Raw genomic sequence first — 121,896 nt, forward strand, 5'->3', positions numbered from 1 at the left:
CCTATTTTAAATTATATTCTAATTAGAAGTAAAAATACTTTAGGAATAGAAATACATTATTTTGATGATTCACTCATAAATGTAACATGAATCAGAAGTTACAGTTAGAAGACAGATCTACATGTTCTTATTAATATTATTTTTTGATCTACATGTTCTTATTAATATTCTTTTTTAACTCATCGGTGTTTGACTTTTGAATGATTATTTTCCAGTTTTATTGCTAAGTGATAAATCCCCTGATAAGCACTATGTAGAGCCAAGACAAATAAACATTTGATTGACACAAGTTTTATTTTATTGCATGAGCTGATGCTCACAGGTGAAGATAATTAAATTTTATGGTTTATGCCTGAGGCATCTCTGGTTTAAAACTGTTGTAAAGTAGACTGATCATATACATTACTTAGAAGAGTACGCTGCCACCATAGGATAGTAAGGTCATTAGACTAGCAAATGTTATCAATATTCATATTTGTCCTGGAAAAGCATTTTTATTTGTTTCTTTTAAGCTGAGGTCTTCATAAAAGCAGGTGCACTGGAAAATACTCTTGAGGAAGCAGATTTTACATAGGACTGTGGTTAATTTGGGCAGTCAGACCTGTTATGGTTACCATGTTTTGAAGACTACAGTTCTGACAGCATCCTTATCTTGGCCATGGACCAACTCCAGAAAGTCAGTATCATGTTAATTGAATTGGGTGATTAATTGTTGTCCTGGCCAAAACCGTCACATCTTTGTTGTGGCTTTCAAGAGGGCAAGCTCCACGATCTCCTCTCTGTCCATATTTCAGCTTCGCTCTGCCTCAGCTGCAAAGCATCCATATGGTACTGAGGAAAGGCTGATCTTGGAATTACAGCTGATGAACAAGGTTCTGACTTGCTTGGCTTGGATGGTGCCCAAAATACATCCAAAGGGATGTCAAAGACTGGGACTTCACCTTTGGAAAGATTCAATGAAGTTTGAGAGACTGGTGTTTGGAATTCAGACAAAAGCCAAGATTTTACCTTGTGCTTGGAGACAGCACTGACAGACCTTTCTCCTGCCTGGTGACCTGTATTTTAGACACTTCTAAGAGGCTTTTGTTTCCAGCTCCAAAGTAGGGGGCAGGTTTAAAGGGAAATGTTAATCATTTGGCTATGACATCTGTAGGCTATGAGATCTGTGGCATCTCATTTTAGTCACAGAACCTCAGAGATTATTTCTTCCAGATATCTTGCAAAACTGTTTTCCCTCAGAAATTGCAGAATACTTTTTTGTTTTGAGATTATTTAAATAAAAGAAGTCACAAAATAGTTTATTTTCCATCTGTTTGAATAAAGCCTCCCGATGGAAAAAAATGTTGCTCTGAAAAATTAATCATTACTTTGAATTTTAATATATCAACGCTATCAGCTTTTTTTCTGGTAAAAATGAAAATAGCAGCACATCTCAAAGGATGCACTAACCACTGGCATTTTCTTCATTTTTGTGGATATGTTCATAGTGTCCTTTAAACCCAAAGAGTATAAACAATGTCTGATGCTGTTTCGTGCCTCCCATTGAACGGATATAATTAACTGAAACCCTCTAAGGATGATTCAAAGAGAGTTTCTGCTTAACATCCCAGGAGGAACCATCCGGGTTGTCAAGCTGTATAAACTTACTAAACTCCACTTTAAGAGTATTTAGATGTTTTAATTCCACTGCTCTCACTGGAAGGCTGTTACCGGTTCCGATTGTTTGGTTAGGATTGTTTGGTTCCTTGTTTCTACTCTAAATACATGAACAGCAATTTATACCCATTTATTTTTGTATCAACTTCAGCTTAACTAATTGCATTCTGTCCTGTTGTTACTTAATGCAAAGCAATTCTCGTCTACTGTCCTCTCATAAAATCAGCTATTCCCCTGAAGAATACAACTCTCTCTACTTCTGTTTCAGTTCCTTGTTTTTGAACTTAAGTCACCAGAACTGTGCAGCGTGTTCTGGATGAGGTTTCATCTGTGCCATATACAATGGCAATAATATTTCCCTATTTCTTCTTATTGCCCAGAGGATCCCGTTTATCCCTCACACCGCCTATCATTTTGGCAGCTCATATTTGTGCTTTGGTAGTCTGGTACCTTCAGCTCCACCTAGGTCAGTTCCAGATGCTGCTTCTTTCCACTAGCAGTTTTCTTGAGACCGCACGGTTATGATTTCGTGTTTCCTGTTACTGAATTTGATCTTGTTTCTCTTTCTCAAACTCTTGAAGGCATCCAGATTTTTTTCCGCATGATGAAGCAATCTATTCATCTTGAAGATGCCTCCTATCTTTGCAACACTGCAGATAACCCTATCTCCATACCAATACCTGTGCCAGTATGCAATTATGAGCATAATGAACAAGAACAGCCTTGCAATTTACCTTTAAGAACTACATTAGTAAGCACCCATCAGCCTTCCCCTTTTAATCTTTGTCATCTTTGCCAGAGCCAGTTCCTGACTTACCTGTGGTTCCTCTAAGACCTTTCTTCTCCATCTCCCCTAGCAGTGCCATGCAGCATCATGCCATTTTTTTAACTGATGAGACAGCGGAAACCTACTACATTTCCTTTTTTTAGAAAAACAACTCTATTTGACACCTTTCATAAACTTACATTGACTTTTAGCGGATTTACAATTTCATTTTTTATTTTTTAATTGTTTGTTACATTAAGAAATCTCATTCGTTACGTTTATTTCCAATATCTTTTCTCTAGTACGTATTCAATCAGATTTATATGAGTCTGGTGGCATCAGTAGCAACCTCCCTGTCTTCTCCTCCAGCAGCCTATACTACATAACATTGAGCTTTTTTTTTCCTCCTGGCCATTTTAAGAGACAGGGGAAGGAATTACAGACATCCTGCTACAGCATATATAACTTTCATTTTCTTATTTCACCTTTACTTGATTTCCTCTGTACAGATGACCTCACTAACTTAATTTATTGAAGGATATACCTGCAAAATATAAAAAGCTTAGATAAACATCTTTTGTTTATTCTTCAATTTATTTTAAACCGCATCAACTTGCAATTGCTCAGTCCAGTGTTATTTTCAATAGATGGTTATCATACAATATTTGTATTATTTCCAAAACCAAGACTGATGTAGCAGCTCAGCTTGTTGATGCAGTATTGATGAGGAAGTTTGTGAGGTGTTAACACTTCAGAATAGCTGCACTCTATGGTTACAAATAGCCCGTATTCTTTCATCTGTATCTTAGAAATCAACATTTTTCATAACGATGGAATTCCTGAGAACATTTATTCTGTTATTAACCTTCACTGTTACTCATCGCTTTAATTTCTATGAATCCTTAAGAGTCCTTTTCCGTCAGCACCCCTTAACAATCATGCCTGCTATTCCATCATGTATTTGTTATCCTGACAATGGTGGATGTCACGCCCATCACTGGTTGCTCCAGTTTCTTCAGTTTTGCTGCTTAAGACCTTGACTTTTCACAGGTTCATACAAATATTGATTGGAAGGGATTCCAGGGACCAGGTGGTACAAACTCCCCCTTGAATTAGGGCAGTAGCTGAGTCTTGGAAATCTCCAAGGATACAGATTCCGCTACCTCTGAGCAATACAGCGCTGCATGTAAATTATTCTCTCATTTCTTATTGTTCATCTCTCATTTCTCACACACATTCCTGTCACTAAGCCACCACCTGCTACAGCTTTCTTCTTACTTTAACCTTCTCCTGACTGATGTTCCTTTATCTATTTTAATACCTCTATTTCTCTGGCTTTTTCCACTTATGCTAAAATTACTGTGTAAATTACACCTTTCCCTTTTCACCATCTTTTCACATTTTCCTTTCTATCCACCCTGCCAGTCTTAATCTTACAATGCTGCTTAAAACCCTTAGCATGAATGACTCTTTGTGGCTCAAGGTCTTTCCTACCTCAGCCATCATGGTTTTACCTGTTGAGGACATCTCAGAGCTTCTGCCTCCCCAACGGGCTACCATGGCAATTGTACTCAGCACTGGCCAGGTTCCTTTTCCTTTAAGCATCTTTCCCTGGATATTAATTACCCATGCAGTCATTGCAGTGTGAATTCTGTCATGTCAGGCAAAGTTCCATAATTTTTTTCCTGTTCCTGTCAGAATTATTTTAAACTTTACATCTGCACATTGTTTCTTGCTGCAGACAATCAACTCTAAAGGAATCACATGACAAGCTTGCCAGAATTTTTAATATATTAAGGTTTTCAATCGAGACCCTCTACCTAATGTTATCCATGAAGGTTAAAACAAAGATGCCAGACATCTCATCTTACCTTATAAAAGAACTATTTGTTGGACAATACTGTAATACAAGACAACCTTACGTATGTCAAAGAATAATTTTTTTAAAATCTGTTTTATCTTTTGATTAGCAAAATGAGATCAAGGACATTTGCTTACTTTGCAGAAGCGTGCAACTCATCAATATTCATATCAACAAGAATACATGGTATAACTCAACAAAAGCCTCATTAAACCTCAGTGAAGAAGCTAACAGTGAGTACAGACACTTTCCTACAGACATTCCCTGAATTCCCTGTGCTCCTCCTCCTGTGCCACTGACTGATACACCATTACACTATATTTCAGAAGTTGTCATCCATGTCAATAATCTTGCTCTGTGTTTAACTCTTCGTTTCACTCATGACCCTCTCTAGACTGCTTACAATTTCCTTTTTATAATGCCAGATACTTCCCCTGAACCCTAACCCCCTTGTACTTTACCTTCTTAATAAAGTAATTAGTAGTGGCTATATATAAGCAACTAAAGATTGCCAAAGAAGAAATGTAAGATAGCTCTTTTCTGCAAAAGTCATAACACGGAAGGCTGAATTCAATAAGAAGTTATGAGCCTCAAAGAATACGCTTCCATTACCAGCCACCATGGTCAATATATAAATCGGAAGCATTATGACTGAGTGAGAAACTTATCCTTGACTTATCAGTAGACTATCTGACTAATTGGTATCCTTGAGGATTTTTATATCTCAGTAAGAACATTTTCTGGGATATGGACAGCTTGATTTCATTCAATTTCACGCCACTTCAGCACATGATTAGATCAGATTTAAATGGATGGACTTTACCTATGACTGCTTGGAAGGACAAATCTAATTAACCTGATTGTCTTTCCATGTATTCTTTATCTTTTCTAAGTTCTAAGTTCTTATTGATTATCAGCGGCCACAAAAAACAGTTGGATAAAATATGCATATACTTTTTTTGGCAATGATTATAAACCTAGATAGCTCTAATTAAATTATATAGAATAAAATAAAAAATAGAGGGATTAATTATATAAACTAGAACCCTCGGAGAATTTGCCTCCTATGTTTGGAACTGGATATGCTGTGAATGAATAAAAATACCCCCCTCCAAAAAGAAGCAACAAAATGTCTACAGAAGACATGTCAGTCCACTGTGTTTAAACAATTTAATATCAAATGTTAAAAACATTTCCACATATCCCTATCATGTCATCATCCATACAGTTTTCTGTGACCGAATTTCTGAATGGGATCCCACAAAGAGTGCAGAAAGTTACCGATTTCAGAGTTTCGCTGTAGCGAAAAGTGCTTTTGAGAATTCAGCACCTGGTATGTGGTATATTATTATAATATAATAAATGAGATGACTGGAACTTACCCTGGTTAGGAAAACATACCAGATTATGTAAAAACTGTCCAAAATCAAAAGCTTCTCTCTGAAGCCTCCTCTAATTTTAATAAGGATTTCTATATATACCTGTAAAACGTTTACTGCCTAAGTACTTTCATAATGGTCTTAAGAGTGCAGACGATACTGACAGACAGGAACAAACATCTGAAGATGCTTACGGATGAAAGCAGAGGCAGCTTTGGGGATGCAGAGAACAAAACCTGTGCAGCGCCCCCCCCCCAGTTTGCTCCAGTTGGGAGAAAAGTTTTGTATGTGAATGGGGTGGGATTGCCCACATTCTGACTGGTACGCTTATGTCGAGGGAAGTCTTTGGCTTGTGTGACCTTCAGATAAAAGCTGAACATTTCTGGATGGTTCATTTTCATTCAGTTTATACAGCTTGCAACCCTAATTTTCTATCTGCAAACATCTGCTTCTGCTGAATAAGTGGCAGAAATGTAACCCTGTTCATGAATATCTCTGCTGTAAAAGACTGGACCACAGATTATAGCGTCATTAGTCTTTAGTTATTAGTGCAGTACCGTGTCAAGTGCTATGTCGCCAAACTTTGTGGGGTTTTTGCTCAGTTCATATAACAGACAGCATTTCAGAAAGGGGATATTCCTCTGCACATTTCTATACAGCTCACATTCCTTGCATCATGAACTCAACTTCTCCTTGGGAAAGCTCACAGCTTTGGGGTTTTGTCTCTTGTCCTCTTTTTATTCCCTCGTTGTAACCTCAGAAAAGGAGCTTTTTACCAACAACTCAGTACTGAGTTCGGCATTGATCAATACACTTCCAGACACTTCTTCAAGCTTGCAAGAGGATGCTTATCAATCTTTCCTGCTGCGGTATTTCTAATCAGGCAGTACAGGTAGTCGAAAGTTCACATCTATAATTCACCGTGTTCCTCCATTTGTTGATACTGTCTCTTGCTGCAGAATTCTAAAATCTTCCTAACCTTCCTTGCATTTATTAAAAGAACACTTGCCCATCTTTCTTTCCATTCTTGAGTTTCCAATATTTTTCATGTCCTTACTGGGTTGGACGTCGCAAATAAAATACCCATGCCAAGCCTTGTGCCATACCTCCAATCTCTAAAAAGATATACATAAATTTATCATAGTTCTTTGTATCATCATAAGCTTACACTTGCAGCTTCTTTGTCACATATCTTAACAACACAGGGATATACCAAAATGCTGAAAGTTATGAAGATGCTTACACAGAAAGCAGCTGGAAGGAATACGTTCCAATTTTGCACATCTTCAAAAAGGTTGTGGTTTCTCTTTTTCACTGCTTTGGCAGGCACTCAGTGATTAAAGGGTAATCCTTCCAGGAAGGGTGAGTAAATGGAAACTCCAGCTGTGAGGGAAAAGAAAGAAGACCATGTTTGATATCGCTACAGACCATCGAGCAAAAATCACAAAGCAATCTGGTAAAGAGAGACAGAAGACTTCTGTTTCTTTTTCTGAAAAATGTAACAAGTGTTGACCCGATGTCCTTTATTGTTTCTTGAGACTCGGACAGCCAGCTTGAGATAACCACAAACAAGAACCAAATTGTTCATTACAAATTTGCATAAAAACTTATTTTAGCTTTGCGTTATACACTACTGATACAAATAATGGAGCTAGTTTGGCTATGAGGAACTGCAATCCTGTCGACCTTGGAGGAATGTTCTCGCTTTCATTCGAAACAAATGAAAACTGTATACAGATGTTAGCAACAGTACCTTCTTTCAAATCAAGAAGGACAAAATAGATAAATCATTTTCTGAACCTCAAGTGCTCCATGCTGCAAGGTGGTGAACTGCGGACTCTGTTTCCAGCCCAGCTATGCTACTGCTTGTGTGCCTACAAGTAAATCATCAACCTTTTTGACCCAAAATCTTCATTGAACGTCTAACTCGTAGTGATGTTGTGACAGGACAAGGGGCAATGGGCACGAATTGGAACACAGGAAATTCCATCTCAACATGAGGAAAAACTTCTTTACTTTGAGGGTGGCAGAGCACTGGAACAGGCTGCCCAGAGAGGTGGTGGAGTCTCCGTCTCTGGAGACATTCCAAACCCACCTGGATGCGTTCTTGTCCAGCTTGCTCTGGGTGACCCTGCTCTGTCAGGGGGGTTGGACTAGATGATCTCCAGAGGTCCCTTCCAACTCTGAAGTTTCTGTGATTCTGTGAGAGGTGGTGGAGTCTCCGTATCTGGAGACATTCAAAACCCACCTGGATGCGTTCCTGTCCAGCCTGCTCTAGGTGACCCTGCTCTGGCAGGGGGGTTGGACTAGATGATCTCCAGAGGTTCCTTCCAAGCCCTACCATTCTGTGATTCTGCAAATTATTTTACAGACAAACTAAGGTGTGGGGTTACTTTTTTCCTCCAAAGCAGGTGAGTGGAAGTAAGCGTATATGCTTAAGCATCCATATTTTTTTTAAGTTGAGAGCGCGCTGATCCCAGGTATCATCGCTGCCAATAATTCTCTGATAGGCTTATAAATTTACTGGGGGGGAAAGAGAGCTGTGTTAGTTACAGTTTCATATCTGTCTGTGCTGATTGTGTTGGACTGCCATGGAGGAGAAACGGGACTGTGCTGCTAACGAGGCAGGTAAGTCCTCAGCAACTGCAACGATGCTCTTCTAAATATCTCAACTATCAGTCATCAATGAAAGCAAACTGGTGCCTTGATGGTCCGTGAGAATCCCCTCAACAGCTGTCGGAAACCAAATCATTAATACCTGCCCCTCCTCTCTGCTCAATCAGCAATATGAGAGCCATATTGGGAGAAGTGGGACAGGGAGAAGTCAATAGCTGAAACTTGATTCCTTAAGGTATAATTTAATGTCTTCTCTCAAGTTAGTGAACAGTGGCATGGTCTGAATTGCTCAACAGGAGAGACTATATCGAACAGGAAGCGACAACGGGCGCAGAACAAAAGTGAAGGGGAAAGTTGTGAAAGGAAAAATGGATAGAAACCAAAGGGGACATCTTGGCTGTAAAGGGCCAAGTGTGATACTCCTTATCAGGTTTTCCGAAGTATGGCATTTTAAAGCCATCAACTTTTGGGAATAAACAATGATTTAACATTCTATTTGAATGAAATTAAGGTCAATCTGTGAAAGACAACTTTTGTAAAAAGAAAATAAATTTTTTTTTGTGTTATGACTGACAGACAGCAAACCAGCCTCTAGAAATGAATGTTCTGTGTGCAGTGTGTATTCAGTCCCTCCTAAATTACAAATACTAACAAATAAACAAGCACTCCTGGTAAAGACATGGATTTGTCATCCTAGGTCCGCTTAAGAAATACACAATCTTAAAGACTGATCAGAAGGTTTTTTCCCTGGTGACATTTCAGTTTGGCAGCATTAAACGTCTGGTGGGCTTCGATGTGTATTTCCACATTTCAGCTGCATCTAAAGAAATCTCATGGATATATTAATATTTTCTTTTGTAATAAAGAAAATAATCTGGCAATGGTTAAACTTAATTTACTGGGGCAATATTCAAAGCCTTTATTTTGGTTTAGGATAAGCGTTTGTCAGTCTTTTTATTACACATTTGAGACCACGCAGCGAACACTCTGAGAGTCCTAATTCCCTGGTGCTGTTTACCCGTAGAGTCTCCTCCACCTGCAGAAAAATGGTCCCAAACCAGCAGGTAGCTCCTGTGCCTACTTTGCAGCCACTTTAGTAAGAGACGAGTGGCTGGGAAACGAAGTGGAAAATCAGGTTCTGCATCTTCACTTTAAAAAGTGTTAATTAGCCTCAAGCTTTAGTTTACTTGTTATGGTACTAGAATCCCTATCCTCTGACTCTTCTATTGCTCCTCAACGTACTTCATTAGACATTCTCCTCATGTCTTCCCGAGTCTCTTCCAATCAATCTTCAAGTTTAATCATCGTGAGCCAGAAATGACGCTGATTGCGGATGTTGATTCCAACATCCTAGGTCACAAAAAGATGTCTTTTTTTTTTTTTTTTTCCACTGCTAAAGAGTAATCGAAAGCATCTGGGAATGACTGCAAACTGGAGCAGATGGCTTGCTGTCCTGGAACCCTGGCTGCCAGAAGGGGGAACCTGCTGCTCATCCTTGAGAGAGACCCAGGAGGACAAACCCCACCAGGCTACAGCAGCTCAAGGTTGAAGAAAGGTGTTGGCCTTGAGGCCCGTGCTTTGTTTCCTTCTACTTTGGTACCATTTCTGCCGATTTACAGACTTCCAGGTGAGAACAGAAACATGTTTTCAGAGCTATCTGTCACAGAACATTAAAAAAAAAAAAAAATCAATATTACGACAAGGGTCAGATTGATGAGGGGAGGATAAACCCTTTCCAAGACCTTGCGACTGGTGTGTGCTACGTATTGCAGAGTGAGCTGGCGGCTTCTGCTTTGTCCCCCCATCAGCGTTGCTGACCTTTGATCCCAATCCGTGTGTGCCAGGTCCTGCACTTGGGCCACAACAACCCCATGCATCGCTACAGGCTTGGGGCAGTGTGGCTGGAGAGCTGCCTGGCAGAAAAGGACCTGGGGGTTCTAATTGACAAGCGGCTGAACATGAGCCAGCAGTGTGCCCAGGTGGCCAAGAGGGCCAATGGCATCCTGGCTTGTATTAGAAACAGTGTGACCAGCAGAAGGAGGGAGGTGATGGTCCCCCTGTACTCAGCACCGGTGAGGCCACCCCTTGAGTATTGCGTCCAGTTCTGGGCACCTCAATATGAGAGAGATGTCGAGGTGCTGGAGCGAGTGCAGAGGAGGGCAACGAAGCTGGTGAAGGGCCTGGAGAATAAATCTTATGAGGAGCGATTGAAGGAGCTGGGACTGTTTAGTTTGAGGAAGAGGAGGCTGAGGGGAGACCTCATCACTCTCTACAACTACTTGAAAGGACACTGTAGAGAGGTTGGTGCTGGTCTCTTCTCACAGGTAATTAGCGATAGAACAAGAGGGAATGGGTTCAAGCTGCAGCAGGGTAGGTTTAGGCTGGACATTAGGAAAAAATTCTTCACAGAAAGTGTGGTCAGACACTGGAATAGGCTGCCCAGGGAGGTGGTGGAGTCACCATCCCTGGATGTGTTTAAGAGTCGTTTAGATGTGGTGTTAAGGGATATGGTGTAAGGGAGAACTTTGTAGAGTGGAGCTGATGGTTGGACTCGATGATCCCTAGGGTCTTTTCCAACCTAAATGATTCTACGATTCTATGATTCCTGAATCTAGTTCCCGTGCGTTGCTGAGTCTAGTCTGGGACTTTTCCAGTGCCCACAGTGACATGATCATCATCCTGGGAGCTTCGAATCCCGGAATCATAGAATTTTCCAACCTAGACCAATTGTCTAGGTTTGAAAAGACGTTTAAGATCGTCAAGTCCAACCATTAACCCCACATAGACAAGTTACCACTAAACCAACGTCCCTCAGCACCACGTCGGCCCGTCTTTTAAAAACCTCCAGGGAAGGCGACTCCACCGCTTCCCTGGGCAGCCTGGTCCAATGCCTGATAACCCTTTCCATGATGAATTTTTTCCTGATATCCAGTCTAAACCTCCCCTGGTGCAACTTGAGGCCGTTTCCTCTTGTCCTATCGCCTGTTACTTGGGAGAAGAGACCGACCCCCGCCTCCCTACACCCTCCTTTCAGGGAGCTGTAGAGAGCGAGAAGGTCTCCCCTCAGCCTCCTTTTCTCCAGGCTGAACACCCCCAGCTCCCTCAGCCGCTCCTCATAAGGCTTGTGCTCCAGACCCCTCACCAGCTTCGTTGCCCTTCTCTGGACACGCTCCAGCACCTCAGTATCCCTGCCGTAGCGAGCTTGATGGGGTTTTGTACATATTGCATATATTTATTTATTTTTTTTTAATTATTGTTAATATTTCATTCGAAGTAGCTTAGTTTCTTCTAAACCTCTTTCCCTCTCTACCCCCTCTGCGGGAGCGAGGCCAGAGACCACCCTTTCAGTGGCCTCTGGGTGCCCAGCCCAGCCCAACCCACCCCACCACAGGAACCAGCAACACACGGTCACAGCGCCATCATTTGCACATCACGTCATTCTTGTGTGACGTCACCATTCTACCGCAGCACCGGGGAAGCGGCGGAGGCACCGTGACCGTTATCACCCCCGGTGACATCACTGACGAGCCTCATGATGTCACTCCTCCTGCCGCGCGCGTAGCCCCCCTCCAGAGAGTGCCACCGCCCAACGAGGTCTCGTGACGTCACCGTGACGTCGCCGGGCCTACATTGCCCGGCAGGCCGCAACGGAAGTGACGTCGGGTTGTATCCGGGCAGCGCGAGGCTGTGGCGGCGGTGCTTTGCCGTTTGCGGCGCTTGTGGTGGGTCGCGGCCGGGCCCTCGGGAGGCGGCGGCGGCGGCCCGAGCTGAGGCGCTTCTCTCCCCGCAGGTGCGGCCATGGCGGACTCCACGCAGAACGGGCCCATGCAAGGCGGGGCCGGCGGCGGAGCCGTGGTAAGGAAGCCCGCGGCGGCGGCGGCGGCGGCGGCGGCGGTGGTGGAGGTGGGGAGCAGGCCGCGGCGGCGGCCCGGGTGAGGGCGGGGTGTGAGTGTGCCGGGCCGGCCGCCCCGCTCCTCCGGGGTCCCGCTGGAACGGCGGGGCGCGGCGGGACGGGACGGGACGGCCGCTTGCCCGGGCGCCGGCAGGGGGAAGCGGCGCCTCCACTTTCGGGTTGAAAACGTGCCTTTCCTGCGCCGCCGCTCCTGGAAGTGTCGCGGTCGGAACTAATTCCGCGCGGCGGCAGCTATGTGTCTGTATCGTGCAAGTCAGTCAGTAGGTCGCGATATGAAGACCCTCGCAGGTTACTTAGGTTAATTTCCGGTCACTTTCATAAAAAGGACCTAGAAACACAGAGGAAAAGAGCAGTCTTCAAAAGCTGGTTCAAATTCGTAAAAAACTTAAAAGTTTGAGCTCTTCCTGGTGAAAAGAAGCTGATGTTTGGATTCTTAGGTACCTAATAGCCAAAAAAAAAAAAAAAAGCTGTGTTTCATTAGGGCCTTTCTGATACGGGGAGTGTATCAGGTATGAAGAGGGCTGTGGCAAAGGAGAGCTCATCAACAGGAGAGGTGCCAGATTACCGTTAAATGCTTTTTTTTCTTTTTTGAGGCCAAGAATATGTAGTCCAAAATGGTGCTACTTTCCTTATGGTGTAGTTATGCTAACTTTACCTGACTCCTCCTTTCCCCACCCTTCCATAAGAAGCATGGAGATGTAGCCCCAGGTGGGTGAAGTGTATTCTAAAAGGAAGCTTGAAGCAATGGATGCAAAGGTCAGGTCTAAAGACCTCGCATAATACATTTTGAAGCTGGCTGTTTTGTGAGGTTGGTTTGTTTAGAAAAGCTACCTCCATGCAAGATCTTACCTCTATATTTCTTGTAAAGTACAAAGGAACCTTTTGATTCTGAGGCACTCTAGCTATTTTTGATCTGGTTAGTAAGTTTGTGTGGGTCAAACTTCATACAGAACAAAAGCATGCTCTTTGCTTCAAGCTATAATTTGCTTCTATTCAAAGTTGGAGACAGAGTTGCAATTTAATATAGAAGGGAAGAATGTTCATTGTTTGCAAATATTAAGATACCAACTTCTGTGGGGGTTGGGTTTTTCCTTTTCTTCTAATGTAGCAATTTCTGATGGCTAACAAGTTGGATACAGCAATGTGGATTTCCCGCTTATTCACGGTTTACTGCTCAGCTTTATTTGTCCTGCCTCTTCTAGGGTATGTATTATAATATTGCACAATTGCATGAAAATTTATGAAGTAACTACGCTCCCTTTTCATAGAGATGTTTTTCATGTAAGGGTAAATTTCCACTTGTCAGAACAGTCTCTAGATTTTTAGATTGGTTTAAAACACTTCTAGGTGTGTTTGGAAAACGTGTTTAGCAACTCAAGTGGCAAATGTACGTTTTAACGTGTAGTTATGAAGTAATATATTGAGGAGCTTTACCTTTGGCAGTAAGTCAGTATTTCCAGTTTTTGAGTTGTATTTTGGTAATAGTGCTTATGTACAATAATAGAAATACTTCAGGTATTGTGCGATGCACAGGTTGTGATGCAATTCTCAAGGGTGGAAAACGTCTGAGCAGGGGCTTGGTTCGTATGGTAACGTCTCCTCTGATGATTTGCAGGTTGCATGAAGCAGCAAGCTTTTATCAGCGTGCCTTGCTGGCAAATGCTCTTACTAGTGCCCTCCGACTACACCAAAGGCTACCGCACTTCCAGCTGAGCAGGGCCTTTCTGGCCCAGGCTTTGCTGGAGGACAGCTGCCACTACCTGCTGTACTCTCTCATCTTTGTGAATTCCTACCCTGTTACAAGTATCCTTTACTTGTGTCATCCTGGTAATGTTTTTACGTATCTTCAAAACTTACTTCTTCTCATCACTTGTGATGTGAAAAACTAGTTTAAACTAGAATATGTTTGCTATTCACAGAACATACTCTATGTAAAATAGGAGAGGCTTATGTTGATTGATCCATATTCAGGTTAATCACTTCTATAACTAGTGCGCTGCAGTCTCTGGCTACTTAGATTTTCTTTTCCTGAGACTTATGTTTGGTGGATTTTATGACCAGCCTCAAGTGATACTTTGAAAAGTTGGTAACTTTCATTTATTACTAGTACATGGTTTATATTATTCCTCACCGTAAGTAGGACATATATCATGTAGAGAGACAATTATTCAGTAGTAGCTTTTTCGGATAAGTTTTTAAACAGATAAAATCTGCAAAAAAGACTTACTCCTGTGGCTTGTCACAGGTGACATGTAAGAACTGATTTTTTCTTTGTGCCACTTTCTATGTATGCTTAATAGCTTACTCTTAAAATCTTTCTGTCAGAGGAATGTCTACATTCTTGCGCTCTGAATGGCTGGCAACTGCATGTTCTTTGGTAAAGAAATGCATTTCGTATCATCTCTTAATAAAAATATTATGACTACATATTTTAAGTAGTAACCTCATGTGTGCCTTTCGTGCAGAAAGAATGCGTTTCAGCAGAAATGCACTGGTGTGTAATGCTGTATGCAGTACTTCTGCATACGCCCACATTTTGAAGTTAATAAAAATGCATAGTGAAGAGGTGTAAGAAGCAAAGGAAGAGCTATAAATATGGATGTTATACATATACACACCTTAATCCAGTCTAGGTCGTTCCAGCCAACGTCTTGCAAAGAGACATCATGCTATGACTTGTGTGTTAGCATAACATCATGGAGAAATGAAGCACTTGTGCAGGCTATAGTTTTCCTTAGTGCTTGTTTCAGTGAGTATTTTTCCAGTTCTGCTGTTCTCTTTGCTTCATGCTGCCACATATACAATGAAGGTTCTTGATGTAAGTATGATATGATGTATGATATGATTATTACTGTTGGTATTCTTGGGGTTTATAAACAGATTGGAGTTGCAGCTGTGGTTTCCTTTAGCTACATTGGAGGAGTTAGAGTGAAATTGTAGTATGGAATCTCGGCACAGAGAATCTGAGAAGTCTTTTTTGGGGTTGGATTCCCCCCATCCCCTTCTGTTACGATTCAATGATACGTTGGAGTTGACACTAATTCTTTTTCTTCAAATGCTGTTCTTTGAAGGAAGAAAAAGCTATGTAACAGTTAAGTTGAAACTTAAGACGTGTCTTTTCAAGCTAGACCCTAGCCTGTGAAATTTAATGTTCTATTTCAGTAGTAAAATAACAAACTGCAGCATGAGGTTCCAGTTGGACCTGCTGCTCAATGAACTGCCTTGTGCAGCTCAATGTAACTCCAGCCTTTGGTGTTTCTAACTGTGCTATCTTGCTACCGTAGGTGCTTCCTCCTAGTGGACAGACTAAGGCTTGTTGAACCTAAAATGGGTGGGTGAGGGAATTGCAACACCTCATGTTTTTAATTGAACTCTATGTAATTATGGAGTTCCAAGCTTCCGGTAGTTTTCTTTGAGATACTAATTTCAATACCTTTAAAGAATCTCGTGTTAAAATGCTGAAATGAATTGTAAATGATAATTGTTAGTATTTTGATTTCTTTGTGCTTTTCTTCTCTAAAGGCACGGAGTTCAAATAGCCTGCCCTTTCTGAGAAATCTTTTAGAGAAACTGAATGCTAATCAACAGAATATTCTAAAATTCATTGCTTGCAATGAAATTTTCCTGATGCCAGCTACGGTCTTTATGCTCTTCAGGTAAGAATTGCCATAAATATTTTCAGAATTAGAAACTTTCTACACAAGATTACTTTTTGCAGTTGAGTTTTCTGTGGGTCACATATCTCCATTTGTATGGTTCTGGCTGACCAAGGCTTTGACTTAGAGTTAAAATTTATGTGATTCCTAGACTTCTCAAGTTGGTGCATCATGACATCAAAAAGCATTCACTCTGATATAACTTTAAGCACCAAAAAACCCTTCCCTTTTGTAGCACGGGTGACATTGTTGGGTCATATAAGAGTGTTTCAGGTCAGTAACTTGCGTTCTCCTACAGCATTCAGTAAGTTTAATTTTGGTCAGTGTAATAGAATATTAAGTGCTTCAGCTTCACTGAAAGTGAACTCTTACTTTTGACTATTAGATTCCAGAAATGTAAGTGGCATGAAATTTCATTGTGCTAAAAGTGTGCAAGCAGGGGTAGGTTATGTCCTCTCCTGTGTTACTTCTGACCAGTGACCCTTGTCTCTTTATTGATTCCATTTGGTTTTGCCTGCTGTGCAGCCCGTTGAATTCATTTTCGGGATCTTGAGCATACACATGTTGGAGTCCTACTGAAGTCATATAGGCATAATGACCTGCCAGTCAACTGAAGTTTGGGTCATCACCTTTTAATATTTGGAGGGGGAATAACACCCTTTGTTCTATACAAGTCATAGCACAGTGAGAGGATTTGTCTTGAGTGGCCTCACAGACAGCAGAAGAGAGGCTTTATCTTCTTGGAAGTTGATAGAATGCATGATTTGTCTTTATCTTTTGATGTGTCAGCTGAACACTTGAATGCTTCAGCCCTGAAGGATTCAGTTTCATTTACGGCTGTTTACTAACTGACAGATACACTCTGTATCCAGTATCCAAAACTTTAAAGTGCTTTAAACTTCTCTTTAGGAGAAATCTTTTTTCCTGTCTCTCTATGGAGAATTTATGTGAAGTGTTCTTATTTGATATGCCAACTAGTAGATACTGAAGCTTATAGAAGATGATATAACTTAAAAAACTGTATAATGGTTAAACACACCTATTGTGAGAATTTATTCTTTAACTGTTTTAGAATATTAAATTGCTTGTAAATACTGTACAGGTGCAAGATTTCTTCTTTTCCCCCTCCTGTAGCTCACTCTTCTTCCCACTTTGTATTTTTCCTTCTGGGTAAGGATATTGCTTGTACTTGAAGGAGCTCTAGTTACTGGAACTGTCACATTCAACTTCAGACAGAGCTTTTTAATATTGTGCTATATAAAGAAGCTTCAGTCATTAAAATTAAACTCATGGTATTTCTGTGTTTTGCTATGTATGGTTTGTATGCTGCCTTCTTACTATTTTACAGCACCGTCATGTGGAACAGCAGCTTTGTAAAGTATCAAAGCCTAATTTCAGTTACACTGAAATAGTCGGGTATCAGCTTGGCATTAATATCTCAACACATCTGTAATAGTTTTCAGTGTGTTCTGAGAAGATACTAGAAAGATGGTCCAGATAATCAAAGTGCTACAGTTAGAGCTGAAAAAGCGTGCTGCAACCGGACCATTTATGTCAGCCAGTGACTGTGTTTTACCAGCAGTTCTTAATACTGAACAGGCGTCCACCATTGCTTCTGTGATTCTTTGTCCACCACCAAAACTGAAGCATATAAAAAAACTTGATAAATATAACAAGAACAACATTTCTTTAACTGCTTCATTGAGCAGTTTTATTCTATAAGTTTCTGCTTTCGTAATTGTATGGTTATGTACTTTTTTTGTCAGATCTAGATTATCTGAAACAATGCGACCCTAGTCTAGCTTTTTTTGACCCTAAGTAGTTTGGTTGCTTTTATTAGGAAAAGTCCTGGGTTTTGAGGTGTTTTTTGGTCAGTATTAAGATCTACTTCTCTATTCTCTTTCAGTGGACAAGGGAGTCTGCTCCAGCCATTCATTTACTATAGATTTCTTACATTACGCTACTCTTCTCGGCGAAATCCATACTGTCGGTAAGTACTAAATTGATTTCGGAAGTTAATGTTTAACTGCATAGTGTCTAGGCTTCAGAAATTTTTCATTGTAAAATGAATGTGCAACTCATAATACTAAATCTGCAAATGGTAATTATAGAATGTGGAATACACCTGGATGCTAAAAAAAAAAGCTGGTTCAAGGTTACATCTATTTCACGTGACTGAACTTTTCTGCAATGTACCACCATCCTTGAATGGGAGCTTTCAGAACATGCTTGCATAATTAAAACTATGCTTTGGGAGAAGAAAGTCTTTTTAATTGTTCTGCAACCATTTTCCAGAAAGATATCCTTATTTTTAGATTCTAGGTCTATTTGAGGCTAAGTCTATACATGAACAGGCGCTTATGAACTTGTGTAATGTTGACAGAAAAAAATCTTTGGATGATTTTAAAACATGTTCATTACCTCCTTTAGTTAAATTCATAAGTCAGGTTAATTATAATTGAAACAGCCTTATTGATTTTGTTTGAAAGTTGGTCACGCCAATATTATTGCTTTAAACTTTGAAACTATAAATATTTCTGTGAGGATTTGCTCAGGTCACTGTTTTTTATGACAAACATTGCATAGCATAAGACTTTGTGAACGTAATTGCCAGTCTGATGACTACTCTAATAGAAAAGGGTATGCTAAAGTACCAAGGAAGCGGCTTTGGCTGCTATGGTATGCAAAGACAGGTCTGAGAATCGTAAACTTAATTTCCTCCCGTTCCCTGCTATTTTGTAAGAAATAAATTGTTTCATCTTACTATTTTTTGGTAATGAAAAAAATATCTCTGAAGGCACTCTACTAGTTTGGTAAAAATAATTTAAGTTGTACAATACTCAAACTAGTTCTATTGAAAGTTATATTATCCAAGATGTTCTGCTCGCATTTATGTAGTTTGAAGGGAAACTGGTGGTGTGGCGTTTATTTCTCATGTCTGTCTTCTAATAGTTGCTTCTAGAGTGCAGGGTTCTTGCAATCTGGCAAGAAGCAGCACAAACACACAATTACCTCCCAACTCCTTACGCTATTTCTGATAAAGCGTTATTTTCTTTTTTTTGAATAGTGGGGTTTTTCTTTTGCTTGAAGGTGTAATTTTTCAGCTGTCTTTATATGTGTCCTTGGCTGGAAGCTGCTGAATTAAAGTTAATTCAAATGTTAATGCTTAAAGGACAAGAATTCTGAAGCTCTTGGAAGATACTGAGTTGATCTAAAGATCGTGTGTGGGGTGTTGAGAAAAGAAGTGAAGGAAGAAGATAGATTTAGATGATACTTACTTCTGATAAATGCTGTAGGATTTTAAAACACTCTTTAAATCTGATTTTTCAGGACTCTCTTCACCGAGCTGAGGATTGTTGTTGAACACTTAATAATGAAGCCCTCGTGCCCTGTTTTTGTAAGAAGACTATGCCTCAGCAGCATTTCCTTTATAAGCAGATTAGCACCAACTGTTGCATAGCCAAATTTCAGGCACTTGTGTTTTGTGAACATTATGAGCAGCTGGCACTGCTGCTGATGATTTTGCTTTTCTTGGAGATAATATGAAATTTAGCATATCAAAAGCAAGTCATGGAAACTTAAAATTACTATGCTGTATTGCTAATTGGTGGAAAAAAAAAAGTCACTGCATCCTATCCAAAACATGCCCAGTCATACAGAATTGGTTGGGTTTTGTTTGGTTGGTTTTTGTTTTGTGTTGTTTTGGTTTTTTTTTAAGCAATCAAGGATTGTTTGAGGTTCATTAAAACTTTTAAGAAGTCTGTGCTCCGTAGGTTTAGGAATTTGAACTATAGCTACTGTAGGATGTCTCCAGTGGATAGGAGTTGATACACATACCTATGCAGTACGTTCTGGACAGTATTCTTCTGCTTACTAAAAGTATCTGTAGAAGCATTTTGTGTAAATTACTATGCTCAATGTAAAAATATGTCCCACTTCAAATTTAACAAGAGGGACTAAAATCTATCAAGCTGGCATAGTTAACACATTTTCTGAAGGAGAGGCTTTTTTTATTAATACTGCTTAAAAAGAACTCTTCCAACTTTCTACCTTGTGACATAGTCTTACATTATGCTGTTGGGAGAAATCTCAAGGCTCCAATCACGGAAAACTCTGTGCAGTTATCTTGTCATAACAAGATGTTTTACCAAGCCAAATTGCTGACCTGTAGGCTTTTCAGACAAAGATGCAGTGCTTAAACTTTTAACCATCTCTTAAGTGAACTAATCAATGTAAACGAAGTAACTTTTGCAGAATCATTGCAGATTTTTTTTCTTGTGTCTACACAAATGTGGGACTGCAGTAATTCAAGCATGTCAGCTTTTTAGAAAATTAATCTGTAGCTAGCTCTGGTATAAATTGTTCTTCCAGTTTCTGAGACTCTCATTGTGATGGGGAATTCGCTTAAAGGATTGCACCTGTTTAGGCAGCTTCTGAAACAAATGGGTGTAGGATATTTCTGGCATAAATCCATCTGATGGCTGATCTGAAGCCAGTGCCATGACTACAGAAGTGAATATTCAATTGAGTGCTGATTATGCATTCACCCAGCAGCTAAAAGGTAGGTCGTGGAAAAAGAATATCATGTCTGAACACAACTTCTTTCCATAAATTCAAGGCAAAGTATTTGCCTGATCTTGTGTAATTAAATGTACTGCATAAATTCTAACTGCATAAAATTAAATGGGTTTCATTGGCCTTTTGTAAACTTCTGTAGCACTGTACTTAACTATTCTTCCTTGGTCAGAGAAGTCTTATGTGAAACATTTTCAAAAACAGTCTTGAAGCAAAATTATTTTCCTGTAACTATTGAGTTACCTTATTTGTGATGTGGATATCATTCAGACTTTCCAGTTGTATTAGTCTGTTAGATCAGAGCCATGTATTTATATACTTACTTAATTTTTTGCTCAACCTCTTGGTACTGATGAACCAGTTGATAATTGAATATGGTATTCTTTGACTACTTGTCTTGCTCTCCGAACATGATTAGCTATTTATAGAACACTTGCACACTGCAGAAGCAACTGCATGCAGTAATGCTCTACAGCTGCTAAAGACTTGAACGAGATTCACTATATGTATATCCTGTAATTTGAGGATTTTATAAAAACTAAAATTTCTACTGCAATAAAGGAGTGTTAAATGTAATTCACTAGGCTCTTTAAGCTTATTTTCTCTCTAACAGAACATACTGATGCTTGAACCTGGAAGTTGAGCAGAACGCTGTCCTGTGCGTATGTGTGCATGTTCTTATATTCCCACTGCTGCTTCTGAATTGGGACGTAATGTCTCGTGCATTTCTAAGTTGTTTTATGGGGAAGTTTTACCTTGCATAGTGCAAAAATTTATAACTCTTTTCTTCAAAATTTAACGTAAGAGTAAGCAGCACTGCAACAGTGGTATCTAATCAGAGCAGAAATCTCAACCTAATTCTTGCCATTTCAGCACTGTTCTAGACCCTCTTGCAAGTTATATGGTATATTTGTCGAGTGGTGATATCAGACTGTGTTCAGCTCTTTGCACCACTGTGATCTAAAAATTAATTTGGTCATCTAAGGTGGTCCCCCATACTGGGACTGGAAGGCAATAAATACTTCAGTAATTCATGTAAGCAAAACAGTGTGTTACTTCTGAGTAAATTCTTGTGGTCTAAGACTGCTGTTATGGGTGCAGTCTGCTGTTCCTTTAATTGTATGCTGTTATTACATTAGAGAAGGGTCTAAATTGGATCTGATGTATTGCAACTGTAACTGAAGTATGGTGAGTCTCAAGATCTAACTCTATGAATGGATGAGGAAGACTAGACAGAATAAGTAAATGAGATTTCAGTAAGTAGAGAGTTGAAGGACAGTGCCATGAAGTAGAGCTTATATGTGGATATGGAATTTCTTGTTAACTTTTTTATTAAGTCTTAAAAATGCATCAAGAGGAGGAAGATCTTTCATAAATGGGATTTGATTTGGCTAGTGGCATATTCTTGGCTTTGCAAGGAGTTGCTTGACAAATGAGGCCTGGATTTTGCTTGTGGCCTGGTAAAACTTACCTTTCTGACGTGCCAAAAAACATGAAACAATGGGAAAGAATGACTTTCAAGCAAAATAAGTGGGGCGTCTCACCTGTGCTCTGCATTAACTTTGATTTTTACTGTAGCTGCCTAAGTGATAGCACCGAGTTTCCTCAGTGCTGGCAGAAACATTCTGTCCTTGTGCCCGCTTCCTTACCGCAGTTTGTGACTGTTTCTATACTAATGATTAAATTAAAAACATGAAATGCTGGCTGTGTCCTGATAGCTTGAGATTTTTCTGGTTAAAAGAACTATATGTTCATGCTGCTATGCTTTCAACAGCTAGTTGTGATGCAGAGGCTGTAAAAGAATTCCGTGGTAATAAAGCGACTTCTGCAACTGACCATAAAATCCCTGCCAACCCCAAACGTGAAGCAGAGGAGTTCTTGTCCTGCTGAAAGGTTGCCTACTTATTGTGGTAATTGTTTCCACTGGTATAAATCACACCGGTAACTGTTTTTATCGTCTTAGCTTTTGTAAATTAAAGTGCTGTTTTGTAAATTCTGTGGGTAGACCTACCCCTTGCTGTGCACAAGCTTGCTGTAGGAGTGATGCTCCAGCGTAAGACTTGTCTGTTCTCTCTTGTAGATAAATAAAACATCAGGGCCCACTGGGTCTGTTGGAGCAGCTGATGCCAGCTGGGATTTCTTGCACACAAAGTAATTCACTAGTGCATCCATCCTTTCCTTTATTGTCTCTTATTTAATTTTATACTTTTACTGTCATTTTTTTGGCTGTCAGTTTTGTTTTGCTCCCTTCTTTGATGGATGTTCAAGGGGAACAATATCTGTTAATATTTTAAGTTACACATTTTAAGGATTTTTTTTTTTAGTATATTATAATTATGAGCCACTATTTGTTCCAACATTTTTTGAGCTGCTAACTATATATGTGATAGTACTGTCCAAAGAAATAATGTAGATGGTTCTTTTGTACAGTCTGTGTTGGACCTTTTTATCGTTAGGCCTGGTATTGCAACATCTGCTGTATAGATCCCTCGTTAATTAAGGAAGTACAGTTCTTGCCCATTTTCCAGACAGGAACTGAGGCACGGAAGAAAAGACCACTCGCCTGAGGCAATGTAAGAGCTCTGGCAGAGCAGGAAAAAGAAAAGAAAGTTGGAGAAGTGTCTGGGGGGAACTGTGATTTATTTCTATGCCACGCATGACTACTTGGTCCCGTTTCCAAAATGTTACTAACTGCTGCTTAAACGGTTTCAAAAAGCACTGTACCTTACGGTGCTCACATTAAGAGTAGCAAAGACCATTGAGCCAGAACAGCATGTTCTTTTAAAGTGGCGTAAAAAATTTATTCCCATGTGCAAGAGCTAGGTATGGCCCCTGGTATCATTGTCTTTCTGGTGAGGAAAAATAATGCAACAGAATAAGACTGCAAACACTTACATGCTAGATGTTAGTAGGATATGCTGATCTGTTGTAATTATCTATAATTTTTAATTGCTGCAGTGCAAGTATTTGTGGTTAAACTATACACATGGAATTGGTATCTTTGTACTATAACTCTTATTGTGCTATAATGTTCTTAAAATCACAGGAAGAGTCAGGCCTTGCTGTTTTAAATCGCCTTTTAAGGATGGAACCTTAAGCAATCCTTTATTTGAAAGATGCATTATCAGTATGGATAATGTAATTGAATTTAATCTTAAATGTGGATTCAAAAATATCTTTTTCATAGAATGTCAGCATTACTTATTAACTTTTCTTCAGAAGCTAGCTGTGTGATAACAGCAGATACTGTGCAGGTAAGGGGGTTTCATTGCTTAGTTCTGTGCCATCCAGATGGTACAAACTTCTAAAATGAATTGAAAAATTCATCTTTTACTTGTATTCAAGGACTGAGGCACAAAATGCTAATGTAAGGGCTCAGAGGGGAAATATAGTTCCCCTGCATATTTGAGAAAATGTGAAGCCCTTTCAAGAAAATCTAATAAACATAATAATCACAGGCTGCTGACACTAAGGAAAAAGCACCTCATTCGCTCTTTCTTTTATGCAGCGATTTACTGGTCCCTGCTGATTTTCAAATTGGATCACTGCAGTAAATTATCCATGCCAGTACCTGTGAAAGAAAGCACTGGGATCCATATTTGTTTAGTGCTGTGCTTAAATCAGCAAGAATGATAAATTTGATGGTATGAAATTGGAAATATCAAGGGCTTTTCTCAGTGAGCGAGCAAGTATCTCCATTTGTAATTTATTGTGACCCTTTTTCACTGTATGTGCTTTGTATGTCAAATATTTATTTTGAAACAAATTAAATTGTTTTCTGTATTGATACAGCTATGGTTTTGTGGATGTTCTTGAAATCAAATTCTAGGGTTTTTTTTTTTCTGGATTTAAAGTATTACCAATGTTGTGTTGCAAAACGGTGCTTGTTGTTCAAGTTCAAACCTCCAAGTTTGAGTTACTGACCAACAGCTTTCCATGTTAAATGTTCTAGGTACGTGTTGCGTGTTGTGGTTTTTTTTTGTTTTGTTTTTTGTGTGTTTAGCCCAGAATGCAGTGACGTGCTGCAGATTCTCATTTGAGTTTTCTAGAGGAAAAAGGAAGATCAAGCTGTATATCAAAACCAAAAAAAGCTGATGCCTATCTTTAAGTCATTGGAGCCATTCTGCTTTACACCTGGCATAGGTAACACCAAGTCCTGTGGAAAAAAAATTACTACGTGCTTAGTTTACTGACACATTTTCAGTGCAAGTGTTAACAGAGAAAGTTAATTACACCTGTGTTTTGGCAGGAGTCTTGTCCCTTTAATCTTAAAATAGGTTGCTTTGTGACTATGATCACATCCCACTAACTAAATAAGTGCCACTGCCAAACTAAAAGTGAGTCGTAGCTAGCATGTGATTACTTAGAATTTTTATCGGTGTAATAATTTGTTTAGCAACTAATGAGCAAAATCATAAACTAGTGTTGTTAATAATGTGACCCTATGTTATCGTCCTCTTGTGGGCCAGGCTTAGCTCATTTGGGAGGGCATGTTAAATAGCTGACTTCTGTTCAACCCCAGCACCAGTCAGAAGGGCTTTATTCTACCACAGCTGGCTACCACCGTATAGCTGTGGTTTTGTAGAAGCAGTGGTGTGGATTGTATTCTCAGGAGCCGTGAAAGACCTTGCTCCTAAGAGAAAGCAATGGTTAATTTGAGTTCATCTCCCTTTATCCCAGTTTCCATGCGCCTGACCATGATACTTTGCTTGTGAGGCCAGTGAGGTGTTACAGCAGTCCAGGGCCCTGCCTGGGTGAGGAAACTGGTTTCCTTGAGAACAAGTGCAGATCATGGTATTTTCATTTGCCGTGCGTGTTCCTATGAATGTTCACTCAGGCACTTCTGCCAACATGAAGAGCAAGAGTATGTTGGGTAAAGATGGTGCATCACTTGGGTGAGGTATTTCACAGGAAAATTAAGCTGAAAATCAGAAGTTATAAAGGTGCAGGGCTAGATTATCTGCAAGGATTAAACCAATGTCACCTATAGTTTTCGCTAAGGTAGAAATGTAATACAAGAAGGAAGAATGGGGAGAAAAACGATGAGAACGCAGAAGAATTCAGCTCATAAAAAGAGGTATGGAAATCCTACTGGGTGCTCTTTTGCTTTCACAAATCCCAATTCACCATTTGTGGGTTTATGCCATCGGTATCCTCTGGATAGTACTTAATTTTTCTATCCTAAATTATTTCTAATTTAGTCTCTATTACTATTGGAATAACATTCAGATGCTGCCACATTGTACAAGAGCTCACAGGCTGATCTGGGTTTACTTAAAATGGAAAACAGCGGCAGTGGAATTATCTGTTCTTGTCCATTATGTTTGAAACTCCTGTAGTGGATAAGTAGAGAAATAAGCACTATGGTCTATATTGCTACTAGACTTCTTGGCTTTTTTATTTTTTAAGCTTTTCTCTTTCCGTGTTGCTTTGCTACATTTTTATATTGGCTATCTAGGGGAAGATACCATATGTGTGACTGTATGGGGTTTTGTCCTGATGTATGTTTGCTTCTGTGTGCACACAGACACATACAGAACATGATATTTGTAATGTAGCATTTCAGCATTTTTTGATTTTTTTTTTTTATCTAGAAAATCTGACCAAACAGTGTTTTAAGGTGACAGATGTTTGCCTATTACAATCCCTGTCAACATTCTGCTATAGTACCTTCAGTTAGGTTCTGACTAAAGCACAACAAAAAACATTGTGAATCCTCTCAGTGATAAAGTTTAAATCAAAGCCATTATTAGCAAGGGTTTTTTTTTTTTGGTAATGGCAGATGGACATATGAAGTTGACTTTCTGAATTCTTATGTGTCCACTGGCATTTTGTCAGTTGTATAACTATAATACAGAGAAATACTGAAACCTTAGAAACTACATTAGCATCAAACATTAGTTCAGTGTGTGTTTGGGCATCCCGTGGTTCTATTCACATTTCTAATTCTCTCGGGTCTTTTTAATGTCACTCTGAGTCAGAGGTAAGCAAGACATTTGCTTGCATCAATGTATATGTGCTGTGGATTGATATATGTATATTTACAGTAGCAGAGAGATGACTAAATAAACCACGTAATATCTTGAGGGTTTTCTGCCATTTGGATACGTTAATACACTTTGCTCTTGCTGATTAAAAAGCATCTTTCTGCCCTCTGCCAGCCTTCTCTGTTTGTTGTGCCTTACACAGTTGTAAGGGAAATAGTTTTTTAAAAAAATTCTTGCACTGCATAGGTACTTCTAATATCCTGCCTTTACACACTTCAAAAGTACTAGTGAAGCTCATTTCACATTCTTGTAAATTTTTTTTTTCTTACAAGCAAAAGAATCATGCTGCTTTTAAACTGGTCCTTGATTAGTTCAAGTAAGAGACTGTAGGACTGGAGGAGTAGCAGGAGACTAGACCTGTTCCTTACTCAAAGGCTGGAAACTTTATTTGATGATACGATTTGGTCATTTGAAATGAAATGGAATTCTTTTTCCATGTGCTACTTTTATTCAAACCACTGACCTCTAGTGGCTCATTTGCAACCACGAAGCAAAACATTTTAGAAATTTAATGCGCTTCTCCTGCATCTGTTGGCTACAGGAAAGTCTTTTCCCCTTTATATTTCCCAGGAGAATAACATCTCTTCACGAGTTATTGTATTTTGGCTTTGCAAGTATCTCTCTGCCATATGCATTAGAGAGGAGATCAAAAGACAGCCAGATTTAAGGTTAAGGCTTCTTTAAAGAAGTACTCAGAAGACCAAATGTTTGTTGTGATTGTTGGGAAGCTAGCAGACCCTACGATCTGTGAGAGCATCCCATAATAAACATCTTAAAACATTTATTGTCAAATCCTTGCGGTCATATATTAGCAGAATCATGATTCCTTTTTGCTTAGGATGTCGCTGCTTTACACTTGAAGTCTTTCCTACATGTGTGGGATTATTGAGCCAGTAACAGTAATATTTTCATGTTTTTCCTGCATAACCATAAAGCACACGTTTCTGGATATACGTTGTGTGAATCTTTCCCTTATCCCTAATTTGATCGTAGCTGCATATGTCCCAGGATAACAGCCACTGATTTTTGATGAGATAGACAAGCGACTCTTCCTTCCCCAGGGGGAGAGCAAATACCTTAAAAATGTAATGCCTGCCTCTAGGAAAATAGAGTATTACGTAGCTAAAAAGAGTGCTGATTTGGCATGTTAAATCAGAGCCGTGCTGTTTTTTTTAAGCAAATCCTCTGATTGTTCTCATTTACCATGAAACTAAACTGGAATGTCTGCTCTAGGCCCACTCCTAATGAGCTCTAGTCCCTGTCAGGGATGCAGGGCCTGACCCGTGGAGGGCTGCATTACTGCCAAGTTCTCCTGTGTATACCAAGTGCACATGGCAATGGAGGGCTTCCAAACCATGGAGACAACTCGTGGTGCCCTGGAGTCTTCTGAGCACTAAATAAAGGGCCAAACACTATCTCTGCTTCCATGTCTGCTGTCAATCTCCAGCTCTCAAAGTTATCCCATCTCTCTCCTATCCTGATATTCCTTCCCTTCTTTGCCTGCCCCTGTTGTTTGCTCTTGCAAAACCCTTTTTCTCTTTTGGAGCCCTATTCCCCAGCTTTATCATACTCCCCTTTCAACTGATTCTGCGGTACTGATGTCAGCTCAGTCTCCCAGAGGATCTGGCATGTGTCACCTGGGTTCCCAAGGAAAGGATGTGGCTGCCAGCCTGTGCTGTAGGAGGACTGCAAGCTGCTCCAGCAGCAGCAGAAGGTCACTGGCCGCCTGGTCAACAGGGCTCGCTGAGCACTGTTGTATGCAGTTCAAGAAACTGAAGATGACTCTGCTGGTGTTCAGGTGAATGAACTGCACGTGAATAACCGAAAATACACATCCACATGCTGGAAATGAAAGATAATTTACTTCTAGTTGATGCTGATTTTTGACCCAGTGACAATGAAATAACATTTCACACACAGACCTATGTGACTCAGAGTGGTGTTATGCAGACTTCTGTAGATTCACCATTTTGTGCTTCAGAAAAGTCATTTCCCCTCATGCACCTTTCTGCCACAAAATATTTTCTCTTTTTCTGTTAATTGAAATATTTTACTTGAAAAACTTAAAAGGCTGTTTGGCATCACCAGACACTTTATGTATTAATACTTTTTTTTTAAACTATCAGTATGTATTTGCTTGGTGTTAACAACGTATATGTAGGATCATAAAAGGTACAAAATCAAAAGTCCCCTTTAAAAACCCTGCTATGCTGCATGAAAGACACGAAAGGCAGGATATTATGGGTGTCCTAAAGAGTAATTTAAACTATATTAAGTCATTGCCTCAGCGATTGCTGCTGATCTGGGAACATCGCAAGTTTCTTCCACTGTATGAATTTGAAATCTTTAATGAATTTCAGATTCAAAAATGTTCAAATTAGCTTTACACTATATCATTTTTCATATAAGGAACACTAAAATCCTTCATCATATATTAGACTTTACCTATCACAGATTTCTTGCTAGATAGTAACATTGCAGAATTTCATAATGATGTACTGCTGTAACTCGAATAATCCAGTCAGTTACTTATTTCTTTTAAATAAACAGGAATGAGGAAAAAAGTTTCCAAAGGTCTATATTTCAAACCAGTCATCTGTCTTTACTTAAAACTGCTTACAGACCAAGGAACTTTCCAAGCGTCTCTATAAAGCAGGTTCTACCCACACAGTCCCTGTTTTTCCTGAAGACCTTTATAACACAGTAAAGCAACTTAACCTTAAGTTTTTACTGACAAGGTCATATGCTTTATACAACATTCTGTCATTTTTGCAAAAGGATGCCTGAGGAAATGATTCTGATACAGTAGCCAGCCTCCCTCTTCTTAGGAGCAATATATCAAGGTCTTCATGCGATAGGTGTATGAGCAGCCTCTGTCCCCTGGCCAGAGGTTCAGATGACACAGACGCCCCTCTACAAGCATGGCATATATAAATAATCATTTTTTTATCAGGTCAGAGTTCAGCAACGTGAATGTGAATTCTAAATTTTTTTAAAGTGACTTGATTTCATGAAATACAGGCTTAAAATAGCTATTGAATAACCATTATTCACAATTAAACCTTAGGATGCAATTCCAGCTGTACTGAACAAAAATGTTACAACTCAACAAGAAACAAGATCTCACCTATTCGCTATGCCTATATGTAGTAGTCCGTGTCACAGGCAAAGGGTTGTTTAATATAGTTTGAATGTGCTGAAATACGTAAACAGTTCCCTATTGTTTAGGGTGTTTCTCCATTCATTGCTAGTGACTGATAACTAACGTTTGTGATGCTCATAAATAAGGATTTGAGATTTTTGTCTTAGGATGCCGCAGCTACATGCCATGAGGCATGGCAATTCATTATCAATTGCTTTATGTACTTGGCTGTCCCACACTGAACAGATTGTTGTTGATGCTCTTTTGCTTGTTGTCTCCTTTCTCAGGTTTCAATATTTATCAATAGAAAGGCTCATGCAGAGCCCTTAATTATGTAAATCCTGGTTCACCGCCACACTGGTGGTATCTATTCATCTGTCTATGCTATTCCAGCTTTATTATTTTCCTTCCTGTTTCATATTTATAACAACAAAACCAGACAAGGCAAATTCAGTTATTCAGCTGGATAAAAGACCATGAAATAATTTAGTAATTCCATTTGGTTTTGAATAGGAAATTATAAAACTAAAGAAAAATATCTTTAAAGTAATGCAAGAGTTAGCATCTCTTCTAGAGTATATCAGAGACTCTTCAGGAATGACAAATGTTTCAACAATTTCTATATTCTTTCAACTATCTTTATGTTGGGAAAACAAAGGGAACTCTTAACCTAATATTTCTTCTTCTTTTTTTACTGTTAAGTTCTTGACAAAATAACAAGCAGCTGACAAAATGTACACCAGCTGCATGTTAGACCCCAACTAAAACTGGTGAATTGACTCCACCTTTGCTACTTTACAACTTGCAGTGAATTTAGTATTTAACTCCATTGCTTGCGCACCTGGTACTTAATGATACAGCATCTGTTGCAATGCTCCTGATTCACCTGGTATGGCTGCGATTAGGCTATTGGGAAGACGGGTGTTAATTATTTTATGCAAGTATTTTACTTCAATCTGCCTCCATTGGGCTTCTACGAAAACTTGTATTGGCAATGCTAATCACTAGCTGGCTGGTAAAGAAGTTATGTGCCAGCAAACCTTGTTCAAAATCTAATTGGGTGTATTAAAGACAGGCACTGTAATAATTCTCCTCAGTGATCAAAGGCTTTGTGGATTATCAGGTACATTAATTATCCAAAATCCCTGCCAAGCTGACTTCTGGTGAGCTTCCATGTTCCTCACAGCGTGCAAATGAAGGCAAAGAAGCCAGAGACCGTCTGTCAGTCATGTAAACGAATACCAAAGCTATCCCGGAAAAAAATTATAAATAAAAATTATAATAATAAAAAAAAGGGGCCTAATTACATGCTTGGTCCTGATCCAGGCTGTAGGTGGGAAACGCTGAAGGAGGTGTCGCAGCAGGGCCGGGATGGGCACCAACACACAGCGCAACCCTCCGAACACAGGTCACCCTGGAGAAATAGTTGTGGGGGTTTTTTTTAATTAGATTTTGTTTCATCCGCGCTGACCCGCGAAGCACGTTTCAGGGGAGGCCTAAGGGTAGGGAAGAACATTTCCACATAAAAAAATCCTCCCAGCAGCTTTCGAGTGAAGCGTTTTAATGCCCTTACCGCGGTGAGGTGAGGCCGGCTGAGGAGAGGCGCGCGGCTGTGCGCAGGCGCGGATGAGTCAGCGGCAGTCGCGCGGATTCGCGTCGCACCCGAGGTCCCTCCGCACATCCGGGTTCCGCGGCGCCGCCCTCCCGCCTACCGCCGCCGACCGGGGCCAGCCCGGCTTGTGCTGCTGTTGCCGCCGCCGCAGCAGCTCCGGGCTTTTCCCATGCCAATCGCCGCCCTCTCGCCGGCGGCTGGCGTGCGGCGGGGAGCGGCCGGCCTCCGCCTGCGGTCGCCGCCATGATGCCGGCCCTGGCCGCCCAGCGGCGGGGCTGCCGCGGCCTCTACCGCCTGTACCTGCGGTGCCAGGCGGCGCCGCTGTCCCGGGCCTGCCACGGTGAGTCCCTCAGGGCCCGGCCCCGCCGGGAACCCACCCTCCCCTCTCCCCGGCCGAGCCTGTAGCGAAGCTGCGTTGCTGGCGTGGGGAGAAGCAGAATTTACCTTCCCAGGGGTATTTCCACGCGCCCTTCGGAGGCCTCCGGCCCTGTCAGCCCCGGTCTTACGTAAGAACGATACGTCATGCCCGTGTCGGGGGTGAAGTTAGCAATAATTCTGTGAAACGAAGCGTAGTCTTAGGGGGATTTGCGTTGGTCCGAGCGGTGAGCCCTGGCTTTCCCTTTGGGCTGCTGATCCCGTGACATTCAAATTCTGACCGGTTTTTGCCCCTCTACATGTAATCACTTACGGTTGAATTGCAGCAAAAACCGTTTTCCTTAATGGTTTCTCGTGTGTGTGGATGAGTAGGAAAAACGTCTTCTAAACATGCCGATGGAGTTTCCCTTCCTCACCTGCCCCACTGTCACCAAAGCTCAGGAACCAGCGACACAGCTCATCTTATGCCATGTGTTTGTTGTAATCGCTTGTGACTCCTAATTAGTGCGTTCACTGAGCTCTGTTGAGTTTTCAGGGCTTTTGTCGCATTAGCAATAGCTAACAGTAAATAAGAGCTTATCTGACTTTTTTTTGGTGAAATTGTTCTGTGAGGTTCAAAGCAGTGCACGTACATGGAGATGCTTCTGTACTGGAGAGGACTAAAATAGAAGAAAAGCTGTTGAGGCTTTCACAGAATAAACAGTTTTATAAAATATAATATAGTTGGGAGGTGCATTATTCATGTATGATTAGTCATACTTTGTATGACTTGATTTACCAGCACTGCTTAATTTTTATTTTTAAAATTAATTTATTCTTTTAATCGGTGCTTTCCAAAGCAGCCAGTTTGCCTGTTGCATTTCTGGTTGGAGGAGTTATATATGCTTTCTACAGAAGTGTTTGTGCTGCCTAAAAGAAACTGGTTGCTCATACAGGTTGGACTGCATGCAACTCTACTTCTGGCTAGTCTTTTGAAATTGAAGATTTGCTTACCCGCGGTGATTTCTCAGTAGGCTTTTTACGTATTTATCTTGTAGTTTGTCTGTTGCCGATGTTGTAAAATTTAAGATTCTTCTGTATAAAGTGTTTTATACAATGTTATGTGCTTTTGAATGTAATTTTTGTAGCAAGTGGCTCCTAATGTGTAATGCACCCGGTTCAGTTTTTCATAATTGGTAAGCTGTGGTTTGTACAGAGTGTACATGGAGTGAAATGAAGTGGCAACACTAGCAAATAGTTTTGTAGTGGTCTGTATTTGCTCTTTTATCAATACTTGTTTTTTAAGGATTTTGAGGGAGTATGACTAGAATGGGACTTAATGTATCAGTAAACGAGGCTTATCAGATAGCTTTTTGTTTTTCTTTGTTTTTTTTTTTTATCCCCTTAAGATCAACTAGAGGTCTTTGGAAAAAGTGCATTCTGATTGTATGGGGAAAAACCCTAATGCTAGAATGAAGTTTAAAAGTGGATGTTTAAAGGGAGGCAATGAAAGCATGTTGTGTACTCCCATATTGTGATTCCTAAATGTGGGTAAAATAAATACAGATCAATACTTAAAGCTAACTTTCCATAACAGCTGCTGATATAGCTGGACTGCTTTCCCTTTTTTTCCTTCCAAAATGGCTCCTTGAAACATCTTTTTTTCCTCCCCCTGTTAGGATGGCAAGCTTCAATGAAAAGTGGGAGTCTGTCTTACGTTATACCATGCAATCGTCTGCCGGTGCAGTTGATGAGTCAAGTGAGAGTTTATACCTCCAATGGTCAGAAAAAAGATCTTGGATCAGAAGGTACAAATGGATCAACCCCTCAAGAAACCCCGCATAAAGTTGGAACAGGTAGTACTAAGCTACAATAAAGAGTATTTATATAAACGTAAAAACTTTGTCTTTAACAATTGATAGCATTTTTCCCAATTGTGTGATATTACGGTTGCAGAATTCTTAGTCTTTGTTGCTCGTGGGCATCTATATATAAATTTCAAATGCATAAGCAGGAAGGAATGCTGAAATGGATTTCTTTGTCATTCCAGTATTTAAAAGATTTAAGTTTAATCAAATTTGAAGTGGTGATGATAAAATGTGGATGTCAGAAGGGATTAGGTAACTTAAGGGGTAAGAAATTGAATGTATTACTTGTCTTTTACCACTTTGTTTGCTTGCTTAAATTCTTCTTGTAGTATTTCAGGTTTGTTGTGTGAAATGAACTAGTGATAAAGATTGAATGAATGTGAATACTGAGCACTGTGACTTCTCCAGGTCAGGCTGTAGATGACTGGTAAAAAAGGTTGAGCTGTTTCACCTGCTAGAGCTTTCTAATTTGAGAGTTGTCAAAACTGCAGCATTCACATGAAACACTTGATATAACAGACATAACCCGACGCTCCTTGCTGTTCAATTTGATTGTCAGTCTTGTGTTAGTTAGGTGCTTGTGAAATTCAGAACTGTCTTGTCCTTGCTCCATCGCATCCTCTATTTTTTTCTGCTAAGGGTAGAACTGCACAGATGACTACTGGGCTTAAAAGATAACAAATGCTTTTTAAAATGAAAGCTCTCTTTCTGCGTGCTTTTATCTAAAACTAAGTGGTCTACTAAAGAAAATTTTCTCCTCTTCATTGTCAGGCTAGCAGGTACTCATTCTTTCTTCAGTAACTTGTAAATTCCTGAGGCTTGCAGCCGTCTTTAGGAGCTAGTAACTGCAGCCAGCTAAGAGTGTTATTTTTCTGATGTTTGGAAATACAAAAGTGGATCTTAAATATTGTTCTAAGTGTAACAGCTAGATATTGTTTCTTAAGTTTGTGATTGGATTTTAGAAGAGGATAATACTTAAGACTGTTTATGTTTCTTGGAAAATCTTGAGCTGAAGATGGTTGCTAGAGTGTGAGATTTTTGCAGAGGAATGTCTGCCTGAATACAGTGAAAGACTGTAAAGCCAGTTGTATTTGTATTTTCAGGGTTCTTAATGTGCAGTTACTGGTGTTAAAAATCAGATGTGAAGATAGTCTAGCACTATTGCTTTCGCGATTGCCTTAAGTTTATATAATTGTTGATTGTCATGAGAAGGGTCTTCCCATCTTCTCCCACCCCTATCTGATTACTCCCTCTCTTGTGCTGGCATTAATGACATTTAGGCCTGTTTTGTGAAAAATAAATTGCCGCCTTCTTTTGCAGAGCTAAGGTTCAGGTGGATCAGTAAGCTGATCTGCTCACTGTCTCTAAAATGGCTGGGAGAGACGTTGCCCTTTGTGGCAGCGTGGCCTTGAGTCCCAGTAAGCCTTGAGTGGAACGGTGCCACATGGGCACCGTCAGAGACACAACCTTTTGTTGGGAGTGGGGGGCTGTTGTATGTGAGTGTGTGCAAGATACTGTGCATAGATGAACAATCACTTTAAAGTTTGTTTTGGAATGCGCACATTATTTGCACGCTTCATATAGAGGGTGTTTTCTGAAGCCTAACAGATAGAATATTCTTATGTGCTTTGGGCATATTACTACTGTTTATTTTAAAATCATGTTTTGATAGAATTCTGAAAAGGAAATATACTACTTGTAAAGATTCCTATACTTTTCCAGTAACTTAAATATTTAGCAAATAATGGATCTCTTTTGGAGTCCATTTCTTTATCAGTAAACTTGGGAAATGCTTTTCCTGTTAATGTGATATTGAAAATATTAATGTATTTGTCTTGAAAGTTCTATCATAGCAACCTCAGCTTGTCTGAAAAACAGTAGTTGTGAATTGAAGTAGTCAATGTTCTTTTTTTCTCACTGATGCACTGTGATTTTGTCCAGTCTCTAGGCTGAGGTAGTAAACTTTAAAAGGGCAGCTGATGTGGTCTCTGTGCACAGATATAAATCGCGATATTTTTGTGCCTTTTTTTACCCTCTGAAATCTTATGATCCAATCTGATGTTAAACAGTTTTGGTGATACTTCTTTTAACAACATAAATGGTCGCTCACAGGGTTTCTGAAAAGAAACTGCTACTCAGTTTTTGCTAAGCAATTTTAGCAGAAGTTTTTTATCATGTGTATTGATAAATTGGTTGTCTGCTGTCTTAAACCAGGTAAGAAAAGAAAGGGAAGGAACAGCAAAGGATGTTTTACTTTTTTTTTTTTTTTTCCCCCCCAAGTCAAAAAATAACTGATAGGGATGACTGGTTTAGGAATGCTAGTTATTTATGGTCCAGCCTTATTTGCTCTATAGTAAGATCAGTTGCATAAACTTGTAAATGTTATTTTCCAAGAAAGTGTACTCAGATTGTTATTAGCCTTAGGCCTCAGTTGCTGTTGGGACAATAACTAATTACCTGATGGAAAGATAGTTATGTAGTCCAAGCTTCAAGAATATCTGACCTTTGAGTAATTTGAGTAGCATGTTAAGCTAGGAGTATCTCATTAATTAACACAAACCCAATTGAAAAATGTTAAATTTTAAAAAAAATCTATCACTCTCAATAAAGTTGGTTTTAATTCTGTTAATGACTGTGTTGCAAACCTCCAATGTTAGAGAGTGTTAGGGCACAAAAATGTGGGTATGTTGGTTTGTGTTAAAATCACAAGATTTTTGTTCTGATAGCTATGTCAAGATGTATGAAATAAGGATGCAATATTTCTTTGTAATTTCGAGTACTACTTCTGATTTCTAAGTAGAAATCTTACTGAAATTACTGGAATTTATTATTTTCCAAGTAGTGAGATTCACTGAACAGTACTATAAATTGTATTTTGTTGGCTTTTTATTGAGTCATATCCTCAAATTTGAAAACCCACTAAAATACTTTGTTTTCCTTCTAGCTCCAGCTTGTGCCACAAGAGTTGTGGATTTTAGTTTATCCTGTATTTTAAGGAGCTAGTTTTTTGTAAGTGAAAAATCTTCTGTCCCTTAAAACTGAATTACAGCTTGAAAGCTCTGTGAGACTTGGGTGATCAGTGGCCATAAACTGTATAGTATTCATTATATTTACTAATCTAAACTTTTGCATAAAACTGGCCCCAAACTATAAGTACACTGTTAAAATATTTTTTAAAAATTTAGGATACTTTCTGAAGTATGTTTTGAGTTGGTACTCTTCTGCAAGCTTCTAGGAGTTTATTGATCAATGCTATATTAAATGTCTTGTTTTTTTAATTTTTCTTACTATTTCTGTCTTTTATTTTGGGAGTTTGAAATCTTGGCAATCTAGCAAAAATGTTTTTTGTCAGGATGGAAAGCAATATTAAGACATATTCTTGTTTTGTTACATCAACCAAACTCTACTAAAAAGAGAAGTAGATAGTTCCATATTTATTTACAGTGAGCTTTATATTTATTTTACAGGACAAGATACGAGCAATGCAGGTCAAAAGCAGTCTTTCCTTAAAGAGCCCATCCAAGTAAAGGGTAAAGAAATACTTCCTGTATTGAAATTTTACTGCTGTCTGATGATAGTTAAAAAAATATGTGTAAGGAAACCGTGGTTCCTCTTCAATTGCGTAAGAAGTTGTGTGAATAACATTTTAAAACACACTTGTACGTCAGCTCTGGTACCAAGTTGTTTGGAAATGACTCCTGAAAAATCAAATACAGCAGAGGTATTCCTTCTGACTACTCACTCTTCTGTGTCTGTTTTTATTTCATTTAAGCTGATGAGTTTGTCAGGAAAAGACTAATTTGTTTACTCATCTGTTACTACAGTCTGTCGTCCCTGCATGTTTTTAGGCATGTCCATTCACCATCTCAGGCTTAATGTGGCTAAGCTGAATACTTGATCTTCCCCGTTCCTTGTTCTAAGTCTTCCTCTGTTCCTTCTTACTGCCGAGTTAATCTAATCAGTGTTGCTTCTAAATACATTTTGACCACATGAACTGCCTAATCTGAGTCCTGTAGGGTTCCTATTTGTGCCTGTAGTAAATACATGCTTTCGTCTTCCGTTACGTTGTTTAAAAACATAAGTGGATAAAATAAAAGCAAAACTTTCTTTCATGTTTTTAGTTTATCATGACTTAATTTCACTCCATCTTCACTCCGATAGTTTCTGTTATGTTATTGTGAGAATTATGCCATTAAAAATTCCTGTGCTTTTGATCACTCCTAACCTTCTATATATGGGAAGAACTTTATCAAAACAGAAATTGCCATTCTCTTTAAACTCCATCAAAATACATAATAATCATCTCTGGAATAAAATGGCTCAGGCTATAAACTGTACCAAAATGCCTTTGTGTCTTTCCACAAATTTAAAGAAAAAATCATATGCTTGTCAGTAACGAGGTGAGATCAGTGTCTCCCTGTATATTTTCCATACACTTTTGTGTACATCCTTTATGTTGATTTCTTTGGGTCTGTTGTCACTTATTGTATGCATGCAAGGGGAGCATACAAAGTAGATAGGAGAAATTAGACTGTGAAATAATTGTAAAACAAATACATCTTTCAGTGAGGAGAGATTTTTGCCTCTGTAGATTATAGACGTGCAAGCAAGAATGTTTAGGTTAAAGATTTTGATAGTTTCTAGAAAGTGGAATTCTAGTCTTCAGATGCTGCTGTGACTTAGTAATACTTGCATCAATAAGTTTCTAAGGCAATAACATTTTTAAAGGATCATGAATCTTAAAAATTTGTGCTATTTGAAGTGTTTCATTTACATCGTCTTTTACTGAGCTTTGTCCTTCTCTTGGAAATACCAAATTAATTTGTTTTTTTCTGCACTAGGAGTAGGATTGTTGATGTATGCTACAACTTACAATTGGTTGTAGTATTTTCTTTTAGTGAAATTTACCCGTGTTTCTGGAAGATGGATTAGTAGGTGTTTGATAAATCCACAAGTTATTTTTTACTGAGGTTAATACACTTTGGATATAGATCTGTTTTAAATAAGAAAAGATGGGAAGCATTCTTCTTGTTTAAAAATGCTCATCGTGTTCTAGCCTTAGTAAATGATGGACTGTTTTTAGGAAATCTCTGGGGTTTTTTTGTCATCTTCGCTCAGGAGCATTGTAGGATGAATGTGATTACTCAAGTAGTTAAAACAATTGTTTAAGTTCAATCTGGATGAGAGAAATCAGATTATGATGGTAAATATTGATACCTGTAGTGTTAGTGGCTTGTTGAGTGTCAAGCAATGTTTTGCCTTTAAGTTTTCAAAACTCAGAAATAATCATAGAATCATATCATAGAATGCCAGGTTGGAAGGGGCCTCAAGGATGATCTGGTCCAACCTTTCTTGCCAAAAGCATAGTCTAGACAAGATGGCCCAGCACCCTGTCCAGCTGAATCTTAAAAGTATCCAATGTTGGGGGAATCCACCACTTCTCTGGAGAGATTGTTCCAATGGCTGATTGTTCTTATTGTTAATAGTTTTCCTCTTGTGCGCAATCGGAATCTCCCCTGGAGTAACCTGTACCCATTAACCCTAGTCTTTTCCACGTGACTCCTTGTAAAAAGAGAGTCTCTGTTGTCTTTGTAGCCAACCTTTAAATACTGGAACGTGGTGATAAGGTCTCGCCTTCTTTTCTCAAGGCTGAACAAACCCAGTTCTCTCAGCCTTTCCTCATATGTCAGGCTTCACAGTCCTTTGATCATCTTGGTGGCCTTTCTCTGGACCCCCTCCAGCCTGTCCACATCTTTTTTTGTATAGTGGGGACCAAAACCGAATACAGTGTTCCAGGTGTGGTCTGACAAGCACTGAGTAGAGTCGGGTGATGACTTCTTGTCTTTTCTGGTGATGCCTTTGTTGATGTAACCCAGCATCCTGTTGGCTTTCTTTGCCCCAGCAGCACACTCCTCACTCATATTGAGCTTGTTGTCCACCAGCACTCCCAGATCCCTTTCCACAGAGCTGCTCCTCAGCCAGGTAGATCCCAACCTGGATTACGTTTTCCCAGGTGCAAGACTTTACACCTGTCTTTGTTGAGCTTCGTAGGGTTCTTGTTAGCCCACTCTTCCAGCCTATCCAGGTCTTCCTGCAGGGTGGCTCTCCCTTCTGAAATGTCCTCTTCCCCACTCAGTTTGGTGTCATCGGCAGACTTCAGCAGAGTACGCTTGAGTGTATACTGACTTAACTTCGTCTTATTTTCAAATGTAAGTACATATATGTATAGACAAGCAGGAAAAAATTGTATAAATTTAAAATTCCACTTGTCCTTTTTCTGAATTGGTGTGGTATTCTTTTCCTTGTGCATGAAAATCTGATGTTATGAGAGTACATTTAGAGGTAAAAAGATACATATTCTTTATACAAAGATATACATTCTTTATTTATAACAATTTTTAATTGTTATAAATTGCCAATACTACATGTGCTAATTTTGAAAGTAATAATTGAGAAAAATGACGTATACGTATATGTCTCAGTTCTCTGTATGATCTACAAAGGTCAAAAATCTTATCTGAAGGAGGTGGAATTGGTTAAGTGTTGGGAAAAAAAAAGAAACGGAGCTCTATGTTGCCATTTCATTTGCTAGAACAAGGGTTTGCCATATTTGAATGCTATTTTAGTAGCCAGACACCATCAAAGCTGGAGAGGTAGCTGACTGGCAGTAAAGTGTAGAACATCTGAGAGCCCTGAACTACAACTTAGCAAGTAGCATTTTTGGATGTAAATCATTCTATTCTTACTCATTTCCACAATGGAAAACATTCCTATGAGGAATCATCCAATGAGGAGTGGCTGAGGGAGCTGGGGTTGTTCAGCCTGGAGAAAAGGAGGCTGAGGGGAGACCTTCTCGCTCTCTACAGCTCCCTGAAAGGAAGGCGTAGCCAGGTGGGGGTCGGTCTCTTCTGCCAAGTAACAGGCGATAGGACAAGAGGAAATGGCCTCAAGTTGTGCCATGGGAGGTTTAGATTGGATATTAGGAAAAATTTCGTCACAAACGTTGTGATGTTATCAAACATTGGACCAGGCTGCCCAGGGAAGTGGTGGAGTCACCATCCCTGGAGGTATTTAAATGACAGGTAGACGTGGTGCTGAGAGACGTGGTTTAGTGGTGGTTTTTGCAGTGTTGGGTTGATGGTTGGACTCGATGATCTGAAAGGTCCCTTCTAACCTAGACGATTCTGTGATTCCTGTCTCTTCACTGTAAGTTTTCTATCTCACTGACAAACATTGCTTTTCAGATCTTCGCTTAGAGGTATTACGATATGACACTAGATTGAATTTCCTTTTGAAGCCCAGTGACTTAACTTGCTTATCTATTTCTGTTTTTAAGTGAAAGCAGTCCTTAAAAAAAGAGAGTATGGACCAAAATACACACAGAATAACTTCATCACTGGAGTCAGAGCAATAAATGAGTTTTGTCTTAAATCCAGGTAGGTTGGGTTTGAGTTGAAATGTAGATTGTGAATATTTGTTTGTTTGTGTTTCAAAAGTAATTGTGATAGTTGAGTGATTTTGCACAGCAACTTTTTCTAAATGCTTTTGTGGTATACATAATCGTAAGTGGCTGAAGGTAGTTCTTGTTTACTTAGTGTTACAGTGGACTAGGAACTTGCCCTTAGTTTGCATGTTTCTGTAGTGGCTTCTTAAAGTAATTTATTTGTACTTATACGACCATAAATCTGGTTGGTGTGAGTCCTCCTCTAGAGCAACTAATCATAGAGGGGAATGGCAAATAAGTCTTGTTTCAGCATTTTGGGGTCATGATGGTTTCATGTGAATGAACATCTCTAAAAGATCAGTGGAAACTTGATTTTACGTGAGGTCTGTAATTTGGAATAAAATATAATCTGTTTCATTGTAACCTAACTATTGTTTTTACACATAGTGTATGTCACCGGACTTGGTCTTTGGTAAAAATCCAGTGACAAACTGTGCTTGGTCCTCTGCCATATTTTTAACTGTCTTGTTGTGCAGAGAAATAACTCAACTAAGTCACTAAAGTTTTGCTGGATTGACCAAGGGGGGGTGGTGGAAGAAAAAAGGACTAGATAACTGGTTGGGCTAAAAATGAAATATTCTGTTGCATTTATGAAAAAAAAAAAATCCCTGATGCCTCTCAATGTAGATGCCCTAATGTGTAGCTCAGCACAGGAAATTTATGTGTTCCCCCAAGTAGTTTTGTTAGCTCCAACCTTTTGCAGCTTGTGCTGGGTATGTAGGTTTTGAGGAGAAATTTTTTTAACTTCTCATGTCACGTGACTTCTGTTTTTCGTTTAGAGGTATTAAGGCGTGAACCCTCTTGTTTAGCACTTGTGCACATTATCAGTTACATGCAGATCATTTATTGGATATTTTATTATTCAATGTTTTATTACTTTGTCTTCCATCTATAGTATTTCATAGTGTGAGGACATGATTTGCACTTCTGAGTGTGGAAAATGCAGTGATTTTCAATAGCATCCTAGAGATAACTTGCTTCATGTTGCATATCTGTTTGGCTCAAATAAATAACTTCAGGTTTTTTGTACTCCAAATTAATAATATCAAAATTGTGGAAAATTACCCAGACATAAAAGAAAAATTAGAATAATATGAACCTTTTCTTGCAGTAAACTGTTTGTTCACTTTCCTTAGTGACTTAGACCAGCTGAGGAAAATTAAACGACGAAGCCCCCATGATGACACTGAGACTTTCACTGTGTACCTGAGATCGGATGTAGAGGCAAAGTAAGAACATCTTTATGAAGGAAAATGTTTGGATCATTTAAAATGGATTATATGAGAGAGAGAGAGAAAAAACTTTTTAAGAGTCAGGTTTACAGTGTGAAAGGGCAATAATGTTTTCCGTTGTCTATCTGAACACATTTTATATACTCATTGTAATAATTACATGTTGTATATAAAACTGGAGGGTATGTTTCATGTGCCCAAAGATTAAGTGCTTTTCCTCAGCCCCCCTTGCCCAGCTTTTGATTCTTTAAAGTAGTCTGTGTGGCTTCTTATCAGAAAGAATGATGCGATGTTCTGCCTTTTAGGAAAGGCATTTGTAATGTAGTCACAGTACAAAAAAATGGCATAAATAGAACGATTGCTAACTTAGTTTTACTCTGTGCAGGTCTCTTGAAGTTTGGGGTAGTCCAGAGGCTCTTGCTAGAGAAAGAAAACGACGTAAAGAGGCAGAGATCAAGTACAGAGAAAGTGAGTATAGAGTTTTCAAATAAATTGAAATGTAAACAACCAAGTTATGATTGGTAGAAATTCACTTTGATGGTGCATTACTTCATTGAGAACATCCAAATTTGGAATTAGCAATTACTGATAAGTTTTTGGTTTTTTGTGTGTTTTTTTTTTTAATAGCATAGTGTTAAAGTAACACATTACTATCTATGCAGATATAGTGTGTCACTATCTTACAATTTATCATCTATGTGATGCAGCAAAAACATGCATTCAGTTGAGATCTATAGTCATTCTTCATTTTTTGGAGGGCTTTCCATTTTTAGATTATAATTAACATCTTCAGTGGTTTGGGATTTTTTTTTATTGAGAGTTTTGAAAAGACTTAAAATCAGTCCAAATCTTGATACCATACTGATTTACTTTTCCTCTGAAATGAATTCGGGTTACCTTTTGCTTCAGAAGTGGGGAAACACTGCCAAGTCATCTTTTTGCTTAAAATTATTGTTGTCATCCTTGCTGGTTTTATCAATAAGAGACACATTCAAATCAGTAGTTTGTAGTGGATTTTGATCTGTCTAGTCAGTTAAAATCACAGGAGAGGCAATATTTCTTCCAGGTACTTATTCCATTTATGCACCTTAAAATTAGAGGTCCCTTTACTTTTTCTTTAAAATAGTTGTGCCACTGGAACACCTCCTAGTAAAAAGGCTGGAGCTGCAGGCACTTCTACCAGTTTGTACTGAGAGTGCAGTCAGTAGCTTCAAAATTTTTAAGTGACCAGCAGAATAATTCTTTGACTAATCCAAAAAAATGAGATTAAAAAAATACTAAATCATAAATTTACTGAAACATTGTATACTTGAAGTGGTAGCTCCCCCTTTTTAGGGACTCTTCTGTTTCTCCACTGGCTGTTTTAATCTGTTTAAATTATTGTGTACAATGTAGTTTGTATAACTTCATAGGGGAGAATCTAGCACTACAGCTTCTACACCAATGTTCATTTTGAAGATACTGAACATTATTAATGGATGGAAAACTACTGACATTAAGAGACTTGTTTTGAAACATGCTTCCCCCTCTCCTTTGAGGTTAAGGGGCGGGAGGTGGGCAGTAGAATGCCTGGATTTGCTGCAGTGTATTTTGAGTTTTTCCCTCTGTGTATCATCCTTTGTTGGTAGAAATGGCAACATCGTATAGGATCCTAACAGATTGTATTTGGCATTTTGCAGGAGTATATAATAATATGTGTTTAATAATACCAGGAAAGGAGTTTTGCACAAAGAAAGATAGACTATGTAGCTCATACTAGAAGTTGGCTGCTGCATAAAAAGAATAGACTTCAGTTCCTGAAAACTACTGGTTAGTAGTAGGTATTCACGATAACAATTTTGTATTGCAGATCTATTTAGAAACCAAAGGCTGTTGAGAGAATACAAGGAGTTCTTTGGAAATACTAAGGTAAGAGATGTTTTAAAGTTTTTGGCTAGAAAAGTGCCAACAGGTGTACTGTGACACCTCTTTGAAGGAAAAAGTTGTGAAACAGTTGCATAAGCTTAACTAACTGAGTACTAATGGAAGATTTATTTGCACTGTAGTGTACCAGATCTATCTCCGATTGTAATGCAGTGGTAAATGTTAGGATGCCAGTTTAAATGGGTTCCTACTGTGGCACTGTAATCCACTAGTAAGGTGTGGGTTTTTTCTTTTGTTGTCAATTACCTTCTTATTAACAAAATTGCAGCTGTACTTGTGATTTCATCTATAGCCTATAAACATGTATAGTAAATATACTGTTAATTGAAAGAAATGAAATAGGTTTCTTAAGGGGGGGAAAAAAAAGGCAACCCAAAACATTAACACTTTGCTCTATGCCCTACTGGCCCTCCCTCTTTGCTTAAGCAGACCTGTTACCTAGATCCAGGTGCTCTGCTATGGTAGAATGATTTCTTAATCTTTCTGCTGCACAGCTGGCTCCTGTCCTTATGGTTGCAGTGGCCCCTGGTGGAGGCTTTGTTGGTTGGTTAACCTTTTCATAGCCATTCATTTGTAGAAATGTGTAAGACCCAACTGCAGTTTGGGTGAGCATTCAGTAATAAATAAGTAGGCTTCAAGAACTGTAGCTTCGCTTTTGCAATACAGGGCAATACAAATTTTTTTATTTAATAATTTGTGTGGTAGGTCCTTCATGAGGTTAACACTTCATTATTTGATTTTAATAATCTCTTATTTCTTTATATAGCCACGCTCCAGTGCAGCAGCTATGTTTTTCAAGGGACCAGGGAAGGTGGTAATGGTAGCTATTTGCATGTAAGTTTAAAAAAATAAATGTTTTGTTTATGCAAGTATAAAACAATTTATATTTATTATCCTGGAAATGAAAACAGTCTGTGTATTCAAGCTAAAGATACCTGTGTCTCTATAACTGAAATTAATAGATGGTTGATGGGAGAGAGTTTAGGTAAATATATTCATCAGTATACAGAGATCAGAGATAGAATATCACTCTGATCAAAGAAGAGCAAATTTTTTGAAGTTGATCAGATTAAACAGTTTATTATAGTAAAAACTAAAATTTTGAAGGGCATGGAGAGGCAGGCATTTAAGGTTGTCCTTTTTCTTGCTCCTTCTTGAGAGGAGGCTTTTTATGTTTTAAACAATCTTCCACATAACAGCAGTTTCTGCTGCTATTCAGCTCTCTTCCTCCCTAACTGATAAGGGGATATTTTAGGAGGTTTCTGCCTTTCACATGTCCTACAAGTTTGAATGAAACAGAACAAAACTAATGATCCTGATTTAAAGCAAATGAGCACAGACTATCTGGCGTGAAATACACAGAAGTGTGTTAAGTTTCTCTTGGGAAACGATGGCTAAAATGTGCTTGCCATAAAACCTGTGAATTTTTAAAATAAATTTGATTTTATAAAAGGTATTTATTTGCTTAGACACTACCAATATAAGGGACCAAAACAGAAACATAGGAAAAATGCTTTTGTGGCACAAGAATCAACATTTTGAGCAGGAGATAACTCTTTGAGTTTTCCTACAAAGCTCTATGCTTTGGGGGGGGAACAAACCCACAAAGCTCATTTGACTGAAAACTTCCCTCTCTACTGAGTATTCTACTATTAACTGTTCAGAGCTTTCCAAGTTAAAAACATACAAGAACTGCTCGTATGGATATTTCTAATGAAGAAAAAAAAAGAGAAAAAGGTGGTGGTGGTGTGGTGTGATCACTTCCACCTTCATCACTCTCTTACAATGATCTAGAGAAAATGGACCTTTCCTCCTGCTTTGTAAATAGGGCATTGCTCTAAACATTGCACTCTCTTCACTTCATAAATACCTTTTGGACTATTAGGCACTTTTATAGATAAATGTGTGGTAGCCAGGCCAGCAGAAGTTTGTAGAGCTGCTTGTCATTTTTTTTGGTGGAGATTATTTAGAAGTTAAAGGATCTCTTGTCACCCTCAAATACCTGATGACTTTTCAGAGACTTAAGTCAAGGCCACCATCGGTGCGTCTTTGTTCGTGACCCTGATCTTGCCATCAGCGTGATTTTTAATGGCTTCTGGTTTTGCGTCAGTAAAGGTCAATCTGTCTTAACTTCTCTGGTTGGAATGATTTGGTAGCCTTTTCACAAACTTCAGGCTTCCCCAGTGAAGGTGGAACATGATTCAATGAAAAGCGAAGTTCTTCTCTACAGATCGGTGTGTGAGGGTATAGATCAGCTGTGCTGGTGCACTTCATGTTGTTTAATAGAATTCTCTGTGTGAGGAAAAACTTTGAAGCTCTGTTAGAGAAATACAGGAAGGCAATGTTTTTTATGAAAAAGGGAATGGTCTGTTATTAGCAAAACGTTCTTCAGAGTCTGGCATTGTTGAAGTGATTTCATTGTCATGCTAACATTTTACCTCTTACGCAATACGAAGTTTTCACGGTGTATATAATTTTTCTTTTTTAAATACTAGTGGTCAAGGATGTTGGTAGTGTTACTGCTTCTTTGGATATAAATGTGATGAAATGTGTTTAGTTCTCAGATTTAGAGCATAAATAGAATTTTTTTTCTCATAGATTCATAATGGATCTGAATATTTTCAGTTTGATTTTTTTAAATTTTGACACTTACTTTTTTACTCTTCTGTCTCAAAAAGCCTAAATATTTTACGTAAGTAAACATGCATGGCTGTGTAAATCAGACCTGGTCCTTCTAAACCGTTATCTTATGCTGTAATGTAGAGTATAAAAAGGGGGTGTTCACATGGTGGTACAATTTGCCATACGTATTTCTCAATTCCCTGTAATTCCTGTTCCCCATATGCATCTTGGGGTTTTGAGGTGGTTATCTTTGAAACAAATTTGGAATGATAAATATGTAAAAGTGAGTATTAATGCCCTTAAATTTTTTCAAGTTTACAGTTCAGTCAGGATAGATTTTCTTTTTTTTCATTTCTTTTAATTCTAATTTAAATTGTTAAGTTAGGAACCTGGATTTGAATAATTGATTTTTATCTACTTTTGCATTTGTATATCGTTTGGGTCTTTTTTTTCCAGAGATGCTGATTCTTGTCATGTGTCAGTACATCTTAAAGTTACCAATTTAGTCTTTATACTAAAATTGACTAGACTTTTGACAGCAAGAAAGATGTGTATCTGTTTCAGCACTTCCCCCCCACGTTGTTGGTGAATGTATGCCTCCTATGTGGACTTTGGAATATAGTTACAAACAGTTGTACTGAATGAAATTGCTTATTTTCTAGGTGCAGAAGAGAGGCTTATTAGAAAATGCTGTATAATAGTAGGCTTAATAAGCATGAGAATTTTACCTAATGAATCATATGATGGGGTTTTTTTTTTTGTTAGTTATTTCTTGGCATGATGTCCAAATCAATACAATAAATCTTTTTCATACTTCACCTGTCTTTCCTGCTTTTTCAGCTCCATGCAGATAGAAATGAGGGAGCTGAATGAGTCAGCATTTCAGTACAATAGAGAAAATACTTTGTGAATTGGTGGTCACTTATGTAAAAGATAACTTTCTTTAAAACTGATTCAGAGTATTTTAACTGCCTTCTCAGAATCCGCTGGTTTTGGATTATTTTTCCTCTGCTGATTAAAATCTTTTTTAGTATTTCTTCCAACAGAATTTAGGCTTCCGTAGGGATTATTATTTTCAAATGCAGTGGTGAATTTGTTTTTTAAAGCAATACATAATTTACTTGCAGTGAAAACCCAAGCTTTTTCAGGAAACACAAATTAGCCTTGATGGTTCTGTAGAGTTGCTAGGTTTTTTGTAATTATTTCCCATGTAGCGCTCTTCATCTTTCTATCCTATGTCTCCAACTTACTGGACATCATTAACAGATTGATTTTGCTGAGCCTGACACTTGAAAATCCTAGTGTGGTTTCTTCTTAGATTTCTAGGATGTCAAGTCCCCCCACAAATTCGGAATTTGTGGGGGTGAATAAAATATCAGCTGAGTGCCTGTTGTGTCATCTGAACAGGTGGGGGCCCCACAACTGAATTGTACCTTCAGATAAGCTGTCAACTCCATTAATACAACATTGAGAAGAACAATACAAAAGTCAAGAGACTGTGCTCATGAATCCCACTGTAACTTCTTTCATTTTCTTTCTGTGCTAAAGATGCTGTGAGTTGGAAGAATTTGTAATTAACACAGGGAGTTTAAATTACGGTTTAGTGTTAAAACAACCTTCCTTTCTTCTTGGGTTACCCACTAACTTATGCACTTCTTTACTTCCCACCTATAAATTATGATGATGCTTTACCATCTCATGAGGTAATGTGACTAAATTAAAAGTTGTAAAGCACGTTCAGGTCCTTCGATGGAAGGAGGTATAGAAAACAGTGCTACCTCTTGCTTGAAGAAGTGGATGTACTGTCACAGAAATTCTTTGAGGATAACCTTGGAAATCAATGTTATTTAATCAACTGTATAACTTGGTGTATGGCAAGGGCCTGGACTTGCGCTTCCTCTAACTTAAATATAATTTCTTGGCATGTGGTTGATCAAAAATGCAACTACAAGATATTGTTAATGCTTATTTATAGCACTTGATTTCATTTTAATACTTTTAAAAATTACCAATAAGCTGAACTCAAATATGTTAAAAAAGATGGAGGAGAATTTTGAAATCCTCTAGTCTGATTTTCTTTGTAATATGATTCTAACAATTAACATACTGATTCTGGTAGTGAATGTTTGAAGTGAGAATGTAGGCTCGGATATCAGTGCTATTAGTTATCGTGCTCTGTACAATGTAACACACTGCTTACTCCAGTGAGCTCGTAACCCAAAAAAGACTTGACAAGTCACACTGGACATCTTTATGGAAAAGTTCCATAGATAATTTTTACAGTGTGATCTAATGACAGCTTTGTCTTCTGTCTGTTGTCTTACATTTGTATCCTACTGGAAGTAGGGAACCTTGCACTCCAGCATTAAGAGGGGATGTATAGGAGGCAAAGGATTGAAGAATGAGAAAGGAAATTGTTAAGGCTTATATTCTCCCACAGGTAGGCCATTAGTTGTTCTGAGTAGTGAATGTGACGGTAGTTTTCAGGAAGCGTAGCTTACTCAGGACTGCTTAGAAGTTAACTGTTCTGGAAAAATAAATTGTGTATCCTTATATATCAAGTTTAGATGAAAGGGCTTTTTATCAGTGACCGTGCAGAAAATGGGTATGCCTTATCTGCCTGTACAGGTCTCTAATGAACTGGTATTTGGTTTCCCCACTTGCTGGCAGGTAATGCATGATTATATAGCATTTGTAGTTTTGCTGAAAATATTAAAGACCAGCTATTCTGTTGTTCTTTAGCTTCTTTCTTCTCTTTGTTTTCAGAAATGGGTTGAATTTTTTCTTTAAGCTACTTGCTTGGGTTTACACGGGTTCTGCAAGTATGTTTTCAGAAGCCATACATTCTTTAGCAGACACATGCAACCAGGTGAGTATTTTTTTCATTCTGCTTAAGTAAGCACTTGTAATAATTTTTCAGGAATGAAGTCAGATACTTAGAGTAGTTGTATTACACTTGAAAGCAATAATTCAATTCACTAGTGTTCTTTAGTTTGCCTATACTGTCTAAATAGTAAGCACCAGAGACGTGGAAACAGTATTTTATTTAGGAGGACTAGAGTGCGTGACGAAATAGTTTTTCTTTACAAAGTTTGCTCATAGATAATGTCAGCATTGTAGAGAAGCCTAGAAATTCCAAGTTTATTAGTCACAACTCTTATTAAAAATGACTTTCAGATGCTACTGTGGTTTCTATTTACAGTGCTCTTCCTGTTCAATACCTGTGATCATTTTTGTACTGTTTTGTATGGTTTGCATGCTTCCTAGAATTAATAGTAATATATCCTAGGAGAAAAAAAGCTAGTACTTAATCTAATGAGCATTTAAATAATTTTGATGCAAAACAGTCTTAAAGATGTTTTTTAAATAAACAGTTTCATCTGGGAGAGGGTGTTCTTGTGTTTTATTTTATTAAATAATTTCTGATTTCAGTCATTCAGATTACCAAGCCTGCCCAGAGTGTGACCAGCTTTGTGTGCGTACAGTGGGAGGAAGATGTACTCTTCTCTGTGTGCGCATAGTATACATGTATATTTTTTAGCTTCCCGGAAACAAAAGCAAAGTAGTCTCCCTTACGAAGTCATGTTATGTACAGTTTTTATCGAACTATAGTCAGATGAAGGCACAATTTGTCAGAAATTCACGTAATCCACAGAAATATTGCTAAGCCCAGAGCTCTTTCTGCTGTTCTCCAATCTGAGTGCAAAGCTGTTTTTACTTTGTTGCAAATTTACTTGCCAAAAGCAGTGGTTTCAATTAGTGGTTTCTACAGGTTTATCTAGCTGCTCTTTTATTTTTTGATACTGATGCCAGTAATTTGGTGGAGGGTTTATAAACTAACGGTAAAATAACTGACCTAGTCTAGCAGCCTTAAATGCAGAAGGAATCTAGAAAGTCACCTGTAACTATAAATAAAATCTATTTGAATGGTGTTAGTGCTTGTATTTCTGCTAATATGATACTATTTTGAATACATCTACATTATTTCAAACCACCTGCCCCAATTGCTTCCGTTCTTCTTTTCTAAACTGTTGTTTTTTCATATAATCAGTTGTTCTGTACTTCAGTTGCAGTTTATTTTCCCTATAACTATCAAGATGAAAGTGCACTGAAAAAGGTTAAACGAGTTATAATATTAGTCAAATATACAAACACTAGGCAATATGTCCCAGCAGAGGCTTAATTTTGTTTATCAAAATGCATATGCATAATGTCACCAGCCTTATCTTTAAGGAAGTGGTGTCAGAAGAAAGTCTTAGTAATTTGGGTAACACGCTCACTCCTCTCTGCCTTACTCCCTGCCCCTCCTGGGCAAGAATGATGTGTTGGTCATCTTAAAGTATCATTAAGTGCTGTCCAGATAAGAAAAAAAAAAAAAAAAGAAAATTGCATTCACTACTGAAAAAGGCTGCAGTGTAAAAATATTGCTGTAAATGTAGTATGCCATCACCATAGTCTGCATAATTTCCCTTCAAGAGGGATTTATTTAAATAACTTTGGTCCCTGAACAACTTCATTCCTTCACATTGAAGCAGAGCAACAAGACTTGTGATTCCGTGTAATGTTCACTTTCGGTTGCAATTCTAAAATTATAATTAACAGTAATTATATATGTACACACATTATAATTACCTATATATTATATATATAGGTATAATTAACAGTTTTTTTGGGGTGGTAGATTTAGGTGACAGGTTTTTGGGGATTATATTCTCTCTCTAATAAAATATCAGTAACAAAGCATATGTGCAGATCAGCAAGTTGCATCTGCCTTTATCTTTCAAGTTCTGTTCATATCGAACGTTTCTAAATTTTTTTTTTCTTAACAAAGACTTTTTTCCATTTGTCCTAAATAGGCATTGCTAGCTTTGGGCATCAGTCAGTCTGCAAGGACGCCTGACCCTAGTCATCCGTAAGCTTTTTGAGTAAATAATGATTTTGGTAATTACATATTGGAGTAAGATCAGTTCTTGTTTGTGTGTCACCTTGTTCTTTTTAATTTGCTGTTTTGTATCATTTCTGAAGTGCATTGTTTCTGACTTTACAATAGATATAATAAGAAAAAGGATTTCTTCCAAACTTCAGTGGCTTGATACATGTTGATATTTCATGTTTTTTTTTTCTGGTATACTTCTTGATGTGTATTATTTTAATGTGCATTATTTCTTTAAGTTATTCTGGGCTCTTCTGCATCTTCCAATGGATAGATTTACTTTGGTTTTAAACACTTTTCATGTGAATGACAAGATTTATTTAAAAATAAAAAACAATGTCCTTTTGCTATTTTCAACAAAGTGCTTTTCTGCAATGCAGCACTTGTATCATAAGGAGATGTGTTTGACTTACTCAAATAAAAACAAAAATTAGTTTAATAGGGATATATTGATAATTTTTCACAACTTCATGAAAGTTAGAAGCTGTGCTAGCTGTGATATTTTCTTGGTGTTGACCTGCTTTACACTTTATGTGTTCGTGCAGGTCAGTCAAACTGTAAGCACTAGTTTAAAATACACCTAACTTACAGAATTAGTTAAACTTTTCTTCATTAAGAGCACCAGGTAACTTGAAAAATGTCTTAATCTTACATTTGTTTAAATACTCGTCATATCTCCTTCCCCCCTCTCAATTTTTTCCCTTCTTCCTCAATATGTTTTTTTTTTACTATTGTTTTTTAAATGTTGCTAAAGAAATGCACTGTTTGTAGTAGCTATTAATACAAAAAAAAGGAGTAGAGCTACACACTTTTAATATTGCTTTAGCTCTTCCCACTCTCTTAGAAAGTGTAAGCATTGAATGTTTGCAGTTAGCTGGACTACTTAAAGATGTCACAAATTTTATTCCCTTTAAATTAGCGTTATAAAACACGTAGGCTGGCTGCCTATAAGGCTAGAGTTTACGCTTAGAAGTAGCATTTCAATAAAATGTAAAAGTGACATGCATGTTTGTTTTTGTTTGGTTTTTTTTTTTTTTACAGTGGTAAAATCCTCATCTGCACAAAAGCTAATATAGCTATGTAAATAACTTGTTTAAAAACAAATTAGAAAAATATCTATGCTTGATATGCTTGTGTGTACTAGATAGCCTTTTCCAGGTGGCTTTTTTTTTCCTTGAATTAAGTTGGATTTAGTAGCTTTGTCTTACGTAGATGCCCAGTCATATGATGATAATTTAAGATGTGTAAAAATTAATTTAAAAAAACTTGTAGATATGTTCGCAGAGATACAGAACCTTATTTCTCTAAATCACTTTATTTGTTTTCATCTAGGTATGGTTTCACAAACATGCGCTATATTGCCTCCCTGATTAGTGGGGTGGGCATTTTCATGATGGGTGCAGGACTTTCTTGGTATCATGGGATCATAGGTTTACTCCACCCTCATCCTATAGAATCTCTTCTTTGGGTAAGCTAATCTTGTTTGATACCGTATTTAACGTTTGTGACTTAATGGAAAGTAACGACACAGTCTGAAATACACTTCCTGAGTTGGTTTGAATCCCAACACAATTAACTCGAACCATCCTTAATGAGAATGTGTTTTAAGAAAAAAAATAATGTTAAATTATAACTGATCTTGTAGAAAAATGAGCTGTTCGTTAAACCCTGCATCTTCCCTTCACACCTCCCAAGAGGTCCTCCTTTTCAGTTTTGCAACATATTGCTTATTTCAAATAGTGTTGGTTGCCTTCTGTTTAGGGACAGCTACACGGCACGGTGGGTAATGGGGTTCTGGAATGCTGCATTTGGATAGCCTATGGTGAAGAGATCTGTATAAATACAGTATAATAATTGAGACTTTTTTTTTCATACAGGCATACTGCATTTTAGCAGGGTCGTTGGTATCGGAAGGAGGTACGCAGTTTCAAGAAACATTTCTATTTAAGTGTTTGTAATCTCTTAAGAGTACAATGTGAGTAATTACAGTAATAGTTGGTTCATGCTTATGCAGTAAACTTTTGAGGTCTATTGCAAATACTTGTGTTGTAAACAAAAAAAAAGTGGAAAAACTTTCTTATCTAATATATAATGTCTGTATATTCTATATGTCTGTATAATAAATTGTTGAAGAACACATCATTTGGAAAGTATATGTAGAATGCCTTTGGGTATGAAATACCAGTGAATATAACTGTTCTTATTTGTATGGGAGACATGCCTGTAGAAAAGAAGGTAACATTATGCTTTGTCATTATTCAAAGCATCAATAAGCAGAGCTTTCTTGATGATCTGTTGCTATGATATAAAGAAAAGTTTCCTCTCTTCAATATGGAAACAAGTGGTTTTGCCTCTTAACCATTTTCAGCAAGTACTTTGGTGTTGTTTCAGCTACCCTTCTTGTTGCTATAAATGAAATTCGCAGGAGTGCTCGAGCCAAGGGTCTTTCATTTTATCAATATGGTATGTGTCGTTATAGCAATAAGGTATGTGGTTATTTAAAACAGAATCTATTTACCAGTATTTGCATAATGATAGAAACAATTTTGTCTGTTTTACCTTTCCCTTTCCCCTTGCTTTATTGATCTGTTTTCTAGTTACAAATACATTTTACAAATCAGGTGACAGTTAGTAACACTGCTTAGATACTTTTACTAAACTACTTGCATTTTTCAGGATAAATGCCTTTTTACGTTTTTTTTAAACATGTTGGAGAAGCTTCGATAATTGGCACAAGGCTTGTTCTGTGTATGTATGAATGCTTTCAGAAGTGTGCACATATGCAAAAATTCAGTTTACACCTATATACTTACAGAAATTTTTCTCTTAAGTTGCTGGTGTTAGTATAGTTTAAGTACTGTGCATAATGTGGTAAAGCTAAGCTTTCCAAAGTAATATAATTTTTTTGTTGTATATGCAGTTGTGCAGAGTCGTGATCCTAGTACAAACGTGGTGTTACTGGAGGATGCTGCAGCAGTTCTGAGTGTGGCCGTAGCTGCTACCTGTATGGGTCTGACTTCTTTAACAGGTAAAATTCTGCCTCAAACTGAGACAAGCAGGATGTGAATTTCTTCCTGTGCGTGATGTGAACACAGAGCATTTAGTTTATATTGGTTGACTTCAATACATCTCTGCTCTTTTTCTAATGCTTGCACTGTGTAAGCTTCTGGAGGTTTATACTATTTTTTGATTGGATTTTTAGTAGTTTGAGTTGAAAATATTTAAAATAAAAAAAGTTTGGGTTTTTTCATATGTCTATTATTGGTGGGGTTGGGCTTGAAAGAGTACATGCAGATGGGTCTAACTCCTTTTTGAGCTATTTTATCATACGAACTAGGCTATTTTTTTTAAAAAATATGTTTATTGTAGTCAGTTACGCAAATCACTTTGGTCCATGGTAGGATTAGATAGTTTGAACTCCCTCAGTCAGTGGTATGCAGCTCCCTGTGGATGCGGGGAGGATTTAAGGAAGCAGTCCTTTCCTTTTGATACCGAGTGGTATTAGTGTTATCTTCAGATTACAGTAGCTGCTCCTGAACAGTGAGCAAACCTGTCTCATGTGGGTAGGATGATCTATATGGCAACTGATTCAAAGTCTGTCTTTGCTGCGCAGTTACAGTTTCTAAAGAGGAAACATTATTCATTTGTCCCTTTTTAAGTATTGTCCCTATTTTAAGTCTTTTTCAATTGTTTAAAAAAATAAATATGGTAATTTTGTTTCTTTGTGGCTTCTAGTGAGTTAATTGCAAGTTTCATTTTTTTTTAATAGAAGTCAGGTTTTTATTCCATCTCTATTTTCCTTCAGAAAGTTAAAAATAAATTACTGTTTCTACAAATCGGAATGTGGATGAATACATGTTTAAAACTTACTATGCAAGTACTGTGTTCCAGAAATGGTTAATACTTGCACAAGTTTTTGAGTTACTGATAAAAGAACACAGACTTTTGTGCTGCTGCCTGTGTTTAGGCTTATATAATTTTATGTTAATAAAGGTAAATCTATATACAGAAACCCAAATAGCTCACAAGAGTTTTTGCCCTGTGGGAGACAGGAGTGTCCGAGGGACTAGAGGCTTTATCTTAAGATAACTTGTTTTCCTACAGCTTTATCTCGTTCTGCAGTAGGAAAGAATGGCCAGTATGTTAAAAATATCCAAACCAACCAAAACCAACAAAAAAATCCCACCAGAAAGCAAAAAGCATGCACACGCGCACACACACCCCCAACTATATACTCCTTTCAGTGTGAAATCTGAATTATCTGCTATGGTTTAGAAATGCTCTGTGAAACTAATTTGACATGTCTTGTTTAGGAAACCCTTATTACGACAGTGTGGGGTCTCTGGGTGTTGGAACTTTGTTAGGAACTGTGTCAGCATTTCTGATCTACACCAACACCGAAGCCCTGCTGGGACGATCCATTCAACCTGAACAACTGCAGCGACTCACCGAGTTACTGGAAAGTGATCCTGTAGTAAGGTAAGAATCTTTACAGCTCAGTCTCTACTGAGAACAAGAAGAAGCAGGAGAATAACACTGCGAAAAAATAGTTCAGGCACTTCAAATGAGAGAAATATGGTGAGATTGATTATTTTCAGGGTGGATTCTTCTGTATTGATATTTTAGTATCTTAATTACTACTAATTTCTGTTTGTATGCTAAAAATTTCAATAAGTGAATACTCGTACCTCTCAGATGTTCCACAGCTGAAATAAAATTGCAAATATGTTCTAACAGTTACATTAATTACAGGAATTGACAATGGCTTAATGAGAAAGCCATCACAAACTTAAAACTGTTTTCAAATGCATGCAATGCAAGCATTTAAATGAGACTGTAATGTTGCTTTTATAGTTTATTAGCACGTAGATATTTAAATTCTGTTACTGTTAATATTCTGTGTCTGGAATTCTGTAGCAGTTGGCAGTGAAATGCTGCGGTAGTATTATGATGTAATAGATTCTGCATGCGAGATGCTTACAGAATGAACTCAATGCTAATTTCTCTTTCTTTGGAAATCTGCAATTTGCAGTGAAATAAACTTACAGCTCATTGTAATTCTGAAATCTTATTTAAATGCTTTTTAAGGAGCTGTTTTAGCTTACTTTAACCCTATTAACCTTGATTTAGAAGCAAAACCCTTTTTGTTTTCTTCTTAATCTTTATTCAGGAATATATTTCTGTGCAAATCAGATGGAATATTTTAGTGCTTTTTTTATTCATAGTCATTACTGAGCTCTGGAGGGAAAAACCCAAGCCCATTAGTTAACACCAGAATACTTGAAAGAAACTAAGCGCTGCATCATCTCCATTGCAAGCAACACATCTGAACGACATGCCCATCATTCCAGAAGCTAAACGAGATGCCTATTTTGGAATAGGATTGTGTTAGAATTTTCGCATGTCAGTAACTAAACTCTGTTAAAGTCTTTGTTGTGGCCCTGGATTAGTCTGAATGGTGGAGCATGTGTAAAAATGCTGTGTTAGATTAGGTGAGTTCATGTGGTTATTTGTACATGAGTTTGAGTTCTTCTTTCCAAAGTGCACAGGTGGCTTCTGCTTGTCTCAGGCTGGAATCATAAAATTTCTCCTATCCCAAGCACCGTTTTATGTTATATTCTGTTTTGTAGATGATTATAACTTCTCAACAGAGCAGCTGATCTCCTTCTTGTTTTAGGCATTTTTTTTAAAGCAAGAAGTAACTGAATTTTAAAAAAGAATAATAATAAAAATGAAGACTTGGTAAGAAAGTGTGTGTTTCTCTTAAGGTTAGAAGCTGAAGCACGTTTAGGTATTTCTCATAATGCTATTTGCAGGACCTCCTGTATGCGCTTTCTCTTGAGTGATCTCTTTCTTGAATCCATTACGTTATCTGCTTTGATTCCTTTTTTAGCGCACAGTTTGTCTTTGACCAACTTGTTCTTGTAACAAAGCCTAATATCCTGAGCTTGGTTGACTTATATCTTCTAATAAGACACCCGGACTTGATCTCAGAATTCTCTGACATGTAAATGCATAATTTATGGAAAAAAGATACTCCAGTTTTTTTCTTATTCCAGTCTTTGGTTAGTTAGTTTTTTTGGTTTGTTCATTTTCAACTTTTTCCTGTGAAATGAGGAGGTCTTTTAGCATCAAGGATTTCCTGAAAAGGCTACTTGTACATTTTCATCAACATATCATCGGGCTTGTAAGACTTTCACCATTTTCTTGAATGTTCAAACTCTAATTGTCTTACATGGGGTTGTCTAGTAGTATGTCCTACTCTTACATTTTTCCTACTGACACCAAATATAAAAGAAAAAGCTCCTGAGTACTTGTTTGCTTCTATAGCTGTGACTAATATTGGCTTTTTTTATTTAAACCTTTTCAGGGTCTTCAGTTATCAAACTGTACCTGAATTCTCAATACAATCCTTTGTGCAGTTGCTGCTCCCAGAACAGTCCTCCCTTGACCTTTCAAGGAGGGTTCGCAATATTTCTTTTCAGATGTGTTCTGCCAAATATGAAGGGAATATATTAGGGAATCATTTATCAGAAGGTATTTTAAATCCAAATTCACCAAAGGATTCAGATGTTCTGATTTTCATCTCCCATCGCCTCCACCACTACTTACAACTTACTATTCCAGCAGTAGTTTGCCTGAACATTATGTTCTGCTGCTAATTATCAAGTATTTGATTTGTCAAACAATACTAACTGCTGTACTACTACAATAAATAACGTCTCTGTTGTTGATCTCTTTTTTTCAGCTAAATCTTGAATTTTTTTACAGGATTGTTTGACAAGATCTACATTTCGTAAAACCTTAATGACTGGAATTTAATGCTCTTAATGTGTTGGTTTTCTTTTTTTCCGCCTTTTTCACTACCGTTCCGTGGATTGTCAGGTGACATTGTCTTTAGTTAAATGGATTGCCTCATTTACCATACTTAAATTTTGGCACAGCGTTGTTAATCTTCTCTTTTTTTAAATTCTCATCAGTATTGCAGGATGAAAAATAAAGTGGCCTTCACTGTTATTCATAGTTCATTTTTTCTTTTGAGTGCAGGTTATGGAGCCTGCTGAACTAGAAGCATTTTTTTTTTTCTTTTAAATATCCAGTATGCCTCTTTGCTACTAATAGAGAAATGCTTTGTTGTAATAATACATTTTTGCTTTTTTAGATCAAGAAAATGCTTATTGCATGTTTTTGCCTATTCTGTATCATTAGTAACATCTTTACCATTTCCATGTAGTAGCAGGCAAGCGATGCCTTTTTTATGCTTCTTCTATCAGTTTGCTGGGTTTCATAATTTCTTTTTTAGGTTATTTATTTCCCCTTTCTTTTAATTTTGCTTGGTAATTTCTAGTTGTAGCCCTTATTTCATTTGTGATCCAGAATGAGCTTTCAGAGTTGTTCTCAGCTGGAAAATGATTTGATTTTATTTTTTGCTACACAAACATTCCATTCTTACCTCTAATTCACACCTTTTGGTGCCTAAATCTTTCTTGTGTTCAGCTCCTTAAGTGTAGGAGATCAGACTTTCAGAACTGTGAAATAAAATATATGCCGTGGTACAGACTGTCCTGGTTCTGTTCTTACAAAATGTAATCATGGATCCCTAAGCATGAACTAGTCTTGGTGACAGTTTCATCTTAAATTTTTACTTCATTGTAATAGCTGTTGGGTAATTGCGCTACTATTGTGCTGGAAAATCTGTGATTTGGAGGTGGGGGGGGGAAAAAGGACTTGACACCCTCTGCCATATTTTTCTGTAATGTGATATTTGCTCTTTTTCCTAGTTTGAATTGATGATGTCTACTAGCCATCCAGAAGCTTCCATTAGCAAGCTTTGTAGCTTAGGTTTTAGCATGCACATTTGTATTTTTGAATTATTAGTGATTTCCCCCCATGATTTGCTGCCTTATCTTTCCTGGACAGATTATAAGCAGTAAGGTAGACTTTTCATTTGCATTCCACTGAATTTTGTTATCAAGTTACTGCTTAATGAGAATCTCAAATATCTCTTGTTATCTTCTTGCTTAGCTCTGATAGGCACTTGATATATCTTCAGTGTTTTTGAATCACATGGATTCAAATTCTCTTCAACAGCCCTCAATGAACCACATCCGTTATCTTAAATACCCTCTTGTGTGAGGAGGTAGTTTGATGCCAGTTAGGTTACTGCAGTTAATACTGTTTGGATTTGGTAGCTTCCCACAGAAGAGCTGTGTAAATTTGATTGGAGCTGGAAATTCTTTATTGCTACCAGTAAGCTCATAGTTCTTCTAATCTGCTTAAATGTTTACTGAGATGTATTTTTTGGTGTCTCTATATTTAGTTCATGATCTATTTATTTTTTTAATGTCCTTATTCCTCCTGCACTCCAAGTATTACAAAAAATATTCCATAAACGTTCCCTTTGACTATTCATCTTAAACTTCTGCTTCCTGTTCTTTGTAGACTGTTCACTCTAGCAGGCTCCTTCCAAAATACGCCTTCTGCTTTCTTCCTGCACCCCCAGTGAAGTTAGTTCTAATTTATAAACATTCAGATGAGGAAAAACACTTTTAGTTGGGAAGAGTAAATTTGCTTAAGATAAAGGACATGCTAAACTTAAAGATGCTGTGAAATTGCACAACCTAGTAAAATGGAAAGAAAGTTTAGTACTTGTCATCAAGTGAGCTCTATTATTGCTGAATCTAAGTTTTGTGTTAGAATTTAGAAAAAAATTGTCAAGATTGCATTTTTCTGTTAATAAAACCAAAGTCTTTGGAATATTTTATACTTTACCTCAGATACTTGTTTTGCTTTGGAAATGTCAGAAGCAGCATTTAAAAAATTTGAAACTTCTTTGTGATTTATGCCTCATGTTTTAATCTCCACTCTTTTTCTGGCCTTGATGGAAAAATGTGGAAACGTATTCTGACATGGTAATTCTAAATTTGCTTAGCTTTAAAGATTAGCTAAGTTTGTGTTAATCTAATTAGAAAAAAACTAGATGATCTTATTTGATATTTATTCCACTGCTGAAACGCACCACAATACGTCTAGGTCCTAAGTTTGCTTCATATCTTATTATCTCTGGAAAATAGAGGGCTTTTTGTTTATTACCTACATTCACACATCACAGAGTTTATCTAACAAACTGGAACACAACTATGCTATAGAAAACCGGAAGTTTTCAAAGGGCCAAAATACAAACATATTGCACCATTCATGTTCTAGTGTCTATTAGGAACCTTTAAATAAATACAGATTTCCAGCATTTGCAAACAGTGGTATTGTGATTAGTTGTGGTCAATATTCAGTATGATGGAAAATGAGTTGCGAGTGCAGTATCCGTATATCCATAACTTTTTCTTATATCAAATGTAACTTTGAAAGGACGTTTATGTAATTGCAGTGTGTGCTTTCGGTAATTGGTAGTAGATTATTATTCTTCACCTTGGAATTGAGAGTACTTAAATATTTTTAAGTAGGTGCATGTATATGCAAAAAAACTGGGCAGTAGCAAGTAAGTTGAACTTTAAAGTTCAACTCGGAATAGGGAAGTTCTCACTTTCTGTTGGGGGATTGGTTGTTTTTTTTTATTTAAGATACTATTAGTCTGTTTCTAAATCTGCGATGCTTCTTTTAGTCTGTCTTTTATTGCAGCAAGCCCTTTATGGATGTGGGATACTTTTGTTGGTGTAGCAGGTACCTGTGGAAGTAGTATAATTGGTTAAATATCAATCAGTATTTAATGGAAGTGTATGGTGACAAAATGAGGATACGTTCGTCAACCGCAATGGCCTTTTAAAATTACACAATCATTTTGGTGTGATGATATTGTTAACATCAGAAGTCAAACTAGCTAGTTGTTTGTTGTATGTGGTTCTACATTTTCTTTAAAAATTATGTGTTTCAGAGCGATTCATGATGTTAAAGCCACAGACATGGGAATGAGCAAAGTGAGATTCAAGGCAGAAGTAGACTTTGATGGACGGGTTGTTACTCGTTCTTACCTGGAAAAACAAGACATTGAACTGCTGCTACAAGTATGTTTAAAACAATGATTTTGTAATTTCCAGCATATGGTATTTACTTTCCAATTTCAAGTATGTCTAAACCCAAGATTTTCCAGTAGATGAGACATATTCCACATCTTCGTTTTGAAGGATTGCAGATGTTTTTACTTTGTGTTAGTGTGTTAAATATCTGTACACAGAATCATACTATGTGCTGCTAAAACAGACCCGCTTCTGGGTCGTGTAGGGCCTGGGTAGGAGGAGGTCAGATTTTTAATTCCTTTTTTTGTTAGAAAATGCAGATTTGTTCAAAATAATTTTGATAAGAACATAATTATTCCAATAAATTATTGTTGAATTACAGTGTTTGAGCTCCAGTTAAAACGGGGAGCCTGTCACCTGGGAATAAGCATCTGTTTTGGCTGAGCCATTCTCCTTGGCTGGTGAAGATGCAGTGTTACAGTTTACAGATCCTGCCATTCAGATGAGGCTTGAATATGGATTGCTTGCATCATGTGACTTAGCATTTTGACAGCATTTAACAATTAACCACCCTTAAGTAATCGTTTGTCTCTGATTTTAGTGTAGTTCAGTGTATCTTTTTTTTAATCCCTCTCTTCAATATAGAAAGGCAAAACTGCTTTCAGCTGAATTTTACATGGGAAACCTATGAAGTAAAGAATAATTTATGTAAATTACCAGGAGAGCTTTAAGTGGGCAAAATGTTTTGCTTGCTTACTGATTTTCACCTGTAGCTATGCTTATATACATACTGCTTATATACATTTGCTTCTGTAGCTACAAGATTTCTTTTTGCTACCCTTTCAAAATCAAAAGCAGATGTCAGATGTCTGCATTTTATGATTGTCCGTTAAACATCACTTTTGAAGTTATCTGAGCTTACATTTAAATTACTGCAATTTTTTAAAGCATTAGTCAGTGTCACAATTTTTAAAATGTACTGCCCTTTAATGTCAAAATAAAGAGCGTATATATATTGTGTATTTTATATATATGAGTGTGTGTATGTATATAGTGCGTTAAGTGATCTGTTCTTGTATTGGATTATTGAATACATTTTTGAAAGGAAGAGTGCTATCAACTTTGTACAGCTGAGGCACTGCAGGTTTGCTTGGTTTTATATTGCCAGGTTTCAGTTGCTTTGCTCTTGCAAAGATGGTTAGTACCCTACTTTTCTTTCCAAAGGTTTTGTTAGCTTTTGGTCTTTATCCACTATTCCCTTTGGCATTTGCATACAACCTTCACTGGTTCTTCCAGCTGGTGTTGTTGGGAAGGTTGTTCCTGATTGTTTTTAGGTTGGCAACTGTTTCTTACACAGTTCATTGTAGTTTCATGTGGTAACCCCGTGTCAGCTATAAAACCATTGTTGAATGATAGCCGCTTTCAGCAGGACTCGGCCACCCGAAGTCAAGGGCAGACTTAATGCTTGCCTTGTCATCTATAATTTTTCAAATAACTAGTTCATTCAAATAGCATTGTTAGCAACATTACTCTTTCTAAAGTTGTGAAATACTTGTTGAAATGCTGTCGTTCAGGTTAATCTCATTTCTTGTTAGACTTGCCATGATTGTAGTCAGAGGTTATTGTGGTTGGAATATCTTTTAAGATCACTCAATTATATTATTCCTCTTCAGTTTTAGAGTAATGGGGGGCATGGAGGAAAGAAAATGATGTTGTGTTGTAGTTGTATACACAAGAAGAGTTAGCTATTTAATAATTCCTCTGTCTATTAGCAAGAACCTATTTGTCCTAAACATACTGCAGCTGTATTGTCTGAACTATGGCTGAGATACTACAGGGCAAATGGCTTCTGGCCAACTTGCTGTGAGACCTCTAAGGAAAACTCATGACAATGCTGTAATACCTGCCTTGGTGCTTCTGATGTCTGGGGGTTTTTGGAGGGAAGAGCAGAGCCTCCTGTCTTCCTTGACCTCATTCCTTCAGTCTCGTATGCTATGGGTCTTCTAGGCTGAGTTCCTATCAACTATCTTGAAGTCTTTTGGTATTATGGAGGAGCTGTATTTACATCAGCTTTCATAGTAACCCTCGTGGATTTTCAGATGAGTTGGTAATGTGATGCTCAGAGTAAGCAGTGTAATGGAATAGCAAGAATGTATGAAAATGAGGAAAGAATACACAGGGGTACCCTGCTCTGCCTTGCTGTGAGCAAGGAGTATCCCAGAAACTTCTAGAAAATGAATGAAATTCTCTAAACTTATTTGGAAAATAGAAGAGGAAATCCATTAAAGCTGGAAGAAGGCTTTATATTGAGTGCGGGTGGCCAGCCGTTTTCATTGAATAGATACTATTCTTATGTGTCTTTGAGTCCTAAGAACAGATAACATTTTGAAAGGAGATGGCAAAAGCTGGAAAGTGTTTAGTGTTGCCTTTTTTTTCCCCACTTGAAATTTGTCAGGACCCTCTGTTAGTGCTATTCCTTTCTTTTCTTCCCTGCATCTCAACCTCTTAAATTTGATTTCTTCCTAGGAAATACAACAAGTGAAAACCCTTGAAGAATTAGAAGCCTTCATGCTTAAGCATGGTGAGAATATCGTTGACACACTGGGAGCTGAAGTAGACAGACTTGAGAAGGACCTAAAGGTAAAATTTAGCTGCTTATTAGAGTGCTTATTCTGTGATACATTTTAAACAATATCACTGCTTCTACTTTTGGGGATTTTGTTTGTAAATATGGCAGAGGGGAAGAGGATGATAATGCAAATTTTCTTGCTATAGTATCATTAACTAAGTTCTGACTAGCCGCAAACCCGTACTTTGGCACTGATCAGTTTGTTATGTTTCAGTTTTATACCACTGTAGAACAGTATTTTCATGAAATGAGACGTGATTGTGTCTTTGTTACTGTATTCTCAGAATGTCAGGTTATTTACAGGCTGTTGAAATCTGTTTTGGTTGTAAAGCAGCAAATTTCAATTTTTTATTTTTAATTTTTTTTAATCTGGCACTCAGCATTGTATCAAATATATCAGTGTGTGATGAGGGCTTTACTCAACATTTTTTGCTCTTGTTGAAGCAGTACAGTGTTTACTTCTTTCATAAGCCTGTCATAACTTTTTTATCATTACTTTTTTTTTTCATTCTGTGATTTAAATATCCTTTGGTGGATGCAACAGATTATTGTTTCCATTTTTAATTTTATAATTGTATTATGCCTGTTAATCTTACTTTTTCTGGCATGAATACAGAACTATAAGTATACTGACTGCCAGAGATACAGTCCAGTCATGACTGCCTTTTCCAGTTATCAGGAGACACTGCTCAAGAGCGTGTCTGTCCTTGCTTATTATATTTGATAAATATTCTAGTTTTATTTTCTGTCCCTGGAGTGGTTCCGTTTAAAAATACTATTTTTGAGTTTAATTGCACCAGCAGATCCAGTTCTTCATGGTTTTTGAGGAGTAGGATCATGACTAATTAGTTTATAAACATGAATACTGTTTTTTTGGTATAGGCAGGGATTTCGGTGATTGTGTTGCTGTTGAATATGCTTTACTAAATATGCTAGTCAGATTCACTTGCTGGATGACTTTGAAGCAGTGACTTTCAGTAAACCTCTTATGAGGTCCATACGATCCATGTAATGACGATAACATATTTCTACAATATCAGAAAATGCATATTTCTTAATACAAACAGTATTTTGAATCTTTATAAACAGCTTCAATGGCAGAGAACAAATTATTTCAGCTATCTTATCCATTATTCAGGAAAGTAACTGTTAAACATATATATACCTCACTTTAAGACAATTTTATTTGGACGGTTTTATATGAAAACAAACTGCCCTCTTAAAATCAAGAGAGCTGCGTCATACTTTGTAAAGCATAAGAACTAATTTATCTGTGATGTTGAAAAGTAGATGTCAAATAAAAAGATGACTTAGCCTTCAAAATACTGCTTTTAGCATGGGCAATGTTTGTTGAAGCTATTCCTCATTTTAAAATAGTCCCTATGTTAAAATTGTCCCTGTGTTACCAGAAAAAGGAATTTGTTGCTCAGTTGCCAACATCATACCAGAAATACATTATTTGTATCCATATGCAAAAATGTGTTTGAATATTTTAAATAAAAATGTATTTCTTTAAATTTTATTTCAGCAACGAAATCCTGATGTTCGCCACGTGGATTTGGAGATACTATAGGCTTGGCAGAAGAAATCTTCAGGTTGATACTATTTTGGAAAGAAGTCACGTAAAGGGCTGAAAAGCGTCTGAAATTGCAGTGACCTCAGCACCATACCTCCCTTACTCTTGCTGTAGGCTTCCTGGACTGTGAGCACTGCTTCTGTTTCTGGAAGAGCGCTAGACTTGGAGAGAAAAATTTCCACGGCAAAATCAGTTTTAAAAAGCTACTTGACTTAAATTCCACAGGAGAGTCTCTCAGAGTATGTTTACTGCAATTCAGAAGTTAAGACCTGAGGTTTAGTTAGGCAAATATAGCTGCCTGAAAATATACAACACTTAGTTTTTCCATTTGTGTCCCTTTGCAGTCAGTTTGCACTTCTTTAGTTTCTTTCAAGATATCATTAAAGGTTCTTGGGAGATATTAAGATTAGCTAAGAAGAGTTTGTTCCAGTGGAACCTGCCAACCTTAAACTAATTGTAATATTTCAACTGTGTGATTGTTTCACAGTTTTTCTTTTGTATGAGATGAATTCTTTCAAACAGGCGCTGGCCTTCTCTCAAGTACCATGACCTGGAAACCTTCTTTTTGCCACCGTTCTGATTACCAGCTGCACTTCAGAAAAATAAGGTTTTTCTCCTCAGTGGAGTCAGCTGTATGTGGTTAGCCAGAGTGTGTTAAGTTACTGTGAAGAAATTACTTGTAGAGATTTCAGTGAACTTCCTCTGTTTAAATTTTGTTCTTTTTTCCCCTACTTTGACACTTGTTCTCTTATTTCTAAGTATCTTCAGATGTAATCTGGGAGATATTTATGGTAGTGCTTATTAAAAGTTACCTGGCATTTTGGCTTTTTATACTTTTAATAGGCTGTATTGCCAGATATGGTCTTTGCTAGAAAGTGTAAGAGAAGTCGTTGGAAGTTACAATAGTAAAAAATGTATTAGAACTATTTATAATTAAACAAATGAATACATTGTATTTTTAATTTATTTACCTCTAGACATTATCTGAATTCTAAACCGCTTACTTTGTGGTTGGGTTTTTTTGTTAGTTTTTTTTTTTTTTTTAAGAATTGACCTTGCTTGTTTGGGAAAGTAAAGTAATTCTATCAGTGTTCCTCAGTAATCCTGAGATAAGTGCTTAGAGTTTATAACGTTGAAATGCGCAATTCTAGCGCTGTATATAATCAGCCTCAAGGCTTTCTGCACTAGGCATCCAAGTTGTACCAGATCCTTTGAGACCCAGTCTTTATTAATAAGGCCATGAGTATGGATCATGCAAGTTGAAATATAAGTGAAATGACTGCACATAAATAACTCTTAGGAAAATCCTTTATGCACTTTAACGTATTTCATAGAATTGCTTATGTGTGAGAGGTGATAATAAGACCCTCCCAGTGACTCAGTTGCTGAGTAATGACTGACTTGCTGAAAAAACAAATGTTGATATGAAACACAGGTCTTCAAAAATCAATCTAAGATTAAATTATAAGCATTGTAGCAAATAATTTTGGAGACCAATGTGTCCAGATTTGACTAAAAGCTTTTTAGAATGTTTTTTTCGTACTGTCACTTTGCCAGTGAATTAAATGAGAATTTAAAATAGCATGCCTTTTGACAACTGCGAAGCACTTTGCATTCTGGTCATTTTAAGTAGAAAAACATTCCAGAGTTTAGTTACATATGGGACTTAACATACAGTAATTGTGGGTGAAGGGATCTCTTTAGTACCCTTGTCCATAATCCCTGTTCACTGGTGGCTTCTTTAGAACATATGAGTTTATTATGGCTAATCCACAAGAAGGCTTACTTTAGCTGGGTTTCTCCTATTGTAGAACTAGTTAGTATATTTAAGCCTGATGATTTGAAATGCAATTTAAAAGTAATTTGGAAGTGTACTGTATCAAGTAAATAAGGCATATTTTAGCCCATTTTAAATCATTTACCTTTCTCCTTGCCCTTCCACGTAAACTTCATCTCATCTCACTATGCCCTTTGCTGATGTTACTCTTATTCATGAAGAACACTGGAATCTGATAATGCATAACCTCTTTCCTTCGTCCTACAATATTTATATGGACTTTGAATTTGAATAAACACTTTATTAAACCCATTATTCCAGAAATCTTAAAAACCCGAAGAGAATTAAAACTGGGAAAATGTTCTTACTGGGCAGGTTAGGGGAGACAGCCAATGTGATACAAGTGGTTTGTGTGCTGGAGGTACTGATGAATGAGTAGCATTAGGATGCACTTTGCAGGGCAGAAATTTCACTGATAGGTTAGTAAATGTTATCTCAATACTGAAGTGTTCCCATATCTTGTTTAAGAGGAGGCACAAGTTTATATTTTTACAGGGCATCTGCTCCAACAGCCTATAAAAATGTTCTCTCATTCATCAGAGCTGTGATTTGTATGAATTCTGGTCCTAATTTCCTTATCTGAGTCAGAAGCATACCCATCCACACACCTTTTGTTTGTATTTCAAGATAAAATTCAGATCCTCATCTCCCAGTTACGTTATTGATGATGGCATCACAATATGTTAAATTTAAGAAGCCAGAACTTGAATGTTTTTTGAGTCCATAAGAGTTGCATAGTTTGAGGACTCAGTTCCATTTTTAAAAACTACGTGGATGGTGATGAACCACAGGAGGACCAGCAGACTGGTTTTGGCAGTACTTTGTAAGTTTACACGTCTTGCAGTTGGATGAAAATATTGGTTCATTGAGCCTGTCCGGTTGGAAAGGAAAAGTAATTCCAAGCTCTTGCATTTTAATATAATTTGCAGATTGTTTTTAACAGTTTTGACATTTCTGTTGCTTCTTTTCTTAACTGTCTTTATGGCCTAAAATTTGAGGTGATGTGGGTCCACTACTTAGTTTACTTTTGTTTTAGTGGTTTTGGGGAAAATGTTTAGCTAATACATTCGCATGATAGAATCCTCAGAATTAAAGAAAACCTACAAAGTGTGGAGGAGTGGATTTTTTTCTTTATCATAAATGCAATTACATAATGTTTCTTTTAGATTGATTTTAAGGAAAAGGAGTGAGGATTGAGGTAACAATAAAGTTATATTCTAGGATTTTTTTCAATTAAGGTGTGGACTTTTAAAATAATTTATTTTTGTAGACTGGCCTTGCAGGTTCTATTTTTTCAAATTGTATTCAAAATACTGCTGCCCTCTGCTTTGTGAAAGATTGCTTACGTGTTGTGCAATGTCTCAATTCTGTAAAACTTGCGATGTTTGAAAAAATTGTCTTAGTATTCCAACGTACCGAGTGATCTTAATGTATTTTAAGTCAAAGTTGGCTGGACACTAATAATGCGTGTTTTCCTGTAGAATTTGCTCTTCTATAAAAGATAAAATTCTGAAGTGATTATCTTTCCCCCACGAATCAATTTCAAGTCTAAATTGCCTCCTTCATGTGCCATGGAATTCGGTATTTGGTGTGGTCCCTCTCTACCCCTCCACTCTCTAACGCGTTTATTAAGCATATTGTAGTAGTAAATACTTCTGTTGTATTACAGAGATTGTTTGTGGTGTGCTCTGGCCTAGAAGTAGCAGGGACTCAGGGAACAGGAGAACATATTTTTAAGTTGCATCCTTTATCCTCGGACTTATACTCAAGCTGAAGGTTTTTTGGCCTCTGCTTTTTTCCTTCCTTGAATTCCCACACAGATTTTATTATTGTTTTAATTACTTTTAGAGGAGGAAACCATTATGAGCATCTTAAGTTTTTAATAGCAGGGCTAGATGCTGCTCTTGGTCTCTGGATTTGGTACTGTACTTCTTGTTCATTGATAGTTGACAATAGCGATTGCTGCTTTGAAAGCTACAAATCACGTTAGCCAAAACCGCCAGAGTTTTCTGATTCTGGCGGGTGCTGTGTTTTCAGCTATAGCCAGAGACTCAGTTTTTATTGAGAGATTTTTACTGGCCCCTCTTTGATATGGGGGAGTTCGGGGGAAGAGTTGTAGGTATGGTCTGTCTGGGTAAGACGCTGATTGCAATTCTGTGTTCTCCTTATTTGTTATCGTTTTAGCTGACTTATCTTTTTTCTGTAACAAAGGAAAAAAACATGTATTATGAAAGTATCTCTGGTAATGAGTGCATCAAATGCAGGCTTCTTGCAAAGAGGTTTTTTGGCGTTTGTGTATTGAAATTGTGGCAATTTTTGAAAAGTCTCAATTAGGTAATCCTTTTTCTAAAGTTGATTTAGAAGTGTTTCTTACAAAAGAATCCACAGAAGCATATAGTTTAAGACTTGAAAGAAAAGTATTTCATTTTATGGTCATATGTTCTTAAGGCATTTTGGCTTAGTAGAATAGAACAATTGATTAATATTGACTCCTGTACAAAAACTGAACTTGCATGCCTAAAGGCTTACATTGCAGAAGTGAATATAAAATTACAATGTCCTTTTTTTCTTCTAGCTTAAGTATTGTGCTGCTTCTGTTCTTATTGTTAGCTCTGAATAGAGTGCAACTAACATCTCTCTTGCAGTTTACCTGCTTAATGTCTATGAGAAGTCGAAGTGCACCAAAAAGACTTTTTTTTGTTTTGTAGAAGGGTTGCATAGCTTAAATAAGTAATTTTTTTCCATTCTTGTTAGCAAGACACAAATAATTAAAACCACAAGTAGACTATGTCTTTATTACATATAAAAAGAAATCCATGCTTTAAAGCACAATAGTCAGAATTTTGAAATACATGTCCTTTCAGGAAAATAAACTGTGCCAGGAGCTCCGAGTGGTTGTACGGACTATAGAAACTGCAGTCCATCAGGCTTTGCTGAAGCAAAAGAAAAATTGTAACAAAAGTGTGTGGTAGGAAGAAAAGAATACAAGGAAAGAAGAAAAAACCAAAAAACCACTAAGGTGTTGAGCACTTGGGAATAAGAAAAGGTGAACACAATCTAAAAAACGTGGCCAGAAATAAGAAATGATGACTGGAGAGGAAAAGAACAGTAAGAAATGATTTTTGATTAGAATACATAAAACTATGTAGTGTGACATTCTCTCTCTTTTAGCAATATATAGATAGTTGGGTGATTCCTCCCTCCCACCCCCAGCAAAAACTCATGTTGGTTTTTTTTTTTTTCCCCCCGTAATGAAAATCAGTGCCTCCATTTAACTTGTTTCCTAATGGTATGCAGTCTTGTAGATATAAACCTATTTGTCCTCTGAAAATTTAGTCTTATTGCTAAGGGCGGTGGTGTAATCTCAGCCTGGAGCTTTGTTGGTGAGGTATGTATTTGGTGAGTGGAGGGTGAGTAATTTTAATTGTGGAAACGGGAGCTGGAGTGAATTAAAGAGAAAAAGAATCGATTCTTTCATCCAGAAGATGATTGAAGCACCATACTGAAGGTATTAATGCCGGGGGGGGGGGAAGGTGCGGTGTTCTAAGGTCTACAGAATTCTTGCAATGGACTGTGATGTTGGTCTGTATTTTTCAAGTTGTTTAAATGTTTGTGGATGAGGAAGATTTCTAGTTAAATCATCACATTCTGAAAAGGGGTTAAAGAAAACATTCAAAACATAATGTGAAAAGGATGTGCATTTTTTAAATACCACAGACAGACGCTATTACAGATTATAGTAGAGAGGCAGAAAATTGTTATTCTGCCCTATATTACATGAGGCTCTTGAGGACAATTTCTTTTTTCTGTGTAAATCAAAGCCAACAATTAAAATAAAAGGTCTTTGTTACTTTTTGTAAGTGTAACAGTAAGCCTGGTCAAATTTTTGTTTTCCCGGCATTTGTAGTGCTGTTATAGGGAGAAGGTGCCTATTAAAATAGCAGAATACAGCTCCACACTCTAGGATACGTTTGATTTTAAATATAGTCTAAATTTAGGTTATGAAAACTTTTGAGGTGTGATCAGCTGCTTCAAATCTGAAGACAGAGGGGAAAAAAAATATGCAATGTTGTATAAATGATGTAATATAAAGGTTTCTTTTTTTTTTTTCTTGTCAAGTTAAAGATGATGAACTACTATGTGGGAAGAAGCATTTGAAAAATGCCTAAAGCATTTGGAAAGCATTTTGGCTATTGCCAAAATTGTATTAAATGTGAAAGTCAACGGTGAGGATTTTCACTGGTGGTAGGACTTTCAAAGGGCAATCTCAAAGTTGAAATGTGTTTTTTCGATGCAGCTTTTTAATCAAATGTATTATCTTCCCCTCTGTTCTGATGCTTTTTGGTGTATTGGCTTTTTCATTCTGTGTCTTGGTTACTTCATATTAGTATGGGGAAGTCATTTTGATTTGTGAGGTGTAGACATTTAAGTATTTCTCTGCATATGTTCTTTCTCTTGTAATTATACTTGAATTCAGTACATCCTGTAAAATGTCTGGAAGTTGTAATTACTCAGTAAAATGTTACATAGCCGGTAAAGGTTGTGTTCTGTTAATTCAAGCAATTTTATATATATTGTAAGCAATAACACTGGCTTTAGGCAGTTGATGATGATTTGCTACATTTCTGAATTCAAAATGCATTTAACAGTATTTTATGGATGCAAAACAAAGGTTATACCCATCTATTTGCAATAGTTATTCAATTTTCCTTTGTTGAATAGCGTGCCCTCGGTACGTGAGCCACCTGCCTGTTGCCTGCAATCCCAGCTGTATTTATTAACGCTCCGCACTTCACTGGCGACTGTGCCTTTCGTCCTACTCACTCCCGAAGAGTGCGGTTGCTTCCCCAGCACAGAGAAAGCTCTTTCTGCCTGGTTCGGAGGCCCCACTGGCACTGTCTCCAGTCTGGACTACCAGTCCTGACCCAGATCTGAGGATGACATGAAGAAAGGTAGTGAGAGAGATGACGTTCATGTCTGTGTACAGTCAAGGGTATGGAGAATTTCTTGAAGAGTTTGGGTTTATGTATTAGACTTAAGTAATAACTGTAATTTGACAATCACAGCAAAGCTCTCCAAGCCTCTTTAAAAAAACAAAGAAACAAACGGAAAAAAAAACCCCAAACACCCAAACCAAAACAACAATCCAACCAAACAACTAAAAAGCCAGGTATCATTCATGGCCTACCAGTATCTTAAGGGGGCCTACAAGAAATCTGGTGAGGGACTTTTTAGGATGTCGGGTAATGGTAGGACTAGAGGGAATGGATTAAAACTAGAGATGGGTCAGTTCAGGCTGGACGTTAGGAAGTTGTTCTTCACCATGAGGGTGGTGAGACACTGGAACAGGTTGCCCAGAGAGGTGGTGGAAGCCCCATCCCTGGAAGTGTTCAAGGCCAGGCTGGATGGGGCTTTGAGCAACCTGATCTAGTGGGAGGTGGCCCTGCCCATGGCAGGGGCGTTGGAACTAGATGATCTTTAAGGTCGCTTCCAATCCAAACCATTCTGTGATTCTATGTGAAATTAGTCAGGTTAGAAAGGTTTTACCATATTGTCTGGTTCATTAAAGTGCTGCTTTTCATCACTAATACTGATGAAAACCGGTGATCTATCCAGTTACGGAAAGAACTACTTCTAACAGGGCTAAAAAAGTCTTTATGTGGCTGGAAAAAAGAAACAATGCAAGGAGCCTGGGCGATAAACTGGAGAAACTTGAAAAACTGGAGTTTTTGTCTGTATGGTGTCAGCTATGAGAAATAAGGTGGCTGAGCAGTGTGCTTCAGAAAGGATGAGAAGGTTGTTCTTCATCTGAACCTTAGTGATTGGTCATGGTCAGATTGCTACGAGACTCAGATTGATCAGCACATGCAGACAATGGTTCCGATACCAGTTTTCTGCATTAAAAAATAAATTGGGATATCATAGGACTTCAGGAAGACGAAAATGTTATTAACCAGATCGTGGACAGGCAGCATGTGTCTTGTTTGCTAAAGATGTTTGAATTCATAGAAATTTCTCTCTTAAAAGAGACTCCCTTCCTCGTTTGTTTGGGTTTTTTTAAATTATTTTTTGCAGGAACACACTGGACTTTAATGTGTGGTGATGAGATTGTTAAAGACTGCATGTCACAAACTCATCTCCCACCTTAAGCAACGTTGGGTTTGGGTGGTGATACCATTACCAACAGTTTTTAGTGAACCAAATGGCACAAAATCTTGCCTGAGCAGGGAAGCAGCAGACTTTAGGGCCTTGTCTATTTGAGATCAAGTCCAAATATCGGACTCTTGTCTTTTGGGCTGTCTGAATAACCAGGCAGATGGGCTCAGCCACTTTGAATGAGGGAGGGAGCTCTGTCTTTTCCCGTAATGTCAACTGGAACACTTCAAATCCTTTGTTTATGTGCTATTTGTGGCATTTGTTGATGGGCCATTCTTAAATAGTTGTGTTAAATGGTTGGTAACAGGTTGAGGTGGGGCTTTGCAATCAGCTGGTTGGAGATGATCCTAACGGTTCAAGAATCAATTTTCTCTCTTTCCTATGTATTTTGTGGGGGAATTCATTAAAAGATCATGGAAAGCAAACCTTCCTTTCTACCATTTGAATTAAACCTTTTGAAAACCTTAGGAAAGGGACATGATTTCTGCCATAATTTCATGGATCAGCCTCTAGTAAATTGCTTTATCAACTTACTTATGTTCCCTAGTGATCTTTCTTTAATTTTATTTAGGCTCCTTCAGTTCTACTGGTGCTGAATTGGGGCTTAGTAGCTTCTAATAGTTAGGATCTTTTCTAGGCCCTCTTTCCTACAAACGAGGTGGCTCGAATGTTATTCAGTGCTCTGGTGTAAATTGATGTTCTGTGCTTTAAAGGAAGCTTGTTTGGTTTTTGGTTTTTTTTTTGTTTTTTTTTTTTTTTTTTCCCCCCCCGGAAATACTGATTGAACAGCAGTTTACCATTGCAATGTATCAGGCCACTCCGGATATAAAAAGCGTTAAGTTTAGGGTCAAAATGTTTTTCCCAAAGCAAGCTGTGATAATATAAAAAAATCTGTCTTGCGTTTGATGTACGTACGAATACATTCATACGTGAACTTGTGTCTCTGCACGTTAGGATTGTACGTAGGTATCTTTGGTTGTAGATTTTCATCTCCTCATTGATTGCATTTCTCGTGAAAGAACTGATATCTTAGCAAAAAGAAAAAAATCTAAATACCGTGGAAGAAGATTCTAATGAATTTGGGCAATTTGGAAGCTGTAATGAAAGGGAGAAGTTTTGTTGAGACCAAATTTGTGGTGTTCTGCCCTACATTTTCCTCTGGCTGATGTCAGAGACAGCAGAGAGGGATTTCCCCTGTGGGTGACCCCTGTGTGGCTGCTCTTGTGACTTTAGCCACTCTGAATGACTGACATTAGAGGAAGAAGGTAAGGAAGACTGAGGGATGAAACATTGCACGAGTATATTAATTAATAGCCACCTTCCAAGTGGATACCGGAGCTATACCGCCATGTGTTACAGTGCAAGCTATGGAAGTTAACAGCAATAGAAGAGATGCTCGTTACAACAGGGAGAAATTTGAGCAGTTTTAATGACAGAGGAGTTGCGTTGATATTCTCCTCAATCTCCAATGTACGTACAAGAAATTTTCAAGTGACTTGGATAAAGATAGGGATGGATGATTTTTCACTGTTCTCTGCTTGCTTTTGTTCCGCTAGGGATGCGTGATTCTGACCTCCGTATGCTAAGGGTAGATTGAAGTGCTGATCTTTACCAAAAGCTGATGCCCAGGCAAAACACCCATGGCCGAGCCCGGATGAATTCCTTGGTGTGAGAATTCTCTTGGCAGCTCTCAGTTCCTCCATCCTGGAGAAGGGCTCAAGAGGTGGTATCCCCAGCAGAACAAAAGCCAGCAGAGAACAATGACAATCATAAACCTCCCTCTCATGGCTTGCTTTCAGCCCTAGCCTTAGGCTAAGGTCGAGGCACTGGGAAGGCACCTCAAGTCTAGCCCTGGGGACAAGTTTCTGCAGGGGGAAGTCTTTTTGTAGCCTTTGATTTCCTTCAGTGGGTATTGGTCTATTAAATGCAAGAGAGAAAGAGAAAAATAGGAATGAGTGCAGAGAAGCCGCCATGTTTGTGGTAGGTTTTTTTTGGTTTGGTTTTTAATGTGAAATGAGATCTCTGCCTTTGGGAATTGGTCCCATGGTGACATATGTGAAATAACATTTGCTTTGGTAATTGCTGAATTGGAATGAGGAAATATTCCTCTTGCAAGTCATGGTTGTGCATAATTTCCATGACATGCCTGCTTAAGACCTCAAATGCTTACTTCTGCTGCTGGGGTGAACTCCTGAACAGATACACCATTCACATTTCTTAATTCTGTCTGAGCATAAGTATGAGGGCATTTGTCCTTTTTCTGCCATCAAAGCAAGCCATAGCTTAGAACCTAATTGTCCCCAGCTTCTCTAAACAGCTCTGACCTGTTGCTTCCACCAAGAGCTTAGGTTTTAATCCAAGGAAACAGGTAAATACTCTTGTCATGTTGGTTCACAAAGATAGGAAGTCCTTTTATTTAAGGGAATGAGGAATAGGAAGAGCGTTCAGGAAGATGTTGTCTAACTTCCTTGACCTTGCTTATCTACTTTCATAAAGCGAAAGAAAAGGCTATGTTGCTCATGTTGCATCATCAGTTTTGAAGATGGTCAGATGTTGACTAGGGAATCCAACGCGAAGCTCAAAATATGAAGCAGAGAATGGGACGAAGCCTTTGGAAGGTTCACTGTTTACTTGAACTGGGGACAGAAACTGCGCTTTTCATGCATGAAACTCCTGAAATGCGTGTTTATGCCCGGGAAAAGGAGAATGGGATCAGAGTTCCTCTGTCTTCAGAGGAATTGCAGTGGGGTGTTGCGGAGCACCTGGATACTACTCAAAGCCTGTTCTAAGGTAAAATATCATATTACAAGACAATGTCCTTTAATTTGCTGTCTTTTCCTATGCTGTCTTGTAGACGTTCACTTTAGTAGTAAATACTAAGCAATGCTTAAATGAACACGTTATTTAAAAGCTGCTCTATAATTCTTAAAGATTTTATATCAAGTCTAACTTTTCACATGTGTAAGGACAAAGAACTTGAGAGTAAAATCTTTCAAGTTTACACTTTAAAAAGTGAATCCTCTGTAAGGTTTACCCCTCCCTTTTAGTTCTTTTGAGACTCTTCGGCTGACAAAGCAATTTGCCACCCACAGAGAACTTGACAAAGGACATCACCACTGCCTTCAGCGAGGCCTATGCCATGCAGGCGGACTTTGACCCATTCTGCTCCTTCCCCTTCATGCCTTGCACTGAGATCCTTGGTTCTGACCTTCAGGATATGGCTTCAGTCTCCAGGCTGTTCAAAACAAGGGGTTTGGGTGGAGGAGACGAATTCTGACGCCTGTTTCAGGACCTCCATTTGCTCAGTAGGCAATTGGACATTACGGATCATCCGGGAGATGCACAGCGATGCTCTGGCTGAGCCTTTGGTGGGTTTATCAACATGCCAAGATTTTTTTTTTTTCTTGGAGATTAGTCTCGACCTGGAACTGTCTTCCTGACGCTATGGATGGGAAACATAGCCTGGGTGTTTCCTTCTCTTTCCCTTTTTTCCAGAGACTGTGTTAGAGCTGCTTGCTGCTCTGCTTCTCGTTTTGGATTATCCTTTAGGGAAAAAAAAAATCCTTTCCATCAGTTCAGTAAGTAGTTTGGTTGTTGGCTCTTTCAGGTTCACATCCTTTTGCAAGAAGACTTTTCAGTTTTTCACTCATGTTACGACAAAGCATTTTTGAAAGGTTTAATTAGACTTTTTCTGCTGTACTGCTGACCCTGTTCTTAAATGGGAACTAAATTTAACTTTTCTAATGGGAAACTACTTTTGAGTCATTAGCAAACCTGTTTCTTTCCATTTTTCTACAAAGATTGCCTCAGTAGTGGCAATTATGTCTGCCAGATGAGTGGGAGAGTTTAAAGTGGTTTTAAGGACAAAGGTTTTTTTATTTTTCCCAACATTATGTCATTTCATATCAGTTTTTTTTTTTTCTCCTCTTGATTCAGGTAATTAATCTGCCGGCGGTCATCTTGTTTTTCCTTAACACCATACATCTGCAGTAGAAGCTGCTTTTAAACACTTCAGATGTTGAAGGGTCTTTGGAGGAGGGTTTTTGTGTTCACAGGGCAAGGACACGTACAGAGATCTGCCCAGTATTCCCAGCGGCTCTGGGATGCAGCGGGGAGCCCCTGCTTCCCTGCGACACCGCTGCTGCCCAGCGCCCCAGCCACCGGCAGGAGGATGCTGCTCCTCCACCAGCAGTCATCTGGCATTTCGGTTTATCCTCATCATCTGATCTGTGAACTGGTTTTATCTACTGCACGCACTTAAACTTCCCCCCCACCACCACCCCCTGCCAGGCTTGTTACCTCCTTCAGGGGCTTTTCTGTTTTGCTTATCGCTACAGCCTTGCGTTCCTGAGCACTAATCTTCACAAAAACCCTCTGAAAAGAGGTAGAACTATCCCAGTTCCTCAGTTCTGGGCACAGCGGGCTGCAAGTTGAAATGTGCCGCTTCCTGCTGTGTTCCCTGGGACTCCGGCAGCCGTTCCAGAGCCATGGAAGCGTTTCCCGTTCTGACACTCCTCCTTCCTCCCTTCTGACGACTGTGTCTTTGGTCACAGAGGTGCCTCAGCAGAGGGAAGGTGGCAGAAAAAACAGCAATTCCTGCCTAACCCAACTCCTGGGGGCTAGATTTTGCAACTTGAGTAGTTTTATTAAAATAAGATTACAAAGACTTTTATGATGTGAGCCTGCAGAGGAGCTTCTTCTAAGCAAACGAGGTAAAAACTAAATTCCTTCGTACACATGAGATTCAATGGCCGACTTGGACCTTCCAGGTCCTCTTCAGGGGCATCTTAGTACTGGAGCAGAGGCGTAAGTGCCAGCTGTGGTGGGCTGTGCTTCTGGAGGGACCAGTGCTGTGGTGGAGCAGGAGCGGGGTTTGACTGTTGCCTTGCCGGTGTGTTTAACCAGGATTGAGTGGAAGAGCGATAAAATGAGACAGTACTGAATTATACCCCCCGAGCCGTGCTGCCGGCTCCCCTGGTTACGTGTAAATCCTCAGCTTCTTACAGACTCCACTCTTGAACTTAATCTCTCTGGGGGTCTTGCCAAGCTCCAAAACCCCGGTTGCTGCTTCTGGTTCCTTGCCTACACGTTCTCCACCCCTGCCGGCTTCCCCTGCTGCTTCCCTGCCATCCCAGTTCCCTGCCGCCTCTGGATCTGCCCTCTGAGGTTTCAAGTCATTGCCCAAAAGTCTGGGAAATCAGAGCTTTCCAAAGAGAAGTTAATTATTTTTATTTCTTTTTCAGAGGGGTTAACACGTTTTGGTTTTTTTAACCTACATTTCTCGGAATCACCTGAAACTACTTTCATTTGGGCTTCTCTAATAACGGTTTTCACTAATGAGGCTTTTCACAAAAATTACAGCAGACTGAAACCCCTGATCTAGAAAACACCAGCCCGACCCCAGTTAGTTTTGCAACATTTCAGGCACCCGAAAGCATTGTTTTATGACGGAAATATTTGGCAACCATTTCTAATGGCTGACACCCCTCTTCCTTCCCAGCCCGTCAGCGGGGCTTTGCCGTGGCGGGTGTTTGTCACCGTAATTCCTCTACAAATTTTTTGGAGTCAGGATTTTCTAAAGCGTTTAAGAGAACAGGCGACGTTCAGCCATCACTGAATTTTGAATTAAAATGGGATTTAAAACTTCACTGCTTGAAAATCCAGGTCTTAGGATTGCAGATGGGTACTTTCTCTGAGTGGTCTTTCTAACTAACCACCGCATAAATATATGGGTTATATTTTGAGGCAAAAATTATTTATATTGTATTCATAGCTGAATTCTTCATAATCTTTCACCGTGCTTGCTGGTGCTTCATACCGAACAAGCATTTAATGCAAAAGACAACCTTCTAGCCTCTTATATAAAACTACATCTAAAAATTTATACACGCGCATATATATATATATATATATTTATAGTGAGAGCCAGTTGTGACAGGTGTCACACTGACATAAGGTCTATAGAGAAAGAGAGAGACGGGTTAACCAGAGACTAACTTTTATTGTGCATTTTTATGCAACAGAACAAATGGAACTGGAGGTATGTAGTAATAAAACCAATATTCAAATCAGAATTAACACCTGAAATAGTAAACTGTAGGTAACAAATGTCTTTATAATTAAAAAATATTGACTGTTTAAAAAATTCTCTAAGATTTTTATATTCTTTAAAAGAAATGTGTGTTGCCACATAGAAAACAATTCACACATCCTATAGAAATTGTCACAAAAACCTTACTAGTCTATATTACACTATGCACTCTTTTTGTACAATATCTGGTAAAGGTCTATCCCTAACCTGTACTTACTCTACACAGTACAATCATCATTAGAAAGTATTCATAGGATTAACTACACCATAACAATAAAAATATCAGGATTAATGGTTTTGTTTTGTTTTTTTTTCTTTTTCTTTTTTTAATCACAGTTTCTCCACAAATATTTTGTCATAGAAAATATAGCGAAGGCATGTTGGCACAGATGGGGGGTGCGGTACTGCTACACGAAGTTTGAGAGAAGGCAGATACATAAATGACAGTAAGATTAAAGAGTCGGGAAGGATAAGACGAGAATCCCTGTCCTCCTGGGACTTTGGGGAGTGACATGATAGATGGCGGTTTCCCTTCTGTCGCGGGCCTGCCGTCTGCAGCCGGCGCTGGGAAGGGATGCGCGGGCTTACAAAGCACGGCGCGTTACCTTCGCGTCCCTCGCTCTGCAGGCGCCCACGCGCTATCTATTATTTCGGCTCCCACAGCGTTATACCTAACACCTTGCGGCTACGTAGACACTTCAATGCGTACGGAGTTATAACGCCTCAGGAAGAAATTAATCGGAATAAGCAGTTGCAAAAGGTTTGTGTGGTTTTTTTTTTTTCTCTTTTTTTTCTTTTTTTAAACGAAACGGGTGGGTTGGGAGTCAAGTGGCCATGACAGCAATTAAAACCAAAGACAGACAACCGAAAAAAAGTTGTTGTACTCTCTTATTTTAAAACTAAATGTGAACAAAGAAAAGATGAGCTGGTGTCTGCTAATGTCTGTCTGTGACTACGACTCACGTCACCGGGCAGTGCACACAAGCAACTGAGGACAAAATTCTGTTCGTAAAGAAAGGTCTGAACCTGCAAAGCCATTTCTAGTGCCAAAGTGGCTTCCAGGGTGAAGCTATACATTTGGTTATTTTGCACACTATGAGAGCAGGGGATTGTGAGTGGTTCCAGGAGGCTGGCTACGCTTTTTACACTAAAAATAAAGCTAGGCTTACCAGTTATTTCAGCAAATCTTTAGGTTATTAAGTAAGAGAGGTCTGTCCAGTCCAGTAATTCTGTGACTGCTAAAAAAGAAGCGTTTGTATTAACCTCATACGATTAAACATTTGTAAGGAAACCATCACAATGTTTACAAAAATACAGCGTGATACATATTGCCGTGGACAAATCTACAGTATAATGTTGACTCACACATTCTGACATGTTTTACCAAGTAGTTCTGGCAAGTGTCACCACATTAAACACAGACCAGCAAGACTTACACCATCTGAGCAATGTTAACATCTTCTATTAGAGTTCTTTTAAAAAAAAAAAGAAGTGTAAGTTCAACACTGAAAAGCTACTATAGGATTATCTGTACCGTGACATTTCTATACACCGAGTTTCTCCTCCAGAGGCCACCACGCGCCATTGACCATTCGAAGCGAGTCACCTCCTGCCTGTAGTGAGGGATGGTGTCCCCAACCCCTTGGCCCGGTGAGCGCCAGCGTGACTAAACAGCTCATTCACTTGTAGAAATTAAATGAGTTATTCCGGGGCAAGCGAGCGCCTTTCAACCCCCTTTCAAAAATCACCAAAAATAAAATGAACCGAGGAGGTATTGGACATTTAAGGGCCTAAAGCATATCCTGGCTGAGTGAGGTCCCGTCTACAGGGGTGTGTGGTGGACCCCGTGTCGCGAAACACCCCGGGGCCCAGCCATGGGACACCGGCCACGACCGCAGGCAAAGAGGAGGCAGATGGTGGTAAGAAACTACCGTGTAGGGCAGCTGACCTTTGAGAGACTGCCTTGGTCCTCCATCGGCGGTCATGATGGAGCTAGAAGAGTCCTTCCACCCAGAGGGACCTTCCTGATCTCTGAGGAAGGGGTTGGACATCTCCCACCCTGCCCGGCGCACACATGGGGAGACGGTCGGGAAGGAGAGGAGAAGGGTAAAAGGAGCAATTAGTAGCTTCTCTCGTGGCTTGCAGAAGGGGGTTAGGAAAGCTGGGGAGTATGAGATACGCGTTCAGGAGAGTCAACGCTGATGAGGTAGCACTAAGGATGGTCAAAAGCGGAGTGAACTTTCTTTCCAAAAACCTGTTCCCTGTACCTGCCAGTGGGGAAAGGTTGCCTCAAGGAGAGCTGGTTCAGGCTCTGAAGGATGCCAGCACTGGCCCGAGCGACCGGACAAGGGTAAGGAATGGCAACACCCTGACGCGGAAAGGAAAGGGTATTGTTTCTTTGGCATTGCGTATTTCTTGAGCACGTCAATTTGGAGGGACAACAGATTCCTAAGCCTTTAAAATTAACGGTTTTTCAGTGGACTGATTTTTTTTTTTTCTTTAAAGCTAGCATCTGCTTCCAATGTTGTACGCCGCCATGAACTGGCTTCTGCTCCAGCACAGAGCTTTTTTACAGCTCTTAGTCTGGACCCCATGTTTACTTACAACAGAAGGTTAAATCACGTTCTTCTTACCCAACCCCTCCCTGAACGCACCGCTACCTGTTAAGACCAGCACACTGCCTCATCTATTTCAAGGAATGGATATAAAACACCAATGAAACCAAAACCAAGAAGAGGCAATTTAAAGCCTCTAAAGCTACATAACGTGGCTGCAGAATAGGAACAGACAAAGCAAAACCTGTCTTCTGAAATGGCAATTTGTTTTTAGCAATCTTTTTTTAATGAAAATTGTCATGATCAACTCTAATCTCCTAGAAATCTAGATAAATATAGTGTCTATCTAATATGCAAAGCAATTTTTATCTATTAGAAGTGCCTGTTATTGTTCTGGGTCTTTCAAAGATTCTGCTGGTGACGAGCACTGCTGTTTTACCCGGGAAGATTAATTTCCTGGCAGAGTTGGCTAAAGGAAGTTCCTGCATTTTCCATCTTGTGCGGTATTTTAAGGTAGCATTCGTAATTATGTTATTTTCCGTTAGGAAATGGGAGACCGCTGCTTTATTTGTTATAAGCATGCAAACTTGTTCTTACATCTCCAACTCGGGGAAAGCAAATAGAACCCAGCTGCTCCGGGTCCAGACCTGGGCTTGTTATCAATAGGCAGACGAGATGGTAGCTGCTGTTTCTTTTGACATTTTTATCGTTTTTAAATGACCTTTCCTCTAGAACTAGATGACATGAACTGCAATTTCCCTTTGAGGGTGCTATGAAGGATTTGCAAATAATAGGCACTGAGAAGTCCCATAGAGCAGGTCTTGAAATGGATTTCTTTCCGTTAACTGGGACATGGCAGGATGGAGAAGCTGAAATGTATGTGGTATGTGTTCAAACATGCTTTGGACTCTTAAATGACAGCAGGGTAAGAATGTTTAACAAATAGTCTCTCCTAAATTAAGTGGCTGCTACTGTTGTATGAGGTTCCTCTCACTGCCATCAATCGCCAGATCCGTCTTGCATACCTCTATTGAAGACTTCATCCTGTGACCCTGGATGGTCAGTCCCTTCGTAATACGAGTTCCCGTTGTGAAGGAAAGTCCCCACCGCGCGCCCTTGACGAGCGTGTCCCACCGCGTCGCTGAATACCTTGTTTATTTGCTCTTCGGATGGCATCCACCAGTCCGGGTTGGAAGTACAGTGCATCCTAATGAACTCTGCAGGAAAACACGCAAGGGTAAAAAACAACTTGTCTTTGCAGCATCCGCTATCGCCCAGGTGTCAAAAGCTCATGGGAAATAAGAAAGGGGGCGTTACTGCTCTACTTAAGCAGAAGTAAAGCCTTATGGGGGATGCCATGATAATGCCACTCGGACCTATTTTATTTCTGTACAAGCGTGTTTCTCCACATGCAGCGTACGTTGTAATACCTGAGCTAATTACGTGATGCGCAGAACCTGGAGATAAAATCCCCGCTTGTGGAAATAAAAAAGAACTAATCCGAAGTGACGGTTGTGATTCAGCGTGTGCAGAACACGTGAAAGTCAACATGAGCTGGGATGCATTTCATTTGGAACCTGTTGTGTATTTATACCTTAAGGTGATTATTCTGGTGGATCTTTATGATCTCCCTCTGCTGGCTGCTTCAACATCTGCAGCCTGCAGTAGCCCACAGCCTGCTTGAAAATTTCACTACTATTATTTCGGTTTGGTGCTCCTTTCTGTTCGGAACATCTTTCCGTATAAGTCCCGCTTTTTCCATCTTCCTGAATCTGACACCTATTTTTCTGAGACGAAATTGGCCTTAGAAAGGGCTAAATGAGATGAGAGGGCTAATTCGAGGAGCCTTGCAATAGTTTTCAAAGCAGGAGAAAAATGAATTGTACCGCATGTAATTTGGCTATTTAAGTAGCTGCTGCTTCCTCATACAGCTATTTGTATGTGATGATTACATTTTTTATGATTTCTTTTTCAGATTCTTTGACATGCAATATGCTAAACCTGCAGAAAGCGCCTTACCAGTACTGGAGTTTTAACTGCTAGACGTAGCTCAAATAGGTGTATTTGGACTTTGACACGTCCAAATACGATTTTAAATGTGAGGGCACCTTATTAGATATATTGGATACACTGCACCTCATATGGAAACTGAGCTTCTTATTTATTCTGTAGCATTAGTTACTCCCTCATGCAGTATTGTGTGTCCCAGGATATTTTTAAATCCTATTTTCTACTGTTGACAAGCCAACAGCACAATAAGTGGCGTAAGGTAACCTCATTACTGTCACCACGTCTTGGGACCAGGGAACGCTGTGCTTTTACGTGAGTTCCCGTGCCTGCAAGGTAACTCATCTGTTGGACAATTAGGACATGATTTTTTGCATAGCTCCTCCAGCAGCGTGTCTGCAAAAGTGATAGCTAGCTCGGTTTTAAATTCATTTCCCTGGAAATCTGCACAGGCAACAGTAATTCCTACCTAGTTATGTTCACGTGGGGCTCCGCAGACTGGTGTTTTTCTCAGAGAAATGGTTACCACGTGAAGGAGTAATGCTGTCATTTAAGCACGCCAGGCTGTTTTAAAGCTGGTTCCAGACATCAGTCAGTTGTAGGAATAGATTTAAAATGTTCATAGATGTTGAAACTACGCTGAGCGCAGGGAGACAGAAGCAGTTTGTACTCCCTGCTGTAGTGGGAAGGCGTAATTGGACACGCTGAGAATTACTCAGACGCTTTCACCTTGGCTTGCAGGTGGGTAGGAGCCAGTGGCTAACTCCTGGCACTGGAGAAAGTTGCCATGTTCCTACCCACACATGCAAGCCCAAAGGGGGAGCTGTCTGCTCTGCTTCCTTAACTGGTCTTGCTTCTGGAAATTTGGGAAATTGGCTTTTCTCTTTCTCCCAGGGAGCACTCCACACGTTCTGTATGGCCAGGACCCCAGAAAGGAGAGTGGCCATAAGCAAGAGTCCATCTACAGGTGGAGGAGCTACTGTCAGTCTAGGTGGGAGGAAGGGGGAAGAAAGGGGAAGAAAGGGTATTAACTCTCTTGCTTGTGCATAAATTATTAGATGAAATTGAAAGTGTTTTAGTAAACGGTTAATACACTCATATTCAGTTTCCAGGAGAACTTCTGGGACCTCTCCTGATCTCTATGCAGCATGGTGTGCAACGGACTTGCCCTTCTCTTACACTCTACTAAGAGTATAAGGTCTGACCGAGTATCACATAACAGGTTAACAGGTTCCTTTGTATTAAAAAAATAGCATCTTTCCCTAATTTGTTTGCATGTAAAATCTGAGTTCGTTACCTGGTTACACCAATGTACTCCAACTAAAAGTCTGATCTACTTGGCCTCGTTGAAGTCTTTGACCCTAGATGGGCAGAGGCTCCATCTGATGTATATAACCACTGTGGGCTCCGGTTGACTGACTACAAATATTTTTGTTGCTGACTGACCAAAATTCAGCTTTTTACACTGCATTGATTAGTTCTTGAAGTCAGTTCAACCTATATTTCATGTATGTGCTCATAGAATACTATAAATTGAGTTAATTAAAGAAATCCTAAGCATATGCATTTATGAAATGCAGACGCTGATACCACAAACATGTTTTTAATCCGGCTTTAAAAAGTCCTATTTTGCGTGTGTCATTATAAAGCCTAGTAATGGGCCTTTCTAACAATTTTAGGAAACCAAAGTTAGGAACTGCCATAACAGAGAATTCTTCTCAATCTAGACCCTTTCTCTGTATTGTCCAACATCCTCGCTCTCTGACACGGTGAAATGCTTGCAAAACTCCCTCTCATTTTGAGGCTAAACATGGGGGAAAGTTGTTCCCTTGCTTTTTCGGTCAATGTTGTGTCAGTGCTCCAAACAAGAAGTTAAGTCCTTGACAAGGTATTTGTATACACTTTGTTTCTAGTCAACCTGTAGATGTTCTCGGCCCCACAAAATGTTCAAACCTATTTTGAAACTTGGTTAGCTTTTAACTCCAACGATGCGGTGTGGCCTTGAGCGCCATATGCTTACTACACATTAGCCTATAAAGATTCCTTTGGTTAATTTTGCTGCAGAGCAGTGCTAAAGAATGACTTGTGGGTTTCTTATAAAAGGATAAAAGGATTGTCTGATTTTCCTTCTTTGCTTTTTCAAGTGTATCAGTGTCATGTGCCCTTGTATTTGCCTCCTTTCTTAAACAAGCAGCCCTGGTTTTCCCCATTCAAAAAAATAATATATACACATATGTAATACATACATACATACATATGTATATGTATGTATATAAAAAAAGAAAAAGTGGAGGGTTTCTGGCTGCTTGTCACCTGCCTCTGAAACCCCTTCTAGTTCTGCAACTGTCAGCCAAACGCTTCTACTGAGCCAGAGCCAATGTGGTGAAATGAGATCACATATGGTGGACACTGAGCGAAAAGATGCAGTACCTCTGAGACATGTTACTTTTACTGGATCCAGAGGACGTCTTTCAGGACCTGTCTCTCCTGACTGCACTGACCTTTTCCTTTTCCCAAGGCCGCATGAGTACTTAAGCTCATCGGTTGTGAAAACAAATCTGATGAGATAGCGAAGGAGCCGTCGTCCATCTTTCTTGGAGGAATTTACAGCCTCATCCCACTGTTTACTAGTGATGTAGACAGGGTAGTTGTTCAGCAACTGCTTGCTCCCCTGAAAAAGCGAAATATTTCCATTGCTTATTTTACAAGGCAAATAAGTAAAGATGTCAGTTGCAATAAAAAATGTGCTTTTTAACTAGCCACGATACTGACAGCAAAACACATGCCGAAGTGAACGTGTAATTGCTCTTACTGAGGACGAGTACTTTTAAAATTACATTTCCATTTTCCAGAACTCGAATTTGGTGAGGTATACGGAATATGTTTGGAGATGTGGCTATTGATAATTTCCACTTTAACAAGCCGCTTAAAAAGAGTTAAGAATCAGTGACTGGGTGTACTATTTAAGTATAACCTTTCTTCTTAATCTGTTAAAATGTATAAAAAGGGTCTTTGAAGAGCGTGATCAAATGGATCACTTCATCACAGCTGACAGTTTACTTCAGAAGTGATTCTTTTGGTCTATTTTTATAATAAATTTATTACTTCTGTAGAACACACCTGAAACTTGACAGCAGTTATGTTACTGGAAAAAACATAAAGAAAATAAATAAAGGAACTATGAAAACTAAAAGCTTCATTATTATTAATGAATGCCATATTAACTCAAATTATAGCTTTGCAGAAATGCCACCCTGTCAGCCAGAAAGAAATTTTGCTTTTAACCTTTGTAATTTGCGCGCTTCGATATTCCAACATTAAATGAATGCTGTGGGACTAATTATGGGGATTCCTGTAATCCACACACATTTATAGGCCCTCTTTAGTCAATTGTACCTAAATTGTATTTAATTCTTGTTGCCCGTAAAATGCTATAGTTCAGGATTACCCAATTAACAGAAGATGGGGCTGTTAATATACTTGACATAACTGAAGTACACAAAAACCCCAACCCCTAACCCACACCCTCCTAGAGACTCATTCACTTTTACAGCTACATATCTTTATGAAAACACATAAATCTAGGCGCCCAATTAGTCAAAGCTTCGTACAGCCCCCTCCTTTGACAGGAGTCCACAAAACAATGAACGAGCAAAACAAGGGTCCGATGCTCAATGGAGGCAACCACCTGTACGCTGCCACTGTTGCAAAGGTCTCCTCCTTGCTTCCAGATCTTTGGTATCTGAAAACTATTTTAAGGCCTGCCCTTGCCTCCTTTTATGTATTTATTAAAGCATCCTGGGAGACAGCTTGGGAGCATCTTTGAACTTTTTCCTCAGGTATTCTTTTTTTTTTTAATTTTTTTCCAAGTTTGGTAAATATGTGGGAGGTTGAGTTTAGTGAAGACCGTGATGAGGGGGTCCCTGGAGAATCTGTTCATATGATGTAGGGTACCACCACCTCCCAGGGGGGGTAGCATCACTGGGTGCTGAGCCCGTGCGACTCTGCTGTGTGTTTGCCTCGGTGCAAACCGAGCTGGCTTGGTGCAAACTGCTGGCAAAGGCAGCTACAGACAAACCCAAAACTCTGCAAAGGAAGCCAAAATATAAAGGAGGAAATCACAGAATCATAAAATCATAGAACCATAGGGTTGGCAGGGACCTCTGGAGATCATCTAGTCCAACCCTCCTGCCAGAGCAGGGTCACCCAGAGCAGGTTGCACAGGAACGCATCCAGGCGGGTTTTGAATGTCTCCAGAGACGGAGACTCCACCACCTCTCTGGGCAGCCTGTGCCAGGGCTCTGCCACCCTCAGGGTAAAGAAGTTCCTCCTCATGTTTAGGTGGAACTTCCTATGCCCAGGTCTGTGCCCGTTACCTCTTGTCCTGTCCCTGGGCACCACTGAAAAGAGCCTGGCCCCATCCTCCTGACACCCACCTTTTAAGTATTTATAAGCGTTGATAAGGTCCCCCCTCACTAATCTTTTTTCCAGACTGAAGAGACACAAATCCCTCAGCTTTTCTTCGTGAGAGAGGTTCCAGTCCCCTAATCATCTTGGTAGCCCTGAGATGGGTTCTGGCTGTCTGATGGGCCCCTATCCTTCACCCAAAACATCTCAGCCCTTTAGCTTGTAAATCCAAGTTTCTAATCCCAAAGAGAAAGACCCTTCACCTATTGTCCAACTCTGTCCATAATCCCAGACTTTCCCTTTGCACTTCACTTTTGTCCGCTCCCACCACGGCAAAAGGGCCAGGGCCAATTCCTCCCCCTCCACTCATGATGCAAGAAGCTGCTTTAATTTTTGCCAGATGCACACTCTCCTGGGAAGCCAATAATACGTCTGAGGAGCTTTGCCGTGGAAAGAACGGCTCCATCCAGCCCACCTCCTTTTCCTCTGCCAACAGCGGGAAGGGGCCGGGGAAGGAGGAAGAGCAGGGGGGAGGCCGCAGGGAAAGCTCTTCGGGTGTGCGATGCTCTCACGCTGAAGCAACCATGACCGCTCTATCTCGGTGGGAGCTGACACTAGTATTTCCTTGGCTTGTCCCATCACAGAGGTGATGCACAGGACCACCTGATCCCCACGCTGACACCGATTTTTTTCAGTAGCTAGCTCAGCATCCCTTTTCCTACAAAGCTAATTATTTTCCTACCCTAGATTCCTGAAACCTACATTTTTCCCTATTTAAAAAAAAAAAACCACAACAAAAACCAAAACAAACCTGTAGTGAAGCAAGGGCCTTTCTTACTGATACCTGTGCAACGTATGAGCTGCAGCTAACTCTGTAGGCACTGCCTTGCTTTGGAGCCCGGGCCAGCAGGGGCAATGCAATACGAGCCAGCAATGGCACAGGGTATGGCTCCCGGCTCGCTCCTGTGTGTTAGGGACGGATGCTCACATGTTGCTTTGCTAAGTAGCAAGCTATCCTAAAAGCTAGCTCTGTCTGTAAATGCATTGCACGCGTGGAAATAGAGTGCAGAAAGGCCCAACATCTAAATTTCATGAGAGCCCACATTACTATTAACCGAGGAGAAGACAATTAATTTTGTGTAATTTCCTCAGCTCCAATTTTATTATACTTCTCTCCTGTTCCCTCTGAAACTTGGGATATTTTCCCTCGTTCTTCTCCAAAGGCACGAGATAGGGTTATGCTCCTCTGTTAAACAATTACTGGGTTCCTGCTACAGATACACTTTCATTACTTCCTCTGAAAGTAAAGCGCTTCTGGGCAAAAGATTCTCGACAAATATATGATGCGGTTTGGTGTGTCCAGCAGTCATTAAACTAAAACAAACAGAAAACCTTCCAGAAATGAAATAAGCAGACCCTGAAGGAAGAACCTAAGTACAAATGCGTTCATGCTTGTATTTGTACATGATTAAGCTTATGAATAAAAGATTAGCATCTATGTGTTTAATTGAATAAAAAATTCTGTCACATCATGACAAGCTACTCCATGTGGGACGTTACAGAACAGCCTCAGTTTTTACAGAGCTTGAAAATTTTAGTTAAGCAAAAGAGCGTTAAAACCAGGAAAATGAGTCCTTGGGATATATTTGAGTGATAACAGTTAATGATATCTCTGTAAGTATATACAGATATATAACAATTTGTAAAACTGAATGGAGGAGCAAAGTGATGCACACCTGAACTGCTGCAACGCATCTTCCGGTGAAGCTACGGTAGGTTGGACTATGTGAGCCTTGCACTACGTACCATTTCTCTGCTAAAAGAGCTCAGACTAGACCTAAGTCTTCCCCCTTCCGATTTCGTTTGTGTAAATAATGGGTAGTGACACGTGTACACTCCATATATGAAAACACGCACAGCAAGAGCCTCCATTACAGGCAGTCTAAACTAGCGAAGTCTCAACAAACCCACTTCATTTGAGGCATTTTTACAAGCCTGGATAGAAACACACTGGGGCAAAATTAACGTGAATTACACCACAGCTGATAGATAAATCTGTACATCTACCTTCTAGAGCAGGGGAGGACTTAAAATTTCCTGCTTTTTCACTGCAGCGCTTTTAAACAGAACATAATTACAAAAATCCCCAAACTCCCTATCAAGTGTAAAATTGTCAACACTCCATATTTTGTTTGGGATGCTCTCGGAGAAGCAAGAGCACTCCAAAGACCTGCAGAAGTCTATATTTGGGTCTGCCTGCAAAATGAAGGAAACATCCATTTTAGCGTTAACCACCTCGGGGCTGCATCAGAGCTACACGAACTGTACAGCCGTGCCTGCCCCCGTCCACACACGCGGCGCGTCGGTAACCCCCACGCAGGCGGCCCCAGCCACCGTCAGTCACCCAGCTACAGGTGTCACCGGGCTAGCCCTAGCCTCAGTGCTGCCCAGGAAAGTGATGTTTCTGAGGAAAAGTGAGAGGAAAAATTACCCAAAGCAGGGCAAGCACAGCTGGTGCCGACGGAGGGAGTTACGCGCTGCTCTGTAAAGTCATCCTAGGCTAAAACTTTTTACCAGGGCCTGTTGCCACAGGGCAAGCAGTAATGGTTTTAAAGTGAAAGGAGGTAGATTCAGACTAGATGCAAGGAAGAAATTTTTTACAATGAGGGTGGTGAAACACTGGCCCGGGTTGCCCAGAGAGGTGGTAGACGCCCCATCCCCGGAAACACTCAAGGTCAGGTTGGACGGGGCTCTGAGCAACCTGATCTAGTTGAGGATGTCCCTGCTCATGGCAGGGGGGTTGGACCAGATGACCTTTAAAGGTCCCTTCCAACCCAAACTATTCTGTGATTCTATGCTTCTCTTATACTAGTGATGAGTCTCCTCCATTTGGGGGATTACTGTACCCAAGAATGACATCTTAACAATAGACTTTACGTATTTTTACTACTAAATATATTCTTCCAGCACCTGCTGATTTATTTGCCTACGTGTTCTCAATGAACTGTCAAGCATAAAGAGATGCAGCTTGGCTTCACCGTACCCTACCTCAGTCGGATGGTCTGTTGGCTGCGGCACCATGAGCTGGTTGTGATGCTGAAGTACAGTCTTCAAATAATCTAAAACAGTTTGGCAGGGCACTGCATGAAACAAATCGTAATTACTGTGTATTAGCCGTCTAGCACAAACTACAACGACAATGTTAAATCAAGCAGTGTTCTTCAGGATCTGTTTTGTGCGTCTGTGAGATTTATTTCAAATAGGAAATAGTTCTCATTTTGATTTGTGCAGTCATTTCATTCAATAAATATACGACGGATGTTGTATTTCCTGTGCCGAGATCTCTGACACGGCTTTTATTTTCTGCCCGCTAGTTTTCAAAGGGTTTTTTCCTAGTTTGAAATTATAATTATTACAAATACAAATTAGGTCAGCAGTAATGATAAGAAAAAAATCTGTAAACACTGTAAACAGCCCAAACCATACAAAGGAGAAAGCATTTCTTGGACCTAAATCATGCATTGATTAACATGTAAATATGCTCAAATTTTTTTAAAACTACAGACTGATTAACTATACTGAAGAGATTTAACGATTCATATGCTTTAATTTCTTTTCCCTCCCTCCTCCCAAATTTGTTATAAAACTAGGTGTTAGGCAAATTGCTCTCTTTCTCTTCCCCTCAGCCTCCCCCCTTTCCATTCCCATCACTCTCATCCATTTCAGCAGTGGTACCAACATCCTATTCCCTTCTGCGGAGGTGATAGGTTAATTAGGGATGATTCAATTACGGGTCTCTCTTAAGCAGATGCTGCCACGTCCCTGATTAACTCTGGAGTATTTTTGAGATACAGTGCTTTTCTCCTGAGCCTGAAACACCGTAGGAGAATTAAACAGATATTAACCCAACATTACGACTGACTTGTGCAAGACTACATAAGCATTGTTTTTAAGGTACCTTATCACGCTCACATTTTGTATGTTGTTTTTTTTTTTTTTTTTTGGTAAAATATTCAAAGACAATCTTAGCTTCAGCTAAAAATCCAGAAAAAATATTTCAGCGTTCCTTCTTTTTTTTTTTTTTTATTATTTCTTGGGATTCATCTTTTACACCTGGAAAAATGTGGCTTTGTCTTAAGCTGGCAATCTGAAAGCAAGCACCGAAATCACTGAGAATGTCTGGAGGTAGGATTTACAGGTATTTTGCACTCTTGCCTGGGCATTCACACTGCGCAGCGACTCTGGCCCTGTCTAGGCCAGACCAGGGTGCAAAAAACCTTTACTCTGTGTGAAACAGAGCCTTTGCTAAGGGCTAAGCGGCGTTACATCCAGCAGTCCTCCACACACAGAAGCCACGCAAAGCGCTTGATATGAATAATAAGTTCCTTCTCCACAGAGACGACCCATCAGTGTATTTACTCCTGTTTCATTTGATATATCACACTTTGCCATAGGAGGTTACGCGTTTGGCAAAAATTAGCATTTCAAGTGATTTGTACCTGTTTTATTTCCCAGTGACATCACTGCTTATTGCTAGACCAGTGTCTCAGTAGTGTACCTGCTACACGGTGACACTGACATACCAGCAGAGCCTGGATGCCTTTTTTTTTTTTTTGGTAGGAGCAAAAGCACTTTTAAGTGTCATCGGATAGTTTCGGAAAATGTTTTCAATTCTGAAAAAGTCAGAAGGGCAGTCAAGCTTAATAGTCCCACCAACATGTTCTGTAATGAGAGCTGTGTATTTAGCATATAGCAGCAATCAAAAAAAGTCAACACAGGTTCTTACGTGAAATAAAGGAGAAAAAAACCCCACAGGTAACATTTTAGTACACTGGATACTCATAAGAAAGTGGGGCAAAAAAAAGGATTTGGCTTTTCCCCCCGTTTTTATATACAAGAAAGCACATCTAGGAAAAGGAAAAGATTTTTTTTTTCCACATGGATGGTAAGATTGAAGGGTAAGATTGCATTTTGAGACCCTTTTCTGACACTCTGTGTGTGTCTGCTCTCTGGCATGTCCAAAATGAAGTTGAAACTAGGAAGGCCCATCCACAGATTACTCTTCCAATTAAGCAGGTGTACAAGAAAGAGGCACAAGGATCACGGAGGCTCGTTGCCCTGGGGAAGCGTCAGAAACCCTGTGACAAGCTCAGCAAAAACTCCCACCCCAGTGGGAGTTACCAGAGGTAACCAGCATCTCCTGTGAGATCCTGGATCTCTGCGAGGTGACAGCAAGGACGGAAGGGGCTACGATGGGCGATTGTGCTATGACGGGTGATTGTGCTACTGCCTGGAAGAAAATAGGCCTGATTCTTGGAGGAGAGTTGAGCGATACTTGGGAAATCAGCGCTCCTTGCGAAGTATCCCTTTCCTGCCCTGCCTAAATGCGTCACTTTTTATTTAGCAAGTTCACCGAGGACATGGTTGCTGAAGCACCAGCAGTACCTGGGACCTTTAGACTTCTTTGGTCCCCATGAAGCTGGGCTCAAAGGAGCCTGTGAAGTTTGCACTTGCTTTTCTGGTTATCTCCATTAGCAAAAGGCCCTGTTTGGTGACCTGATGGCTCTCAGCCATACTTGGTATTATTACCTGTAATTATGTGGAACAACATTGGGCCTGAAAGGGAACAAACAGAATGTACTGTGTCAAAACCCCCCCTAATTCTTACGCTCTGATGTCAGAGCAGGATGGTGTTTTACCCACGGTAAGTAATTTCACTGCAGGCTGTCCAAAGATGTATTTACCTACGTTCTTCCAAAGGGATGGGGCACAAGCCGGAAGACAACAGGGAACTTTAACCTCTTGTGTCCCCAGCACATGAAGAACAGCTCTACTTTTAACTGTGTTCTGCTGATGAAATGCTTTCTCATTACTGGTGAGAAATATTACCGGTACTAAAAGCTGTCTGAAGCTTATAAATACTTCTGTCTTCATAAAAGCTGTAATGTTCCAAGCACAAAATTGTATGATTTTTGTCATCATTTCAGAGACTGGAGGATTCTGAGAGCTTTTGACTTGTAAAGCCATCATACATCACCCTGTTTGCTGCGGGTACGAATTAACCACAGTCTTTCAAACACCAGATGCAACTTGCAAAGCCAGGCTTTTTGAGCCGCCGGATTAACTGAAGCCTCAAGGAAGCCACAAAGAGGGAAGGACGAGGCTGAGAGTCAAAGCTTCGGTTTTGCTTCTGTGCCCCTCTTACGGCTCTGCAAATATTCTCTTCGCCGAGAGGCAGGACAAACTGTTTCCTACAAATCCTGCAGCAAACGTACCTTTATAAGAGCCTGCGGCTCCCAACTGCAAGGCCGAATAATCATTTAAACCTACTAGCTTATTTATTTTGTATTTCTTTGACTTTGACGTGGTCTCTAGAGAGTTAACAAGATCATAACCCCGAGAGCTGATTCCCTGCACGCTTATGCACATATCCACTGCCACGAACACCACCAACAGGGACCTGTGCCTACTGTAACCAATGGGAAAGACGCTAATGTTGGAATAAAACTTGCCTGTTATCATTTAGTAGAAAGCCTGCGGGGAGGACGTCATTTTCCTGCCCGTTAGGAAGAAGATTCCAGAGCGAAGTTTCCAGCAGGCGAAGTAACCCGGCCTGCTGCGAGCGACCAGGGGAGTGAGACCTGCGCGGGAGCTGAGGGGCGAGGAGGAGGAGGAGGAGGTGTGATGGGGGACTTGGCGTGCCAGGGAAGACGCGAAGCGGTGACTAAGCAGGACACGCGTAAGATGTGGCAGGTCTTCGCTGTGTATTGATCCAAGTTATAAGACCTCGTTGCTATTCCAGGCGTCTCTACGCTGGAACAAGCGCTGCTTCGGCATAGCGTGTCACGGCTTTCTCTGCAGAGTATCCTAAATTCCTAATAAATACTTGAACGGCGTGGTGGCCACTGGCTGTGCCGATCACAAAAGCCAGTGATGTCTCGGTCTGACCTGCCACGCAGCACCGCAACCCCCCAGACTAAATCCTCCTTGCACCCGACAGCGTCAGCAGGTAAAAACACAGCACAACTCAAGTCCTCATCCCCCGGCCATGCGGTTCCTACCCTTGGCTCGTTGTTACAGCGTGTGCCATCTCACCCTCAGAAACCTACACCTTACCTCAAGTCTGAATTTTCTTTTCCTTTGATTGGGTTTATTGAATCTTTGGAAAAGAAATGGTAAATGCTTGTCACTCGTTATGTACAAGTCAGGGGTGAAGCAACTTCGTCTTCTCTTCACTAAGCTCGGCACTGACCCTCCCGAGATGCTGGGCTCAGGCTAAAAGCGGAGTCCCTACACCCACCTATCTGTCTGCACATCATCCAAAGACCACGCCAGCCCTTTTGGGATGTTGTGCAATAATAATCAGCCAGAAAGTCACCGTATACTCCAAAAGCCTGTCTCAGTGTCCATTTCGCAGTGGCTGAAACCAAGTCAAGCCGATGTTCTCGGTGCCTCAACACGCGGTGATGCTGCACCCTGTTCGGCCAAGTACGCGTCCGCTCATCTTCCTCACCCATGGCTGCCTCTGCGTCACTTGCAAGCTGTGAGCAATGACCGCATCCTTTCTTTCACCGATGAAAGTATTGAAAATATAGGCTGTGAAGAGCTTCACAAAGAATCCCTCCAAAAACTCAGCTGCATCATGGCAATTTCCTGAATACAAATATATTTGCATTTTTTAAACCACTCTCTGTAATATAATGTTACGTAACACCCTGAATATCTGCAAAATCCTCATCAACCAAACTTTTCATCTCATCAAAACCATAATTTGGCAAGATGTTGCCTGGTACTAACTCCATTATTCTCTTTTAGTACTCTATTAATTGAAACTGGCATCAGCCGTGCAACTAGTTTGCCTGGGCTCAGTATCAGGCCAACAAGCCTACAGTCATCCAGGACATCTCATGTGTCCTTTAAAAAAGAAAAATCATACAGTATTTGCATCCTTCAGTCTTCTGGAGCATCCCAAACACTCCAAAACGTAAAGAAAAACACAGTCAGAGTCCTTTTTCTCCACCTTCATTTTTGTTTTAGCTCCTGAAGTGAGTTGCCCAAATATCATGATTTGGTAGCAGCTGCCTAATGCTGTTGGTAATAAGTTGATGTGCACTCAGGGATGAAAAGCTGGTGTGCCCAAGCAGATACTGCTCCCAGCGGCTCTCCTGGTGATGCCACTCTCCGAAACAGGGACTCCCGCCTCTGCTTTTGAACCATGCTGTCTAAAAACCCGAGCCGGGATCAACACCTCTTTGTCATTTCTAAAAAGTCCAGCAATTCTGGCCCTGACAAACAAGCTCTTCAGTTGCCCCCGACATTGGGAGGGAGTTGCGGCAGACAGATAAGGTCGCAATAGCTGCCGCTACTGAACGCGTGTGAACACCCAGAGTTACGGTGGAAATGGGAAATATTGCTACCTGCTTACCACCATCTTCGTATTGGTGCGGTTGCATCATTTCACTCTTCACGAATACCAGAACAGAAATGCTCAAAGAGCAGTTCCATACTGTTGACAAAACCTACTATTTCCATCTGCTAATGGTCCGATACTGTTATTAGGACTCCATATTTTTCCTCTGATTTGACAGGGAAAGAAGTTTGCCTCCACAGACTGCTCCAGGTGCAATTTTAATTATTAATCTTCCGCTGATCCTAATCTCTGCTTTTTACTCATCCCAATCAACTTCCCCTCTACTTCTTTTGTTATGTTTCTAACTGTCCCTTTGCTTTCCCTCTAAGCTGGTTGTTTTTGTAACCAGCATGAAACTTTTCCTCCTAGACAATCTTTTGGGGCCTTCAACAGCATGCTGTTGATGTTTCCCAATTATCAGCCACTCTGTTTTTCTTTTTTTTTTAACCTTTGGCTCTGGTAATTGTTTCCAACTTTTTATGAAGTGCCAAGAACATCTCTATTACTGCTTTGGGATGGGTTTTTGCTCATTATAAATGTTATTGGGCCACAATCACTTGTATTGGTATCTATCAAAACGAGGACTCTCATTCATCCTCCCCAAAATGTGGCCTCCAACATAACGCACCCAGAGCTGGTTATATTGCCAAAGCACAGAGCTGTGAAGAGATACTTGGGCTTGCTGTAAATAAGGTGTATCTCTAATGTAAATAAGGTATAACTCCAACCTCTCCCGTGGCATCAGACAGCCCTCATGAGAAGGGATGGCTCACGCTTGGCCATGTGTCTCCCCATGGTGGCCTCAGCCCCAGAAGCAGACAGTAAGAAATCTGGTTATTCTGTTCATTAATGAGATTTTATGCCCTGGAGCCGACACTGGGTAGTATTCCTCCTGCTGTTTTGCACAGCAGATGATGAATCCTTTAGCGCTCTGGACTCGATGATCTCCAGAGGTCCCTTCCAACCCTATGATTCTATGATTCACTCAAGACCATTTCCTTCTGCCTGGCAAGCGAGGAGGAGCATGAAGGGTGTACATCTACATCCACCCTGCTCAGACCGGCAGCTGTTAGTTAAGCCTGGCTCAGCATCGCAACGCATCCTCCTTTGCTTGACCTTGAGCCATTCTTCACTCCGAGTTCATTGCAGGGCACTTCTAAATTGATGCTGGACTGTCACAAAGATGTAACAAATGGCAGGGAACCTGCTGACGAACTAGATAGCAGTGTGAATTTCTTACAACGTTAACAGAGATGCCTTCTCTGCCCGAGACTTGGACAAGTGCGCAGAATAATGCGACTTGGATCATTTTAGCTCATAGGCTAATTTATTTCAATAGTCAGCCGAAAGCCAGCGAAAGCCGCATGGACGGGCCGTGAAGACAAGTTGTTGGGGTGCAGTCAGATGGAAAAAGAGTGAGGGGCAAGGAGAGATGGGGTCAGTATAAGAGGAACCGATCCGGGTGCTCCAGATCCTACAAATTTGGATGTTTGCAATTGGATGGTAAGATAAAACCATCACCGGAAGAATCGACATTACATGCAGAAGGGTGTCAATGACTGGCTAAACCGACCTATGCGCCTGCCAAAAGCAGGGAAGGGAGAAAAAATGACAGCAAATATCCCGTTACTTTTAAAATCCCTCTTGGCTTGTGCTTTCCAGGTGAAGTGGAAAACCGTTTCACTTCTGTTACTTCCCATCTGCACAGCCGTTGTATTTCTTTTAATTTTCTTTTGCAAAAGTATTTCCTCCAGAAAGAAGAATGTGCCCCTTCCACATGCCCCTGGGATGTCCACCTCTGCCTAAGGAACGCAAGAGAAGAGAGCAAACAAGGCGGCTGTGCATCTCTCATTTAAGCGATGCTGCCATGTGCTGCTGTGGCTTTTGTTTTTGCCTGTGCTCCCTCACCTTCCTTCTACTTAAATAGAAGGTACCTCTTCTTGTCCTCTCTTTCAGCTCTAAAGTCTTCAGGGCAGGGACGTCCCCTGTAAACCCCTCTATCAATCAGCAGTTTATACTGCTGATAACTAACGGGGAAACCAAGGAGCCCTCGCTGAGCAGGGACAGCAGTTTGCGCCACTAAAACGCCAAGAGCTGACCCGCAACGTTGAGACCGAAACTCTCGGGGGTGTTCAGCCTCGCCAGGCCGAACCGCAGCTCCCCACAAAACTCCCACCGGAGCTCTTTATTCCCAATTTAAGCTAAGAAACCTGACCACCACCACCCCCCCGCCGCGCCAAATTCTCATGGCTTTTTACCCAGAAGCGTGGAGAAAACAGATTTAACAAAGCCCTGGTCCGCTGCAGTTCTGTGTTTCAGGAAGTTTTTTTGTACTCAGGCGGGTTTAGCAAACTAAGCCGCCCCCCCACCCGGCAAAGCTGCAGGCAAAGCCCGGCTGCAAATTCAAAGGGGTTCTCGTGCCAAACACTCGGCGACCGCGCTCGAGGCTCGCTCTTCCCCAAGTAGCTTCAAGCTTTGAAGCTGAACAGCGGAACGAGGCCAGAGATCAGACCAAAACATCCAGAACATCAAGGGAAACCAAAGAAGTGGTTAAATGTGAACATCAAGAAAAAGGACAAAAAAAAAAAAGGACATGAAAAAGCGTTCGTCATAACCCTTGATGGCTGCTTTATCTACGCTGCGGCTGTGGTGGGCTCTTTGGAAACGCGATGCTCTGAAAGTATAAAGGAGACGGGATTTGTAGGGAAAAGTAATATCTTTTATTAGATCATCCGATATAGTCATGAAAAAGAGTCAAGCCTTGGGCACGCAAAACCTCCTGGAAAACTTGTCTAACTTTTTCAATTACACTGATATTAACTCCACCTGCAAATCCCGCTTTGCTTTGGCTACCTCCAGCCACCGTGAACGTTGTCTCTGTAGGTGATCACCTCTCTCCGTCTGAGGGGTTTTTTCACCCCCATTTCTCCCGCGGTTTGCTGGAGTATTTATCGCTGCCCGGCCAACAGGGTAGGAATAATTACTATATTTATCACACACTGCTTCATCTAACTTACTTGTACCTTTTCACTACTTTCAGGCTGGTTTGCCCGAAACCCTGCAGCAAAGCTTGGAGCACCTGGAGGCAAACCCTCACTCACGACTCCTGGCCTTTGCTTTAACCACCTGCAAATATTTTCTCCCTTTTAGACCCAAAGCTGTGGGAAAATCCTGCTGACAATAGTGAAGGAGAACTGCTTAATACCCTTATATATTAGAGGGTTTAAATCCAGGTCTTACACTCCGTCTCACAAATAAGTCTTTAATTTTACTATTGGGAATGTGTCACAGCCCTAGTAATTTTTATACAGAGGAAAGAGATTAGGAGACGTTTTTCTCCTCGTATAGATGGATTACTTTGTGCTCTTCTTGACGGTGTCAAAACCTTAAAGGCCCAATGACAAGTTTGCCAAACGCCTTCCAGGAATCACCTAATCTTTAAGTATTTTTGAAAACAAGACAAAATAATACACTGAACAAAAATGTTTCTCTGTTTTCCAGTTGAACTGAAAACTGAAAACATTCAGTTAATGTTTTTGCCTAAAAAAAAAAAAAAATTACTGGGAAAAACTGCACAATTTGCAAGACGTCACATTGCTCCAAACCCAAAGCACTGAAATAGCAATTTTACTTCATCTATTCCATAGCTGAAACAATTAAGATTTCACCAGATTTAAGTATCCTTTCAGTCAAATAAAATGCGTATTTTTTGAGAAAAAACCCCAACCCAACGAGACCAAAACATATGCAATATTTCACCCATGTAATTGCTTTTCTCCAGTGGTGACCTACCAAAGAGTGATGCTAGGCTATGGGCAAAGAGATCCTACAGGACTGGAGGGCTTCTACAGCAACAGGGCAGAGTCCTGAAAACGGAATAAATCTTATTTTCTGTGTCCAAAAGCTACAGGAAGATATGCTTTGTGTAATATTTGTTTTTTTTTTTTTTTTTTTTTAAAAAAAAAAAAGCCATTGCCTTTACATCTGCTGAGAAAACACTCGTCTTCCCGGTAGTCTCTTTGTGAGCCATGCAAATGGTGCTTTGCAGAGCTAGAGGCAAAGATGTACAGCCGTAACTATTTTTAGACCGCAAACTCTCATGGATTTTAAAAGGGCTTTTGCATATGGAAACTAAAAAAAAACACAACACCAAATGCAAAGTATTTCAGGAAAAGGATAAAATGATTCATAGACGGTTACAGAGCAGAAGGGAGGGGTTGGTGCTTTTATCTTCCGCTGACAGGGTTGCTAGCGGGAGCCTCGGCGCCCGCGGGGAGGGCACGGTGCTCGCCTCCCCCCATCCCACAGGGTCCCCTGCCAGCCTCACCGACCAGCTCCGGCCCAGCTGCCTCCAGGATGAGAAGGAAAACAACTACGTCAAAAAAAAACCACCTGCCCTTTCAGCAGCTTGACCCTAAAAGGGGGCCTACAGGAAAGGTGGGGAGGGACTCCATCAGGGAGTGGAGTGATAGGATGAGGGGTAATGGTTTTAAACTGAAAGAGGGGAGATGCAGATTAGATATTAGGAAGAAATTCTTTACTGTGAGGGTGGTGAGACACTGACACAGGTTGCCCAGAGAAGCTGTGGCTGCCCCATCCCTGGAGGTGTTCAAGGCCAGGCTGGATGGGGCTTTGAGCAACCTGGTCTAGTGGGAGGTGTCCCTGCCCAGGGCAGGGGGGTTGGAACTAGATGATCTTTAAGGTCCCTTCCAACCCAAACCATTCTGTGATTCTATGACTGATGGGACAGCACAGCAGCCTCCACGCTCATCTAGCTGCCTCTACAGTTGCTTCTCCGCTGCACTAATCGCCTTGCCTGGCCCCTCGGAGGCCCAGTGTGAGATATATCAGTGCGTAGGGAAGAAAGTTTGTGCTCCGAGATGACTCTGATGTGATAGAAGGTGGCAAACACCACTGAAACCCTCTGCAGAGGGCTTTCTGGCTCCCTCCTGAGGCAAACAGCATCTTCATCCTCAAAAAAATATCCTGCTCAGAGAGTGAGCACTGCACCTGCTTACATACAGATTCGGGTGTTTCAAGTCCCACAAAAATTTCTGCCAGCTTCTTCGGCAGCAAAAGTTAACTAGAGCAAAATTGGCACTGGAGACAAAAGTAAGCAGACATCGCCTTTAGCTGATTTTTGATTAACCTTGCTCAGTAGTGGCTGTGGGGCTGTCCGGGGAGCTCAGACCCCCGTCCTACCATGTACCAAAATGAGAGGGCACCTTCTGTGGCTCTTAACGTCTCCCCGGACACTTAGGTCACTTTAGGCCTATCTGTATACCTCACCCAGGCAGCAGCAGATGCCTCTGATGACGACTTTACGTTGGCTGAGCAAGTCATACGTCCTTGCACGTTTATTTTATGTTTGCCCGCTTCCTTTGATACACCGCTAACAAGGTGTTTCGTTATTCCTGAAGAGGTGAAAAAGGACTATGTTTATGCATGTTTATCTCTCTCTTAAAGGGAGATGAAGGGTCAATGTGATGACCCAGGTAAATACTAGCTGTTTAGCCTGGCATTAATCCTAGCAAAATACAGGCAATCACAACGGGATTCGATTGCCTAAGAACTAAAGAATACGAATACAATTAACGCCAGTCAAAATGGTCTTATGGAAAGTGGATCTTGTCAGATTAACCCGATTGTCACTCTTTGATAAGATTATAGGTTCGCTTGACAAAGTTGGGCTGAACAGATGTAACATACCCAGACTCCTGAAGGGCATTTAAGGTACTACCATGAGTTATCCAAGTGGTAAGAGCAGGAACACACAGCAGCAGACTATAGCACTATAGATTAAGAACCTGATAGCAACATCTCAAGTACTTGACATCAGGGGGAACCATCATACTTGACATCAGGGGGAATCATCATGAATAGATATGTCTCCAGCTTGACAGACTGACAGCAGCCTCAATACCATTCAACATTTCTAACCAAAATCACAAAGTTGATTTAAAAACAGTAAAAAAAATAATCTGGATGATAAAGAAATTGGTGAACCGGCAAATAGTGGGCAAACAGGGCAGCCAAAGCATTCCGGATCACTTAAATGAACACAGCCAAACACAAAGTATGTACGTCCAGGAAGAAATGTGCACAGAATGAGAAGCTCAGCTGCACGACCGATGGCCAAATGACCAGGGCAACCGAGGGTGGGAACAAAGAGACTATTCACCTTCACTCAGGCAGGCAGGAACATATTGCACGTATTTCCAGTGCCCAAACTTTAAAGAAATGAGCAGAGGAGAGAAAGGAACTATAAAGAAGGACTCAAGTAATTTGGGGAGTTTTAAAAGGCTCTGTTTTCTTTGTTTATCTAAGATGGAAATTAAGTCAGCTTTCAATCTTTAAGTACCTTCACCCAGAAAATGTACCAAGTCCTACACAGCACTCATTTACTAAAGCAAAGCATGAAAGTCAATGGCTAGAAGCTGGTTTCAGATAGTCAGGCAGAGAATTCGGCACACATTTTCACCAATGTAATTATCCACTGGAGTCAAGCATCAAGGAAAGAGGCTGAGGCGCTGCTGCTCAATGTCTCCAACTCAGGACTGGAGGCCTTCTGAGATACTGAGTCGAATGTAAGTTATGCTTTAGTCAAAGTCAAAAAGATCACTAAGTTCAATATAGGTGATTGAACGAAAGATGTAGGTCAGATTATAGTCCCTAATGACAATTTTTGGTCTTATGCTTCTGAAGCTAGGACCAACAGGAGTAAAAGTCCACACGATTCCCTTTGTGACACAGTGTCTCCATGTGATGTACGAGCCACTACTGAATCCAGTGGGAGCGTACCAGTTATGGTGACTTTAGATCTTGGGAGGGATGGGCCAAGTATTGTAAACTTCGGGTTTTCTCCGCACTGAACAACACTGGTTACGCGATTTGCTGGTACCACCTAGGGACCAGTGCACAACAGAGAACCACAATGTAGTACAAATAATTCATAACACATCACTGATAGCTGGGGAGAAGAATGATGACGACAACTGCTTGCTTTTTGCTCAGATTTTGCAACTGCAGATACGTATTTGGACAGCGGTTGGTTGCTGCCTTCTTTCTTTCTGCACACTTAGCAGCTTTGGAGTATTTTCTCTCTTGCAATCCATGCTAAATGGCTTTTCTGCCATTTAGGGATTAGTTCAGCCAACTTTGCATGGATCTACCCCAAGCACCTCAAACTTTAGCTAGCAGAGGTGCAGCTCCCGAGCATTTATAGATGTGTCAGAAGTGTGTTGCATACTTATTTCCTTGCTAAATTCCAGTTTGCTTTTAGTGTTATTCTTTGAGTCGTACTTTTGCCTGTGCTTAAAGCTTAGAGGACATGGGTCCAAGACACTTTGTTCTCATCCAATACTACTCTTCGAGTATGTCAGTGCACCTTAAAAGTGAGAAGTCCTAAGTTTAAAGGGGCAAGAGAAGTTTTTCACATAGGCGGTTTCTATTAGATGGGATTTTTCTGTCCGCTTTCTCTCCTCCAGTGGCAGCCTGGTATTGCTGAACAGGAGAACTTGTTGCTGAGATTTTTTTCAGGTGTTACTTGAAGATGAATGGGAGGAGATGTATTTATGCTTATCACTGAGCTAACAGCAACTGAAGAGATACTGTTCAAGGAAAAAGCCAAATCTATTTTGGTTAAAAGTATGGACATGACTTTGAATAGTTTCTTTAAGTAAACAAAAAAGGAGCCCCTAGAGGGTATTAGGTTTATAAGCTGCAACACCACTTAAAGAACAACACAGATAATTAGGTATAAAAGCACATGTTTGAAATTACCATGACAAATCACCTGATGTTTGGAATTTGGGATTTCAAGTACATTCCACCCTGAACACAGATCATTAGTGTAGGACTCATGATTTGTATGGATGAGCATCAGCAGACAATTTTCCAGCAGGCACAATTATAGGAATTTTGGATGGAGACAAATTCCAATGTTTGATTACCATGACTGCAACCTTAAAAGACAACTAGAGCTTAAACCAAACTATTACCCAAACTGTTTTTATCACTGACTGACAATATTATATGGCAGGGGATTGTTTACCTGGAATGCTCTCCAATTTTCTACGCAGTTCCTCGTTTTCTTGTTGCAATGAAATTACCTCCTGCTCTAGCTCTTGACACCGAGGGCAGTAACCTTCTTCATCTTCCTCCTCTTCCTCCTCTGGAAGTGTAGAAGACGATGGGTGACCATGAGATTCAGATGTTGCTGGAGATGTCCATCCACCTAAAGTGTGTACTGGAGAGGTTGAAAGTGGATCCACATCTGCCAAATGGCTAAAATCATTTACTGATGAGGTGTTCTGAGAAGGGAAGCTCCCAGAAAGCAAATAGTTCTGAAGGGAATCGGTAAAAACTCTCAGAAAGGCTGAGGTTTGTTGTTTCTTTTGCATATACTGCATCTCTATGTCTAAAATGTCTGACGTCTGACTATGGACCATTTTCCCAAGCTGACATTGCTCTTGTCTTTCACTATAATTTGGGTTTTCCTGCTTTATACAAGAAATCATGGACTGAGAGTGATTGTTGTCCAGTAGTTTTCCACCACAATTTAAGAGACTTAGCACCCGGCTGCATTGTTGGGCAAAGGCATCCAGAATCATTCGAGACTCTGAAACAAAAGAAAAGATGAATCACAGAAACCTAATGCAAAAGGTTATGCCAGGCAGTAGCAGCTAGATGAATGTACACAACCCTTTACAGTAGCATGCGTTTTATTTCTGAACACATTAAAATTATGGCTTCTGCTTTAATACTTCTGCAACACTGTGATTTAAAACAATCCTGACTTTGCTTCTATTTTGAGAGTGCCCTTGTGCCCTTGCTGTTAATCAGAAACGCATTGTGATGATAGTCACTGCTTACTGCCGTCTTCTTTCAGAGGGATTAAGACAGGAAAACGGAGAAGAAAACACAAATTCCACCCAATTTGCTACAAGTAGAAGTTCAAGTAAGTACTTCTCTGGAAGCCTGTTTCAAGCTGCTGGTGGGCATTGCCTGTACATATTTGCAGGAGATTAAGGTCCCTCCCAACCCAAACCCAAACCATTCCACGGTTCTATGACTTTGCATTACGCTTTCTTCCTATGCCCCGCTCACCTCCAACAAGGCTTCCGAGCTTTGTTTTTTCTCCCTTTCATCTTTGCTGCACTTGCTTGACATTGAGTGTGGGACACTTTACTTGACCCACCCCCAATTCTATGGACTTTGCTTCCATTCCTTTTGCTTCAGGTTCCAGATATGTCCAACAACAACTCAAGAGTGATAAGCACAAACCCCTCTTCTTACACCAAGGAAAGGCATCAAATGTACGATGTGATGCTCCTCTGGTCAGAGGAGGAAATTTTTCTGTCCTGCTGACCTCATACGAGTTTGTGGGTAGGCCAATATCACGCAGTGCAAAGCTGTGCAACGTTCTTCAAGCTGCTCTGGACATAATCAGGAAACTCTACGTGGGGCTGTGCGGCAGCTTCTGGAGGCAGCAGCTCGTCTCTGGAAGCAGGGTAAGGACACCATGCCGCACCTAGCCAGCCTTGCCTCTAATGACAGGAGGTGTCACATCTCAGGGAGCAAGAGCAGCTACAAACTAAACCTCTACAGTAGGATGGTTCATTTCTGAGTGTCTATGTGTGTGGAGTCAAGCTGCTGTAACAGTTCTGGGACCCAGATGGAAAACGACCACGACATTTGGCTCTAATTTATGGTATGACCTGCTAGGTTCCCCAATAAAAATAAGGCCTTTTAATTTTTTTTTTAAATCTTATTCACAGCTGAGTTCCTCTAGGTGCCTAAAAAGATGTAACTAACATTCTGCATGAGATTTTTTAAAAAAAAAAAAAAAAAAAAAAAAAGACTGGTAGGTTTAAGCGCTGCCAATTTTGGAGAGCTCTTCTCAGGCAGGCTTGACTTTTAGAAAGTGACAAATGCATTTACTTTTGAAAAGGCAACCTGCTACAGATGCATGAGACGAAGCACCCCAGACCTTCATCTATCTTAACTTCATCGCTAAAGACGAAAATGTAGCCTCATCACATTGATAATAAGTAGAGAACAGAGACATTCAGAATTCGGTCCTTTAAGAGGTGGCACTTCTCATGGTACTTCTCCATGATCCAGAAGATATGCCTTCTGGTGGAAAATGTACTTCATACTGAGGTTAGTACAGCTGGCCTGAAGAATATTTGAAAAAACGCTAATTTGCATTTTTACCATCCGCCAGATCTCTGCAAAGAGGGCAAGGCTGAAGCAGCATACAAATGCTCCCAGTCCCAAACGCAGCCTGAGGAGACCTCCCCGAGGACGTGATCTCCCAAGGACAGGGAGATGAGGCGGACAGAGTAAGGAAAGGCGCAGTGCTGGGCCAGGAGGGTGCCCAGGACCAAGCGGGGTGAGCCCACCAGCACGTGAAGGATCGGGGTGGCCCCAAGACCATTTAAGGCACCCTCACAATCAGCCTCCTGTGCTAACGACTCCCACACCATAACCTTTGGAGACGGGCTCAGCCAAACCAGGGCAGACCTCTCCAACACATCTTTGATCCAACACGTGAAGCAACGCCCTCTGTCCACGTTACAAACTCAAACGGGCAGAAAGGCACAGGCGCTGCTGCCCCCTTCACAAGTGGGTGCCGATGGGTGCTCTGCAGCCTCCGTACCTGCTGTCCCTCCTTCCCTTTTACTGCGTTCTCCTACGGCCAGCTGCCTTTAGCCCTGACGATGCACCGGCAAAATAACACAGCACAACAAACACAATATAAATCAAAAGAACAGAACCCCAGTGACATTGCACCTTTCTAGCTGGGACCTACCAATAAATCAAAAGAAAATCAGGAAACAAAGGCATCTCTAACAACTTCACGTTGGGGCTTTCTTCGCCTTATTTCTTTACTTCCCACATTTTCCCTTTAAAATTATTACAGGATGATATTGATTGGAACTTTGCAATCCTACTACAGAGCAGTTTTTTCATTCACTTTAATCCTATAATCCAATTCCAGACCTGAAGTCATATTTACTGTTTGTATTTTAATCATTGTGGTCCCTGTTGACAAAACAGTTATTCATTCTTTGCCTATCCTTCTTGCAAGGGGACAAAATATGAATGAAACAAGTGAAAAGGGATTAGATTAGTATAAGGGATGTTATTCTAATATTATGGTTTCTCCTAAAATATGGTAAAAAGTAACCTGACATTTCAAATACCAGTTTTGAAGAATGCTATAATGCGCAATAACATCGGTAAAGATAAAATTAATGATTAGTTTTGTTGCAAAATTGAATGCATTAGGCACATTCACTGTGATAATGGCTTAAAACGTAACTGAAATTTTATACAGAAATGACAGTATTGATTTAATCTTCAGTTCCGTATCAGATCTGCTACAAAGACACAATAACAGCAATTACTGGTTTTTTTCTTAACTTTAACCCATACTCAAAGACATAAAAATGAAAGTCATGACAAGGCAGGGCTATTTTGAAATGCTAGCAGAAAGATTTGCAAATGATTTTTTTTTTCCCTGGGTACCACTGGGCAGCAATAGCAAGGGACGCTCTCAGCACACATTCTGGAAACATCTGGCTCTGCGCTGGCACAGGTACCACTTTGAAGCGACTTCTACGGCAGTAACGGTACACGTACCCACAGTCAGAACAACCCTAAATGAGAATGATAACTGCGGTTATTTCTTGTGATGGGGAAAAAATAAAAACAAATGCTGCCCATTTAGCATATATTGTGGAAATGGAGATTTCAGCTTTTATGGACTCACTGTAATTAGAAATGCAGGGACTGTGCAACATCTAATCACTACCAAATGACAAAAAGTTATTTTTATGTGAACACTACTGAATAACCACTGATCTATGATTCTTAATTGATTTAATGTAATGTATATATTTTCTAGCAAAGGAAGATTCTGTTGAAATGACTGCACCAGGCTAAAACAGTGTAAACAGTTTATTAAAGCCTTATTGTGATATTCCTTTTCCTTATTACGATGCTCACCAACCATGTAATTCTAATGTCTCAGGCCCCGCAGTCTTTAGTCTTACAGAACTTCTATTGACTTTAACTAGACTTTTGCCTGAAGGCGGACTTGCCAGATCGGGCCCATAAAGTGCTAACAGATCAGGATTAAACGGCTAAAAGTATTCCTAACTACATTATTTGAGTGTGCAAGCAACCAGAAGACAATATCACATGGCAAATCAGGTACCAGCTCCTGCATAAAGCATCCGTCTCTACTTCTTTTTCTCACTGATGCTGAACTGCGTGGTTTCTTAGCTATCCAACCGTCGGTCTAAAATCAGGGGTTTAGTAAGAGCGAACTTCTGAAACTCAACCTGGCGACCTACGCTGACGCATCAGGAAAGATGTCTGGAAAGACTGGCAGGTATAACAGCAGCAGGTATAACACCTGAGGATCTTTTCAGTACCGAGACCAGACAGCTTTATTAATAAGGCATTGTGTTGCGTCTCAATGGCTCTGGATTCAGGCCGTGGCTCTTCCATAGCTTCCTTTGTGATCTTGGGCAGATGGTTTAAAAAGTCATCTTTATAACTATTGAGCGGGTCTGAATACCATACGTTCTCCCCTGCAGGGAATGTATTCATTGGTATTTAATTTTCTGGAAGATTCGAAAGTCCAGGCTCCTTAACAATTTCTATCATCTCACTCTTCACCTTCCAGTGCTTCAGTCCTCTTGTCTGATGATTTGATTTCTTGTTTTGTTGGATTATTATCATATTATTATTACTTTAGATCCTGGGGAAGCAGCTCTGGACCCCCCAAATGGCTTTGTCATTATGTTTTCAGATATGAACGCTGCTGCAAATATCTGTGCCCGAGTCATAAAAGTGACAGCATTTGACACCTCCCATCCTGACTACACAATGCTTCCTTGGGCGTTTTGCGTGAAGATCACTGAGATAGTCCACCGGATGAAGACTACAAGTGTTTGGCCATTTCAGTACCGACCTCATAGACCTACTTCCAGATGAGGGGTCCCAACTTCTCAGTTAGGGCCAAAATGATGGTCTTCACCTTCTCTGTTCACTTAAAAAAAACTTCTTCTGTCTGGACATGGTAGAGATTGATTAACTGGTTGTCTTAAACGTGCCAGGTTGTTGGTATCTCTAAGATAGCTCTGCTCTTCTGTCTCTGCTTTTCAGGAAATCCCATCTTAAATTTTGAGGCACATTGTAAGATCTACATCATGCTTTCCTAAGGAAAAGGAGTTTCTTTGGTGGACTATGATACTGTTTAGCGTACATGCTACCAAAGACAAACATTCTTTTGGCACCAGGAAAATCTGAACAGACTAATAAAGAATTAATATTTTACAGGAGAAAATGGGTATCTGCTGGTGCTTTGAATGCGTCCATTTGTGTGGCTTACTCTGCAGCAGCGGTGGTCAGAGTAACCACTGTTCACTAGAGGAGAGAGGAGGCTTGTGCCGCAGGGCAGCTCCACGCTTCTCGTCGTAAGAGGACATTTCTCATGCAGGATCTTTCCCTACAAGATGGGATCTTGAGCTAGATCTTTCTTCACCATGGTGCAGGGTGGAGAACACCTGTTTCTCCTCCTTCCCATAAGCCCTCTCCCCGCAATTCTTCTGGAGTCCAGCGTGACCTCTTGGAGAGGGACTGAGGAAGAGACCGTTCATTCTTGTCAAGAGCTCTAAATGTTACGAGAAGCTTCAAAAACATGGAAGCACCCTTATTTGTGGCTGTGTGCCCACTCTCAAAAGCAAACTTGGTGCTCTGAATCCCAAGGGGCCAGAAATGTCATGCCTGAAGTTTAAGAATCAACTGCGTTAAGCGTTTAAGTTGCTAGCACAGAGCTAGGTATCCCAGGAACGGTGTCTTACTGGCCAGCTTGCTCACTGCTGCCCACACAAGAGAAGAGGTATCAGCAAGAAGGGAGGAAATCTCTGAAACTGAACTTATGAAACAGGCATCCCTACAAAACCGCGATCTGCAGCCCTCCACCCCGTCACTCAAGTAAGCACCTGCCAAGTGCTACAGCTGAGCTAACTGGGAAAACTCTGCAAGTCATGGATGGTGACTGCCTCTGCCTTGTGGAGAACAACCCAGTGGACCTGCAGCTGGACACCTGCTACGGGAAGGGTCCTTCCTCCCCTACAACACCCACCGCTCCAGACATATAGCTCTGACTAAGAGATGTTCTGGAAAGGGCCCAGGCCGTGTCTCTCGCTGCTGGTGGGAACTGGGTGGGCAGACCCTGCAGGGGCCGGGCAAAGCGCAGAGCTCCATGCACCAAGGACACACAAACGCTCCCGCTCCCCAGGGGCAAAAACGCCAGCTCTGCTTCCCCAGCGGCTGCCTGGGCTATTAAACCGACTCACTTATTTCTCAAGAGGATTTCAGGGCTCTGGACGGAGGGATGGAAGCACTTCACATACATACAGCCTCGCGGCCCCAACTAGCTCACCCTCGACAGCTTCCTGCTCAGCTTCCTGGTGCTACGGCTCCTCCCACACAAGGTGTTTCTCCATCACGGAGCGGGAAGGATAGGCGCACAGCTCAGCAAAGCACCCGTTCCTCAGGGTTCACAATACCCAGGAGGTTCTAAACCTTGTCCCTTGCTTTATCAGACTCTGGTAAAATACAAAATCCCACTTCGGCACAACATAGCAAGTTTTTGGTTTGTTTTCTCCTGTTCTGTTTCACTTGGTACTTTAGTCTTAGCTGAGAGAAGGGTATGTTGGGACCCATATAGGAACCTAAGGCAAAAGTAAAGCCTGGATGTACGGGTGATGGGACGGGGACTTCACAGAACTTCACTGCACAAACAGTGGGTCCTTAACTATCTTTTTTCATACAGGACTGAAATCGATGACAAGCTGTGAAGCGTGCTCTAGCTCCTGGTTAGTAAAACCTACAGGAGCAGGAGAAAGTCCAAACTTCCGCTCAGCAAAGCCCAGAGGGCTTTGCTGTGAATATGGCCTCGTCTATCATCTACCAGACAGCTGAGTGTTTTCCATAACGTAAGCTGCTTCTGTAAAGAAACACAGGTGCCGCATTTATCAGCAATGTTTTGATTGTGGGCCACAAAAAATTACTGAAATACCATCATTTGGGCATTTAAAATAAGAAGTATTTCAAGAAAAAATGACCTTCTGCACGGATCACGGGACTATGTGTCACAGCCGTGAATTTTCAGGCTAATCTATTCAAGTATTAAACTTTTTTGGTAAAGTACTTGAATTATTTGTAACAAGGCAGGATAAATTCATCCAGTACACGGCTGCTGCTGAGCGAAAACAGGCATTAAAACATAGCCATATATCCTATTAACTAGCATATCTCCCTGTTTAGTAAGGAAATGTCATCACATTTGTTACAAAGGCAAACAGCAACATACCAAAACAGGATCCAATTTTTCTAAATAAATAAATCAATGATGTGTCAAAAATTAACAGATGAGTTAATATACCCGATGTTATCAAAACCAGATGGTGCTTCATAATATTCATCCTGTTCAGTCAAACCCTGAATATATTCTGGACCATCAGTATATAAAATAGGATGCTGCTATTTGTGATGGCAAACAAAAGCAATCATGCCTGCCAAGCACATACTATAACAGGCAGCATTTCAGCTCTGCTAGACAGAAAGTAATTAGAATGCTTTTAATGTCCAAAAGAATGATGCTGATAGGCTGCCACAGATGTGTAGATTTATGAATATTTATATGGTGGTTTATAGCTGACACTTTTATCAGTTGAAGAAGATAAAATATCTGCCTGACTCAAAAGCTTGACAGTCAGGTTAATAAAATCTCATTAAAGAGAATGACCTATGCAATTATATAGGATTTATTGTAATTCATTTTTGATTGTACTCTGCTTAAAGATGCAATTTCCCATTTCCTGATGCCAAATTTAGGTTGCACATCAAGATCTACGTGGGTTTTAACTCCAAGCCATCACTAGAAGAAAGATATGCGTTCAGCATCTCGATATCTTACACCTTTAAAGGAAAAAAAAATAAAAAAAAATTGTAAAATAATCCGATCTCCTGTTTCCTCGCTGCATCTTGGGGAAGCGGCGCAGGCGAGCAGCCGATCTGTTTTCTTTCTGTTAAAAATCGCCACCTCTGTCACAGCAGCCCCTCCATTACCGGCAGCTCCCTCCGGCTGACAGCCCCAGCCTGTCGCCCTCCCCGACCGCCACCGGACCGGGGGTGTCGTGTCGTGTTGTCGTCCGTCCCCGTCTCCCCCCCCCACCCCCCCGCCTTCCCCGCCCCGCCGACGGCGCTTCCGCAGGTGCGAACCGCGCCCGGCGAGCGCTCGCCCCGACAACTCGCCAGCGGCGGCCGCCACAGCCCCGACGGCGCCGGGGGTGGCCACCACCGCCCCCCCACTACCCGTTCGCCCCCCCGGCCGGGCAGCGGCCCCGTCCCCGCTCGCCCCCGGCAACTTTCGCCATGCCCGACCGACGGGCGGATCCAGCCGCTCGCCCCGTCCGCCCCCCGAGCCCCGACGGGGGGGACCGGACCCCGCGGCCACCCCCCCTCCCCGCCGGGGAGCGGAGCGTGTGTGTGGGGAGCCCGCAGCCCCCCGTCCCGCTCCCGCTCGCTGCAAAGTGCCCCGCGAAAGTTGCGCGGCGGCGGAGAGGAGTTGCGGGTACCTGCGCTCAGCTCCGCGCCGCCGCCCCCCGCCGCCGCCGCCGGGCAGGGGCCGTAGCGGCCCGAGGAGCTCGGGGCCGGCGGCGGCGGCGGGCGGGGGTGGCCCTGGGCAGCGGCGGTGGTGGAGGGGGCGGCGGCGGTGGGGCGGGCGGGCCCGTTGGGGAAGGGTCCGTGGGGCGCGTAGGGCAGCGGCTCGGCGGCGTGCGGGAAGGGCTGCCCCGCTCCGCGCCCGCGGGGCACCTCCAGCATGGTGGGTCTCTCGTAGCGCTTGGCCAGCGCCGCCCGCTTGCCGGGGAAGGTCTTCAGGACGCTGTAGGGTCCCCGCTGCTTGTAGATTTTAGGGGTGCTGGGCCCTTCCTCCGCCGGCTGCATCTCCTCCGCCATCCCCCGGCCCCCCGCTCCGGGGCTGCGCCCGCCGCCGCCGCCGCCGCGGCTCGTCTCTGTGGCACGGCGGAGCCCCGGCGCGGCGGGGCGCCCGGCCTGATTGACAGGCGGCCGCGCCAATGCCTGGAGGGAGACAGGCGGCGACCGGCAAGTGTTTAGGGTAATCTCTGCTAATGGCAGCGGGGCGGGGAGGCGGGACCTGGCGGGGCCGCCGCCACCGCCCCCGGCACCCCCCCGCCGGGGCAGGTGAACCGCGGAGGCGGGGGGGTGGTGGGACGGGACGGGCGGACACCGAGCTTCCCCCCCCCGCCCCCCAACACGCACACACACGCACACACACACGCGGTTCGGTTCGGCTCGGCACGGCCCGGCACCGCCGCGGAGCGCGGAGCCCCCGCCAAAACTTTGTGTCCCCTCCGCCGGGCGCGGAGCCCCGACGGCCGCCCGGTCCGTCCCCTCCTCCCCCGGCAGGGAGCCAGCCGCGGGCCCGCCTCCCCGGTTTATCGGTGGGGTGTGTGTGTGTGAGACTGTGAGAGAGAGATCAATAACGCCGTAAATAAAAGTATTTGGGAGTCCAGGACCTGTCAGAGTTGATTAGGGCGCAGAGGACATTTTCTTTCTCATTATGCAAAAAGCATTTCATGGCGAAAGGAAAAAAAAAGAGGTTTCGCCGCAACTCGTGCATGTCAGATTTCCAGGAATCCGGGAGATTAATCACATTTAACATTATTTGCAACGTCCTCCACCCCCCCCCCCCCGCCTCCGCCACTTCTCCTCCCACCCCCCCGCTTTTTTGCAAAACTGCTTAAATGAGGCGGACACGTCGGGGGGAGGCTGGACCCGCTCCCCCCCCCCCCCCCCCCCCCCACCTCCTGCCCAGACCCTTTCGGGGACAGTTAAGAAATAATGAAACGCCGGTGAAAGACAGGAAGAGAATGAGATGCCATCGAGAGACGCTTCTGAGAAATGGTGGAGATGGGGGTGAGATGGGAGACAGCTGAAGCTGAATGATATGTTGAGGAAAAATAAACGATAACAAACCGCTCGCTCGCTCTCCCCATTCTTTTCTGCGAGGCAATTTTATATTTCGCATTAGCATTTCCCTTCTTCTGTCCCACTTCTCTCCTGCTTCTGCTGCTATAATTTATCAGGATTACAATAAGCCCTCTGGCTTTTGGAAGTAAAATTACAGAACACCTTAGTTGTATTTAAGCGGTGGTGGTGGGAAATCATTCCTCTGTCACCACGTGGAGTTTTGGCTACTTATTGTGGTCATCGCTCTCCCATTTCAGCTTTATTTATGTAGTCAGAGTCGGGCTCGCTGGAAATGAAAAGCGACCCTTCTTTACTGATGTAATTAACTCCCATGGTCTTCGCCCCCTCTCCGGCAGCAGAGGCGAGCTAACTTCTACGAGCCCGGCATTTCTTCCATGCAGGGTGTAGAAGGACCTGGGCTCTTTCAGATTTTGGTTTTTTTGACAAGTAGGATAAATCGATTCCTTCTAGCAGCCAAAAGCCTCTAAGTAAAGGCTAGTGTAATAGAAATCACTATTTTACTTAAGCAAAATCAATCATAAGTCTTTTTGTTTTCTGACTGGCTCTTTGATCACCTGCACTTTAAAAAAATATTGTACTGTGATGCAAAAGAGAGACTGGAAATAAGCATGAGAGAAACTCGGCTCCCACTCAGCCATGAAATGTTTAGAAAATAAGCTGCCATACGTGGGTTTTGGCAAGCTGTTGAAAAGAGGGTGCAAAGGCCATCATTTGGTCAAGAGCTGGCCCAGTCCATGTCTTCCACTTTGTCTCATCTGACTGGCCTCTGCCACAGCCGTGGCCAGCAGCTGTCTGAAGTCAGTACAGTAATAAAGTTCTATAAAGTTAATAGTAGGCCCTTAATAGTTAAATTCAAATGAGTTCAAGTAAATGGCCCAAAATTACCTGCTTGGGTGTCCACTACATTCCTAAGAGCTCATTACTCTTCGGTGTTGATGCCTCCCTCTCTGCTCCTGGTGGAGAAAACCACCCTTGCCTACGATGAGCCTTGTACAAACCAAGAGAGAAACCCAGGGTTGGCAGGTCATGTCCTCCAAGCTGCCTTCTTTATCCGAGGTTCCTGCAGCTCATCAGGCAGATGCTGGGTCTCTATGGACATGATGAGAGAAGATTTCGGGTTAATGGTGTCCAAAGCCACTGCAATGAGGCGGGTGATATCCATCATCGAATTTAAAGTTGATTATGGCTCTGTAGTTCATCAAGTTTTATGTCCTGGCTCCATAGTTAAGGACGACAGTAGATAGTTGCTAAGTAGCTGCTAAGGAGAGGATCAAAGGGAATTGTCTGAAGGAACACGTGTGGCCTAATTATTTCCTGGGACACTAAGACCTTAAATGAACATCTAATCAAGATGTTTCTACAAACAATGCCAATTTGGCAGTGCAAACCCAAGTCCGGGCATCTTAACTGAACTGTCTTCATTCTAATACTAAAAACCACAGCCGCAGGTCAAGCAGACCCTTGCCCAGGTGAAGACCCTCCCTCCAGGCAGGCGCAGTGATGGAAGAGAACGACAGAGCAGACATTCTAATTCTATGCAAGTCACTGACCGATCATTGTAACTGGGAGTGCACTCCCTTGTGACTCCTGTGTATAAATATAAGGAGGAAACTGCCATGGGGTGTGCTTGATTGTGGAAATCCACCGAGCACCCAGGCCCGAATATATGCAATCTCTCTCCTCTGGGTGAAAATTGGCTTATTGCACACCGGGCAACGAATCTGCTTTTCGGACAACATGGGGACCTTATCCAGAAGGAAAATGGAGTACATACTTTATGCGCTGAATTTCTTTCTGTCGAGGTTTTTTGACAGTGCCCATCACTGGACTACCAAAATGCGTCTTCAGTTGCCTTCAGGAAGTCTTGACTTTTCCTCTGCTCTGCTCTCCATGATTCTTCTGGGTATGTAGACCTGAAAAATGTGCTGGATTTTGTTTCCTCCCAGTTTCCTTCTATGAGTTTCAGAGAAGGGACTCTGGTTCTGTGGCCTGAAGGCTGTGTGTTGTGCCCAACTTGAGGGGCTCCTGCAGCCCAGTCCTATGGACTAAAAGTGCTAAACGCTGGTGGTCCCACCTTTGGCTTGTGGGATGCTCCTTTTTGGGGGAACAGCGTTTTACTCATAAAGCTCTGTACAGATAAGCGGTCGCTCTTGCAGGAGGACTAGCGTGGCTTTGCAGTTGAGGAGCGTGTCCCTAGACTGGCAGAGAGGCAGGCTGGGTGAAGTGATGGTCTCAAAGTATGGGGAGATGCGGCTGTACCTGCTACAAGTGGTTGTGGGCTGTCCCCTTCCGTGGCCGCTCCCTGCGGCACGTCCTGCAGCACCCAACTGGTCTTGTGAATAACAGCATGTACTCATGAAATTATCATTAACCAAACATTTACCTCTGAATTACAGGCAGAGATATGGTTGCACACTGCATTAAAACAGTTAACACATAGTCCTTGCTTTCATCAAGTGAAAAAAAAAAAGCAAAAAAAAAGCCTTAGCTGATACCAGCAGCTCATTTCAAGAAAGCCAAACACCTTCATTTCCCTTAGACTGTGCCACCACTTGGGATTTGACCCTGAAGCGAAGGTTGCGTCTTTCCCTACCTGTTTACTGATGCAAGTTTCCACTGTTTTACTGACGCCAAGGGCTGGAGATCTGTAACAGGATTATTTCAGAGCACTCGGAGCGGAAAAAGGATGGGAAGTAACTGACCCTTGGAAAAAAACCTAATCAAAACAAAGACAAAGGGGCACAACGAAAAATAAGAAACCCAACGTTGCCGCAGTGTATACTCCTCTGCTCCTAGAAATCACTGCGAAGAGAATATTTGTCAGTATATAGAAAAATACCCAATCTAGACACAGGCTATCAATCACTGCACATGCCTGTGTTGAAGGTACCGTGAGGTACTCAAAGAATAAAAGTGTGATTCATCTCTATCTTCCGAGCAGGGGCTAAATCTTGCTCCACTTATTCATGGGAGCAGCGCTCCCGTGATAACTAAAGCGTGCAGGATTTGGCCATGAACCGCCAATATTGCTGTGCACATTTGGAGTGCATGATGAGAGCTAAGATTGGCAACTCTCCCCTGTAATCTAAACCACTCTGCAAGCAGGCTAGCCATAATTTGCTGCCCTAAACATTTAACCCCAGCTAGTTAATTTAAGCTTAGCTCAGTTGCTCATGTTTATGGATAAAGAAACAAAAGGGAAAGCATCAAAAGGAAAAGATGACTGTGGAATTCAATATTTCAGCAGCTGTTGATAGGTAAATGTTATTGAAGTGTGGCATTCAAAACCAAAGGCCTGCATTTATGATAATGAGCCTAACAAGGAAATGAGATTGACACAGCAATTCTCTGTTTTTGTTGTCCCCCGAGGTTAGAGATTATGCAGCGCATGGTGCTGTTTTTAGCCTCTTTGGTGATTCCAACTGTGAGAGACAACGCTGCGCATATTTGTCAAGGTTGCACTTTAATCAGGTGACTCAGGAGCTTTTTGAGGGAGAACATGAACTGCTGGTCTCACTTAAACCTTAATCCACGTCCTGTGTCAGAGATCCATCAGCCAAGAAATGGGGCTTTTAGCCCCTGCTTTTCCCTTATGCTTCCTCACTGCTCTGTGAAAATGCTTTGAAATAATTGAAATGTATCTATCACGGCTACATTGTATTTTGAGAATTACTGGAATGTTTCTCGCTGACATTAATTGGTTTTAAAATATTTTTGTCTTTCTAATTAGCGTAAGATTGATGAGCGGTGGAAAGGGCATTTATACACAGGCAGACACGTATTTCCATGCTGCATTTGTGTCTTAATAAAATGGTAGCTAACTGGATTCTTGTGCTGAGTAAACACTGGCAAGAAAGAAAATACCCTATAACTTTAGGAGGAGGAAATATCCCATGTTTTAAATGGGATCACATTGTGTAAAAAAAAAGAAAAAAGAAAAAAAGAAAAAAAGAACCGGTCTCCCTGAGGGCTGGAAAATGGATAAATGAATTATTTAAATATAGTTAAAGGACACACAGGAAAAAGTAATGGCTTTGATACCCAGTGTAGGGAAAATTATTAATATTTTAGAGAATCGATTGTGGACACATGGAAAAGCTCGTTTTAATTAAAGATAGCTTACGTAAAGCAGTTTTAAGAAGGGAGAAACAGTATAGGGTACTTGTTGCTGAGAATTTTTTAGAAATAGATCACGGATAAAATAGATGACATAATGTATTCCAGACTTTTGTCTGCCCTAAAAAAGCTTCGCTGTCTGTGTTGGAGTGATTTTGAACAGCTTCACCTCCATGGAACGTGAGCGTTTGTCCCAGCCCTTGCCCACGCTTGGTGCTCTTGTCTTGGCGTAGCGTAGGGTCGCTCTATAATGTTTAATTGCTCTTTGCAACATCTAGATCTCATCTTGTGGCACTTAGCGTCTTGAGAGCAGCACCTCAGAAGAATCATAGAATGTGTTGGGTTGGAAGGGACCTTTAAAGGCCATCTAGTCCAACCCCCCTGCAGTAAGCAGGGACATCTTCAACTAGATCAGGTTGCTCAGAGCCTCATCAAGCCTGGCCTTGAATGTCTCCAGGGATGGGGCCTCCACCACCTCTCTGGGCAACCTGTTCCAGTGTCTCACCACCCTCGATGTAAAGAACTTCTTCCTAATGTCTAATCTAAACCTACCCTGCTCTAGTTTAAAACCATTGCCCCTCATCCTATCATTACATGCCCTTGCAAACAGCCCCTCCCCAGCTTTCCTGTAGGCCCCCTTCAGGTACTGGAAGGGGCTATAAGGGAGAAGGGAGCCTGCTCTTCTCCAGGCTGAAGAACCCCAACTCTCTCAGCCTGTCTTCACAGGAGACGTACTCCAGCCCTCGGATCATCTTCGTGGCCCTAAGAAGGTCTGCTGGTGGCATGCTGGCAGCAGGGGCTGATGCTCCACAGGTTGGGATCCAGACGCTTTGCCAAACTTCTGCGCCTCCCACCACTTCTGCTATTTCTTGCCCTTCATATACTTCCCAACCTCAGTTATCCACGTGTGCAAAAACATGGCCCTTGCGGGGCAGGAGAAGTCACACCGAGCTAGAACTCAATTGGAGTACAAAAACCTTGGTTTCCCGAAGTAGAGATGTTATTAATATTTTGCATTGAAGTGTTACGCCAGGGCCCAGCTTGGCGGCGCTTCAGAAATACTGTCAGATTTCGTCAAGCAAGCTGTGCGTATCAGCTGCAGTTAACACACGGACGGGATGGACAGGGGAAAACAGCTGGAAGCAGAATCTTCCTTAAACTCGTCTAGAAGGGGAACCTGAGCGCGGTTCAAACAAGGCAGGATATACATGATCAGCCATGCGGCGTCTACCAAGCGGGGAGTCAACTAGGCTTAATTTGATGAAAAACACAGGCCTGACAGATGCCTGGAGAAACCACCGGTGCTGGAAGCATGGGAATGACACCTGATTCTTTGCTGAAGATAGGCTTCACCCCAGATTAGTTGCCTTTCCCAGCTTTGAAGGGGGTCTGTTAGGAATTGAAGGGTGTAAAATCTTCCCTGTGTTTGCCTTCGTTGCTCTTCCACTCTCAAGCAGCCCCTAAAAACCTTACATTAAATCATGACAACTTAACAGCTCATTCTTGAATGCAGAGTTCAAGGACTTTCTCTACGTTAATAATCTTGTAGAAGGAACGCTGGTAATCCTCTGGGAGACCCCAAAAAGCTGTCCTTGAGGCAAAAATAATTACTTAGAGACCAGAAAAGAGGAAAGCAATGGGCAAAACCCGGAATCTCCTGAGGCTTCCATTGCACACGGGGTGGTGGAGCACAAAATGACTCAGTTAGGAGAGGTGCTAAAATCTTTGGAACACAAACTGAACTGAATGCCATGTTAGAAGAAACGAGGCGGGGGGGGGAAGGCAACAGTACGTAAAGGCAAAATTGTGTGGAAGCGGGGCCAGGAGACTGCTGTGGTTTCAAGTGAGAAGGAATTCCATCACCCTGTAAGTCTTTGTGCCTGGGAAAGTGTCCATTACAAGCTGCATCTGCTTAGAAAAATAAATAAATAGATGAAACTGTCTTTGCTCAATGGTAAAGGTACAGACGTTGTGTTTGCAGAGGCTGAAATTCGCCTGAGGCACCACCCGCCTCTGGCCCTCCGCTCACAGATGAGTTGCACCCGAAAGACGTCCAGAGGTGATTTCAGAACAGCACTTCCAATAAGTGATATTCTATAAAAATGTGTGCTTTTACTTGTTTAAATGCAAAGGATCTGAAAAAAAAATTGATGATATGTGCGTGGTTGTCTCAGATAATAATAAGATAATACCCCTAGCATCTATCAGCTTTACTTTTGTAATTACTGTGTCATGAGAATCTCCTCATGTCCTGGCCATTATTCAGCATCTTTGTTATTATATTCTTGTTTCTTTGCTGTGTGACAATGGGTTTACGTCTTAAAATAGGAGAGAGGATTGCCCATCAATATCAACAGAGGTGAGAGTTAACGTCAGCTGA

General features: G+C 40.6%; 3 protein-coding genes across 6 annotated transcripts; 2 read left to right on the forward strand and 1 right to left on the reverse strand.

The window, feature by feature from the left end:
• Positions 1–11,917: 11,917 nt before the first annotated feature.
• Positions 11,918–24,211, forward strand: TMEM33 (transmembrane protein 33). The gene is made up of 7 exons (XM_063336444.1): positions 11,918–12,133; positions 13,300–13,394; positions 13,807–13,994; positions 14,942–15,009; positions 15,714–15,847; positions 17,754–17,837; positions 19,178–24,211. The coding sequence occupies exons 1-7, from the start codon at positions 12,077–12,079 to the stop codon at positions 19,305–19,307; spliced, it is 756 nt and encodes a 251-aa protein (XP_063192514.1). The 5' UTR covers positions 11,918–12,076; the 3' UTR covers positions 19,308–24,211.
• A 7,219-nt stretch (positions 24,212–31,430) lies between these two features.
• Positions 31,431–70,485, forward strand: SLC30A9 (solute carrier family 30 member 9). Of its 3 annotated transcripts, XM_063336441.1 has the most exons (18): positions 31,431–31,563; positions 33,257–33,433; positions 36,913–36,975; positions 40,782–40,881; positions 42,086–42,178; positions 42,567–42,649; positions 44,031–44,089; positions 44,871–44,938; positions 49,493–49,595; positions 51,583–51,638; positions 52,992–53,127; positions 53,537–53,576; positions 54,051–54,122; positions 54,580–54,687; positions 55,973–56,138; positions 61,549–61,678; positions 64,157–64,270; positions 65,788–70,485. In XM_063336441.1, exons 1-18 carry the CDS (start codon positions 31,467–31,469, stop codon positions 65,830–65,832), a joined length of 1,710 nt encoding a protein of 569 aa, XP_063192511.1. In that variant the 5' UTR covers positions 31,431–31,466; the 3' UTR covers positions 65,833–70,485. The 3 variants fall into 3 exon arrangements, 2 of the variants coding, with proteins under 2 accessions (XP_063192511.1, XP_063192513.1); XR_010071290.1 differs by lacking the exon at positions 61,549–61,678; XM_063336443.1 differs by lacking the exon at positions 36,913–36,975.
• A 9,448-nt stretch (positions 70,486–79,933) lies between these two features.
• Positions 79,934–114,432, reverse strand: BEND4 (BEN domain containing 4). 2 transcript variants are annotated; one of them, XM_063336823.1, is made up of 5 exons: positions 113,963–114,432; positions 105,352–105,918; positions 91,937–92,028; positions 86,912–87,152; positions 79,934–83,691 (listed from the first exon to the last, which is right to left on the reverse strand). In XM_063336823.1, the coding sequence occupies exons 1-5, from the start codon at positions 114,342–114,344 to the stop codon at positions 83,474–83,476; spliced, it is 1,500 nt and encodes a 499-aa protein (XP_063192893.1). In that variant the 5' UTR covers positions 114,345–114,432; the 3' UTR covers positions 79,934–83,473. The 2 variants fall into 2 exon arrangements, with proteins under 2 accessions (XP_063192893.1, XP_063192894.1); XM_063336824.1 differs by having other exon boundaries at positions 83,557–83,691; positions 86,983–87,152.
• Between the last annotated feature and the right edge of the window lie 7,464 nt (positions 114,433–121,896).

Source organism: Chroicocephalus ridibundus, chromosome 5 (assembly GCF_963924245.1).
Source record: "Chroicocephalus ridibundus chromosome 5, bChrRid1.1, whole genome shotgun sequence".
NCBI lineage: Eukaryota > Metazoa > Chordata > Aves > Charadriiformes > Laridae > Chroicocephalus > Chroicocephalus ridibundus.

Excerpts from the sequence above, each read along its gene's own strand:
- TMEM33 (XM_063336444.1), top strand. The coding sequence starts at position 12,077 with ATGGCGGACTCCACGCAGAACGGGCCCATGCAAGGCGGGGCCGGCGGC. Across the intron at positions 13,395-13,806 it reads TTTGTCCTGCCTCTTCTAGG|GTTGCATGAAGCAGCAAGCT; the intron begins GTATGTATTATA and ends GATGATTTGCAG. Across the intron at positions 17,838-19,177 it reads CGGCGAAATCCATACTGTCG|GACTCTCTTCACCGAGCTGA; the intron begins GTAAGTACTAAA and ends CTGATTTTTCAG.
- SLC30A9 (XM_063336441.1), top strand. The coding sequence starts at position 31,467 with ATGATGCCGGCCCTGGCCGCCCAGCGGCGGGGCTGCCGCGGCCTCTAC. Across the intron at positions 53,128-53,536 it reads CTATAGAATCTCTTCTTTGG|GCATACTGCATTTTAGCAGG; the intron begins GTAAGCTAATCT and ends TTTTTCATACAG. Across the intron at positions 54,688-55,972 it reads GGGTCTGACTTCTTTAACAG|GAAACCCTTATTACGACAGT; the intron begins GTAAAATTCTGC and ends TGTCTTGTTTAG.
- BEND4 (XM_063336823.1), bottom strand. The coding sequence starts at position 114,344 with ATGGCGGAGGAGATGCAGCCGGCGGAGGAAGGGCCCAGCACCCCTAAA. Across the intron at positions 105,919-113,962 it reads CGGCGCGGAGCTGAGCGCAG|AGTCTCGAATGATTCTGGAT; the intron begins GTACCCGCAACT and ends CTTTTGTTTCAG. Across the intron at positions 92,029-105,351 it reads AAAATTGGAGAGCATTCCAG|TGCCCTGCCAAACTGTTTTA; the intron begins GTAAACAATCCC and ends TGTTTCATGCAG.